At 47.7% G+C, this 144,179-nt stretch overlaps 1 protein-coding gene across 1 annotated transcript; it reads right to left on the reverse strand.

Annotated features, from left to right (window-relative positions):
• Positions 1-40,154: 40,154 nt before the first annotated feature.
• LOC147663467 (transmembrane protein 176A-like) lies at positions 40,155-104,376 on the reverse strand. Its single transcript, XM_086950427.1, has 7 exons — positions 104,133-104,376; positions 79,121-79,363; positions 76,428-76,538; positions 71,935-71,991; positions 60,429-60,662; positions 59,460-59,579; positions 40,155-43,436 (listed from the first exon to the last, which is right to left on the reverse strand). Exons 1-7 carry the CDS (start codon positions 104,154-104,156, stop codon positions 43,329-43,331), a joined length of 897 nt encoding a protein of 298 aa, XP_086806553.1. The 5' UTR covers positions 104,157-104,376; the 3' UTR covers positions 40,155-43,328.
• Positions 104,377-144,179: the final 39,803 nt, after the last annotated feature.

The raw sequence follows: 144,179 nt of genomic DNA on the forward strand, positions 1-144,179 counted from the left end.
ATAGACCTGACCACAAGTAGAATTGACTACTGCTGAATTACACCCAAACTCTGGCCCCTCGTGGATGATATGGCAGTGGTTAAAAGATTCAAGAGTGACCATAACGCTCTTGCCCTTACTCTCATTAAACTGGACACCCCACAACCCGATATCAGAGGGTGTCCTGATTTGGGTGTGCTCTCTGTCACAAACAATCAAAGATTAAACAATTGGGGTTGGGTGGAAGAGCATCCGGTAGCCTTTGAAGTAGTTAAGAGCAAAGCGCGGTGGGTGATCGAGGAGTTAGTTAAACTCCCCGCTAAGGACGCAGTGGAGAGACTGGGACCTTGCCATGAGTTGCTTTTTAGTGAGATAAGGGGCATGCTAATCCGCCCTCCTAAAGTGCGGAAAAGGGGGGGACGCTGCACAGACCCGATGCAGGACACCAAGAGTGCCTGGTAGAACCAGGACTGATGGAAAGCTAAGGGGGCACTTATTTGTGCAGTAAAACGGAAGGCACGTCCTGAGATTGTGAGTTGCAGAGCCAAGTACAGGCAGGCCATTGACATAGTTAAAAAGGATAGTGAGGGTTCTCTTTGGTTTTCCCTACACACCGCATTGACAGATAAAGACCCCAAGACTTTTTGGAGAAAAGCAGCATATTGGCTTAAGGGAAACAGGCCAGCCTTGGAATGCACTGTCCAGCCAGAAGAGTGGGTTGCTCACTTGAGGTAATATGAATTTTTAGGGTCAATTGTGTCCCCTAACGTAGACCCCAACGGCTCCATGTACGTGCTTCAAGTACATGTATGTTCCGTCCACAACCCGCTATGAAGACGCAAATACATTTGCGTCCAACGTTAACATGTCCTCTTTCAGACCCACCATGAATGGGTCGAAGATTCCGTTCCTAAGTATGCCGTGCCACCGTCTTTACATGGTGCATTTTCACGTTTTCCTGGCTCTGGCAAGCTAGGCCCTGATTTCTGCCATTAAGCCCTTTCTGCCTTCTGCCTCTGAAAGCTGCAGCCTGGATCTGCATCCATGACCCTTACCCTACTCCCTGTGCGGCGAGCGGTGCCCGGCTCGGCCTGTTTGCCTGCCAAGACTGTATTTTGCCTTCAAGTTATCTGCTCCGCTCCTCGAAAATACATTCCTGTCTAGTGATTTAGGAAAACATTTCCCCAGCTGCAGAGCAAAGGGCCCGGCCTTTCTGTCTCCGTGCAAGTAATTCATTGCTCCCGTTACCATGGTAGGCTCATGGCCCCTCGCATTACACGTAGTCACATATGCATGCACTAGCAGTCAGTATAGAATAGCCTCTGCCCGAGAGACCTTTCCTTCTAGATAATACAGTTCCTCAAACACAAGATATTAGATATGATTTGGGTTTAGGTTGTTCTGACACGCCAGACTTCTGTCTCCACGTATAGTGCTAAATGTCAAGTCCCCTTCACCCTCCAGTTCCACGTCAATCACACGTCATGCTGCTGCGCGCGCATCTCTGCCATATATTTCTGCTGACACTGCAGGATTCCTTTATGGATCCACCCACCTGTGACACTCTCATGTGACGTTTCTAGCACACACCTCCGTGTACGCCCTCGTGCACGCCTTCTGTTACGTACATGTGTTCTTATCTCTTTTCTCTCAACTGTTACGCCTTCTGTATCCATCACCATTGTATGCATTTACTATATATATTGTACTCTGTTAATAAAGCATTGTCTATCCCTTCCTGAACCTTCGTGGTGATGGAACATGATACCTGGTTCGAACCAATTCCATTTTATGGAATAAAACCCTTATAAACTCAGATGCCATGGACTCTGCCTCTCATTTTGATTGAGCTATTTTTATTGAACTTTACCGCATAGAAATTCCGCATAGGTAAACTTTATTTACCACATAATTTGGCGCCCGAACAGGGACCCCTCCCCCACCTTACGCGCCGGCGGTGCGTTGCAGGCCTAGCCCCCTGCCACAGCCGTGACGGACAACTACGCGTACCCGCAGGATTTCCTGTATCTCCCTCAGGCCAACGGAGGTGACTGAGACTGCGATCGACACCCAGACGAGGCGGTGAGGAGTGCGGAGGATCCCGACCAGAGCCCAGCCGAGAGAGCAAGGTCCGAGGTGTTCAGAGGCCCACCAGTTCCGAAGTACCTACGTCACGAGTCGAGTCGAGTCCAGTCCGGTCCAGTCCAGTGTCGAGTTTCCGAGGCTTTCCGTTCCGTGCTTCCCGGTGAGTACCGTTGCTGGGGACGCATCTAGACGGGTGCATTAATTTGTGTCCGGTCAAGACGGGTTTGGGTACACAGACCCGGTCTGCACTGTTTTAGCAGTGTATCTGTACTGTTTAGCAGTATATCAAGTATCCAGCTATCAAGTTATTGTCCGTTCCGAAATGTTTTAATGTGTTTTAAAGTCGTGGTATGAGTGATTGTTTGATCTTCATTACTGTGTTTATTGTATTAGTTGTGTCCAAGTCCGAGTAAGTATCAAGTATCAAGTATCAAGGTTCAGAATGCCACTGTTTTCTAAGCTACGTCAGATAGGAACTAGGAAAGGGATACTCGAGGAAGCTGTTCCCATCCCACTCAGGGACACTCCCGGATATTTTATGTACCACAAGCACGGCTTAGATGCCGTATTATATCTCGACTTGTGGGTGGACTACACTAAGGACTTAGCAGAGAATCAGAAATGGCCCGTTACAGGGACATGGGATGCCGAGTGCATCATGAGAGTAGAGGAAGCATTATGGAAAAAGAAAGCTAGACAGTCACAGAAAGATGCCATTGAACTATGGCGTAAAGAATCACACAGACGGACAGAGAAAGCACTCAGAAAAGCAGAGAAAAGTAGAGAGGATTCTGAAAAAGCTAAAGAAAAGGAATTACTAGAAGAAGGACAGAGAGTCAGAATAGAACAACACGTTACACAGAATGTACAGCCTATGCATGCTCCACAACATGCTCCACAACAGACAGTACAGACCGTAGCGGTACCACAGCCACAACCGATTGCCGCAACACAACATGCAACACAGCAGATGTACCAATATGCTCAAACTGATTATCCCGATTACCAGCGATACACACGAAACAGCCTAGAGAGGGAGGTTGGCTTGCCTCTTATTGAGGTTCCTGTAGATCAAGAGGGTCCTTATGTACATAGTCAGGTATTAGGAAAGGATAGAAAGTTTTTGATTGACACAGGGGCAAGCAGGACAACAATCAGTCACGACGAGGTTCCAGGGGCACCCCTCTCAGGCTCACAGAATGTTTCCCTTGGATTTTCAGGAAAGCCTATTGTTAATGAAGTATCGAAACCAGTTCCTCTTTCAGTTGGTCCGTTGTCCCGCACTACAGATTTATTACTCACGAAATCATGTCCAGAAAACGTATTAGGTATCAAGACACTGAAAGCTCTAGGAGCTGTGATTTGTTGTTCTCCGGAAGGAGTGAGATTGTTTCTGCGTGACTTTAAGGGTCACTATGTGTTGAGAGATATTGATTCCAGATTACAGAATGTTCCTGCACATTTATGGGCACAAGGCCCCACTGATGTAGGTTGTATGCACATTACACCATACCGAGTTACACTGAAACAAGGTGTTGTTTTACCACGAATCCGACAATACAAGTTACCCCCAGATGCTGTAGTGGCTTTACTGAAAATCATTGACGAGCTCATTGCACAAGGAGTGGTTGTAGAAACCGACTCGAATCTATGTAATTCCCCTATCATTCCGATTCTTAAACGCACTGATCCGAATACCCCTCCAGTTTATCGATTAGTGATCGATTTACGAGAATTGAATAAATGCATTGTACCGCAGTACCCTGTGGTTCCAGACATCTCTTCATTATTGACAGCTATTGATTCAGAGGCAACGTTCTTTACTGTAATTGATCTGAAGAACGCCTTCTTTAGTGTACCTATTGATCCGGAAAGCCAATATCTTTTCGGATTCTGTTTAAATGGCCGAAGCTTCAAATTTGCACGCGCACCTCAAGGATTCACAGAAAGCCCCAGCATCTATAGCCAAGCATTAAAAAGACAACTTGACAGTATTCACATGCCTGACAACACTGCCCTACTTCAGTACGTCGATGATCTATTGATCACCGCCCGTAGTGAGCCAGAATGTGAACAAGCATCACTGACAGTTTTGTATTTCTTGGCTGACAAGGGACACAAGGTGTCTCCTTCGAAGCTGCAATTCTGTGTTCAGCAAGTGGTATACCTTGGGCACTTGCTGTCCAAAGGGGGGAGACAGCTAACACCTGACCGTATCCAGTTAATTGTAAACATGTCACAACCCAAGACACAAAAGGAGGTACGGGCCTTTATAGGCCTCACTTCTTACTGTAGACAATGGATTCCTCAGTATGCATTTCTAGCCAAGCCACTCAAACAGTTTACAACCCAGGAGGCAGCGACATCGACTGTCCTCCCTTGGACTCAGGAACATACACATGCTTTTGACGATCTGAAGAAAGCCCTATGTCAAGCACCTGTTTTAGCGACACCATGTTACAGTAAACCTTTTACACTTTTTGTCACAGAACGCGAAGGTACTGCATTGTCAGTACTCACCCAGGATCAAGCAGGTTCACACAAACCGTGTGCTTATTTTTCTAGTACATTAGATCCAGTAGCCCAGCCTCTGCCTGCGTGCTTGAAATCTGTGGCAGCAACAGCTCTAGCAATCAGACAAAGTGATTCCATAGTGTTAGGACACCAATTGACAGTACAAGTTCCACATTCCGTGGAAGTTCTTTTAAACAGGACACAGACTCAACACTTGACTATAGCACGACTGACAGGTTATGAATTGACATTGTTTCAGCCACACATAGAAATCAGACGTTGGAATACATTGAATCCAGCTACACTTTTGCCACTAAGTGAGACAGACCCTTTGGCACATGATTGTGTTGAAGTCATTACCATTACGACGAAACCCAGACAAGACTTGACAGACACTGCATTACCAGATCCAGACCTGACACTTTATGTGGATGGTTCATGTATGAGAACAAGTACAGGAGAGTTAGTGGCCGCATATGCAGTAACGACAGAAACTGAAGTCATAGAAACAAATCGTATTGACACCCTGTCAGCCCAAGCAGCAGAGCTCATCGCTCTGACTCAAGCCTGTATACAAGCAAAGAATAAAAAAGTTAACATATACACAGATTCCCGTTATGCGTTCGGAGTCGTACACGACTTCGGTGTACTCTGGCGAGAGAGAGGTTTCTTGACCTCTCACGGAGCCAAGATCCAGCACGGTCCCCTCATTCAAGCTCTGTTAGACGCAATACATCTGCCTACAGCGATATCCATCATGAAGTACAAGGGAGTTCTGCCCCTCTTTCCGTACCCGTTCACACATAATGGTTCCTGTGGTGCATGGTTTAGTTTAATAAATTCTTTAGATTCTGACTCCGTAGTTTACCAGGGCAATTGGGTATGGGGAAATCTGAACACAGTTTTGCATAAAGTATGTTTCCCTGACAAGGAGGGTCTTCCCCAAAGGACAGGGACCGATCTAGAAAACGAAGTATATGGATTAGGTAATTTTACACTCAACCTCATGATTCTGAATGTCCAGTCCGAAGCCGAACCAGTCTTGCCCGCTATGTCAGTATTACCAGTCAAAGGTGAATTATGTGTCAGAAAGAATGGTTCAGTACACCTAGGTCATAGTAAATGTACTACTGTGATCGAATTTAGTGATAAAGGCAAGTCTACATTCAGAGCTTCCCGTCATTCCTATTTCATTTGTGGTCAAACAGCATATATACGCTTACCTCTAGATTGGGATGGTACTTGTTACATTGCATTCCTTCTGCCACCTGTTTTCCTAGCCCCTCCTGATTATCATAGGGACTCCCATCTAGTACACATTAGACCCAAGAGAGATCTCCCGATTGTCGACTATACTGAAACAGCATGGGAGCAGTATACAGACTTCAATAAAGGTTTCTTTCCCTATTTAGGTGCTGTCTTTAATAGTAAACTGATACGTAAATTAACCAGAACCCTCAAAGCAGTAGTGAATGAAACTACTTCCGCCCTAGGCAACTTAACAGAGGAGCAGTCTGCTATGCGGATTGTTGTTCTTCAAAATCGTCTTGTTCTTGACGTCATCCTGGCCGATAGGGGCGGAGCTTGTAGAGTCATCGGATCGAGTTGCTGTGTTTTCATTCCAGAAAACGCACCCTCAGTATATAGAGCCATAACCCGTCTCCACAAGATTGCAAGTCAGATACACCAGGTCCGGTTGGTTCTGGAGCGTGTTATCAGCCTGGGGATGGAAAGTCCTATCCTTCCTCGGAATAGCCCTTCTCATCGTATTCAGTTGTTGCCTATGTTTACAGTGTGGACCAGCGATCTGTGGTTTGTGCGCCACATCATGTATTCCCCATTCAAGTCTACGTTCTAAATCCCGCCAGAAAAAGGAAGAGCAAATGATGTTATATGAACAAATTGATGGACTAATGAAGATTGATATATCATGAAGGGTCCGTAGGGGACAAGGAGGGAATGAGGTAATATGAATTTTTATGGTCAATTGTGTCCCCTAACGTAGACCCCAACGGCTCCATGTACGTGCTTCAAGTACATGTATGTTCCCTCCACAACCCGCTATGAAGACGCAAATACATTTGCGTCCAACGTTAACATGTCCTCTTTCAGACCCACCATGAATGGGTCGAAGATTCCGTTCCTAAGTATGCCGTGCCACCGTCTTTACATGGTGCATTTTCACGTTTTCCTGGCTCTGGCAAGCTAGGCCCTGATTTCTGCCATTAAGCCCTTTCTGCCTTCTGCCTCTGAAAGCTGCAGCCTGGATCTGCATCCATGACCCTTACCCTACTCCCTGTGCGGCGAGCGGTGCCCGGCTCGGCCTGTTTGCCTGCCAAGACTGTATTTTGCCTTCAAGTTATCTGCTCCGCTCCTCGAAAATACATTCCTGTCTAGTGATTTAGGAAAACATTTCCCCAGCTGCAGAGCAAACGGCCCGGCCTTTCTGTCTCCGTGCAAGTAATTCATTGCTCCCGTTACCATGGTAGGCTCATGGCCCCTCGCATTACACGTAGTCACATATGCATGCACTAGCAGTCAGTATAGAATAGCCTCTGCCCGAGAGGCCTTTCCTTCTAGATAATACAGTTCCTCAAACACAAGATATTAGATATGATTTGGGTTTAGGTTGTTCTGACACGCCAGACTTCTGTCTCCACGTATAGTGCTAAATGTCAAGTCCCCTTCACCCTCCAGTTCCACGTCAATCACACGTCATGCTGCTGCGCGCGCATCTCTGCCATATATTTCTGCTGACACTGCAGGATTCCTTTATGGATCCACCCACCTGTGACACTCTCATGTGACGTTTCTAGCACACACCTCCGTGTACGCCCTCGTGCACGCCTTCTGTTACGTACATGTGTTCTTATCTCTTTTCTCTCAGCTGTTACGCCTTCTGTATCCATCACCATTGTATGCATTTACTATATATATTGTACTCTGTTAATAAAACATTGTCTATCCCTTCCTGAACCTTCGTGGTGATGGAACATGATACCTGGTTCGAACCAATTCCATTTTATGGAATAAAACCCTTATAAACTCAGATGCCACGGACTCTGCCTCTCATTTTGATTGGGCTATTTTTATTGAACTTTACCGCATAGAAATTCCGCATAGGTAAACTTTATTTACCACACACTTTGGCTCTTTTTATGTTAATGGTACTCATGCAAGTAATGAGACTAGTGAGATGGGGGTTGAGACCTTTGGTGGGGAAGGTGAAACTCTGTTTTTCTCTATTGAGGAAACCCAAATGGTGATTTCATCTTGTGTGCCCGCCTAAGCCCCCGGACCAGACAGAATCCCCAATGGTCTGTATAGAGAGGATACACCACTCTGGGGTTCCTACATAAATCTGGTAACAAACCCGATCATGTCTGGTGCTCCCATACCATCATCGTGGCCGATTGCAGAGATAGTGCCCATTTACAAAAAAGGGGACAGAGCTGAGCTGGTGAGTTATGGGCTGATAAGCCTCATTGACTCCCTTCAGAAAATCTTTTGCCAGCAGGTTTTAGGAAGAATACAAGATTGGATGACTGAGTTCCAAATCTTGAGTGATTTTCAGGCAGGTTTCAATACAAAAGTCAGTACTTTGAACCAGGCCTTCTGCCTTCTCTGTATTTATTGGAAGGAAATAGCTGTTACGGGTTGGAAATGATATGTGTCCTTTATTGATTTGCGTACTGTATTTGATCTTGCCCCCGGGCCAGACTCCGGAAAGTATTGAAAGAGATGGGCATACCGGCAATCTTTTTAGACATTTTAATTAGATTACACTCATCTAACGCAGCACAGGTCAGGTGGGGTGCAAACAACCAAGTAACAGGAGCCTTCCCTGTCCAACGTGGAATGAGACAGGGATGTGTGTTAGCCCCCACTCTTTTTACTCTCTTTATTAACGGAGTGGTTGATTATTTAGATAGAGATCGTTGTGATGCCCCAAAATCGGCGTAAGAAGAGTGCCTGCATTACTGTTTGTAGATGACACACTTTAAATTTCCAAATCTCTGCAGGGTCTTGAATGATTTTATAAGGTTTTGTGATGAGAGGAGTCTGGTTTTAAATGAGGCCAAAACCAAGTACATGGGACCCGATTCACAGAACTAACTTAAGACAAAATCCTAAACTTTCTACCATTTTGGTATTCACAGAAGGCACTTACTCATTTTGGTATTCAAAGAAAAAGAAAAATCCCATTTTTTTTGCAATTCCTTAGAATTCCTTAATTGCGATTAGCAAATTGCGAATCGCAATTAAGGAATACTTTCCCATTCATTTCTATTGGCCAGGAGGCCCTTAGGAATGAATGGGAAATAATTTTCAATTTGCGATTCGCAATTTGCTAATCGCAAATTGAGAATAATTTCAAGGGTGCAGGGGTGTCCAAAGGACACCCTGTTGCACCCCTGAAATATGCATGGGTGCACATGTGGTGCACATACATGCCCTAAGGGCATGTATGTGCGTCACATGGCACTTTGAAAAATGCAAAAATATTCATTTTTAAAGGAATTCGCAACTTACCACCAACTAGAAGTTGGTGGTAATTTGCGATTCCTTAAGGCCAATTTGAGAATTTTTCTGGCTTCTTACATTGCATTTAAGGAATCGCAAAATTTGCGATTCCTTAAATGCAATTGCAAAATAAGGAATCGCAAATTTTGCAATTCCTTATTTTTAAAGCACATTTCCTCATACATACCATTTGTCCAAATTGCATTCGCAAACGCCGAAATTCTGCGAATTTCGGCATTTGCGAAGTCAATTTGGCTTGATACATATGGCCCTACGGGCCTTCTGTGAACACCAAAATGAGTAAGTGCCTTCTGTGAATACCAAAATGGTAGTAAGTTTAGGATTTTGTCTTAAGTTAGTTCTGTGAACCGGGCCCACAATTTTTAACAGAGGAATGAATAAATTGCCAAAAAACCTATATGGGCTGGTAGTACCATACTGGAGCAGGTCGTAGTTTTTGACTACTTAGGTATCCGTCTGATCTCATTGATCCACTGGGGTGCCCACATTGAGAAAGGAAGCTACAACTAATCCACTAGCGCTCACAATAGAAAAATCCATAGGAAGACGTTTTCCCATCAAATTGTTCCAGCACTTGAAATTTACAACATCAAGTTCCTGGGGGGTGGGGGCACTTTATGGTGCAGAGCTGTGGGGTACGGGTAATTCAACCTCCCTTACAACCATTGAAAACTGTTTCTTAAGATCAATAGTAGAGCTCCCCTATAGCTCACCTTTGATACCCCTGCACATGGACCTTGCCCACGGACAGCTGATACACAAGTTGTACTTGGTTGGTTGGTTGATTGCTTTATTTCGATATGCATATATCATAAAAGCAGTACAAAGAGTAAAAGCAGCATGTCGAAAAAATATGACTGTACATTGAGAATAAAAAGAATAAAAACACATTTGATCAGCATAAATTAACTAAGACAGAATTAAATTGATATGGACAGTCTTTTAAGTCGAATCAACCAAGCCCATTTTAAAAACTTGGAGACGGCACAAACAATGGGAGGGGCTGTATTGGTTAAAAGGATCCGGAGGGCGACCGAATGCTGGCGAGTGCCCAGTTCTCTGCAAATTGGTTTAAGCCATCGTGATCTGGGGCGCACATAGTCCGGGCATTCAAAAAGAAAGTGTGGCACCGTCTCTGGTTTGTCAGGACAAAGGGCACAATGGCGTGATGCGGGCTGGGATTTGTTCCACCTGGAGCAAAGGTCGGCAAGGGGTAGGGTTCCTAACCGGAATTTAATGTACAAAGACCGGTCCATGGCGATGGTAATTAAGTCCATGTAGGGCTCGAAGGCAACGACATCTTTTATTAGCAAGAAGGCTGAGGTGGCTTTGCAGTGCTGCTGATTGCTGATGCGCTTCGCGGAGACCCATTCCCAGTAAAGTTTTTTTAGGGACTCCTTTGAAGGGGCTGAGTGACAAAGCCAACAGGAGTCCAGACCAAGATCCCCTAAAAGTTGTTTAATTTCCCGGAGCCATTTGATCTTGTGCCAACCGTCGGAACGCATCACCTCTGCTAGGCCGTCAGCGTAGGATTTTAGCTCCAGAACCCTCCACAGGCGAGCCCAGAGCAAGAGAGGTCGGAGGCGGGCCTGGTCCCCAATTGCTTTACAGCCAACATCCATTAGGACTGGGAGTGTCGGGCTACTCATCGGGATGGCAAGGAGGTCTTTAATGAATTTGTTCTCGGCCTTGCTCAGTGAATCCACTTTACCTAGGCCCCACAGTTCAGCTCCGTAAAGTGACGCAGATACAGCTCGTGCTTTATAAATGTCTATTAAGGGGGCAACACATTGTTTGGTTGAGTTATTGTACTCCTTGAGGAGGGCCCCCCCACCCTTTTGTGACCAATTGTCATTTTGTTGATGTGGGCGGACCAGCTCATCGCATCACTTAAACGGATTCCCAGGTAATCGAATTCTGCCACTCTTTCAAGGGGGGTGGAGTTCAAGATAGGAGGACGGCCAAGTTTACGAGGTGGGTGCATGACTAAATACTTGGTTTTGTCCACATTGATGACTAGTCCTCTGATAGTGCAGAAGTCCTGGAAGCGGTTCAGGAGTTTCTGGAGACCTTAGGGGGTTTTCGAGATGAGGAGGATGTCATCGGCGAACAGCAAAGTTGGAATTTTTACGCCTCCCAAAGTGGGAGCGTCTGCTGGTTCGCCGAGCAGGTGCTCTACCACCCCATTGATGTAGAGGGAAAATAGGGTGGGAGCCAGGACACAACCCTGCCGCACTCCCCTCTCGACCCTGATCTTATCGGTCTTTTCCCCATTCAAGCCCCATCTGACCTGGGCATAGGTGTTGTTATGCAGTTTGATGAGGAGGTTTAGGATGTACGGAGGCATCCCTAGGCCATGTAACACCCTCCAGAGTTCCTCCCTAGGAACCAGGTCAAAGGCAGTCTTTAGGTCGATAAAGGCCAGGTAGAGACTGCCTTTGCCTAGCTCCACCACCTTCCAGTACAATAACAGGAGCCTGAACACTTGTTCAATAGTTCCGGTACCTGAACGGAACCCGGCTTGCATATCAGACAAGATGTGGTTGTCGTCCACCCATTGTAAAATCCTCCCCAAAATGGCTTTCCCCGCCAGTTTCTGACTCGAGTCTATTAGGCTTATGGGCCTATAGTTCCCAGGTAAGTCCCGGCAGCCCTTTTTGAAAATAGGGACTACCTCAGCTCCTCTCCAGGAGTCTGGCACAGATCCTCCCTCGATGATTGCGTTAAGAAGTGCCGAGATCAATACCCCCCAGTCTTCAGGGTAGGCTCGGAGGATATCTCCTGGGAGACCGTCCGGACCAGCTGCTTTTAATGGCACCAAAGTTTTGATCTGCTTTGTGACATCCAAAACGGAAAACAAATCCAAGTCTCGATCTAAGGTGTAAGGAGGGAGGATGAAAGGATCATTGAGTGGGCCTTCAATGGCGGAATAAAGTTTTTGAAAGTGGGAAAACCATGTCTGAGCGTTGATGCTACAGGTCCTCAGAGTGTCATCGGGACGGTTCCTGTTTCCCACCAAATCCCAGAAGCCTTTGGCGTCTTTCCCACGACTGGCAGCCAAGAGGTCCTGCCAATAATTATCCTCCCACTCCTTCTTGGCATTTTTTTGGCAGAGTGAATAGTGCCTCCTGGCCACCCTAGTCCTGGATGGTATTTTAGATTTAACCGCTTCAATAAGAAGCGACTTCGCCTCCCTACACTTCTGGTTAAACCAGCCCTGTCTAGCCCGTGAACGGGGTTTCCTCCTGTTAGTACTATCTGGGACTACGAAAAGGTCACTGATGGCCTGGGTTATGGTGCAGAACCTAATGGTCACCTCCAACAACCCATCCTCACAGGGGTCAAGGTTATCTAGAGCTGAGGTAAGAAGCTGCCTAATGACAGAGGTTTTCTCCTCTGAGAGCGACAGCTTCGCCTACTTTAACCGACGTCCACAGTTGGAAACTGCTGTCAAGTCCGGGGCGGGATTACGAGTGGTTCTGGTCGCAGTGCTAGATAGCCACCTATGGGACAAGGTGAGCGAGAGGAGGTTGTGATCACTCTCTACAGATGGTATGATCACCATGTCCTTTACCATGCTCCACAAGTTTACGTCAAGAAGAAAATAATCAATTCTTGACGTATGTCCAGGCCTGTTATAAGTATGGGCCCCTGCTTTATCAGAACCAGTCCTGCCATTAGCAGCCCTCAGGCCAAACTCCATAGTTATGGAGTTGATCTGAAGGGCCACTTCTGTCCACTTTTTGATAGGGCTAAGTTCTAGGGAAGGTATCCCCCACCTAATATCATGTTCCTCTTGATCTTGTAAAATTTCGGAGTCCAGGGGCTCAAAGGTGCAATTAAAATCGCCCGCCACCAGAGTGCAATACTTGTAGGGTGACGAGCGGAGCAGGGCTTCTAGGCAAGTTATGACTGGGGATTCTCTACCCCCCTTCGTACCTCGGGCATAAATGTTAAAGATGTTTAAGATGACTCGACCCTGAGGGTTTTTCAGGGATATGTTGAGGAGGTCCGGGCATTTAGTATCCCGCTCCACCACCCTGCAGTTAAGTTCAGAGGCCACCCAGATGAGGAGGCCGCCTGAAGGGCGACCCCTACCAGTTCCTGCGTGGACAGCTGGTAAATAGTGGGTGGAGTATCCTGCCTTATGTAGGGGCTCCTTACTACAGGTTTCCTGGAACAGGCATATGGAGTATTGCTCCACAAGCGAATTCCAGTCGGGCAATGCCAGCTTTCTCTCGAGGCCTGCTACATTCCAGCTGAAAACCCTAAGGGGTGGGTCCGTCACAGCCGCAGTGCTACAGGTCTCAACGGGAGCAAGTGAGTCCACAACACCCACAGTTGGAAAGCTAACTGGGGGGTCAAGTGATGCCCTCGCCTCCCCTGAGCCCCTTGCAGTCTCAACAATGACCTGCTCTTGTGATATGGTCGGAGGGCTATGAATTTTAGCAGAAGGGGAGGACTCGACGTCGGGACTCCAAGCCACAAAAGCCTCCTCAGGAGCGTCACGGAGTCAACAGCCCCAGAGACCCCAGTTCGGTAGTGGTGGAGCTGGATGGGACTGCGCTAGGGTAATTCCCGGGAAAAATTGACCATGGACGCTGTTATGGAAAGGGGGCCCTGGATGGAAGATAGGGGTGATCGGGGCCGGCCGCGGGTAGAAGAAGGATAGATCAACTGCATCGACTCCCGGACCGGCCGCGGTTCGCCCTTGGGAACATATTGAGTGGGCAGCTCTTATGTCTTGAAAATTGACCACCACGCAGTCACCCACAAAAGGTTTTTTCCCGTGTCCAATCCAGCCCACCCTGCGCACCCCAAGAATCAGGCCATCTACGCCCAATGGTAGGGGTCTGTTGGTTTTCAACCAGTGGATGACCTTGTTCTTTAGCGCCTGTTGAGTTTCCTGCTGTGATTCTTTTAGGGGGGGGAACTTTAGTGAGAACAACAACATACGGGTGGCATTCGGGGGGGAGATTGACTGGGGGGCACTTACGTGTCGGATTCTGCTGGGTGGCCACTGGGGAGGGATTTTTAGGCGAGGAGGTGGTAGGTTTAGCCTTAGACAAGGAGGTGGTAGAGTTAGCCATAGAAGTGATCGCTACTCCGCTGGTTTTAACCAGCGCAGCAGACGCAGGTTGCAGGTTTGGGCCAGCCCCTCCCTTCTGTTGATTCTTATGGGCAGGATTAGGCACAGGTATTATCGCTGCTGGGGGGGGATTACCGTGCACTTGAGCTGCATGAATGGAAACACTCGGCCTTGCCTGCTTCGCACTGGCCTGGGAAGCTAAGGTGGGTGCTTTCCCGGTAGCCAGTGTTTTGGCCGGCAGTGTCGACTGGTCTCTGGATGGTTGGCTCACTGGAACCCCTTTGCCAGCATTCCTGTCTATGTTAACCTCACTAGGCTTTGGCTGTAGTTTCAACAAGGATTTCAGGGAGAAAAAATTGTCCCTGGTGACCTGTTCAAACTTGTCAAGCCTATCCCCCAGGCTCTTAACTTGGTCAAAGAGTGGAATCAGCAGGGACTTTACCAGTTTCTCGAGGGGCTCGAGTGAGGGTCCCTCGTTTGGTGAAGAAAGTATTGCCGGGACCAATGGGGGAGGTGGCGGGGAATCGGCTGCAAGCTGTGGGGGGCTGGGATTCCCGAGGGATTCAGGCCCTCCGGAATCTAAGTGTGAAGTACCCCTTTGAAGCTGTGTCCTAGGGCGCTTGTAGAGCGTGGAGTAGTTCCCTTCCGAATATTGGTCCCCCTTTTCCTTTTCCTGTGCACCCGGGTAGATCTAGTCTGGGGCAATGGTTTTGGATCGGGAGAGGGAACAATAGAATCAGATTGAGACCTACTACCAGGAGAGCTAGCTATAGGATGAGCTGGGCCAGAATCTGCAACCGCAGTGCGAGGACTGCTTGGAAGAGAAACTGATATCAGGCTTTCTATCCTGTCTATTCCTGCCTCTAACGCTACAATATGTTGCTCCTCAGATAGGGACCCGGGCGGAGGTGCAGTGGGGATGGAAGTAGTTGGGGACAAAGCATGTGCCGCAGCTCCCAGGGAAGAGCGTTTGGATGGAAGAAGGTCGAGTGAGAGGCGGCGTTCCGTCATAGCAATCTCCTTTTCAATGACGGCGGCCACCCTGGTGATAAATTTGTCCATAGTGCCAATCACCATGGAGCCCCCTGAAGCACTTTCTCCACCGCCCCTCAATGCTTTGCCGGAGCGAGTTGACATGATGGCTATAGGTCCCACGGGTGAACTCCGGTGACTCGGACCCGAGACAATAAATGTAAGGGGGGTGGCCCAGCCCAGCCTCTGTCAGCCCCTGACTGCCACAGACTGCCCGCCCTTTGCTCGGGCTTCGCTCGGCGTCCCGCTCGCGTCCCGCTGAGCGGTTACCTGTTGATTTTGTGCCGAGCGTTGCGGCCGGGGGGTGTGTCTTGCTGGGGGCGCGGCCGTGCAAACCTGTGCAGCGCAGGGACTCTTGGTCTTGGTAGTCCCTGCCGCTCGCGCCTTCAGTTGACTCTGATGTTCCCTCCTGCTCCTTTCTCCAGCCGCAGCTGATCGCACTCCAGTGGCCTCGACCCCACGCCTCACGCCGCGCAGCGGCACCCGCGAAGCGGGTGCGGCAAGCCGTTACCACACGGCGGGGCGGTCAATCCCTCCAGGGATACGGGGAGTCCAACTGGGAAGCGAAAGCAGAGTGGCGTTCCGGGCGGCAGCAACCGGTGAGTTCCTCAGCACAAGTTGTACTATAAACTGTTAATGTTCTCGTATAGGCTATGGACAGTGGAAGAACATTAAACCTATCGAGAGACTTTGTCAGATCTTATGAAATTCCCTTGGGCTACATCGATCAGGTGGTTCTCTTCCTTATGGGAACTACTGAGGATGTTGGGGATGGAGGCATTCTGGTCCAAACCGGAAAGTATGGTGCGAATTCCGAGGGTAAAGTTGAAAGAATTGTGTTGGGAACTGACATTTGTAAAGGACCTGGTAAAACCTGTGACCAGTCTGACTAACAACTTTTTGAATTTTAAACCTCTCCCTTGTTTTGAGTTTAGCATTGATGAAATTGTTCCTCCCATGGCATGCAAACTTTTCGTACAGTTCCGTTATAAGACTTAAAACAAAACAGTCTGGTGGGCAAAGTGGTGCCGTAGTGCTTTTACTGACTATCTGCGCCCTTCGTGTAAAGGCTGGTGTAGGAGAGTAGGGTCTGCTATCCTATGGTCACCCCAAATTTTTGCTTTTTGCTTCACTGGTTTATGACTTACTGTGGCTGTGGGCCTGCTAATCAGACCCACAGCCTGCTGTTCTCTCTCTAAATTACTGCCAATGCACTCTAGGTGCATTACGAATTGGAACTGGTTCACCTTATTGGCCCCTGTAACAGTGTACCCTAGGTACCCAGTGTGAGAAGTTGGCCTGATATATAGTGCTCACTATTCTAGTGATCACTGTGTATCATACCAAACGACCCTTATTGATGATTGGTTGTAAGTCAACCATATAGACCAGCTATCCTAGTAGCGTGGACAAAAGCAGTCTTCAGGCTAAACTCTAGAGGGCGTGTTAAGCCAGCTGTTTTACCCTCACATATACCCCTTGAACACCAAGTGAAAGGACACCACACAAGTTGTTATAAAAATAAAGGATATTTATTAATAACAAGTCTACCCTGAACTCTTTATGAGTCAGGGAGCTAAGCACAATACAAAACTCTTACGAAAATACTTCAAGTTGCACAATTTACACAAATGCCCGAGGGGCACGAAAAACCGTATACACTAAAAGTGGAATGCGAAATACTAGCAGGTAAGTAACAAGATCCAGAGGCTTCAGGATCGCTAGGACTACACTACTAAACCCTAAGGTTTAGGAGCAGGAGGCCTAGGGAGATCGGGTGCAGAGTGTGCACTCTCACGCGGGATGCGGGACAAAGTCTATGGAGGCTAGTATTTCTAAAGATAATGTTTTCGGACGAATCCGACTAGGTAGACTTAAAACGAAAAAGGATCTGGACACTTGGATAGTGAACCTGCGTTGGAGCACCGAAATGCTCGGGTTACCTAGCCCAGGGGCTGCGGCTGCATAGGGTTCAAAAGGCGTCGGGAATCCTCGTTGTAGTCTATGGAGCCTGAAAGAAGAAGTTGCTGGCAGGCGACCAGTGAAGATGTTCAGTGTGATCCAAGCCTGGATCGGTGATGGAGACGACCTGAAAGCAGAGGGGACTCAGTTCTTAATCACTAGCCAGTGATTGTGTGGGCACCAGGATGGCACCGGATGAAGTCACCTCGACCAGGTGAGTGGGCGACGCTGGACTCTGCAGTCACATGGGCTTGGAGGCGTTGTCGGCGACCAGGCTGGAGGTGCGAGCTGTCCCACGAAGGTGTCTGCTGTCGGCGATTATGGACCCAAGATGGGGGCAACAAACCTTGACAAAGGCAAGCCCACACGGTGGAGTCATAATGGCGTCTGGAGTGGACCAGGAGGGTCCGGGGTGCTCCTCTTTTGGAGGGGAGCAAGGGCCAGTCTGGAGCAACCAGACCAGTGGTGAAATCGTCGTGGTACGTCGTCGGGAGGGCCACTAGCCAACGGGCAAGTGACCGGACAACGTGGCAAGCAGCAAAGAGCAGAAGGGCCCCACACAGATCTCGTGGATGCTGGGAGACTGGACTTCGGTGCTGGAGCTGCTCTGGGTTGGGGCTTCTCAGACCCAGGTGCACTCACTCGAGGGTCTCTCGGAGGTCGTGCTGGTTAAGCGTCGTGCAGGTTTTGAAGATGGCCGGTCCCTCAGGTCTCGTCACACCCACGAATCTCAGCTGGGCTGATGATGCAGGTAGAGGTCAGAGATGCCAGGGAATCTGGGTCTAGTCGAGCTGGTCAGTCTTGATCCGGAGGATGGACGTGCAGCAAACCGCGATGCTTAGGTGGTGCCTGCGGGTGCAGGGTGGCTACTCCTTATTCACAAGGGAGAGTCTTCAAAGAAAGTCAAGAGTTCCTTTTGTAGAAAGTCGTTCAAGATTCAAGATTATCTAATTTGGGAAGGGGGCCCGCTCCTACCTTTATTCTAAGAAAAGGGGCTGGCACGCGACTAGGTCCTGCCCATGGGTGGGACCAGGAGGGGGGTGGTTACACCCCTCTCCCTTGTCCGGACTTTCCCCAGCTCAGGGGCTGGGGTGCCCCAGGAACTGGTTTGAGCCGGCATATGCACAGTGAGCACCGGGGTGCCACTTGCAGTCACCTTCCTCTCAGCCCTGCCTACCTGGGATACACAAAACCCTGTCTGGGATGGTGCTAGCACCGCCCCTGACAGGAAACCCTTTGTCCGAGCTCTCCTCGCTGGAAGGACTCCCAGCAGCAGGAGGTCAGACTTGTGTCTGTGGTGGCAGCATCCATTTTGTGATGCTGAGGCTCGAGTTAACTTTAACCGGGGTTCACAGTTACATACATGTCGTGTCCCTCTAGAAGGGTGGAATGCTAACCCTGTCACCATAATTGGTGAGGGGTTAGTATTCCAATTCGTATGACACCTTACTCGACATGTTTTAATAAAGCGATACCAAAGTTGGCAAATAACCGCGAGGATTATAATGCACTTAAGAGTATATGATACGAGTTATCATGGAACAGCTATTAGGACTTGGTTCCGCAAGCTGCAAACGGGCGCGGCTCATGCCAGAGCACCATCTCACATAATTCCAAGCACTCTGCCTTCAGGATTGATAAGGCCTGCCATAGGAGTGACTGATAGGAATACATGTGTCCATTTTAGGGTTAGATATTGGGATACTATATCTAAAGCAAAGGATGATTACACCACCTTACCCCAGCTGTCGTGCAGCCAGTTGTGTCAGATATGGATGGCCAGCCAGGGGTGGCATAATACATGCTGCAGCCCCTGGTAGGCCCTGGGTACACCTATGCCCTGGATACCTAAGGTATGCTGTACAGGGACTGATAAGGTGGCCCAGTACCAATCGGTAAATGCACCTAAGGTACATGTGTGTCAATTTAGAGAGAGAGAAGCTAGGCTGTGGGTCTGATTAGCAGGCCCACAGCCAGGGAAAGTCGTAAACTAGTAAAGCAAAAAGCAGAAATCGGGGGTGACCATAGGATTGCAGACCCCACTCTCCTACATAACCCCCCCCCAAACTTAGGGACATTAAGCTAACCTTGACCAGGTGAGTCTTCTTGTTCTAAGTGGAAGTACCGGGAGAGACCATCTGCATTACCATGGTCAGTCCATGGGCGGTGCTCCACTTTAAAGTCCATCCCCTGTAGGGAAATGGACCACCTAAGAAGTTTGGGGTTTTCACCCTTCATCTGATTTAGCCATAAGAGGGGCTTATGGTCGGTCTGAATTTTGCAGGGAGTGCCAAACAAGTATGGCCTCAGCTTCTTCAGGGCCCAAACCACAGCAAAGGCCTCCCTCTCTATAGCTGACCAACGTTTCTCTCTAGGGGTCAGCCTTCTACTTATAAAAGCAATGGGCTGGTCATGACCATCAATATTCAGTTGAGAAAGAACAGCTCCCACACCCAACTGAGAAGCATCTGTTTGGACAATGAATGGCTTGGAGTAGTCTGGACTCTTGAGAATAGGTGCAGTGCACATGGCCTGCTTTAGGTCAACAAAATGCCTTCTGACAGCTAACTGTCCACTGAACTTTCTTTGGCATTTTCTTACTTGTCAGGTCATTAAGTGGAGTCACAATGGTTCCATAATATCTGACAAATTTCCTATAGTAACCAGACAGGCCCAAGAAAGCTCTGACCTGTGTCTGGGTGGTTGGAGGATCCCAGTCCTTTATGGCCTGTATCTTGCTCTCCAAAGGTTGAACTTGGCCTCCACCTTCAAGGTGGCCCAAGTATACAACTTGACTCTGCCCTATCTGGCACTTGGTAGCCTTGATAGTGAGGCCTGCCTTTTGCAGGGCCTCTAAAACTTTCCTCAGGTGGATCAGGTGATCCTCACAGGTGGAGCTAAAGACAGCAATATCATCTAGATATGCTGCACAGAAGTCATCCAGCCCAGAGAGAACTTGGTTCACCAACCTTTGAAAAGTGACAGGTGCATTTTTCAAACCAAAAGGCATCACCACAAACTGGTAATGACCTCCTGGGGTAGAAAATGCTGTCTTGGCCTTAGCATCCTCAGCAAACCTGATTTGCCAATAGCCAGCTGTCAGGTCAAATGTGCTCAAGAACTTGGCAGAAGCCAATCTGTCAATGAGCTCATCTGCTCTTGGTATTGGATGGGCATCTGTCTTAGTGACAGCATTGAGACCCCTGTAGTCTACGCAAAACCTCATCTCTCTCTTACCATCTTGGGTGTGAGGTTTAGGCACTAGAACTACAGGACTAGCCCAATGGCTCTCTGAGGGTTCAATGACTATCAATTCCAACATTTTCTGTACTTCTTGTTTGATACAGTCCCTGACGTGGTCAGGTTGCCTGTAGATTTTACTCTTTATAGGCAGACTGTCACCAGTGTCCACCTCATGGGTGCACCAGTTTGTCTGACTGGGTGTCAGAGAGAACATCTGTCTAAAGGATTGAAGAACCTGTTTACAATCCTCTTGCTGATGCTCAGAGAGGCTGTCAGAAAAGACTACACCATCTACTGACCCATCATCAGGGTTCTGAGTGAGCAGGTCTGGGAGAGGGTCACTCTCTTCCTCCTGCCCCTCATCTGTAGCCATGAACAAGCCCATGTCTTCCCTGTTGACAAATGCCTTGAGCCTGTTCACATGAAGTACTCTGTGAGGGCTCCTGGGAGTTCCAATGTCCACCAGGTAGGTGACCTCTCCCTTTTGCTCAATAATGGTATGGGGTCCAGACCACTTGTCTTGGAGAGCTGCTGGGGCCACTGGCTCCAACACCCACACCTTCTGTCCTGGGTGATACACAGTCAGGACAGCCTTTTGGTCATGCCAAGCTTTTTGGAGTTCTTGGCTGGCCTCAAGGTTTTTGGATGCCTTCTCCATGTACTCTGCCATCCTGGAGCGGAGACCAAGTACATAGTCCACTATGTCTTGTTTAGGTTTTTTGAGAGGTAACTCCCATCCTTCCTTCACAAGACACAGGGGTCCTCTTACAGGATGCCCAAAGAGAAGTTCAAAAGGGCTGTAGCCAACACCCTTCTGTGGGACCTCTCTGTAAGCAAACAGAAGGCAGGGTAAAAGGATGTCCCATCTTCGCCTAAGCTTTTCAGGTAACCCTTTTATCATCCCTTTTAGGGTCTTGTTGAACCTTTCAACAAGCCCATTCCATTGTGGATGATAGGGGGTGGTGAACTTGTAGTTGACACAACACTCCTTCCACATAGCAGTCAAGTATCCTGACATGAAGTTTGCACCTCTGTCAGAGACAACCTCCTTAGGAAACCCCACTCTGGAGAAAACTCCAAGTAGGGCCCTGGCCACAACAGGAGCTGTAGTGGTCCTAAGGGGAATAGCTTCTGGATACCTGGTGGCATGATCCACTACCACCAGTATAAATCTGTGCCCAGATGCTGTTGGGGGGCCCATTAGTCCAACAATGTCAATCCCCACTCTTTCAAAGGGTACCCCCACCACAGGTAGTGGTATAAGGGGGGCCTTTGTTGTGCCACCTGATTTGCCACTGGCTTGACAGGTGACACATGAGCGACAAACCTCCTTAGTGTCCTCAGACATATGAGGCCAGTGAAAGTGTGGGGCAAGCCTCTCAGAGACAAAGACAAGGGGATGACCAGCCTCCTGGTAGCACCAGGCTTGGGGTCTCTTGCCTCAGAGTAAAGGAGTCCATCTTCCCAATACACTTTATGGGCACCTGTGGCATTCCCTGCAGCCTCAGCAGCAGCTTGCTGTCTGAGGGATTCCAGAGAGGAACAGTCTAATTGTGCTTGTCTCAAGTCTGCCATGGAAGGTCCCCCTGTCCCAAGAAACTCAACCTGTTCAGGCTCAAGTTCTTCTAGGACAGTTCCTTCTGGGGTCTTTGGGTCAGTCTCCTGTGAGTGCTGATCCTCTCCTTGAGGCAAGGGGGAAGGCACTGCCTTAACCCTAGTGTTCTTTCTCTTGGTGAGTGTCTGGTCCATTGTTCCAGGATCCAGCACTAGTTCAGCTGGGCATTTCTTGGCCTGTGACCTAGTCACAGCAAGGACATGTGCTGACAAACCTAACATCTCCACATGAGTCCTATACTCCACATCTGACCATAGGGAGGATTCCAAATCATTGCCCAAAAGACAGTCCACTGGGAGGTCTGAACTAACAACAACCCTTTTGAGGCCATTTACCCCTCCCCAGGAGAAATTAACAAGTGCCATACTATGGGTGGTAGTGACATTGCTAGCATTGGTCACTAGGTAGTCTGAACCTAGTATTACCTGATCAAGGTCCACAAAGTTTGGTGTCACCATAGTGACACTTGCACAAGTGTCCCTGTAGGTCTGAGCCAATCTTCCATTGATTAAAGACGTCTGCCTGTACTTGCCCAGAGTACTGGGACTTATTGTAGGGGTAAAATCCATGTCCTAGTACAAACAAGAACAGCCTGGGTAGGTACTCTGACTAGGTCAGAGCCTGCCTCAGATACCAATGTCAACCCCACTAAAGTCTTAGGGGGAACACTACCACTACTAACTGAACTAGGGGTTGCAGGTGCCTTAGGGGCAGTAGTGGTAGGAGCTGGGCCTTTCTTGGTGCACTCACTAAACCAGTGAGTATTACTTTTACAGTACTGGCACCATGGTTTCTTCTGACCATTGTTCTTTTTCTTTTGGGAATTCTGGGACCCACCCTCCTTAGATTGTTGGGGCCCTGTTGAAGACTTCTGGTCATTTTGTTTACTCTCATTACCCTTCTGGTCTGCTTTCTTCTGGCCACCACCCTGGTTCTGGTTCTGCTGCTTGACCCTTGTCCTGACCCATCTTTCTGCCTTCTTTCCCAATTCTTGGAGAGAGGTCAGATCTGAGTCAATAAGGTACTGATGCAACAACTGATTTTGACAATTACTTAAGATTTGTTCTCTCATAATTAGATTATACAATCCTGTGTAACCAGTAACTTTACTTCCCAGTACCCAGCCTTCAAAAGCCTTAGTGGCACAATCTACAAAGTCATCCCAATCCTGAGACTGAATTTTCTGGGTGTCTCTGAACAGCAACCTGTACTGCTCAGTTGTTAGGCCAAAACCATCAATCAGTGTATTCTTCAGGACTTGGTAATTGTTAGCATCCTCAGCTCTAGTAGTGAGGAGCTTATCTCTACCTTTGCCTTCAAAGGAGAGCCACAGAATAGCTGCCCGCTGACTCTGGGGGACACACTGTACAGTGCAAGCCCTCTCCAAAGCAGTAATCCATTTGTGGATATCATCCCCTTGTTTAAAGGGGGGCACTATCTTACTCAGGTGTCTAGTATCAAAACTCCTGTCCTTATCTCTAGGGATAATGCTGCCACCAGTGGGGTCTGCCCCACTCAATTTCTGCTCTCTGGCAAAGGCAAGTCTCTCTTTGGCAAGGGCAAGTTCTTCCCTCTCAATCCTCAGATTGACTTCCCTCATCTTAGCTTCATGCTCTCTTCTCTGAGGGGATGTCATCCCTCTGTGAGAAGATGCCTGAGAGACATGGGTGTGAATAGATCTGTTAGAGCCTCTGAAATGAGACCTAACTCGTCTACTCCCAATGTTAAGTCTGCCTGAGAGTGGGCCTGGGGGTCCCCCAGTTCCATTCTCATGCATACTTAAGTTGGTCCTGGTGAGCCTACTGACTTCTACATGACCCTTGTCTGCCTCATCCCCTGACAACTCCTGATCTTCTTCCTCCTCTTCACTTTCTGTTCCATTGAGGTTGAGGTCAGGGTCCCCAAGGGTTCCCTCTAAGGGGGGCATGTTCCCATCTGGATTAGGGGGGCCTGTGTTAGAAGCCCTCCTGGCATCATAAGTCTCTAAGAGACCTATCAGAAAAGGAGTGGTAGGGTTAGAACCCTGTTTTAGTTTCCTGGAGGTACACAATTGTCTCATCTCCTGAAAGCTAAGAGCTGCATATCTGAAAGAGACCTGTGGAAGGTCATCAACCACAAGGGGGCCCTCTGTGTTCCCTCCTGTGGTAGACATGCTTCTAGTGAGGTGTAAGTGGTGCACTTACCTACACTATGGGTTTACCTACTGATCCCTTGCTAAGAGTTGTAGTCAGGGTGTGCTAGGCCCTGTTACACTACAACAGCTGGTTCAGTAGAACTCAGAGTATTCTAAGCTAAGTTATATGTACCTGGGTACTTATGTGATCTTTCAAATGATATTCTTAGGATACGTGCGAGGTAAAACAACAGCAAGCTCAAATCCCAACCGCTGCACACCAATGTGAGAGGTTGGCCTGATATGTAGTGCTCACTATTCTAGTGATCACTGTGTATCATACCAAACGACCCTTATTGATGATTGGTTGTAAGTCAACCTTATAGACCAGCTATCCTAGTAGCGTGGACAAAAGCAGTCTTCAGGCTAAACTCTAGAGGGCGTGTTAAGCCAGCTCTTTTACCATCACATATACCCCTTGAACACCAAGTGAAAGGACACCACACAAGTTGTTATGAAAATAAAGGATATTTATTAATACCAAGTCTACCCTGAAATCTTTATGAGTCAGGGAGCTAAGCACAATACAAAACTCTTACCAAAATACTTCAAGTTGCACAATTTACACAAAGGCCCGAGGGGCACGAAAAACCATATTCACTGAAAGTGGAATGCGAAATACTAGCAGGTAAGTAACAAGACACAGAGGCTTCAGGATCGCTAGGACTACACTACTAATCCCTAAGGTTAGGAGCAGGAGGCCTAGGGAGATCAGGTGCAGAGTGTGCACTCTCACGCGGGATGCGGGACAAAGTCTATGGAGGCTAGTATTTCTAAAGTTACTGTTTTCGGACGAATCCGACTAGGTAGACTTAAAACGAAAAAGGATCAGGACACTTGGATAGTGAACCTGCGTTGGAGCACCGAAATGCTCGGGTTACCTAGCCCAGGGGCTGCGGCTGCATAGGGTTCAAAAGACGTCGGGAATCCTCGTTGTAGTCTATGGAGCCTGAAAGAAGAAGTTGCTGGCAGGCGACCGGTGAAGATGTTCGGTGTGATCCAAGCCTGGATCGGTGATGGAGACGACCTGAAAGCAGAGGGGACTCAGTTCTTAATCACTAGCCAGTGATTGTGTGGGCACCAGGATGCCACCGGATGAAGTCACCTCGACCAGGTGAGTGGGCGACGCTGGACTCTGCAGTCACACGGGCTAGGAGGCGTTGTCGGCGACCAGGCTGGAGGTGCGAGCTGTCCCACGAAGGTGTCTGCTGTCGGCGATGCTGGACCCAAGATGGGGGCAACAAACCTTGGCAAAGGCAAGCCCACGCGGTGGAGTCAAGATGGCGTCTGGAGTGGACCAGGAGGGTCCGGGGTGCTCCTCTTTTGGAGGGGAGCAAGGGCCAGTCTGGAGCAACCAGACCAGCGGTGAAATTGTCGGGGTACGTCGTCGGGAGGGCCACTAGCCAACGGGCAAGTGACCGGACAACGTGGCAAGCAGCAAAAAGCAGAAGGGCCCCACGCAGATCTCGTGGATGCTGGGGGGCTGGACTTCGGTGCTGGAGCTGCTCTGGGTTGGGGCTTCTCAGACCCATGTGCACTCACTCGAGGGTCCCTCGGAGGTCGTGCTGGTTAAGCGTCGTGCAGGTTTTGAAGATGGCCGGTCCCTCAGGTCTCGTCACACCCACGAATTTCAGCTGGGCTGATGATGCAGGTCTAGGTCAGAGATGCCAGGGAATCTGGGTCTCGTCAAGCTGGTCAGTCTTGATCCGGAGGATGGACGTGCAGCAAACCGCGATGCTTAGGTGGTGCCTGCGGGTACAGGGTGGCTACTCCTTAGCCACAAGGGAGAGTCTTCAAAGAAAGTCAAGAGTTCCTTTCGTAGAAAGTCGTTCAAGATTCAAGATTATCTAATTTGGGAAGGGGGCCCGCTCCTACCTTTATTCTAAGAAAAGGGTCCTGCCCATGGGTGGGACCAGGATTGGGGTGTTTACACCCCTCTCCCTTGTCCGGACTTTCCCCAGCTCAGGGGCTGGGGTGGCCCTGGAACTGGTTTGAGCCAGCATATGCACAGTGAGCACCGGGGTGCCACTTGCAGTCACCTTCCTCTCAGCCCTGCCTACCTGGGATACACAAAACCCTGTCTGGGATGGTGCTAGCACCGCCCCTGACAGGAAACCCTTTGTCCGAGCTCTCCTCGCTGGAAGGACTCCCAGCAGCAGGAGGTCAGACTTGTGTCTGTGGTGGCAGCATCCATTTTGTGATGCTGAGGCTCGAGTTAACTTTAACCGGGGTTCACAGTTACATACATGTCGTGTCCCTCTAGAAGGGTGGAATGCTAACCCCGTCGCCAGAATTGGTGAGAGGTTAGTATTCCAATTCGTATGACACCTTACTCGACATGTTTTGATTAAGCGATACCAAAGTTGGCAAATAACCGCAAGGATTATAATGCACTTAAGAGTATATGGTACGCGTTATCATGAAACAGCTATTAGGACTTGGTTCCGCAAGCTGCAAACGGGCTCAGCTCATGCCAGAGCACCATCTCACATAATTCCAAGCACTCTGCCTTCAGGATTGATAAGGCCTGCCATAGGAGTGACTGATAGGAATACATGTGTCCATTTTAGGGTTAGATATAGGGATACTATATCTAAAGCAAAGGGTGATTACACCACCTTGCCCCAGTTGTCGTGCAGCCAGTTGTGTCAGATTTGGATGGCCAGCCAGGGGTGGCATAATACATGCTGCAGCCCCTCGTAGGCCCTGGGTACACCTATGCCCTGGATACCTTAGGTATGCTGTACAGGGACTGATAAGGTGGCCCAGTACCAATCGGTAAATGCACCTAAGGTACATGTGTGTCATTTAAAAAGAGAACAGCTAGGCTGTGGGTCTGATTAGCAGGCCCACAGCCAGGGAAAGTTGTAAACCAGTGAAGCAAAAAGCAAAACCATAGGATTGCAGACCCCACTCTCCTACACCCAGGGCATAGGTGCATCCAAGGCCTACCAGGGGCTGCAGCATGTATTGTGCCACCCCTGGCCTGGCCTCCCTATTTGACACAACTGGCTGATCACTCAGCTGGGGTAAGTTGGTGTAATCACCTCTTACTTAGATATAGTATCCCTATATCTAACCTTAACTGGACACATATGTTCCTATCAGCCACTCCTATGGAAGGCCTTATCAATCCTGGAGGCAGAGTGCTTGGAAATATGTGAGATTGTGCTCTAGCATGAGCTGAGCCTGTCTGCAGCTGTCGGGAACCACTCCCTTAGCTGTTCCGGGATATTGCCATACCATATACTCTTAAGTGCATTATAATCCTCGCGGTTATATGCCAACTTTGGTTTGGCTTTATCAAAACATGTCGAGTAAGGTGTCATATGATTTGGAATACTATCCCCTCGACAGTTCTGTCGACGGGGGTAGCATTCCACCCCTCTAGAGGGGACGACATGTGTGTAGCCTTAACCCCGGTTAAAGTTAACCAGAGCCTCAGCGTCACAAAATGGACGCTGCCACCACAGACACAAGTCTGACCTCCTGCTGCTGGGAGTCCTTTCAGCGAGGGAGGCTTGGACAAAGGGTTTCCTGCCTTGGGAGGTGCGAGCACCACCCCAGACAGGGTTTTGTGTATTGGGTAGGACAGGGCTGAATAGATTGAGACATGCCTGGGGAACACAAGGTGTCCCAGTGCATAAGCCAGTCTAAACCGGTCTTGGGACTTTCCAGACCCAGGCCTGGTGAGGAGCTGGACAAAGGAAAGGGGGTGTAACCGCCCCCCTTCCTGGTCCCACCCAGAGGAGGGACCTAGCAGGTGATCCACCCCTCAGATTGGGAATAAGAGTGGGAGCAGTGCCAGAGCACCTCAGATCCTCCTGAATCAACTTTAAACGAAGAAGACGACTGGACTTCGACATTCTGCTGCACAGAAGACTGAAGAGTATCTCCCTTGTGGCCTAGAAGTGGCCACCCTGTGAACACAGGCACCAACCAACTACTCGATGTCTGCTTTGCCGCCGCCTCCCGCCTCCCGCCGGAGCCCAGAGCCTGACAAGACCCAGACTCCCAGACGTCTCACACCCCGATCCACAGTCCCTGCAAAGAAGTGACCCGTGGAGGCACCGAGAGACGTGGGACCGGACCTCTTGGAAGACACCCGAAAAGCTGACTGCGCAGCATCAGAGGCACCCTCCATGTTGTGCTTTGGGGACTGAGAACCTCCACCACCGAGCAGTCCTTGCACCAAAGATCAGCCCCCCAGCATCTCCACGATCTGCGTGGGGCCCTTTTGCATTGTGCCACTTGATGCGCCATCCCGGCCACTAGCCATGTGGTCAGTGGCCATCTTGGCGACGAAACTGACAAACTACATGGCGGGTCTGGTTGCTCCAGACTTGCCCTCGCTCCTGTAAAAGGGAGCACCTGCTCTGACCTTGCTGGTCCGAGTGATAAGCGTTTTTTGATTCCTGCGTGGCTTGCATTAGCCAAGGCCTGTTTGCTTCAATCAAGTTGCCGACACCGCCAACAGCGAGAAGCCTGTGTAAGACAGCTCGTGAATGACTCCTGGATGTCCTCGACCCCTCGTGTCCACGTGGCTGCAGAGAGAAGCTACACCTCATCGCCTGTTTGCACCCGACATCGCCTGGTTCCAATCTGGTTCCACGGTAGTCACTGGCTAGTGACTTTGAACATTGTCCCCTCTGCTTTCAGGTCTTCACAACTTCAGATCCACCCTTGGATCCACCGGAACTCTTCACATCGAGCCGCCTGCAGCATCTTCAGCTCCAAGCACCATCGACCAGCGTGACGAAACCCGACACTACTTCGACCCTATGCACCCGCTTCCTGTGGGTGAGGTAACTCAGCAACGCCGGTGTTCCCACACTGGTACACACCTCTAGGGCCTGTGTCTTAAGTTTCAGCTTTCTAGGTCACTCGGAAGGTTCCTAGCTAACTAACTCTATAACTTTTACGCACCATCGACATTGCATTGGTGAGTGCGTGCACTTTAAACACTGCACCCGAGTCCCGCGGGCCTTTCCCGGCTTAGTCACTGTTAGTCCCGATCAGCTCCAGCGATTCCCAAGGCCCTAGGCCTATTTACTTTTCGATTGGTATCTCTTATACCACTTTCTTAGTATATGGTTTAGCTGGCCCCTAGGGCTCCTCCATATTGTGCAACTTTTGTGTATTTTAAACGGTGTTTTGTTTAACGCTTGTGCTTCTGTGCTCATAAAGAGTTCAGGGGATAGTTGTAGTTAATAAATCAATATATATTTTCAATATAGATCTGTGTGGTGTCCTTTCACTTGGTATTCAAGGGGGTTGTGTGTGGTAATACAGCTGGCTTCACATGCCTTTCAGAGTTTAGCCTAAGACTGCTTTGTCCACGCTACCTCTAGGATAGCTGGTCTATAAGGTTGACTTACAACCAATCATCATAAGGGTTGCTTGGCATGGTACAAGGTGATCACTAGAACTAGTGAGCATTATATACTAGCCCAACTTCTCACAACTGCCCGGGGTCCATCGTTCATCTACTTTTCTTCTGTCCACATTATTCATCCCTGAGGAAACACTGGATACTCCCACTGTGCAGACTTGCAGGACCGGGTCACTATCTCAAGGTGATGAGAATCTAGTGTACTGATACACAAAGAGTAATGGTTTTTGGCCTCTCAAGATTCTGGTACGCACTGTTGATCAGGGGTGAGAAATCTTCATAAAGCACTTTATTCTCTACAGAGTCATTGTACCCTGTATTTTACACAACCATTTTATGATGGTTTTTTTTAACATATATACCTGAAAATGTTTTCTCCTTCCAGTTTTTATACTTGTGTTGTGTACTTTTTTGGATCTCTGTGATCGAAATAAATTTATGATGATGACATATCTCGGATGGAAACTTGACGCATGTAATGTTGAGTTTCCTGCATTCGACTTGCGATGTAATTTAGAATGGAGTGAATTGTTATCAACATAGACTAATATATCAAGGAATTCAATAGCAGTAGCACTGATGTTTGCGGTAAATTCTAAATCCATATATTTTGTTAATTTCAGTCATAACATTAATTGCACTCTCCTCAGTTCCCTTCCACACAACAAATACATTGTCAATATAATTAAGCCAAGTTATAATATTGTTGGTGCACTCTCTTAGGTGTACTGACCTGAGAACCTGCTCCTCCCACCAACCCACATGTAACAACGTGTAGCTGGGGGAGAAGCAGGCTCCCATAGCCACGCCCCTAACTTGCTGGAAAATCTTGTTATCAAACATGAAAAAATTGATATTCAAACACCAATTGATCATAGATAAGATTAACGTATTGTGCTTGTACAATTGAATCGGTCTGTCCTTAAGAAAATGTTCACAGGCTCTCACGCCATCTTTATGTTGGATGCTTGTAAACAGAGATGTGATGTCCAATGATATTAACTTGTAGTATTGTGACCAGGATATCTTGTGTAACTTTTCTAGGAAATCAACAGTGTCCCTTAGATATGAGGGCAATTTGATCACATACTCTTGTAGAAAATAATCAACATATTGGGGAATGTTTTCAAGTAGGCTGTTACGAGCTGAAATGATAGGGCGCCCAGGTACTGATGTTGTTCCCTTATGAATCTTGGGTATGAAATATAGTACTGACATCACTGGAAATTCATTATTGAGAAATTGAAATCCCCCCTTTGTCAATAATCCTTCTTGTTTCCACTTGCTAAGTTCTTGTTTCAGGTCTTTCCTAACTTTCTTTATTTCCTGTATGTCAGATTTTTTGTAGCAAGTATGGTCGCCAAGGTGTCTATGGGCTTCATCGAGATATTCTGCTCTTGGCCATAAGACGATATTACCACCTGTGTCTGATTTATTTATCACTACCTGGTTGTTTTTTTGTAGTTTACGTATTAAGGAAAAGTATTGATTCTTTTGATGTATATATTTGTTCTGTCTCTGTACTGTTTTATGGTAAAGGTCTTTCAATTCTTCTACCACCTCATTGAATGTGTCAATTGAGTCCCTCTGCATTATTAGGGTAAAAGTTAAATGGGGTGGTTTGAAAGGACTTTTGATTAACTCCGATATGTTGATACTTTCTTCGGTCATAACCTGTTGCGTGGACAAACTTTGCATTGTAGATTGTAACTCATGTTGTCTGCAGATGGTTTTTATATCTGATACTAGTAAATTAAATACTGCTGATTCTTGCCCAGGAGTGGACTTGCTAGTACAGTTGCTCACTTGTTTTTGTTAAAAATATTTGATTACTTTCAGTTTTCTTATGAACTTAAAAATGTCAACTCGAGTGCGACTATAATTGAAACTGCTCTCTGGGCAGTATGTTAATCCCAGAGACAAGAGTTGAGTCTCAGCATTACTCAGAGTGATCTCAGATAGGTTCATCACAGTGTTTTCTTTGCCAACAACTTCCATCGCCAATTGCTTGCTTGCTGTTTTTTGTTTTTGTTTGAGCTGCCTTTATTTTCTCCTTTGACTTGTTTTCTTGTTGTGTCTGGGCCCTGCTTCTTGGGTAGTCCTAGACGAAGTGTCTGCCGCCGATCTAGGTGTAAAAAATGAAGTTATTCAGCTAGAGTGAAACTGCCCAGTGTTGTCTCATTCCATACTGCTGGGCCACTCCCATTTTTTGAATCCGTCTCACTCTCCATTGCTGAACTAATATCTGATGTAGATGCGGTGTTAATACGTTGAGTGTTTAACTTGTCATCTTGGCTGGCTATATCACTTTTCATGAACTTATGCCCCTTCACAGAGTCAAATTTCTTGGAGATGGTAAAGATCTGCCCAGTTTCATAGTGTAAGAAAGTGGCCCAAAGTAAGGTACAGTGTGCACAGAGTCCACAGTCCCCAGAGGTATGGCAGAGGCTAAAGTTAGATATAACCTTACTCTCTAAAGTGGTAGCTTGGTCGAACAGTAAGGCAGTATCAGAGGACAGTGCAAAGCATTTGTTGTACACACTGAGTCAGCAAATGCTCTCACACACTCAAGAACTGAACTCTAGGCCAATTGTTTTGTATCAAAATATATAGTTGTTTTTATTGTAGAACCAGCAAGGTATCAAAATATACATTGTCGGAATCAATTACTTTAGTTAAATACTTTTCAAATAGGCAATAGACTTTTTGATTACAATAGTTACAGTTGTTGAAATAGGAAACACACTTTCAAACACAATGCAGCATTGAGCTCAATGGGAATTTCTAGATAAATGCAATTAGTTACTTTATAGATTACTTTTCTAACCACAGGAGTAGATCCTAGATTCAGTCCTGGGACATTTCCTGTAATCAGTTGAGTAAAAGAGTTTTGGTTACAGTAGTGATTTTTAAGGAATATTATTGTATTTTAAAAGTTGACAAAAACTTTTTCACATAGAATAACCAATGTTTCCCTACGGGAGGAAATTCACTTAGCAGGTAAGTACTATTATCGTTACCTTTCCTTACTCAGTGTTGGATCCTGGATCCTGCACTGGTACATCTCCTTAAACAAATAAAAGAATGCGTTCAAGTCATACAGGTGATTTTTAAGGAATTCTGTCGTTTTTAAAAATTGACACTTAGAAACGTTTCTGGTGAAAACCAGATAATGGATTCCTATGGAAGAAAATTCAAGTTACTGGTAAGTACGGTTAAAATTACTTTTCAGGTTCAGTGCTGGGTTAAAAGATGCAGCACTGGGTTCTCTCCTGATAACAGATGTGTAATTTGGAATTCGTTGTTCGGCTGATTTTAGATGAACATTTTAAAGTTTCAAAACTCCACACAGAAGATTTCTCAAGTGAAACCAGTCAATGTTACTCTAAGGAAGAAAAGTGAGTCATCGGCTTTTGGGTAAATACTCAGCTGGCAGAGTTATGGTTCTTTGCATAGACTCAGGGGTTTCCCAGGGTCGGGTTGGTACAGTTGGTACGCCCTCAGAGACACAGGGGCAGCCAGGTGCAGAGGTAGTTAGGCCCAATGTTATCCAATGAGAGTCAGGAGGCCTTCGGTGGGTGCCTGCTGGCAAGCAGGCCATGCTGCTGTGGTAGCTGGGCTCCTGGTCACTTTCTCAGGGCAAGGGCAAATGGGGAAGTAGGTTAGGACCAAGGTTGCATTGCCAGGAGGCACTCGGGTGGCTGGGTGCAGGGTGCTTTTGAGCCGTCGGGCGTTCAATGTTATTCAAAGGAGAACTTGGATGGTGAACAAAGGCTGCAGGCTCGGGGACGGAGATCCTTCAGGAGCGACCAACACTTCGAGGGGTAAGTTGGGATCTCGGAGGATAGGTAGACACCCAGGAGTAGGGCACAGGGGGCCGAGGGCGCCGAGTGCAGGGGTGTCTTTTGACGTCAGGAAATCTTACCCTCTGCTGGTCGCGGTTGGAGGGGTCCCTTGCTGTGAGTCTGCAGGCGTCATCTGGGTCGTCGAGGAGGGTCCTTGGGCACTGGATTCCAGGTCACAATTGCCGGGGGGACATCCTTAGGGTCTTTATCCACTCAGGCACAGTCCGGGCTCCGTGGGTGCAGAGTGTGCTGGATTCACGGTACCTGGCTGGCACCAGGGGTATTGCTGTTTGAGCAGAACCACTGCTCGTGGGAGTCCCAGTCTTTAAGAGGTTCAAGGCAGGCAGGTCCTCCGGGGTTTTCAAGGTTGCTGTCCGCAGGAGACGCCGGGATTTAGCATGAGCAGGTTCAAGGATCAACAGGCCTGTAGAGCTGGGGCCAAGTCAGTTGGTGTCGTCCTCTTGTTAGCAGCTGCACGGCAGGTCTTCTTCTTCTTGATCTTCTTTCTTGTTTTCGACTCGGGATCTGAGGAAGGAAGGTTCAGGGTGCCCCTAAATACTACATTTAGGGGTGTTACAGGTAGGGCAAGGGCAGGGACCAATGGGTTCCTGTCCTGGGGTGAATACACCCCCTATCCTGCTCCTCTCCTGTGGGAGGGGAGCAGGAGCCTATCTCTGATTGGGCAGTGCTCCCCACCCTCAAGATGTCGAGAGCCCGGAGATGTGCTTCACCTCCAACCTGAGAGGATGGGTAGGCAGAGGCTGACACACCCCCTTTCCTTTCTTCGGGTTTCCCGCCAGTCTTCCCGCCAGAGTGGGGGTCAGAACTGGTGGGGGCCAGTTGCTGAGTACAGCAAGTGGCCTGGAGAAGCGCACAAAAGGCGGCATGATTTAGATTTTATAGATCTCAATTGTTTGAGTTTGAGTGGCGCTACTTGATCTAACACCTCTGTCATTGTAGAGTTAAAGGGAGCTGTAAGTTCATCGGCCGATATAATGGTAGGCTGGGACTGTAGATGGGCATAAATCTTGGATTCAAGTTCGGAGATAGGGACTTCATTGATGTTCCTGATCCAGTGCTTGGGTTTGTCGGATTGTATTGGTTGGTGTCTGACAGGTGAGTTGAAATTAAACAAAATTAGGTGGTGGTCAGACCAGTCAATGGTCGTGATTGACCTCAGAGAGACAGGGGGGCCAATTTACAGAAATAACTTTAGACAAAATGCTAAACTTACTGCTTTTCGTATTCACAGAAGTTAGGATTTTGTCTTAAGTTTGTTTTAGGACATACTTAAGACAGACTTAGACCAAATCCTAACTTAAGTCTGTCTTAAGTTTGTCTTAAGACAAACTTAAGACAAAATCCTAACTTCTGTGAATACCAAAAGTAGTAAGTTTAGGATTTTGTCTTAAGTTAGTTCTGTGAATCGGGCCCTAGTTCATTACTGGTGATGATTGCGTCTAGAGTTGCTCCTTTGATGTGAGTTGGTTCATTGCAGAGTTGTTTTAGGTTGGGTATTTCAAGCAGGTGTGATTGGTTCTGGACAATGGTGTCTTCTGTGTTGTTCCAGTGGATATTGAAGTCACACATGAACACATCTTTCGTGTCTGTTAGGGAGAAGCATGTTATTAGCATATGGGTTAAGGAGCCTGCAGACAGAGCTCTTTGTGAACCCAGTAATTTTTAAGGGGTATTAATAATGGTAAGAAAACTCTAGAGCTCTCTCCAGCATGTGCATTAACCACCATTTTGTCTAGTAGTCACAGTGTTGACTCCTAAAGTAGCATTTAGGGTTAATGTGCCTGCTGCAAAGCACAACATGTAATATGAAGATCACCGATTTCTATTTGTATAGATAGGTAAATAGGTTACAGCTTTTGACACAGAGATCCTTTTGTTACATCCAGTTCTTATATCGCAATCCGTCCAATATGAAACAATGTGCTATTAACTATTGTCATGGATCTGCATGCAAACTTTATGTTAAGGGTTTAGAACCTTATTGGTTCTTTTTCTCAATGTGTTATTTTCCTAGGTTTACAACGAATGGTTCCATCAGGTAATAAATAATAAAGTCTTGTTATCACAGACAACCCCAATCACTGCATTACTTTTTAGGTCTCGCCTGAGCCTGCCCATGCGCTACCCTGGCGAGACATTTAGTAAGCGGCTTTTCAAAGTGCTACCAAAGCGGCCACCAGCTTGTGGTCACGCACACAAGCATGCATGCCACGCTCCACCTCTCCAATATCTGCTGTGCGCGCATCCCTTGTTTTCTTTCACTTTTGCACCGCGCGGCCATTACTTACAAGCGTGCACCTCAATGCTCGCTATGCCTCTCCCGCGCTTGCTTACAAGCGCGTGCCTCAATGCTCGCTATGCCTCTCCCGTTCTCTGCCTATCTGTTTTGCTTGCGGAAACTCCGTCCCCCTCCCTCACCAAAAAGCACGTCTCTTCACTTTCAGCTCGGCCGTGTTTCAACTTCCTCCCCCTCCCTCACCGCACTCCGATCAGTCACCTCTGTGGGCTGGTATTCAGGCTCCGGGGCGCCGCCATGTTCGTTACCGTCTCGTGCCTCAATGCTCGCTATGCCTCTCCCATTCTCTGCCTCTTTGTTTTGCTTGCGCAAACTCCCTCCCCCTCCCTCATCATAGAGCATGTCTCTTCACTTTCAGCCCAGCCGCGCTTCAACTCCCTTCCCCTACCTCACCACAGAGCGCGTCTTTCGGCAGTCCGACCTCTGTGGACCGTTATTCAGGCTCTGGGGCGCCGCCATGTCCGTTACAGTCTCTGCCTCGCCTGGCAGCTTGTCGACTCGCTGCATCTGCCCCAGTCCTCTATTTTGGGTTTTCGCTGCAGATTTGGGATGCTGCACTCACAGGCTCGTTCCCCAGTTTACTTCGGGGGTCCACCGGCACCAATAATTGGTCATTCTTGGGCCAACTCTCGCAGCCTCAAATAGACGTGTCGGCTCTCTAGCATTTCTTTAGTGTACGTGAGAGACGTCATGCTGACTGTCAACCTCCCAGCGCTGACTTCCTCATCCACATCCATACAGCTCACTACCGATACTCCGGTTCCTGGTAAGTGGAGTTCATTACCTACTGCAAGTAAATTGACATGGACATATGTGACAGTAAATCTATTCTAGCAATTTTGAGGGGATTGCAATAGCAGTTAGAGAACTCTAGAGGTTAACACAGTTCTTAGAAAGTTCAGTGTACAGTCAGTTTTGACTCCTACAGTAGCATCAGTGGTTAATGTGTCTGCTACAAAGCACACAGTGTAACATTCGGCTCAAAGATTTGTATTTTATGTAGATGGGTAAGTGGACTACTGCTTTATTTATCTTAAGTGTTCCGTGCTATAATTTGTCACATGTGCACTTTTGTTTCTGCCATGCACATACCACTGCTGAAGCACTTGTCTGTTGTCACTATACAGTAACTTGTCTACTATACACTATCCGTGTGCAATATTAACAGCTTTCGATGTGCCCTCTGATTGTTCTGTTCCTCAATTCAAGTGTCACTGCAGTATAATAAATAGTGTGTTGTTTATGCCTTGGTTTTGTGTATTTTTACGTTTGTATGGCACTTTGTGGTGTCTCTTTCCACTTATGCATGAGTACTATCGAGGTTCTTTTCTTGCGGACTATCCCTGTAGTTACATTCAGCAGTAATGGTTTGCAAAAGATTTATTCTACCATGATAGGCAATTACCACCTATTTACCAGCATGTCCGAAATGGCACAAGATGCTCTTGAAAGACCTACTAAATTTAAATGACCTGCAAATAAAACAGAAGTAGTTGGTCACTTATGGCAAGATGATGAAATCTCAAACCTACATTTTGAAATAATTGTATGTGCAATGCGCAATACTTAGCTCTGATTTACAGCCAGATTAATCAAAGTAAATTCGGCTCGCAAAGGGCCAGATTCTGAGAATCTGGCCCTTTGCGAGCGCTATTTTTGCATTTGGGATTCATCATCCCAAATGCAAAAATCACAATTCTACAAATCGCTAGATTGCGATTAATTGCATTTAAGGAATCTCAATTTGAGATTCCTTAAATGCAATTCATGAACCATTTAAAAATTGCGAATTCGCAATCTGGGGCCACTATTTACCGCGAAGTTAAACTACGTGGTAAATAGCAAAAACTTTGAAAAATGCACTAAAGTGCATTTTTCAAAGTTTCATATTGCACACACACATGCCCTAAGGGCATGTGTGTGCGCAACATATGTGCACACATCAATTTCAGGGGTGCAACAGGGTGTCCTTTGGACACCCCTGCACGCTTGAAATCGCAATCTCAATTTGCGAATCGCTAATTTCGATTAGCAAATTGAGATGGTCTTCCCATTCATTCCTATGGGCCTCTAGGCCCATAGGAATGAATGGGGAGATATTCCTTAATTGCGACTCGCAATTTGCGAGTCGCAATTAAGGAATTATTAGAAATCGCTATTTTTGAATGGATTTCTTGATGAATAGCATTTTGCTATTCCTTAATAGCGAATCGGTATTTTTCGCTATTAAGGAATCGCAAAATGTGTTCTTCATGAATCTGGGGGATAGTCTTTAATATTCTGTTTTGCAGTTTCAAAGAAGAAAACTGTTTAATTTGCTAACTGGCTTTCACTTCACCTCTGAGCCCATCCCAATAGCTCTGCTCTGAAATAAAGTACTTCCATATAACTCCAACTGGACCTCTCTGGAATCAGGCAGCTGCACTGACATCTTAATGTCTCATCCACACCCTAATGTCTTCCAGACCCTGAACAATTCCACTTTCGGCTATTGCACTTTTCCCGTGTTTTTGAATAATGTTGACATTCATACTTTCTCTTAAAGGTCCTTATATAATTATTATTTCTGGTTAGCTATAACATCATACCACATTGGCTTCAATGTTTTATTTGCGCTAATAGAAGGATGTCTATTAAATACTTTGATGTATGGTAAAGTGCTCACATGTAAAATTAAAATGCATGTTATTTTGATATATGTACCTTCTGCACCACCTTATCCTAAAAATGTTACCTATTTGATCCCAATAATTCTAACAAGTTTAGTATGGTTGAATGGTTGAATGGCTAGATTGTGTCAAAGTTCTCATTTAATGACAGATATGAGATCCGCCCCATTGGCACGGTCCCAGATGCAAGTAAGAAATATTGCCTTCTGCCACCATTTGGGTAGTAAAAAGCAGTCATGACTGGAGTGAAGGAAGGGCCTTCAGTGCCCTGGGTCCGGTGCTACTGCACTCGCTGCACCAATGATAGCTATGCCCTGTTCCTTATCCTGTTAGACTGGTGTTTACATTTTGCTTTTGAGGATATGATTTGGAATAATTTTCAAAGAAAACTGGATTTTATACGGAACACATGAGCGCCGTATGTGGCCATCCCTTCTTTCTGGAGGGTTATAGTGAATGTGCAGACCTGAGCTGATTCAAAGTGTTCTTGGTGTGTGTGGGTGTGTAGCGAGGCAAGCATGTTGAGTAAACCTGACCACTGCAAGAGGAGGGGGCTCTACCCAAAAAGAGAATCTGGAAATAACAATGGCAAAAACAGCCCATTCTAAGATTTTGAAATATATATTCAGAGGTATTAACTTTCAAAGCATAGTAAGTGATGAACTTGCAGTGCTCCGGGACACCTAGTCATACCCACATACATTTTTACAGACAACACACTAAGCAAGCATTGGCATAGCCAATAGTTCTCGCTTTTGGGACCTTATAAGTGTTTAGCCATGCAACAGTTGATGTTGTTGCACCAAGGATATTGTGCTGCATAACTAAACACTTATAAGGTCCCAAAAGCGAGACATATTGGCTATGCCAATGCTTGTTAAATCCTGGCTTTGTGTTTCTCCCGACATATCATACAATATACATTGTCTACAAGTGTGGACAATATATGACACCAACACCTTATTTTCCTTAGTTTGCATGGGTGTCCAGATGTGCGGCTCAAGATGGCTCCCAGCCAGGATGATAAGAACAAAAGGAGGGCTGATGGCCCTTTAAATCAGACCTTTGTTTTGGACTCAGCTGGCAGAGAAAATAAGAAACCCCCATCGCGGCATGCAGGTTGCTGCTCCGAATAGAAATCAGAAAATGTGTGGGCGTTGATGTAATGTGTCCCTGCATTGGAAAATGATACCAGAACAAATTCAGCATATTTGTCAGGCACAGTGGGATCCCAGATCGGGCTCAGAAATTGCTGCCAGAACTGGGTCCAGCTGGGCCTCCCTCTTTTCCTGCACTGGTTATACTGTTGGCCTTGGCATCTTAGGGGCAATTCATAGATTATTTTCAGCATCAACTCCCAACTCATTCAACCATTTATAGACTTGCTAATTCACTCTTCCTTCTGTGCACTCACCCATTCATCTGCCTAGCCATGCATACACTCCTTCATGCATTCCTACATCCATACACTCATCTATTCTTTCATGTACTCTGTCATTCTTTTATATATGCAGTGGCTCATTCAGCCATAAATGCACTCAGACACACACCCACCCTTCCATCTATACACTAACACATCCATCCATGTATTGAACTATTAACTCTTTATCACATTATTCCACTCACCCATCCACACACAGTCTCGCTCATCAAAGGAAAGCACTTTAATCCCCCCCAAAAAAACAACAAATGTATTGGCTTTGTCAATGATTGTTTTTATTTTCTGTATTTGAAGCTTTGCGAGCGGCATATCAGCAAAGACATAATCTTCAGATGAGGGACTGGAGGTCTAGTGTGGGCAAGAGAGGTAAAGGAAGAGCTCAGTGGGGCGGGCAGAGAAGGAGATGCTTAGAGAGGAGAAGAAGCAAGGAAACAGGAAGTGAGGGGGATGCAAGGGGAAGCAGGAGATGTAAGAGCTGTGCAGAGGAGGGCAGGAGAGGTAGGAAGTTTGGAAGTAATAAGGCACTGGAAAGATGCAAGGGATAATAGGAATGATGGGAGTTTGAAGCCATGAAATAAAATAGATGCAGAGGAGGGAAAGATGCTGACTCAGGCAATGGGGTGGATTCTAAAGGGAGTGATGCCGAGACACGCAATGCGATGGACGGTGTAGAGGGAGTGAAGCTGAGACCCGCGATGCGTTGGACGATGTAGAGGGAGCGATGCTGAGACACGCGATGCAATTGACAGTGTAGAGGGAGCGATGCTGAGACACAAGATGCAATGGAAGGTGTAGAGGGAGCAAAGCTGAGACGCGCGATGCATTGGACAATGTAGAGGGAGCGTTGCTGAGACACGCGATGGGATGGACGGTGTAGAGGGAGCGATGCTGAGACACGCGATGCAATGGACGGAGTAGAGGGAGCGAAGCTGAGACGCGCGATGCATTGGACAATGTAGAGGGAGCGATGCTGAGACACGCGATGCAATGGACAGTGTAGAGGGAGTGAAGCTGAGACGCGCGATGCATTGGACAATGTAGAGGGAGCGATGCTGAGACACGCGATGCTGAGACACGCGATGCAATGGACGGTGTGGAGGGAGCGATGTTGAGACACGAGATGCAATGGACGGTGTAGAGGGAGCAATGCAGAGACAAGTGATGCTATGGACGGTGTAGAGAGAGCAAAGCCGAGACATGCGATGCGATGGACGGTGTAGAGGGAGTGAAGCTGAGACGCGCAATGCATTGGACAATGTAGAGGGAGCGATGCTGAGACACGCGATGCTGAGACACGCGATGCAATGGACGGTGTAGAGGGAGCGATGCTGAGACACACGATGCAATGGACGGTGTAGAGGGAGCGAAGCTGAGACGCGCGATGCATTGGACAATGTAGAGGGAGCAATGCTGAGACACGCAATGCGATGGACAGTGTAGAGGGAGTGAAGCTGAGACGCGCGATGCATGGGACAATGTAGAGGGAGCGATGCTGAGACACGCGATGCTGAGACACGCAATGCAATGGACGGTGTAGAGGGAGTGAAGCTGAGACACGCGATGCAATAGACGGTGTAGAGGGAGAGATGCTGTGACACGCGATGCGATGGACGGTGTAGAGGGAGTGAAGCTGAGACACGCGATGCAATGGACGGTGTAGAGGGAGCGATGCTGAGACACGCGATGCAATGGACGGTGTAGAGGGCGAGATGCTGAGACTTGCGATGCGATGGACGCTGTAGAGGGAGCGATGCTGAGACATGCAGTGCGATGGACGGTGTAGAGGGAGTGATGCGATGGGCGGTGTAGAGGGAACGATGCTGAGACACGCGATGCGATGGACGGTGTAGAGGGAGCGATGCGGTGGACGCTGTAGAGGGAGCAAAGCCGAGACACGTGGTGCGAGGGACAGTGTAGAGGGAGCGATGCCGAGACACCCGATGCGATGGACGGTATAAAGGGAGCGATGCAGAGACAGGTGATGTGATGGATGGTGTAGAGGGAGCGATGCTGAAACACGCGATGTGAAGGATGTTGTGAAGAGAGCGATGCTGAGACACGCGATGTGATGGACGGTGTAAAAGGAGCGATGCTGTGGCACGCAATGCAATGGATGCTGTGGAGAGAGAGATGTAGAGACACGTGATGCGATGGACGGTGAAGAGTGAGCGATGCGATGGGCACTGTGGAGAGAGCGATGCAAAGACACGTGATGTAATGGACGGTGTAGAGGGAGCGATGCGATGGATGCTGTGGAGGGAGTAATGCTGAGACACGCGATGCAATGGAAGCTGTAGAGGGAACGATGCTGAGACAGTGGATGCAATGGAGGGAGACATTCTGGAGACGCTGTGGAGGGAGCAATGCTGAGATGGTGATGCAATGGACGTTGTGGAGAGAGCGATGCAGAGAAAGGTGATGAGATGGATGCTGTAGAGGGAGGGATGCTGGACAAGTGACACAATTGATGCTGTAGAGGGAGTGATGCAGAGACAGGTGAAGCTATGGAAGGAGTTATGTAAACAAGTGATACAATGGAGGGCGTAACAAAGAGACTGACAATGGTGTAGAGGGAGTGATGCAGAGAGAGGTGAGGCTATAGAAGGAGAGATGTAAGCATGTGGTGCTATTTAGGTAGTAACAGAAAGACTGGTGGTGCAGTAGAGGGAATGATGCAAAGACAGGTGACGCTATGGAAGAAATCATGTAAACAAGAGATGCTATGGAAGGATTAACAAATAGACTGGTGGTGCTATAGATTGAGTAACAAAGAGACTGGTGGTGATGTAGAGGGAGTGATGGAGAGACAGGTGATGATATGGAGGGAGTGCTGTAAACAAGTGAAACACGTGAGGCTATTGAGGGACTAACAAAGAGACTGGCGGTGCTATAGAGGGAGTGATGCAGAGACAGGGGATGATTTGAACTGAGAGAGTTAGGAGATGTCACCCAATTATTTATAAAGAGAGGGTGGTGCTTCTGAAGATTGATGTAAAGATGCTAGAGAGGGAGGCTGTGTAACTAAGCAGCAATGGGAAATGTGCACAGCATGAGAAGCATAAAGGGAGTTAGAAAGGGTCGACATAGAAGAGAGTGACAGAGACAATCTAGAATAGCAGAAGGTATGAGACAGAACTGAGTCAAGTACACATGGTGAGACGAGAAGGAGAGCATTTGGGACGGGTGCGAGGAAAAGGCACATGAGGATGGGAGTTTTTAGAGATGCCAAAGGAGACTGAAGATGCCAAGTGAAAGATTTAGACACAGTTAAAAATCAAAACATTAAGGAGTACATCATGTTTCGCAAAGAAGCTAATCTTTGGTGTTGTGCAGGCCTCAGTGGCACTTGTGCAGGCCTCAGTGGCACTTGTGCAGGCCTCAGTGGCACTTTAGGTCAAGACTTGCTGGTTCAGATCCTTCCTGACTCTCAAATAGTCTGAACCTTGGACGGCAGCTGCTTCTCCTCATAGGCAGGCGGCAGAAGCGCGGGCAGCGAGGACTCCACGGTGCTGTCCTCCATGGTCTCCTCTTCCTCCTGAAACAAGATGCAGCAACGTGAGGGTACTGATCAGGCATAGAGGGGTACCTCATGAAAGGGAGTGAAAATCCCACTCCGCAGCATCTCTGGCACTTTGCCGAAAAGTCAGAGAGGCAAGAATTCTATGTTCAGCAAACCTGAGGACGGTCCCACCAGTGCTCTGACTCAGAACAGATGAGATGCTCTTACTTATTGATGATTAATGGGAGAAAATCCCCAATTTCTATTTAATTTCGGGGGACTTGAGCATTCGCCCTTCTTGCGTAACGATCTGTGTAACGGTCAAGTCGGCTTTCGGTGTTGGTGAAGGTGAGCCGAATTAAGGTGCTTCGTCCTGCCGCACATCACAGCAGGACGAAGCACCTTAATTCGGCTCACCTTCACCAACACCCGAAAGCCGACTTGACCGTTACATGGATCGTTACGCAACGCGAAGCATTGATTGCAGGAACAATCCCCTGAAGAAGGGCGAATGCCCGAAATGCATTGGCAGAATAAAATATATGTTTTGAAATATTATGATGAAATAATGTGCAGACCAACGTATAATAGAAAATAAACTACCCATGGATAAAACCTGAAGAAAATTGTCATTGAATGAATCCATTGAACATACCCTATCGAGTGCTTTGAAGGGACGTCACTCTCGAGGGCAGTGACGCTTGACCAGACTCAATTAAATACAGTCATGTTATGGATTATTTTAAAACCTGCTTACGTTTTCAGTGAACCAGAATGAGGTAATATGAATTTTTGGTCACTTGTGTCCCCTATCGTAGACCCCACCGGCTCCATGTACCTGCTTCTAGTACATGTAAGTTCCCTCCACAACCAGCTATGAAGACGCAAATACATTTGCGTCCAACGTTAACATGTCCTCTTTCAGATCCACCATGAATGGGTCCGATATTCAGTTCCTAAGTGTGCCTTGCCAACGTCTTTACATGGTACACTTTCACGTCTTTCTGGCCCTGGCGAGTTGGGCCTTGTTTTCTGCCATTCAAGCTTTCTCCTGCCTTCTGCCTCTGGAAGCTGCAGCCTGAACCTGCATCTGTATCTATGACCTTTCACCCACTCCCTGCGCGGCTAGCGGTGCCTGGCTCAGCTTGCCGGCCTGCCAAGACTGTATTCAGCCTTCAAGTTATCTGCTCCGCTCCTCGAAAAATACATTCCTGTCTAGTAGTTTAGGTAAACATCCTTCCCAGCTACAGAGCAAAGGGCCCGGCCTTCCTGTCTCCATGCAAGTAATTCATAGCCTCCGTTGCCATGGTAGGCCCATGGCCCCCTGCTTTACACGTAGACACGCAGTTGCATATACACACACTAGCAGTCAGTATAGAATAGCCTCTGCCCAAGAGACCTTTTCCTTCTAGATAATACAGTTCCTCAAACACCAGATATTAGATATGATTTGGGATTAGGTTGTTCTGACACTCCAGACTTCTGTCTCCACATGTAGGGCTAAATGTCAAGTCCCCTTCACCCTCCAGTTCCACGTCAATCATACGTCATGCTGCTGCGCGCGCATCTCTGCCACATGTTCTTGCTGACTCTGCAGGATCCTTCTAGGGATCCACCCACTTATGACACCTTCATGTGACGTTTCTAGCACACACCTCCGTGTACGCCCTAGTGCACGCCTCCTGTTATGTATTTCTGCTCTTATCTCGTTTCTCTCAGCTGTTACGCCTTCTGCATTCAATGTTACTGTATGAAATGACTATATATACGATTTCTTGTTAATAAATCATTGTACATGTCCATTGCAATTCCCACCCTGAACCCTCGTGGCGATGGGTCATGCTACCATTGGTTCGAACCAATTCCTTTTTAAGGAATAAAACCCCACTTTAAACCTCAGATACCACGGATTCTGCCTCTTCATTTTGACTGAGTTATTCTTATTGAACTTTACCGCATAAATTCCGTATAGGTAATTAGAATTTACCACATAATTTGGCGCCCGAACAGGGACCCCTCCCCCACCTCACGCGCCGGCGGTGCGTTGCAGGCCCGGTCCCCTGCCACAGCGCTGACGGACAACTACGCGTACCCGCAGGATTTCCTGTATCTCCCTCAGGCCAACGGAGGTGACTGAGGCTGCGATCGACACCCAGACGAGGCGGTGAGGAGTGCGGAGGATCCCGACCAGAGCCTAGCTGAGAGAGCAAAGTCCGAGGTATCCGGAGGCCCACCAGTTCCGAAGTTCCGAAGTGCTTACGTCACGAGTCGAGTCCAGTCGAGTCCAGTCCAGTGTCGAGTTTTCCGAGGCCTTCTGTTCCGTGCTTCCCGGTGAGTACCGTTGCTGGGGACGCATCTAGACGAGCGCATTAATTTGTGCCGGTCAAGACGGGTTTGGGTACGCAGACCCGGTCTGCACTGTTTTAGCGGTGTATCTGTACTGTTTAGCAGTATATCCAGTATGCAATTAACTAGTTTTATTCTAATTGTTATTGTTCGTTCTGAAATGTTTTAGTATGTTTTAATGTCGTGGTATGAGTGATTGTTCGATCTGCATTATTGTGTTTACTGTATTAGTTGTGTCCAAATTCGAGTAAGAATCAAGCCCAGAGTAGCACGACTTAAACATGCCACTGTTCTCCAAACTAAGACAGATAGGAACTAGAAAAGGGATTCTAGAAGAAGCAGTGCCCGTTCCGCCTAGGGACACTCCAGGGCACTTTATGTACCACAAGCACGGCCTAGACGCTGTATTATATCTCGATTTGTGGGTAGACTATACTAAAGATTTAGCAGAGAATCAAAGATGGCCCGCCGCAGGGACATGGGATGCCGAGTGCATCATGAGAGTAGAGGAAGCATTATGGAAGAAGAAAGCCAGACAGTCACAGAAAGATGCCATTGAACTATGGCGTAAAGAATCGCACAGACGCACAGAGAAAGCACTCAGAAAAGCAGAGAAACATAAAGAAGATTCAGACAAAGCCCAAGAAAATGTATTAGTTGAGGAGGGGATACGAGTAAAAACAGAACAAGTAGACCGACAACGAAACACTTTTATGAATGGTATGTATCCTTTGCTGACCGAGGGTTTACCTAAGGTCACTCCGGAAATACCGAAGGATCTGCCCCCTCCCTTGCTCCCGACTAAAGTACATCACAAGACCACAAAGGACATATTCCTTTCTTCCTATCTAGACGACGTAGCTCCCGCATATACAAATCCACATGCTCAACCACCACCCGCTGATGGTACTCCACCCCGAAATCATCTACTCCCACCTCCGCAGCGAACTCCTTCTCCCGTTCCACCCCCTGCACCTGTTCCTCCAACCCTTCCTGCACCTATTCTTCCGATCACTAACCCCTTCAATCCTTTTGGTCCTGGCACCTCGGGAGGTGCGACAGGTTTTCAAACACCACCACCAGCACTCCGATTGACTTATAGGGATCTAGCGCAACAACGTACACCTAAATCAGCCGATTATGACATACTTAAAGAACGTCTCTCGGACTGTAGATATGATCCAGTACCTGGTAAAAATGACGATAGATTGATGCTCGCATCAGTACGACTAAGACGGGTTACCAACTTTTTATTGACACTGCCCGGAATGGTTGACCATCTAGATAGAATATATCATTTTGTTCAAACAGGGGAAGGCCCTGAAAGTATTGGCCAGGCCATGGCTCACCAGAAAGTTGACACTCAAGCCAAGATATTACGGTTTTTCATAAACTGCCTAATAAGAGAACAAGATAGGCCGGGTGTAGACCCGGAAGAAATGAGAGCACTTAATAGATGGGGTCAGAATATAGCAGACGGGAACCATGATAAACAGAGTTGTATAAAAAACAAGAATCAGAAGTGCAGTAATAAAAATACATGAAAAAAGACAGTCAGAACCAGAAATAGAATCAGACAAGTTCGAATCCTCAGGGGAGGAGGAGACACTAGAAACGGCAACAGGACAAACACAATTACCAGCTAGAGAAATGATAGCATATGTAGGTAAAGGAAGACCCTATAATAATTCAATGCGTCCGGTACGTCCGGAAAGTAAAAGAATCTTTCAAGCTGCCATGTCAAATCCAAAGAACCCCGAACATCTATTTCAGGCCGCTGATAGAATACTTCAGGAACGAATGGGGTACCATGTACTCAATTCCATGGATGAACAAGAACTGGCCAGGTCAGCCGTACAATGGACTGACGATCCTGATAAATATAGTGATGATGGTTTAGTGCAGACCTTTTTAAACCTTTCCCCTGATGAACAGAAATTAGCTGGCATATATATGGTTCAGCATCTCATTACGTTATTCAAAGGCCAACATTCTGATCCAGGTCCCTTACCTGATATATTGATAGAACTACTCTCGCCACAATGGAGAGGTCTAGGTACTGACTTGATTAAAGTAATTCTAGAACATCGACACAGGTATAATACTTTCCTGAATACTCGGTTTGTTCCAGCTCCACCCGTAGACAGAAAAATGTATTACATAGACAGACAGAACCCCTTGCGAGAAGTGCATCCAGTCCAGAATGCTGACAATTCCTTTAGACGCGTGTTTGTGTACACGCCCATAACGAAAATGGAACTGTTAGAAATGAAGAAATTAGTGCCCTGTCACGATAAAGACCCAGCAGGTTTTCACCGCGAAATCAAAGACATGTTACTCATGGGGGATTACACCTACCCCGACATTATGAAAATATTGAAAGTATTAATGCCTTCCGGTATCTACGAGAAACTCAAGGAAAAGGATTGAGAGGTAGGAGACCAGAAGATAGATTGGGCTGCATTAGAAGACGAAGAAAAGACTCGTACCCCAGGCCTAGGGCTTGGGGACAAATCAAAAGCATTACCAGGATTGTTAGTGCAAGTATTGCCACGTTTATTAGCAACTAAAAAGGAGGACTGGGATGCAATCTCAGCCTGTAAACAGAAACCCGATGAAGACACTAGCGATTTTTATTCCCGATTTGAGAAATGTTTTGGTATTAATAGTGGCCTGAAAGCAAGTAGCGAGTCATATCCACATCTTTTCGTAACGAAGCTAGTAGAAAATTCCCTGCCCCAAGTTAAGAATCGTGTACAGAAAGTCGAGAGCACATGGCAAGCAAATACACCTTCACAAATGTTACAAATGTTACAGTATCACCAGAATAGAATTAGAGAGGAACACGAACACGAACAGAGACGCATGAAAGACACGAAAATGAAAATGTTAGTTGCTCAGTCAGTTCCAGCTGACGGTCAGAAAAAGGGCACTACACAGTCAAATAATTCACCAGCTCCTGTTAAAGGGACATGCAAATATTGCAAACAGCCAGGTCACTATATAAACGATTGTGCAGTTTTGAAACATAATATACTTACTGGAAAAACTAAAGAGAGACAGCGTCCTCCTAGACAGGACCAAGTCCAACAACAAGTACCACAGAGTATCCAGCCTATGCAAGCCTCACAACAGACAGTAGCGGTGCCACAACCCCAACCGATTGCTGCAACTCAACATGCATCACAGCAAATGTACCAGTATGCCCAGACTGATTATCCCGATTATCAGCGATACACATGAAACAGCCTAGAGAGGGAAGTTGGCTTGCCTCTCATTGAGGTTCCTGTAGATCAAGAGGGTCCTTATGTACACAGTCAAGTATTAGGGAAAGACAGAAGGTTTTTAATTGATACAGGGGCAAGCCGTACAACGATAAGTCATGACGAGGTCCCAGGGGCACCCCTCTCAGGCTCACAGAATGTTTCCCTTGGTTTTTCAGGAAAGCCTATTATTAATGAAGTATCGCAACCACTTCCCCTTGCAGTTGGTCCATTAACACGTACTACAGATTTACTGCTCACAAAGTCATGTCCAGAAAACTTGTTAGGTATCAAGACTCTGAAAGCTCTAGGAGCTGTTATTTGCTGTTCTCCGGAAGGAGTACGGTTGTTTCTACGTGACTTTAAAGGTCACTATGTGTTGAGAGATATTGACCCCCGATTACAGAATGTACCTGCACATTTATGGGCGCAAGGCCCCACTGATGTAGGTTGTATGCACATTACACCGTATCGAGTCACACTCAAGCCAGGTGTTGTTTTACCACGAATTCGACAATACAAGTTACCCCCCGATGCTGTAGTGGCTTTACTGAAAATCATTGAAGAGCTCATTGCACAAGGAGTGGTTGTAGAGACCAACTCGAATTTATGTAATTCCCCTATCATTCCAATTCTTAAACGTACAGATCCCAATGCACCACCAGTTTACCGATTAGTTATTGACTTGCGCGAATTGAATAAATGCATAGTACCACAGTACCCTGTGGTCCCAGATATCTCATCTCTATTGACAGCCATTGATTCTGAAGCAACGTTCTTTACTGTTATTGATCTTAAGAACGCCTTCTTTAGTGTCCCAATTGATCCGGAAAGCCAATACCTTTTCGGATTCTGTTTAAATGGACGAAGCTTCAAATTTGCACGCGCACCTCAAGGATTCACAGAAAGCCCCAGCATCTATAGCCAAGCACTGAAAAGACAACTTGACAGTATACACATGCCTGAAAACACTGCCCTACTCTAGTATGTCGATGATCTGCTGATCACCGCCCGAAGTGAACCTGAATGTGAACTAGCGTCACTGACGGTTTTACATTTCTTGGCTGACAAGGGGCACAAGGTATCCCCTTCGAAGCTGCAATTCTGTGTTCAGCAAGTTGTTTACTTAGGTCACTTGCTGTCCAAATGGGGGAGACAGCTAACGCCCGATCGCATCCAGTTAATTGCAGGTATGTTACCACCCAGGACACAAAAGGAGGTGCGGGCTTTTATAGGCCTCACTTCTTACTGCAGACAATGGATCCCTCAGTATGCATTTCTAGCAAAGCCACTCATTCAGTTAACAACTCAGGAGGCAGCGTCTTCGACTGTCCTCCCTTGGACTCAGGAACATACACAAGCTTTTGACGACTTAAAAAAAGCCTTATGTCAAGCACCAGTTTTAGCGACACCATGCTACAGTAAGCCTTTTACACTTTTTGTCACAGAACGTGAAGGTACTGCATTGTCGGTACTCACGCAGGATCAAGCAGGTTCACACAAACCGTGTGCTTACTTCTCTAGTACATTGGATCCAGTAGCCCAGGCTCTGCCTGCGTGCTTGAAATCAGTTGCAGCGACAGCTCTAGCAATCAGACAAAGTGATTCAATAGTGTTAGGACATCCATTGACAGTACAAGTTCCACACTCCGTGGAAGTTCTTTTAAATCGAACACAGACTCAACACTTGACTATAGCAAGATTGACAGGTTATGAATTGACATTATTTCAGCCACACATAGAGATTAGACGTTGTAATACATTGAATCCTGCTACACTTTTGCCATTAACTGAAACAGATCCATTGGCACATGATTGCATTGAAGTTATTACTATCACGACGAAACCCAGACAAGACTTGACAGACACTCCATTACCAGATCCAGACCTGACACTCTATGTGGATGGTTCATGCATGAGATCAAGTACAGGAGAATTAGTAGCCGCCTACGCAGTCACAACAGAAACTGAAGTCATAGAAACAAATTGTATTGACACTCTTTCAGCACAAGCAGCAGAGCTCATCGCTCTGACACAAGCCTGTATTCAAGCCAAGAACAAGAGAGTTAACATATACACAGATTCCCGTTATGCATTCGGAGTTGTTCACGACTTCGGTGTCCTCTGGCGAGAGAGAGGTTTTTTGACTTCTCACGGTGCCAAAATTCAACACGGTCCCCTCATCCAAACTCTATTAGATGCAATACATCTGCCTACAGCGATATCCATCATGAAGTGTAAGGCACATACAAAAGTTACAGATACTATTTCCCAGGGTAATGACCTGGCAGACCGAACCGCAAAACATACAGCTCAGAATCAGATTCACACCACTGACCTGACAAAGACAATAGTCGCGACACCGACACATTGCATGACAGTTAAGGATCCCGCCCTAGATGTAATTGACATACAGACACATGCTACACCAGATGAAATCAAGAAATGGATTAAACTAGGAGGGACCCAGACAGATCAAGGATGGATGACGAAGGGAAAATCTACATGGTTTCTCCCCGACTCTATGGTTCAAGTTATCATTAATACCGTACACAGTCCAGCACATTTAGGAGAAAAAGCCATGTTAGACAGTATTCAACATCTCTGGTTTAATAAACACTTACGAGCAGCAGCCAAACAGAAGGTGCGTACTTGCATGATTTGTTGTCAGTTCAACCCAGGTAAAGGCGTTACCGTAGAGCAAGGTGGTTTTCATCCTCCCGATCACCCTTTTGAAGTCCTCCAGATGGATTATATTCAGATGGAACGTTGTCGAGGTTTCAAATATGTCCTCGTAGTTGTATGTGCACTTTCCCGTTGGACAGAAGCATACCCAGTCCCAGATTACACTGCTCCGACCACTGCCAAGCAGCTGGTTCGTGAATTCTTCCCTCGATATGGTTTGCCCCGTGTTGTGTACTCAGACAACGGTCAGCCATTCTCGTCCGAGCTTATGAAGCAGGTATCACTCCTGCTAGGCTACCAGTGGAAGTTCCACTGTGTCCGAGATCCTGAAGCAGCAGGTCTCGTAGAGAGACACAATCAGACCCTGAAAACTCGTCTTGCGAAAATCTGTAAGGAGAAGGGTGTCGACTGGATCGTAGCTTTGCCAGTCGCCCTTTTTTATATGAGAATGGTCGCACATTCCAGAACAGGGCTATCCCCGTATGAGGTGGTCTTTGGTAGACCACCGAATATGTGGGGGACGCCTTTGCCAAGAAAGATCACTGATGTCGATTGTAATATGTTGACAGATTACCTTGCCTCCTTGATGTCTGCACTACAATCATGTCGTTCACAGGTCGCTGCAGCCTTTCCCGACAACACCGAGGTGAAACCGCATGACGTTGTTCCAGGAGATATCGTCCTTGTAAGAAATTTCGACAGGAAAAGTCCGCTGGAGCCCAGGTGGCAGGCGCCGAAGTTGGTACTTCTCACCACGAGGACTGCAATCAAAGTCGAGGGCCGAAAAGGGTGGCTGCACTCAAGTCACGTGAAGAAATTTCGTGCATTGCCAGAGACTGACTCACCCTCCCCCTCTAAGGACTGTCCAGATTCTAGTGACTCTAAACTTCCCTTGATAGAGAAAACTCCACAGCAGGAGTATAAAGAAAAATTGAGGTCTAGCAAGTCAGACAGTTTAATTGTTTAAGTCCTCCCCTAGGTGAATCGGTTAGACGTGTTTTCTGACATGTATCCCCTAGACCCCAACAGAGAGAGAGATAGACAGAAACAGCTCAAGAAACGTGAATATTGCAAATCTCTCCGCAGCCACTGTATTGTGACTTTATTGATTATGTTTTTTCTGCGCCTTATGATTATTGCTGCAAGTGTGCTTCTACACATATACTATCCTATATTCAAGCGTGAACTTTCTCCCTTCAACGTCACTGCCGAGCATTCTTTTAGTGAACTACCCCCGCACGAGTTATCTTACAGACTTGCGCTGCGCAACAATACATTCATTAGTATGTTACATCATTCCCATCAGACCAGCAATGCTACTAATTGTTGGATATGTGGCCGACTCCCTCCCTATCAGAAATACAAAGGAGTTCTGCCTCTTTTTCCGTACCCGTTCACACATAATGGGTCCTGTGGGGCATGGTTTAGTTTGATTAATTCCTTGAATTCAGACTCCGTAGTTTACCAGGGTAACTGGGTATGGGGAAACCTGAACGTCGTTTTGCATAAAGTCTGTTTCCCTGACAAGGAGGGTCTCCCCAAAAGGACAGGAACTGATCTAGAAAAAGGAAGTATATGGATTAGGTAACTTTACACTTAACCTCATGATTCTCAGTGTTGAATCCGAAACAGTACCAGTCTTGCCCGCCATGTCCGTACTTCCAGTCAAAGGTGAATTATGTGTCAGAAAGAATGGTTCAGTACACCTGGGTCATAGTAGATGTACTACTGTGATCGAATTCAGTGATAAGGGCAAGTCTACCTTTAAAGCTTCACGTCATTCCTACTTCATTTGTGGTCATACCGCATATATATGCTTACCTCTAGATTGGGATGGCACCTGTTACATCGCATTCCTTCTGCCACCTGTTTTCCTAGCCCCTCCTGATTATCATAGAAACACCCATCTAGTACATAATAGACCCCAGAGAGATCTCCCGATTGTCGACTACACTGAAACGGCATGGGAACAATATACAGATTTCAATAAAGGTTTCTTTCCCTACCTAGGTGCTGTCTTTAATAGTAAACTGATACGAAAATTAACTAGAACCCTTGAAGCTGTAGTGAATGAAACTACTTCTGCCCTAGGTAACTTAACAGAGGAGCAGTCTGCTATGCGGATTGTTGTTCTTCAAAATCGTCTCGTCCTTGACGTCATCCTGGCCGATAGAGGCGGAGCCTGTAAGGTCATCGGGTCGAGCTGCTGTGTTTTCATTCCAGAAAACGTGCCATCAGTATATAGAGCCATAACTCGCCTTCATAAAATTGCAAGTCTGATACACCAGAATCCAGGCACCTGGACTTGGTCCGGTTGGTTCTGGACAACGTTGTCAGCCTGGGGATGGAAAATCCTATCCTTCCTAGGTATTGGCCTTCTCATAGTATTCAGTTGTTGCCTATGTCTGCAATGTGGGCCAGCGTTTTGCGGCTTGTGCGCCACATCATGTATTCCTCATTCAAGTCCTCATTCAAAACGCCATAAGAAGAAAGAAGAGCAAATGATGTTACATGAACAGATTGATAGATTAATGAGGATTGATATATCATGAAGGGTCCGTAGGGGACAAGGAGGGAATGAGGTAATATGAATTTTTGGTCAATTGTGTCCCCTATCGTAGACCCCACCGGCTCCATGTACCTGCTTCTAGTACATGTAAGTTCCCTCCACAACCAGCTATGAAGACGCAAATACATTTGTGTCCAACGTTAACATGTCCTCTTTCAGATCCACCATGAATGGGTCCGATATTCAGTTCCTAAGTGTGCCTTGCCAACGTCTTTACATGGTACACTTTCACGTCTTTCTGGCCCTGGCGAGTTGGGCCTTGTTTTCTGCCATTCAAGCTTTCTCCTGCCTTCTGCCTCTGGAAGCTGCAGCCTGAACCTGCATCTGTATCTATGACCTTTCACCCACTCCCTGCGCGGCTAGCGGTGCCTGGCTCAGCTTGCCGGCCTGCCAAGACTGTATTCAGCCTTCAAGTTATCTGCTCCGCTCCTCGAAAAATACATTCCTGTCTAGTAGTTTAGGTAAACATCCTTCCCAGCTGCAGAGCAAAGGGCCCAGCCTTCCTGTCTCCATGCAAGTAATTCATAGCCTCCGTTACCATGGTAGGCCCATGGCCCCCTGCTTTACACGTAGACACGCAGTTGCATATACACGCACTAGCAGTCAGTATAGAATAGCCTCTGCCCAAGAGACCTTTTCCTTCTAGATAATACAGTTCCTCAAACACCAGATATTAGATATGATTTGGGATTAGGTTGTTCTGACACTCCAGACTTCTGTCTCCACATGTAGGGCTAAATGTCAAGTCCCCTTCACCCTCCAGTTCCACGTCAATCATACGTCATGCTGCTGCGCGCGCATCTCTGCCACATGTTCTTGCTGACTCTGCAGGATCCTTCTAGGGATCCACCCACTTATGACACCTTCATGTGACGTTTCTAGCACACACCTCCGTGTACGCCCTAGTGCACGCCTCCTGTTACGTATTTCTGCTCTTATCTCGTTTCTCTCAGCTGTTACGCCTTCTGCATTCAATGTTACTGTATGAAATGACTATATATACGATTTCTTGTTAATAAATCATTGTACATGTCCATTGCAATTCCCACCCTGAACCCTCGTGGCGATGGGTCATGCTACCATTGGTTCGAACCAATTCCTTTTTAAGGAATAAAACCCCACTTTAAACCTCAGATACCACGGATTCTGCCTCTTCATTTTGACGGAGTTATTCTTATTGAACTTTACCGCATAAATTCCGTATAGGTAATTAGAATTTACCACAAGAAGAAGCATGTAAGATCTTAAATGTGTATAAACTCTAAAGACTTCTTGCCAGCCCCTTCCTTCCTCTCACCACTTGCCCTGATGAGAACACCACCAATTTGTGACTGTGCAATAATTTCAACTCACTTCTAATTTTTTATTACAGGTGGTGCTTATAAGGGCCTTTGGAGGGCCTGCCTTGGCCGCAGTTTACACCAGGACACTGTCACCCATACTACTAAAGTCGCTCCACTTCACACTCCAGGCTTGGTGTTCCCTCTATTGTCATAATGCAATATGATCCACGTAGTACAATCCTTCTTCAAACCCAGCAATCATCAGATCCTGGGGGTGGAGTTCTGTTTATTACAATGGTTGCTGGTCCCTGCAGATTTTGCTGATGCTTAAGGTTTTCTAAACTTTCCTCTGTCTCATCTCTAATCTGCATTCCATTCCTGACTTCTCTTTTCTCCTTTTCTGCCTTCTGACTTGCTTCTCCAAGGCAGTATTTACTCTCTTGTTGGAGTTCCCATCATCTGGATCTTTTCCGGCATCTGTGCTCCTCCCTGAAATATCAGAGGTATGCTCCCTGTGAGCTCATTTCTACCCTGTATGCCCTCATTTCTAGTTCTTTTTGCAAACTACTGATCTTACTATTTACCTTTCTTAGTTTCCTGCGTAGTTTTTGTTTTCTGTTAGTTAGTTAGGTTTGTCTGTCTGCTCTTTCTGTATTCTCTCTTGCTTGCTCCATCCCATGTTTTTAAGAAGCAGGGCCTGATTATTGTGTATTGTTCATCTGGCCCCATTCTCTGTGCCTCCGAATCCAGCCCACCTTTCCTGAGCCCTGTTTATGAATTCTGATCTCATTGGCCTATTCTATCTATGCTCTTGTGTGCTTTTGTTCAAATCCAAGAAGTCACCAGCCCCCTCTGATGCCTAGTACCTCTTGCACAGAGATCCACTTGATGCTATTGTCCCATTAGATCTCTCTGGTGTCTTCCAAGATTCAGTACGAATAACTTCCCCTTGCCTTATTGGAATCTTTTCTTCTTTAGAGAGGAAGATCTTTTCCTAGGGAGCTTATGAGCTATCACTTATGGTAGTAGTATGTTGCTCTTCCACTCTGTACTTTCCTATTCTCTTCCTATTGTTTTCTGTACTGTGTACAGTTAACCGGCTACTGTCCAGCAATCAGATCCCAGTCCGACCCAACCCACTTCAGTCGTCAGCATCTGTCCTCACCGTCTTCTTCTAGGCTTCAAGTACAGCTTTGTGTAGACCTAGCCCCTCATCTCGAATCCCCCTTTCCTACCTACCCGGGTATCATAAAGGGTCCTGACACTGAGTTAGCACCAGGGTTAGGGATAAATACATAGGCCCGAGATTACTAATGCAGCCCGATGCAAAATCCTTTTTGCACTTTGCATGGCTTTGCGTGATTTAGTAAATAAAACGTAAGGCATTACTTTGATGTTGTTGAAGGCATTCCATGAGTGGAGCGTAGGCGTTCCCTTGCATCCTCCTCTGTATTTTGGGGCATTCGCAGATTAACTAAAGCTAGTTAATCTCGGAATGTGTCAAAATGAAACGCCGCCATGAAGCAGGTGTAATGAGGAGAAATATCTGTATCTCTCAGTGTTACTGCCTCTTTCTAGGAATGCTGCATTCTGCAGCATGCATAGAAAGAAGAAATTCCTTCTAAGGATTGTTTTAGTGCAGTGTGTTTTCCTGCACAAACACAGGCACCCATGAGCTACAGTGCAAGGTGCCAGCCTTGGCGCTAGGCAGAACATAGTGCACCAGTCCTAGGAGAGAGCAGAAATTACCCATATCTTAGTACGTACTGCACATTTCTGTTGTTTCTGATTCATGCCACGCAGTCCAGCAAATTTTCCCTCTCTCCATCGTTACATGAAACGTTAGTAAATCTGCCTCTTAGGCCGGATTCACAGAATGAATTTAAGACTCAATCCTAAACTTACTACTGTTTTGGCATTCACAGAATGAACTTACTACTTTTGGTAAAGTTAGGATTTTGTCTTAAGACAAACTTAAGACAGACTTAAGACAAAATCCTAACTTCTGTGAATACCAAAAGTAGTAAGTGCATTCTGTAAATACCAAAATAGTAGCAAGTTTAGGATTGAGTCTTAAATTCATTCTGTGAATCGAGCCCTAAGTTCATTCTGAAGGTCCTTATCGTAGGAGCTCCATTTGACAGACATTGCATTACATTTTTTTAGGTGATTTGAGGTTATGGATTCAACGTGAAATGAATTCATTGCAATGGCACCATTTGTGATGACAGAAATTTAGACATGTAAAATCAGTGGATCTATGTTTCCATTAGATAACAGTTACTATATGTTTACAAAGCCAACTCTTCCTCCACTGTATCAATCCCTTGATTCATGGACCTGAAGACAAAGAAGTGCCATTGAATTCCTAAAAAACAAATCAAATGTCCTACCTTGAGTGCTAGAGCAGAGCGGCACTAAAGAATCAACGCTCTTGCACACTATCGATGACTCACCAGGACTCAGAGAAAGATATCAGAATTTTCCAGCTTGGAGCCTTGGTATTATATTGTTCCTTTGTTGGATCTTTACCCTTAGTGACCGCTGTTCCATACCTGAGACTAAGAGGTTTGATATCCTCTTCATGGGCGTTGTGCTAACTGCTCCCTGGGCCCGATTCGCAAAGGTGAACGTAGACTTCAGGTCTAAACATAGACTTTTGCTTAAGTTTACCTTTGTGAATCGGGCCCCATGTCTCTAACTCCAGGTTCTGTTTTCATACATTGCAACTGCGTTCAATGCCATCAGTTGCAGGTGTAAAGCAGTTCCTGCCAACCCTATCTATGGTGAAGAGGGAATGGCCAATGGGCTCCTCCCAACACTGAAGATAGAAGGAAGGGGCCAGTGCATTTTTAGATAGAGTTTCTCTAAAGTTTAAACAGCATCTGAATACTCAGCAGTGCTAGTTAGAGTGTGAGACGAGAATTTTAAGGTAACGAGGGGCTTTGAAATCAAGAACAATCTCTGATAAATTATGTGTGATTTTAGGAGAACCCACTAATACCAGGAGGTGAGGGACTGCTTCTCAACAGCAGCTCAGTAAATTTATGGCAAGCAGAACCCAGTGCTTGAATGGCTGGCCTTTTTGTCAGACTTACAAATGCCCTTGATTTTTACAATGGTTACCATTATATAATCCACACATCTCCCACACGCTCTTCCAACTGCAATTTAGCCTCTGTACCCAGGATCAGAAAAGCCCGCTCAGGCGGTCGACTGTTTTCATTCAACGCGGCTAAACTTTGGAACTCGCTCCCCCCAAACCTCAGAGCCCAACCTAACCTTCTCTCATTCCGCAGAGCACTTAAAACATGGCTTTTCCCATAAAGCACTTTCTCACTAGGTTCTTGTCTATCAGCGCTGGGACGCCCATGGGCAGCCATGCGCTCTATAAGTCTGTAAAATAAATAAATAAACAATCTCAGGTGAACCAGGACTTTGGGGCTGCCCACCCTTCGGGAACTTGTTTAAAGCTATATCAATAAGCAAGGTTTAATGTAGTTCCTTTTTTATCCTCTCTTAGTCAATCAATCAGTAGATCTGTAGAGTGCTTCTTGTCACCCGTAAGGGTATCCAGGCACTCTGGGTTCCATTGGATCCATATCTGTGGTGTTTTTAGCTTCACCTCAGCCTCAGTGTTGATCTCAAAGATACAAGCGGTGAATGACACCAAAGACTTGGCCTCTGACAGCCTTGAATCACCTCTGGTCTCTGTACAGATGTCATTAGGTTTACATCTGTATGCTCAGGTATTCCACCATCTGCCCCTTTTGTCTGTCGGCCTCTTCAGTCCAACCTCTGTGGTTTGGGTTTCCGCTCCCCTCAATGTTACCTGCCTTGTCTCACTAACAACAAGTCTGTATGAGCCCTCATCCATAACACAACACAGGGGTTCATATCCAACAGTAGGTACCTGTCCAAGGCAGGGTATGCAGAAGCGGGCCCACACATCACAAGCCACGCTGCAGGTGCAGGTAATCAGACCGGCCACGGTGACCAGGAGCAGCAGGACTCTTACACCGTCGAAGAGGCTCTACAGGAAGAAACAGAGAGCACAAGGTGTTACCAACTGGAGCAATGATGTCAAAGCACTGTCAAGAGCTGATCATTCACAAGCCTCTCACAAACACAGGGGGTTCTTCATAAACCAATACCTCAGACATCTCCATTCATTTATACAATAAATACATACATCTGACTGAACCAGAGGCAGCCACCTACACTACCTTGATGTCAGTCAAGCAGCTGTTCCAATGGAACTCTATAAACCTATCCCAAGGCCTTTATCAATATCTCAATCCAATGGGTAAGCACTCGCGCCAGAGATCCCTGTCAATCAGTCTAAAGAAGAACATACTTAAGAGGACCCCAGGAATTATTTTAGTTGTATTTGGCTCTCTCATCAAATCATAACACTTGTGCATGGGTCGAGGTCTGGTGTGTGCCAGTCTCCTACTGAACGTGTTGGTGCAAACATAGTACAAGAAGGAAGAAGCAGAAACGTTGAGCGCAGGTGCACTGCGCGCCGCATGGATCTCACTGCATTCTCTATAGTTTGGCATAGCATTAGGCATCGCATTAAAGTGACACTATCCATACCTTGACAGGAAGTGAGGGAACAAGATACCAGGCAGAGTAGTTCAATGTGAAGATGTCTAAAGAAAAATGTCTCAACATGGAGTGCAACAAAAGAAAATCCTGACACATGTTTCGCTCTCAATAGGTCTCAACTTAGTTGTATAGCTCAGGCTCAGAGCGGTTCGACGCAACCGCTGAAAGTAAAGTCAAACTATCTGCGTTTTGAAGAAGACAACCAACTATTTTACTATATCAATGGATCAAAGTGTTCTTCGTGTGCCTTGAATTAAAGAAGACGTTATACCAGGAGTCTCTCAGTGATGTCCCTGCATCCCTGCTGATTGTAGAAGTCCTCGTAGGAGTTGGTCACGTAGTAATCTCCATAGGAACGAAATTTGCGCTGTCGATCGCACAAGTATGAGGAATCCCACTGATAGCCATAGTCCCACGACCACCTCTGCAGGTCCTGTGCGATGAGAACAATGCCGGCGATGGCCACCACGAAGCTGGCGAGGCTCATGAACCTCGCTACCCACTGCTACACATGGAGCAAGAAGGGAGAGACGTGTGAGAGGAGCGGAAGAAAAAACTATAAGATGGAGGAGGAAGAGACATGTGAGAGGAGAGGAAGAAAGAAACACAAAAAAGAAGAGCAAGCAGAAGGAGCGGAAAGGAGAAAGACAATAAAGAAGAACAAGGAAAAGACACATGAAAGTAGCAGAAAGAAGAAAAAAGAGAGACAGAAAAGGAAGAAATACATGAGAGGAGTGGAAGGGCGAAACAGAATAGAAGCAGAAGGGAGAAACAAATAAGAGAAGCAGAGGGAAGAGTCACAAGAGAGAAGAGGACATGAGAGACATGAGAGATGCACAAGAGAGAAGTAGAAGAGAGAGACACATGAATGAAGTGGCACAAGAGATAAGTGGGAAAAAGAGGCATATGAGAGAACAGGCAGCAAAAGACACATGACTGAGGAGGATGGAAGTGACACATGAGAGAAGCAGGAGGGAGAGGTACAAGGGAGAAGAAGAATGGAAAGACACCTGAGAGTAGCAGAAGGAGCACAAGATAAGAGTGTAAAGAGGAGACACATAACAGGAGCAGGAGAAGAGATTCAGGAGCAAAGCAGAAGGAAGAGACACAAGAGAGAAGAGAAATGGATGACACAAGAGAAGCGGAAGGAAGAGATTTAAAGGGCAGGTAGATGGTTAGCGCCACATGAGAGAAGTGAAAGAGAGATATATGAGAGAAGTGAAAGGAAGACACACAAGAGAGAAGAAGCAGGGAGAGAAATAAGAGGAGATAAGGATCAGAGATACATGGGTGATTGTGAAGAGAGAAACAAATGATTTAAGCATAAAGAAGAGACACATATGAGAAGCAGAAAGAAGAGACCTGAGAGAAGTAGAAGTAAGAGACACGAGAGAGGCCTGCAAAGGCATGTGCAAATGAATACATTCTTTATTGTGTGACTAACCGAAATCATTTAAACATCTTAGAAACAAGACCGTATATAAAACATTCTCATTTTCCTGTAAATAGTAGTTACTTGTATAAAAAGATAAATCTGTAATTACAAGCCATACCATAACTAAAAAACCCTTTTTGAGTTTTTATTAAGGATCCTTTAACAATTTATAAATAAAAATCCAGTTAGCCTTATAAATCACTGTATAACTCAACTATAGAATCCATAAAGATATAGGCTGGATTATTACATATTAAAGTGCAGACGAGCGGTAAACAGTGATTCCATTGTGCAAACAAGCTCTAGAAGTACATCGGTGTCTTCCATTGTTCAACCAAGTAATAGAGGAGCGTCGGCATCTTCGTTGTTAAAATGGATTACCATAGCAGATTAGACACTAAGGGGCATATGTACAGGCCCCTATTGCCACAGGAATGTCACTAATATTGACACAGTGGTGGCGATAGGGGCTGCACCTTATTTACAAAGCAGCGTTAAGCCACTTAACGTAGCTTTACGCCGCCTTGTAAATATGACCCCCTTTCATGCTATACTTAGAGTAAAAGGGGTGGGCAATGGGTGTTGCAGTGGGCGTTCCACCACAACACTCATTGATTTTGATGCTACCCCTATGTACAAGGGTGGCGTAAACAGAAGGCAGCGCCAACATTAAGGCCAGGTAAAGCCTGGTCTTAACATGGCGAAACAAAGAGAGATGCTTTATTTCTTCCTGCTTTTGCTTCTTCCATGTAAATGTAATGTAAAATGTAAATGTAAATGTAAATGTAGAGGTACTTGTATAGCGCACGACTACCCGGAGGCATCTCAGCGCTTGTACGAATACCGCCGAGGAACCCTTCCTGGCCTTTCCCTGTGAAGTGCCCACTACTGGGTACCCCCAAGTTGAAGCCAGGCATCCTAGCGTTGTTGGGGCCGTTGTGGAGATTAAGCAAGCTATTTCCCAGAGGTGCAGAGTGGGACTCCATGATTGGAATAGGTACCGAGGCAAGAATTAACAGGTCCGAGGAAATTGAGCCCAAGACCCGCCGAGGTGGGAATTGAACCCTGGTCCCGGGCTAGACTTCTGCATCAGGGTCTGCTGCTCTAACCATTGAGCCACACTTCTCCATGTGTGCTGCCTTGTGCAACACACATGGAAAAAGCAAAATGCCAAGGTTTGTTCATGTTTAGGAAGTTGCTAAACTTAGCACCTTCGCAGGAGGAAACGCAAGGCTGCACCACATTCTTGTAAATATGCTGCAGCCGTGCGTTTCTGAAGTGGCGGAGCCCTGCGTTAAGTCAGGAAGGCTTACGCCTCTCGTCGCCACTTCCTTGTACATATGGCCCAAAGTCTGTCAGGAGGCCATAATATGCAAATAAGCAATTAAAAAGCATCCATGTATTAAAAATGTCTCTTAGGGCCATTTGACTTGATTATAGTATACCTTAGACAATCAATGCCGGACATTTTTTGGCAGCAGCTAAAAACTTTATCAGTTGACATAACTACGGAATCGACTTGCTAGAAAGACATAAAATAAAAGCCTGACAAGCCGATATTGCCCCAAGCGTCAAAAATAAGGGTTTTAATAATATGCAACATAATTTGAGATTATTGGGACACACACATACTATATGCAATAGAGATTCATGTGGCCACCCACAAAGGGCCAGATGTAGGTGGCTAAATACCGGTCGGGAACGCCGAAATTCGGTAAATTTCAGCGTTACCAACTGGTATTTAGCCATTCCTAATGTAAGCAAGGAATCAGTAAATAAGGAATCGGGAAATACCGATTCCTTAATACCGATTCCTTATTGCTCTTGCATTTAAGGAATCGGTCATACCGATTCCTTAAAGCACATTTAAGAGTGCTTTTGGGCCTTAAGAAATAGGTAATTACCACCAACTTCAATTTGGTGGTAATTACCGATTTCCTTTAAAAAAGCACTTTTTTGCTTTTTTAAAAGTGCCATGTCGATGGCTGAACTTAATTCACAGGACTCACTGGCTCCTCTGGCAGCCCTCACTCTGCTTACCTGGAATGTCCGCGGGTTAGGGGATAAGGTAAAGAGGGGTCTGGTGCTACAGTATCTGAAGCGCTGTGGCCCAGCGGTGGTCTTTTTGAAGGAAACGCATTTGGTGGGGCCAGCAGTCCGAGCAATGGACAGGTGGGGTTATAAGATGATGGCCCACGCGGAGTTCTCCTCAGGTTCTAGGGGTACGGGAATTCTGATTAGGAAAAACTTTCCCCTCGTGGTGCAGCAAACACAAGTTGATGACCAGGGCCGCTTTGCAGTGTTAACCTGTCAATGGGAGGGTCAGTTGTTCAACCTTGTCTCTGTCTACATACCCCCAGCACTACATGCACAAGCTCATCCTGCCCTCACAACATTTCTACTGACATTGCCGGTTGCGACACTCCTAATGGGGTGCGATTTTAATGATATTATTGATGGAACCCTGGCCAGATTCCCTGTTCGAGCAGAGATGCAGGGTCGGCGATACCTCCTAGGTCTGGCGGACGCCCTGGGTCTCATAGACAGTTGGGTATTCAAACACCCAGCTGAGACATGCTTCACTTTTTACTCTGCTGTACACACCTGTCTCACGTGCATTGATTATTTCTTTGTCTCCGCGGACGCTCTTGGGGGTTTGGAGGAGGTCCTTATACATCCGAGGGGTATATCTGATCACTCCCCAATATTGTTGAAATATACCCTTCACCGGGCTGGTAGAAGACGCATGTATCCGTTGCACGCCGGCTTTCTCCAGGTGGAACCTATCATGTCGGCTCTGGCGCGTACTACTAAACACTTCTTTCAGGAAAATCAAGGCTCGGTAGACTCCACATGCACGCTCTGGGAGGCGTATAAAGTGGTCCTCCGGGGTCAGGCAATGGCCTCCATCACAGCGCACAAGAGGGAGCGGCGCGCAACCTTGGACGGTGTAGAGGCGGAACTATCCTTAGCCACCGCGGACCAGGAGGCCCACCCGTCTCCTGGGGCTGCCCGCATGGTTCGTCTTAAGCTGACTGAAGTCCTCACCCTCCAGAGAGAAATGGCACACGCTTGGATCCAGGCCACTCGGCATAGGATATACGAGCTGGGTGATAAAGCGGGGAAGATGCTAGCCTGGCATACACAAAAAGGAACGGGCGAACAAAGTTATTGTTCAATTGAAGTCCCCCGGGGGCTCATTGGTATCTGACCCTGATGGGATAGTTAATATTTTGCCTGACCACTATGAACGAATCTACGCCCCGCAGGCGTCTTATACGATTGCAGAGGCATATGACAACATTAAAGACCTCACGATACCTAAGCTCTCCCCGGAGGCGGCGCTTCTATTGGAGGCTGATATCACTATTGAGGAGGTGCAGGCCGCTACCTACGCCCTGGCATCTGGTGAGGCGCTGGGTCCAAACGGGCTCCCAGTTGAACTTCACAAAAGAACAATGCAAACGACGGCCCCCTTTTTCTTGAGTATGTTAGCTGATAGCCTCGACAGGGGGGAACTGCAGAGAGAACAGCGCTTGGCCACGATTGTCGCGATTCACAAGCCGGGCAGACCGGAGACGGACTGTGCCTCCTACCGCCCGATCTCTCTCATTAACGCAGAACCTAAAATCCTGGCCAAGCTACTAGCGTTACGTCTTACTCCACATCTCGCGTCACTGGTCGGTCCGGATCAATCCGGATTTATGCCGCACCGGAGCACGGCCCTTAATCTCTGACGGCTCCACGCAGTCATGGCACGGGCGCCACTTCTTGAGGAACCTGCTGTCATCCTTTCGCTTGACGCTACTATGGCGTTCGATACAGTAGAATGGCCTTACTTATTTGCAGTGCTCCAACATATGGGATTTGGCCCCACATTCTGCGCCTGGATTCATCTGCTATATACTAAGCCTCTGGCACAAGTCGCTGCCAATGGACACATCTCGCGAGACTTCCCTCTTGGCCGTGGCACAAGGCAGGGGTGTCCGCTGTCACCCCTGCTGTTCGCTCTGTTATTAGAACCTCTCGCAATCTGGGTAAGATGGGAGCCCTCTATCAAGGGGACCGCTGGTCCGCTGTTTGGGAGGATCGTATATCCCTATACGCGGATGATATACTTTTATACCTCACCTTCCCTAGAAAGTCTATTCTTGTACTGTTAAACGTGTGTGAGCTGTTCGGCAGAGTGTCCGGTTATAAGATCAACTGGAATAAGTCCGTTCTTTATGTCCTCGCTGGCCCCCCTCCCGTTTTGCCCCTGAGTTGCCCCCTAAGGGTTGCAGCAACCTCATTCAAATATCTAGGTATCCTTATTACATCCGACCCTGACGAATTCTACAGTCTGAACCTCTGGCCCCTGCTGGAGAGGTTTAAACGTGACGCTAAGGTGTGGCAGACTCTTCCCCTCACACTCTTAGGTAAGGCGGCACTGTACAAAATGATGGTGTTCCCACGTTTCCTTTACATGCTTGAAAATTCTCCGTTCTTGGTTCCCTATGGCTTATTTTAAAGCGATAGCTGCTGCACTCCCGACGTCCCCCCACGGAACTGATAGGCCCGACGCACCACACAGTGCAGTTATGGTACAAGGCCAATAGACGGCTTAAGTGTTCGGGCACCGTCACCCAAATGACACCTTTGTGGGATTCCTTTCAACTGCGCTTCCTCCGTACCAGTACGGGGTTCCAGGCTTGGGACACCATTGGCATATCGGTGGTGGGTGATCTTTGGAAGAAAGGTACGGTGGTGGACTTTGCCCTCCTACAAACACAGTACGAGATGTCCCAGACGGAGATGTTTCGATACCTACAAATTAAGCATGCGTTACAATCAGCAATACCGCCGGGTACTGTCTTGCAGGAATCGACCCCGCTTGCAGATAGACTCCTTTCAGAACACATGCCGGACAAGGCCACTTCCTTTACTTATAGGAAACTTATTAATAACCTACCGGACGTGATGTCCAAACTGAAACAGACCTGGTCTGAGGAGGTGGGTTCCTTTGATGACTCCGAATGACAAGAGGCCCTCTCCTCACCGCGCGAAACTGCTATCCCCTCCAGATTAAAGCTGGTCCAACTCAAGGTACCTCCCCGTATATATTACACGAGAACAACCCTTCACAAAATAGGTAAAGCCACACATAAGTTCTGTCTCCGTAACTGTGGGGAGGAGGGAACGTTCTTCCACACCATCTGGGACTGTAGATATATGTCGACATACTGGATCGCAGTAATGCGCACGATTTCCCAAGCAATAGACATATCCTTATTGCCAGAGCCACGTCGCTGCTTACTGAATGTTTGGGAACCCAATGACCTGAACCACCGACAGCAAGATTGGGTGATGTTGGGCATGATGGTGGCAAAGCGCAACATTGCTATGTTATGGGGCTCTGCAGTTTCCCTGATCCTTAATAAATCGTGTAGAGATATGGATGAGATAATGGTGGCAGAAAAGGCTGTTTTTATTCACCGTGGTTGCCCGAGGAAATGGGATGGAATCTGGGGGGCCTGGAACAAATTTCGAGGTTATATTTGTGAGCCGCCTTGTATTGATGGGGAGGGTGGAGACCCAGACAGTTCCTAGACAGCCGACGTGAGGGGATGGGGTTTTGAAATGTTGATATATGCTGCTTTCTGTAATGATTCATGACCCTTCAAATGTAATATGCCTGCAATGTGTTCGAAGATCTAAGACTATATGATGTAACGGAATTTTTGCTAACACTGTCCTAAATGTTTTGTTTAAGTGAAAATAAAAACTTTAAAAATAAAATAAAAATAAAAATAAAAAAGTGCCATGTGGCACACATCCATGCCCTTAGGCCATGTATGTGCGCCACATGTGCACACATGCACATTTCAGGGGTGCAACAGGGTGCCCTTTGGACACACTGGCACCCTTGAAATACCTCCCGGTATTACCGATTCGGTAATACCGAATCGCTAATACTGAATGTCTTCACATTCATTCCTATGGGCCTCCAAGCCCATAGGAATGAACGCATAGGTATTCCTTATTACCGAATCTCAATTACCAATTCGGTAATAAGGAATATTAAGGATTCAGTATTTTTTACCAAATCTTTTCTTACATAGGACATACCGAGTTCTTAATAGCGAATCGGTAAAATGTGCTATTAAGAAATCGGTTTTTCACATTTACCTACATCAGTCCCAAAGTCTACAGTTGGTACTAGGCCACTGCTGAATCCAAATTTGCGTGCCCTGCTTTGTTGGGTTAATTCCCAATAAAAAAATGTAAAAGTTTTTTTATTGAAGCCGAAAAGTGGGCATTGAGGTATGGCTGGATACGCAAAGACTGATGTGAATTAATCACAGTCCATGCATGAATTTTTGCTGCTAAAGAAATTTTATCTGCATTAAAAGATTTAACTTTGATTTGTTTTTAAAAATAATAATTTTCAATTGGGCATTAGCAGGTCGTTAAGCCCAATCTGTAAGCCAATTTCATGTAAACAGGTTGAAATATAGGATCTATAGGTAGCAGTATAAACAGATGTAGTTATTTCAAGCCAGCAGTTGTTTGCAAAGGAGGAAGGATCAGATGAAAATATAGAATACATGCATTTCAAAAATGCCCCTTGCGACACCCAACACTGTCTTTGGAGATCAAACTCCAGTCGAATTTCAGCGTGACCCACTGACCTGGGGATCCCAAAAGTTGCTCTATAAGCCATAAATACAGAAGGATCCAATAGCTAAGCATCTTTCCTCTGGTGATAGGTAAGCCGTAAGTAATAGATGGCTGGAGCTTTGCTCTCATGACTTTGAGGAGATGATCATATGATTGGCAATTCAATGATTTATGCAGACATTTAAAAGCATGAATTAAGGTAGTAGTTTTTGTCCTTAGATCTTTAAAAACTCGAAACTCTATTATCAAAAAAATCCCTAAATATTTATAAGATTTACAACTTTAATTGGCCCACCTCTGGCCCTCCATGACTTAGAGGCACATTATGATGGCGGGCAGACTATAGCGGTGATTAGGTCCGGCAAGGAGCCATCTTCTTTCAGAATCATTGTCCGCCACTAGAATTGTTATTCCTGGCTTGTTTTTAGATCAGTGCTACTGGATTTACCGTATGGATTTACTTGCTCCTGAAGGAATATCGAGGCACAGCAAGGCAGACCATTGATGCCTTCAAGACAGAGGGCCCGATTCACAGAACTAACTTAAGACAAAATCCTAAACGTACTACTTTTGGTATTCACAGAAGTCATTTAGTAGTCTTAAATTAGATTTTGTCTTAAGTTAGGATTTTGTCTTAAATTAGGATTTTGTCTTAAATTAAACTTAAGTTTAACTTAAGTTTGTCTTAAGTTTAACTTAAGTTAGGATTTTGTCTTAAGACAAAACCCTAATTGAAGACTACTAAATGCCTTCTGTGAATACCAAAAGTAGTAAGTTTAGGATTTTGTCGTAAGTTAGTTCTGTGAATCGGCCCCATAGTATCAGAGGCGGGCCCCTCCAAGGGGTCAGCTGACATAAAGCAGCCTCGTTTTCAGTAGCTCTTTGAAAACAGGAAGATTTGAAGTTCTTTGAATGGCGACATGAAGATTGTTCCAGTGCCAGGCAGCCAGATGAGAAAAAGAGCAGTCGCACATTCTGGCTTGAGGGATGTGGTTGGTATGACGTGCATATGGTTAGGAAGCCAATGAAGGGCTTTCAGGGTGGGAATGGACGCAGAACTCAGAGAAAGGCAGCACACAAGCTGTGCGGCAATGATTTGTATAGTTTGTAGATGGGTAAGGAGATAATCAGCAATCCCTGCATACAAATCATTGTCACAATCCAGGCGACTCACATTGAGGACCAGCGTGATAGTTTTTTGCATTGTACTGGTACCATGTTTAAACTTTTTGCATAACATCCGCAGGATATCATAGCAGGACCCACAAACTGTGTAAATCTGTTCCTTGATAGTTAGGGTGTTGTCAGTCATTATGCTCAAATTTCTTACTACCTTTTCATGGATTGGGGAGGAACAAGCTAGCTCAGCTATCCATTGAGGGACTAGATAGAATGTGCTTTTCCGAAGAATATGATATCAGTCTTATCACCGTTCAATTTAAGACAATTGTCCATCATCCATGTGGCCACTGAACATAGACATCCGCAGAACGTACTCCTCATGGAACTAAGAGAATTGAACTCACTGGAGATTTAAAGCTCTGCATCATCAGCGTATGATAGAATCTCAAACCCAAAGGTTCTGAGGATATCAGCCAAAGGGGTCATGTAGCTACTACAGAGTGTGGGGCTCGGAGACGGCCACTGCGGCACCCCTCATGGGGTCAAGACAGGGTCAACTTAAACGGTGAGAATTGAATAGATTGAATTCCTTCTGAAAGAGATGATTGATGCCCGCTCAGAGTTTTGGAAACGAGCTCGATCTCGTGTAATCTTTGGATCACCATGTTATGCAACACCATCGAAAGCGGCAGAGAGGTCGAATAGAACAAGTAAAGTTGACATGCCGCCTTCCAAACCCAACCTAATCTTATCAGTACCCGCTAGGAGGGACGTTTTGGTGCTCTGTCAAGCCCTGAATCCTGACTTTGATGGATCCAAAACATTGGTCAGCTCCAAATATGAGGACGGCAGCACCTTGATGAGATTTTCAAGAATATTGGCTAAAAAAGAAGCAAAAATTGGCAAGAACCTAGGGGTCAGCCAAGGGTTACTAATGCAGGGGGGTACATTAGGATGCTTACACACAGTAGCAACATTTGCCGTAAGAAGAGAGAATTAAAAAGCTCTGATAAATGGGAGCAGAAGAAAGCAGAGTGGGATGAAATGATGTAACCAGGCTGTTAATCCCATCTTTTGAGCATGTAAAGTCACTTCTCCATCTGTTTCTCATGTGGATCGCCTCGCCCACCTCAATCCTCGTCTCCTTAAGGTAGACCAGAGATCCTTCCAGTCTGTGGCAGTAGGAGTGGATTATTGGCACTTCAATGGGTTATTGATGCCTTTGATATTTAAAGATGAGACTTTTACATCGATGATATGGACATTATATAAGGAAGGTAGATATTTACTTGGTGTTCAAACGGAGTGTGTGTCTTTGAATGTACTTGTGGCCTATATCAACTGCGAGCCGTAGTGGTGAAAGTAGTAATTTGTTTGTAAATATATTTACAACATTATAGGGAGCAGAGTGGATAGGTACTGGTTAGGGTGAGTGGTGCTGTATTTAGGAGTGAGTGGAGACTAGATGGAGGCAGAAGCACCACAAGATAGAAAAGTTGGCAGGATGCCAATAGAAAGAAGCGAGAACCAAATTATCCAAGTTAACCAAGGCCATCCCACCTATGGGTGGAATGGCCTTGGTTAATGTGGTGAACCAACCCAACCCCTTGCTTTGCTGGAACAGGAGCAACCCTCATTTCTTTGAGGACTTTGCTAGCTTCAGAGTTTGTTGTGATTACTAAGGGGCATATTAGCAAGGGCACTTTCTGCCGCTAAAGCGGCGATATTTTTATCGCTCTATCAGCAAGCTGTCACTAACAGCAGTTAGCGACAGCTTTCAGGCGATAGCGACTGGCTTGGGGCCCGCTTTGCATAACAGCGATATTTATCGCTAATGACATGCAAAGTGGGCGTACCCAAACTGTGAGCGACTGAAAGCAGTCGCTAACACAGCTATCGCCTATTAGCAACGCAGGCTTTGCGATAAAAAAAAGTCGTGCTAAGCGAGATTATCGCTAGAATCTAACACCTGCTAAAAACATGATTTACCTGTTTATCCAATGGGAGGTGGATTGTCAGGTTAAGTCACCATTGGCGTTAATGCATGAATATCGCTGGATTTCCAGCGATATTCAGGCATTTCGCCGCTATCGCTGAATATATTAGCACAATGGCGATAAACGTTGCTAATAGCATGTTTTCTCCGCTAACATATCCAGCGATAGGCAGTGATATCGCAAAACGCGCTTAGTGCGTTTATTGTTAAGTATCGCAATACCTTGCTAATATGCCCCCTAAGTTTAAAATACAAATTACAGAGTTTGTGGCATCTAGAAGGACAGGTGAGGAGCAGGGACGTCAGACCCCTGTACAACGGACATGCCTAAGGTACTGGCGGAGACCATTCTGATGACCACAGGACCCTCGGCACATGGAGTGGCGGCTGGAGAGGGTAGGGATGGTACAGAGGGATCACTTGTTCTTCAGGGCACCTGGAGGCAATTGTGGAGAAGGTAGTGGGTGATGTAGTACAGTAGTTGTAGCCCAAGTAACCTCTTAGGTAATGTTCCCTGGACAAGGGAAATGGCTACTGACAAACACAATCAAACCTGTGACCTACCCAAAAACGTGATGAGGTGCTCTCCTTAACAAGGGACAGGATTCCAGACAGCAGGAACTACAGAAAAGAAAAATCAAATATCAGAACACGTGATAAACCTTGCACTTTTTTGTCTGTGATCCAGTAAGAAACAAAGCCCATATCCACTCATCATAAAGTAGTTGTCATCATTAGCAAGCGCTGCAATTTACTCCCAGACAATAAAAAATTAGCATTGTTACCTATGAAATCTTTATAGATTCTTTGTATGAAGTACTGTTATTTGATTTCTATTTTCAAATAAACCTATTTTTGAAACAAAACAAAAATTGCAATGTTAACAAAATGTGGATGCTGCCAAATTTTACTTTACCTTCACAAAGATGGGGGCGCATGATCAGACACCGAACAGTAGACATGCTTGCGGAGCCTGATAACTATCCCCTGCACGTGCCAAGGGTGAGAGACTCTGTCTCTCTTTAAAGACTATTAAAGCAAACACTAATAAACCATCCAATGTTAATTAATATGATGTGAATAAATGGAGATGGCACAATTTCACTGAGCTGGTTTCTGTTCAGATATCACAATCCTATTTTGAAAGCAATACAAGACCCTTCACTAAAACAAAAGCAAAATAAAAACCCTTAACGCGGACTTTAGCCATCATGAAGATGCTTGGTATAGAACAAGAAGATGTATGTGGATTGGTTCCATCTGATTTCAGTAGGGAGAGAGTTCCAGATTTTTTAGGCCATTCGGGAGAAGGGTTGGCTGAAGGTTTTCTTTTTCTTGAGTTTTTCCTGCTGAAGCAGTAAGGAGCTTGTACTTCTGGCAGATCAGTGGTGGTTACGGCATATTGTGTTTTGATAATCAATAGGGGGACCAAACCATTTAATCTTAGTCCTTGGAGTAGAGCCCTGCTCGCCCACTCGTGTACAGTTCCACCTCTGTGAGCTTAACATGTCCCTTGCACTCCATTCTTGGTAATATCCATCTCAGCTGTGGTGCAGACAACAAATTCTTATCCCAGTCACTTGTGGTGATGCAATGGGAAGGTTTCCATGTGCATCCAGGTTAATGTCAAGTTCTTTCACGATAGACCTCCACAGAGCTCATATTCAAAACATTCCTTCCCCGACAGGAATGTGTGCTGCCTTTACGCCTGCGAAATGCGTATGCAGGAAACCCTACGAATGACTCGCGAAGGCACTCTCAATAGCTTCGCACAGTGATTTCAGTCGAAAACTGGTCAAAATGCAGGGATTATTTTGTCTTTGAAGACGGTTTCGATGAACAAGGATGAATCACAACGTTTTTAATCATTAATAGCACGCGGAAGAGCGTTATTGATTAAGCACTGACGAGGAGGCGCTACATGCTCTGATAACTGCTACAGGATTTTGCTCGGGCAGCCATCCATTGGGGGCTGCTAGTGTTCATACTCTTTACCAGATCAATATTCTCCATCAGTAGGAATCCTGGAGAACCAATGAGCGACCACAGGCTCTAGATCCGCACCCAGTTCCGAACCCCCTCTCTTTTCTCACATTGACACCAAACTATCCAGTGCTCAAGATTCAGATAGTATATGGACCAACGATGTTTCTACTTTTTAAAGTTCTGGCGGTCACCAGGGCTTTAAGTGATTTTCAATGATTTTTCTGAGCTTTCCAGCACAGAGTCCATGTACCTGCAGCTTTCTTTCAATTGCAGTCATTGGGTGGCCCAGTTCACAGCACGCACTGTACAAGGTTAATATACTGCATGAAAAACTACAGTAAAACAGCATCGCGGAACAAGCGAATAGTCTTAGGGAAGTAAATGAACTAAAACCTGAAATGTAAACAGGAGTTACCTCGCTGGATTACCTTAATGGTTTGTACAGTCATTGTTGAGATACTGATTTTGAGAACTTGATAAGTCTTTTTCCCTGTAAAAGACATCAGTACAGGGCCAGATAAGCACTTGTTTCAAAGTCAGTTTTTAATGACTGCAGGGACTAAGACCTGATGGGGCCTTCCCCACTTTAAGCCCTGGTGACAGCCAGAACTTTAAAGTGTTTACAACATTGTGGCTATTAAGACCAATACTCTAAGCCTTGAACACTCAATAGTTTTGGGTTAACTTTGAAATGTTTACAAAATTGTAGCTACTAGGGCCAATATACAATCTAACTCTTGAGCACTTGATAGTTTCGTGTCAAGGGAGGGAGGGGTTTCAGGCCTGGGTACATATCTAGAACCTCCAAACCTCAGGTCGCTTAGTCGGGTCTCCAGACTCATCCTGATGAAGACTATTGATCTGGTAATGAGTAAAAGCTCCAGAGGCTCCCCGTTGGATGTCTGTCGGGCACAGTCTTGAAGCTTATCAGAGCACCCAGCGCCTGCTAGTCAATGCTTAATCAATACTGCTTTACCGAATGCTACTGCTCCTGTTTAGTTAATAAAAAAAACCTTCATTAAACCATCAGAATCCTTGAACTTTGACCAGTTTCCAACTCAAATCACAGTGTGAAGCTATTAAGGGTCTCCTAGCAACTCAATTGCAGCATCTCCTGCATATGTATCACCTTCATAGGTGTAAATGCAGCACAGCTTCCTTCCTGCAACCCACTCTCTCCCTTATTTCCAAGAAGTTGATGTGTGGGCGCCTGATCTAGTTGAACCTGGCTGCAGCATTCGTCAACATCATTCATACCACAGTGCGATGCTGTTTCCGAGTGTGACGCCGAACTAATGGCCCGGAATTGGGTCACATTGCTCTTATTCACTCCATCTGCTGTGGAGTTCTTGAGCCTTGGTCCTGAGCCCAGCCTTATTTAATACCTACATTTCGTTATATACGCTACTTCTAGCTCATCAGATCACCCAGTTTGCACTGCACTTCTGTCTTATGCAGATGATATGCAGATCCTTCTTCATGTGGATGAAATGGGATCCTCTACTCACGCCTTGTGGATCATGTCTCTTCTTTGTGCATCCTCGGCTGCAAAACATATCCTTAACTTAAATCGCTGGTTACCCTACTGTGCTAAAGGTACCCTTACATCTCCTACTGTAATGAATGCATTGTCATTCAGTTTGACGCAATGAGATTATTACATCGAATCAATCGGTCTGATGATCTGAGGGTTATGTGAGATCATTATGGACATTCAGCTCATCTGATATCATCATCAATAAGATTTTTCAAGTCACTTCAGTTCTTTAGCATTTCTTTTCAGAACTTTGGTCTTCCTGACAACATGAGCAGTGCATTCACTGCTTAATAAGAAGTTACATAGACCAGGTTCATTTTACTGCAGAACATCTCTGTATCATGAGGAATATATGAACCATTTCACGAGACAAATGTATATAGATGTAGGTATCTTTAAAAGCACATCAATATCTTTCTTTTTTCGGGCCATGGTGCATCCTAACTGGGATTCTTTGTGATTGAGACTGAGAAAGCAACTTATTGGATGCAATGTATAGTGGACATCTATAAAGGCTCGGCGTCATGCGCGTCTACAACGTGTTTGAACTAATCACAATGTTATGTTACTGCAGGTGATAAAGCACTTTAGTACTTACCCTGTACTCTTCAAGCTGTTTGCTGCAGCGCGTGCTGTTTGCTACAACTGCATGCATGGCACGTGCAGCAGCCATCTTTGTGAGAGCGCGTGCCCATCTAACATTCCGGGTCTGATCCTAGACATAAAACATACTAACGGTGACAACTGCCCATGTATCTCTGATAGACCGAGGGTCTTATAGGAATATCTACAGTCTGTGGTACAACCGTTGGGTGATTGGGAGGGTGTGTGTCGATTCTTCACTAATGCTTAAATAATTCCTCTTGGAATTCTAAGAGTTTCTAAGACAAGTAGTAAGAATCCCTAAGTGAACAGTAAGAATAATTTATGCCATTGCCCTTAAAAGGGAAACTTGTGAATTTCTTCAGAGAGATCCAGTTGGAAATGTGTATCTTCTACTGAGAAAGGATATGTCTAACTATTGGTCATTTAGAGTAGCTGCTGTAGGGTTCTATAGGATAACAAGATACACTTTACATATTCCTTATTGAAGTTTCGCTTCCTCATTATCGCCCTACGCATGTCCCTAATATTAGACATCAGCACAGCGCAGTCGTACAATTCTTAGTCAGATCCTTCCATGGTTTCTTCAACGTGTCGTCATCGAGACACCTTCCTGTTTCTTGAATTTGTCGTCTGAGTTTACAGTGTGCATCTGTTGTGTAGCTGCTTTCACCTCATCGACAAACAACGAGTGTCTCTTCCCCACTGGACTGCAGATGGTGGAGTGAATATGGCACTCCATCTCTATCAAAAATTTGAGCCAGCGCCTTAAAGTGCGACTAGCGCACCCAGACACTACCAGCTGCTGCCTACTTTAGCCGGGTTCAGAGCTTAGTGGAAGAGTCCTCATTGAGCTATAGATGTTGGTCATCTAACTGTACATCCTGCAGACAGCTCCCGGCCACCCCTCAAGCAGCCACTCAACACTCACCGGAACTCCTGTCCAAAAGGCGACCCCCTTCCTATAGGATAAGCTTTCATGCACCAGGCAGAGGACGACTCCCAGGGAGATGGAAGCCAAGGCGACCACAATCCGAGCAGCCTGCAGAAATCAGAAGAAAAAGATCAGCCTCAAGAACAAAACCACTTACCAGTCTCAAGAAGTCCTGAATGAAATCACTCAGTAACTCAACTTCTCTGCCTAATGCTTAAACTTCCAATGTAAAGGTAAATGTAATGTAAATGTATAGGCATTTATATAGCGCACTACTTACCCGGAGGGTCCCAAGGCACTTCGACCACTGCGAAACCCTTCCTGGCTTCCCTGAGAGATGGTCCCTTAATGGGTATCTCCAGGGTGAGACCAGGCATCCCCGGCGGTCTGGTGGGGCCGTTAGTGAAGATGAGGCAAGCTAATGCCCAGAGTTGCCGAGTGTGATCGCTGATCAGAGTGGGCACCGAGGCGAGAGAATTATCGAGTCCGCTGGCCCTGGTCCAGAAACCTGCCGCGCCGGGAATCGAACCCTGGTCCCGGGCCGTCCTGTGCTCTCGGGTCTGCCGCCTCTAACCAGTGAGCCACACTACTTCACAAGATGATCAATGATCCTTCTGTGACCTCTTCACTAATCCACTTCATTGTAACGAGCTTTCCAACTGTATTTACATGACGGGACGGATTTAGATCTTGGTGGACGGGTCACACCGTCACAACGGGGACAAAGATCCCGTCCGCGGAAATATGAATCCCACAGGATGTAATAGGATTTATATTTACGCGGACAGTATATCCGTCACCGTTGATGAAGTAACCTGCTCACCACCATCTAAATTAGGTCCGAGTCATCAATTCTCCCTCTTTCTACTCCTCTTTCATGTTCCCTCTCCTTATCCATACTTACTCCAATCATAATATTACAGACTTTACCCTTTAGTCCATCTCCGCCATGTTTCCATCATCTGAAACCTTCTTCCATGACACGTTTGTTCATTCACTCACTCACATTGCTCCGCCACCCCCTCTCATGCTTGACCATGACCACTATTGTCTACGATTCAGTCGTTCTTGCCTCTCCTGATGTCATCAGTATTCGCTTTCGACCCACTTATGCCATGTCTTAGGTTCTGACACTTCTGTCTTTTCTCTCAGGAAGTTTCATTGCCTTTTCTATCCCATAGTCCTTCACTTTCCCTTAACTCTATCATTTCCAACCATGTCTGGTACCTATCACCACAAACAACCCATGGGTCTGCACACCTGGGTGTGTAAATATGAGAGCCCTGCGTTACTTTTGCACCACGTAAAGTGGTACTATCATGACCTAGGGCTATCAATCCGATTTATGAAGCCATGCAAAGCCTCCCTGCGCGCTTTGAGTGGCCTCATAAATCTTAAGTAAGACAACGCAGGGCAAATCGCTGCGTTGCCTTATTCTGCTCCCAGGAGGCGTTCCATGGGCATTGCGGTGGGTTTTCCCACACAACTTCCCATGGGTTTTGATGCTGCCCCAGATTTACAAAATCATGTACACACCAGGAATGTGAACTCCTTATGCGACTGAGGTGAGACTTAGGGCCCGATGTAGGTAATCCCAGATTACCGATTCTTAAATACCGAATCATACTGATTCGGTGTTTAAGAACTGGCAATCGGGATGTAGGTAATGTTACTGATTTAAATACCGAATCGGTATGATTCGGTAATTACCGAATCGGTATTTACCGATTCAGTAATTGCCATTCATTCCTATGGGCCTGGAGGCCCATAGGAATGCATGTCAATTACCGAATCGGTAAATACCAATTCAGTAATTGGGGGAAACATAGAAGGGTGGCAGGGTGTCACTTTGACACCCTGTTGCACCCCTCAATTGTGCATGGGTGCACATGTTGCAGACATACATGCCCTTAGGGCATGTATGTCTGCAACATGGCAGTTTTAAAAGCAAAAAAAAATGCTTTTTAAAGGGTTTTCATTATTTACCACCAACTTCTTGTTGGTGGTAAATACAGTGCTACCTACATGTCAAGATACAGATTCGGTAATTTTACCGAATCTGTATTTTACCGAATCGGTAAAATTACCTATTCGGTAAAATTACCGAATCTGTATTTTAACATGCCCCTACATTCCAAACTCCAAATACCGGTCGGTAACGGCCGAAATCGTCCGTTACCGACCGGTATTCGCCTTCCTACATCTGGCCCTTAATGAGGACAAATGTTTTTATTTCTCCTAATTATTTCTTCTTTCTATGTGGGCTGCATTCGGCAGCATGCATAGGAAGTGGAAAACACTTCTCAGGATTGTTTTTGTGCAGGAAGGTGCCCCTTCCTGCACACAAAGAAATCCAGTCTACAACGGAAGCACCCTTGCAACATGATGCATGGGGCCTACATTGGCGCTGGGCAGCAAATTGTGCACAAGCACAGGTGGAAAGGACAGGAATGGACCATATTTTACAAACATGTTTCATTCCTGTCCTTGCACATTGGCAAAGGGCAGCGACGCAAGAAGACGTGGAGCTGCCCTACGCCAATTCCTCATAAATGACGCCCCAAGTGTTCATGATATTCTCCCTGTCTGTATCGTCTACTGGTTCCGATGTCTCCCTTTCCATGGTTCTCCCCAAGATCCATAACACCGGTCATTGACTCTATGACCCACTGTTGAAGACCACGGCTTACCTCGATTCCATACTTGACTCTCGTAACTACGCTCACAGATGTGGTCCCACTGGTCCTCGTCTGGGCTCTCAGGCGATCTCCGACAGGCTTCAGACCCTTCCCCAGATACTTCAACGATTCCATGAAGCAGGACGGCGCTTGCGGCTGGGTAAAGTTGATGTTAATCACGGTGGGCTTGGAGCAGTCACTGGTCACCTCAACCCCGTTCACTTTTATATTAACGTTGGAAGCCATGGCGCTCTCCTGGATGGGGAAAGAGCATGAGATCAGACAAAGATTCATCACGGGTAGAAAGTAAACCCAAGACCGGTGGAGGTGAACGACCCAACCAATGGCCCCTCAGGCACCTCCGAGGATCGGCTCAACCTGAGCTAACGTCAGTTAAGACTAAAGTGGAACGACGACAGTAGGCAAACTAGGGGCCTGATTTAGATCTTGACGGACTGGTTACTCCATCACAACGGTGGCCGATATCCTGTCTGCCGAAATATACATCTCATTATATCCTACGGAATTTATATTTCAGCGGACAAGATCTCCGTCACTCTCTCTCTCTTTCTTCCTCTCTCTATGTCTCTCTCTCGGTCTTTTTCCCTATCTGTCTCTTTCTCTCTCTCTCTTCCTCTCTCTCTGTCTCTCTCTTTGTCTCTCTTTCTATGTGCCTCTCTCTCTGTCCCTCTCTTTCTCGCTCTCTCTCTGTCTCTCGCTCACTCTCTCTATATCTTCGTCCCTCCCTCTCTCTCCATGTCTCTCTCTCTCTCTCTTTCTCTCTCTCTCTCTCTTTCTCCGTCTCTTTCTTTCTTTCTCACTCTTTATGTCTCTCTCGCTGTCTCTTTGTTTCTCCCTCTCTCTCTTTTTCTCTCTCTCTATGTCCCTCTGTCTCTTACTCTCTCTCTCTACGTCTCTCACTCTGTCTCTCTCTCTCTCTCTCTCTGTCCCTCGCTCTCTTTCTCTCTTTCTCCCTCTCTCTATTTCTTTCTCTCTCTATGTCTCTCTAACTTTCTCTTTATCTCTCTCTCTTTCTCTATTTCTTTCTCTCTCTCTATGTCTCTCTCTCTCTCTGTCTCTTTCTCTCTCTCTCTTTCTCTGCTCCCTCTATTTCTTTCTCTCTATATGTCTCTCTCTCTGTCTCTTTCTCTCTCCCTTTCTCTCTCTCGCTGTCTCTCTCTCTTTCCCAATCTCTCTGCCTCACTCTCTCTCTCTTTCTCTCTCTCTCTTTCTCTTTCTCCCTCTCTCTATTTCTTTTTCTCTCTATGTCTCTCTCTCTCTGTTTCTCTCTCTCTATCTCTCTTTGTCTCTGTTTCTATGTGCCTCTTCCTCTCTCTCTCTCCCTCTCTCTCTCTATGTCCCTCTCTTTCTCGCTCTCTCTCTGTCTCTCTCTCTCTGTGTATCTTCCTCCCTCTCTCTCTCTATGTCTCTCTCTCGCTCTCTTTCTCCGTCTCTTATTTTCTTTCTCTCTCTTTATGTCTCTCTCGCTGTCTCTTTCTCCCTCTCTCTCTTTTTCTCTCTCTCTATGTCTCTCACTCTGTCTCTCTCTCCCGCGCTCTCTCTCTCTCCCTAGCTCTCTCTCTATCTCTTTCTCCCTCTCTCTCTCTTTATCTCTCTCTCTGTCTCTCTCTCTCTCCCCCTCTCTATGTCCCTCTATCTCTTGCTCTCTCTCTGTGTCTCCCTCTCACTCTCTCTCTCCCACTCTCTCTGTGTCTGTCTCTTTCTCTCTCTTTCTCTTTCTCCCTCTCTCTATTTCTTTCTCTCTCTATGTCTCTCTCTCTCACTGTCTCTCTCTCACTGTCTCTCTCTCTCTTCCCCCTCTCTCTGTCTCACTCTCTCTCTCTTTCTCCCTCTCTCTATTTATTTCTCTCTCCATGTCTCTCTCTCTGTCTCTTTCTATCTCTCTCTTTCTCTTTCTCCCTCTCTCTATTTCTTTCTCTCTCTATCTCCCTCTCTCTCGCTGTCTCTCTCTCTTCCCCCCCTCTCTTTCTCGCTCTCCCTTTCTCTTTCTCCTGCTCTCTATTTCTTTCTCTCTCTGTCTCTCTCTCTCTCTCTCTGTCTTGTACTCTCTCAGTCTCTCTCTCTATATATGTCTCTCTCTCTCTCTCTGTCTCTCTATCTATGTCCGTCTCTTTCTCTCTCTCTCTCTGTCTCTCTCTCTCTCTATGTCCGTCTCTTTCTCGCTCTTTCTCTGTCTCTCGCTCTCTCTATATATATCTTCCTCCCTCTCTCTCTCTCTCTCTCTCTCTCTTTCTTTCTCTCTCTCTCTCTTTCTCCGTCTCTTTCTTTCTCTCGCTGTCTCTTTGTCTCTCTCTGTCTCTTTCTCCCTCTCTCTCTTTTTCTCTCTCTCTATGTCCCTCTATCTCTTGCTCTCTCTCTACGTCTCTCACTCTGTCTCTCTCTCTCGCTCTCTCTGTGTCCTTTGCTCTCTCTCTCTCTTTCTCTTTCTCCCTCTCTCTATTTATTTCTCTCTCTATGCCCCTCTCTCTGTCTCTTTCTCTCTCTGTCTCTTTCTCTCTCTCTCACTGTCCCTCACTTTCCCCCCTCTCTCTGTCTCTCTCTCTTTCTTTCTCTCTCTCTCTTTCTCTTTCTCTTTCTCCCTCTCTCTATTTCTTTCTATCTCGCTATGTCTCTCTCTCTCTGTCTCTCTCGCTCTCTCTATGTCTCTCTCTCTCTTTCTCTTTCTCCCTCTCTCTATTTCTTTCTCTCTCTATGTCTCTCTCTATGTGTTTCTTTCTCTTTCTCCCTCTCTCTCTCTCGCTGTCTCTCTCTCTTTCCCCCTCTCTGTCTCATTCTCTCTCTCTTTCTCCCTCTCTCTATTTCTTTCTCTCTCTATGTCTCTCTCTCTCTCTCTGTCTTTTTCTCTCTCTGTCTCTTTCTTTCTCTCGCTCTATTTCTCTCTCTCTGTCTCTCTCTCTGCATGTCTCTCTCTTTGTCTCTCTTTCTATGTGCCTCTTTCTCTCTCTCTCTCTCTCTCTCTGTATCTTCCTCCCTCCCTCTCTCTCTATGTCTCTCTCTCTTTCTTTCTCCGTCTCTTTTTTTCTTTTTCTCTTTATGTCTCTCTCGCTGTCTCTTACTCCCTCTCTCTCTTTTTTCTCTATGTCCCTCTATCTCTTGCTCTCTCTCTATGTCTCTTACTCTGTCTCTCTCTCTCTGGCGCTCTCTCTGTCCCTCGCTCTCTCTCTGTATCTTTCTCCCTCTCTTCACAGAGCGATGAGTCAAGTGTACAGAGCAAATTCAAGGTCTATATTAGGAGTTAATCATGGAAGTGCAAGAGATGGCAGGAAGGTATCTGCACAGGAGGCATATCGTTTCAGCGAGATCATGGAACAATGCTTTGCCAATTACCATAAACCCCTGTTAGACATAATATTTAGTCGCAGACAGCAGAACAACATTTTACCATCAAGGGGTGAGCAGTGCAGTTAAGGCATATTTCAGAGAGGCCTCGCGTGGCACCTGACATGACCTCCTGTTAGGATTCCCACTGCCCCGTCCCTTGCCAACAACAAGCTGCAAAGGCTACACAGAATAAGAGCTTGATATGTCTGAATATGAAAGCTTGACAGTACACATAATTCACCCAAGGGCTTGTGGAAAGTGAGCAGACAGCAGCACGAAAATCCTACTGCTGATCCTGGCTGCATCTATTTTTACCTGCCTGCCAAGTAATGGTAACCTATACACATATGCCTTTATTGCTTTTATTGTATTGCCTCTATTTTCATTGTTGTGTCTGTGACTGTTATGGTCTGTCTTTCCCCGCTGCCTGTACGTGGTCCGTGCCCCTTTTTCTTCCCTCTGTTCTCCTTGCTGCCCCCGTGCCTCTCTGCCCATTCTGCCTTCTGATCTTAGCTTCCCCTATATTTCTGTATTCTGTATTTTGCCTCTGTGCCACTCGTTTTTTGTGCCCGTCTGCCCTCAGAGCCACTTGTTTTTCCCTCGTTTTTGTGCCCCTTTTGCCTTCTGTTCCACTTGTTTTTTGTGCCTTTCTGCCCTCTGTTCCACTCGTTTTTCCCTTGTTTTTTGTGCCCCTTTTGCCTTCTGTTCCACTCGTTTTTGTACCCTTCTGCTTTCTGTTCACTAATTTTTCCCTTGCTTTTTGTGCCTTTCTGCCCTCTTTTCCACTTGTTTTTTGTGCCTTTCTGCCCTCAGTTCCACTCGTTTTTTTGTGCCTTTCTGCCCTCTGTTCCACTCGTTTTTCCCTCGTTTTTCTGTGCCTTTCTGCCCTCTGTTCCACTCGTTTTTGCCTAATTTTTTGTGCTTTTCTGCCCTCGGTGCCACTCGTTTTTCCCTAGTTTTTTGTGCCTTTCTGCCCTCTGTTCCACTCGTTTTTCCCTCGGTTTTTCGTGCCCTTCTGCCCTCTGTTCCACTCATTTCCTGTGCTTTTCTGTTCGACTCATTTTTCCCTCGTCTTTTGTGCCTTTCTGCCCTCTGTTCCACTTGTTTTTCCCTCGTTTTTTGTGTCCTTCTGCCCTCTGTTCCACTTGTTTTTTGTGCCTTTCTGCCCATTGTTCCACTCGTTTTTTGTGCCTTTCTGCCCTCTGCTCCACTTGTTTTTCCCTTGTTTTTTGTGCCATTCTGCCCTCTGTTCCACTCGTTTTTTGTGCCTTTCTGCCCTCTGTACCATTCGTTTTTCACTCGTTTTTTGTGCTTTTCTGCCCTGCATTCCACTCATTTTTCACTCGTTTTTTGTACCTTTCTGCCCTCTCTGCCACTCGTTTTCCCCTCATTTTTTGTGCCATTCTGCCCTCTGTTCCACTCATTTTTCCCTCGTTTTTTGTGCCCTTCTGCCCTCTGTTCCACTCGTTTATTTTGCCCTTCTGCCCTCTGTGCCCCTTGTTTTTTCCTTGTTTTTGTGCCCCTTTTGCCTTCCGTTCCACTTGTTTCCCCCGCCGCTGTGCCCCATGTGGCCCCGTCCCCCTGACTGCCCACTGCCCATCCGCTTCCCCCGCCTCCTGATTGTATTGTTGTGGTCTCGCCGCCCAGGTGCCAACATTCACAGCTCTTGTGTGCTGTGAGGACGCATGAGTGTTTCATTTTTCACTACGACGACAGGCACTCGAGTCCTGAGGACCCCTTGGAATGTCTCACGGACCCCTGGGGGTCCGCTAACCACAGTTTGGGAAACGTTGATCTACACACTTCCTTCAAGTCTCCTCAGTCAATGCCCTCACCCTTGGTGCATCCACCCTACAAGTTCATCTATACACATTTTTCAAGTCTCCTTGGTCAATGCCCTCATCCTTGATGCATCCATCCTATACGTTCATCTTTACACATCCCTCACGTCTCCTAGGTCAATGCCTCATCCTTGACTCATCCACACTACACGTTCATCTTTACACATCCCTCAAGTCTCCTTGGTCAATGCCCTCATCCTTGACTCATCCATCCTATACGTTCATCTTTACACATCCCTCATGTCTCCTCGGTCAATGCACTCATCCTTGACTCATCCATCCTATACGTTCATCTTTACACATCCTCAAGTCTCCTTGGTCAATGCCCTCATCCTTGACTCATCCATCCTATACGTTCATCTTTACACATCCCTCAAGTCTCCTTGGTCAATGCCCTCATCCTTGGTGCATCCACCCTACAAGTTCATCTATACACTCCCTCCTGTCTCCTCGATCAATGCCCTCATCCTTGTCGCATCCACCCTACAAGTTCATCTATACACATCCCTCGTGTCTCCTCAGTCAATGCCCTCATCCTTGGTGCTTCCCCCCTAAACGCAATACCCTCTTCCTTGGTGCATCCTCCCTACAAGTTCATCTATACACATCCCTCGTGTCTCCTCAGTCAATGCCCTCATCCTTGGTGCTTCCCCCCAAAACGCAATACCCTCATCCTTGGCGCATCCACCCTGCACGTTCATCTATACACATCCCTCATGTCTTCTCAGTCAATGCCCTCATTCTTGCTGCATCCACCCAAGCGTTCATATATACACATCCCTCATATCTCCTCGGTCAATGCCTTTATACTTTGTGCATCCACCCTACGGTTTCATCTAAATTCCTTCCTCATGTCTCATGCACCAATGCCTTCATCCTTGCTGCATCCACCCTACACCTTCATCGACGGACCAACATGGACACCTCGAGCGGGATATTCCTGAGACGTGGGCCATTCCAGCTGTGAAAACTCATGTGAAAGGGCGCCTAGGTAGGGGCACCTTCTGTTGTCAAGAAGACTTGGTCATCACCAGACCATCCCTCCCTCGGACAGTCAGTCCCTCAATCAATCAATCAATCAATCATCGTATTTATATAGCGCACTACTTACCCAGAGGGTCTCAAGGCGCGGGGGGGTGGGGGATCTGCTACTGCTCGAACAACCAGGTCTTGAGTTGCTTCCTGAAGGCGAGGTGGTCCTGGGTCAGGCGGAGGTGGGAGGGGAGGGAGTTCCATGTCTTGGCGGCGAGGTAGGAGAAGGACCGTCCCCCTGTGGTGGCTCTACGGATGCGGGGGACGGCGGCGAGGGCGTGGCTGGTCGAAGGAAGCTGGCGTTTGGGAGCGTAGAAGTTGAGGCGGCTGTTTAGGTATCCTGGGCCTTGGCTGTGTAGGGCTTTGTGTGCGTGGGTGAGGAGACGGAAGGTGATTCTCTTGTTGATCGGGAGCCAATGCAGATCTCTCAGGTGTCCGGAGATGTGGCTGCGACGGGGGATGTCCAGGATGTGTCGTGCTGAGGCGTTCTGGATCCGCTGGAGTCTCTTCTGGAGTTTGGCGGTGGTTCCGGCGTAGAGGGTGTTGCCGTAGTCCAGACGGCTGGTGACGAGGGCCTGGGTGACCGTCTTCCTGGTCTCGGTGGGGATCCACCGGAAGATCTTACGTAGCATGCGCAGGATGTTGAAGCACGACGAGGAGACGGCGTTGACTTGTCTGGTCATGGAGAGGGAGGAGTCCAGGATGAAGCCCAGGTTGCGTGCGTGGTCTGTTGGTTTGGGTGCGCTGCCTAGGGCGGGGGGCCACCAGGAGTCGTCCCAAGCGGCGGGTGAGGATCCCAGGATGAGGACTTCCGTCTTATCTGAGTTCAGTTTCAGGCGGCTGTTCTTTATCCATTCGGCTACCTCTTTCATCCCCTCGTGAAGGTTGGCTCTGGCGGTGGCGGGGTCGTTGGTAAGGGAGAGGATCAGCTGGGTGTCGTCGGCGTAGGAGATGATGTTGAGGTTGTGCTGGCGTGCGATGTCTGCGAGGGGGCTCATGTAGATGTTGAAGAGGGTTGGACTGAGCGAGGAGCCTTGAGGGACGCCGCAGATGACTTCGGTGGCTTCAGATCTGAACGGGGGGAGGCGGACTCTCTGTGTTCTTCCGGCGAGGAAGGAGATGATCCACTCCAGTGCCTTCTCCTGGACTCCGACGTTGCTGAGGCGTTGTACTAGGGTACGATGGCAGACAGTGTCGAAGGCCGTGGAGAGGTCGAGGAGGATGAGGGCCGCTGTTTCTCCGTTGTCGAGCAGCGCTCGGATGTCATCGGTGACTGCGATCAGGGCGGTCTCGGTGCTGTGGTTGGCCCGGAAGCCAGACTGCGAGGGGTCGAGGGATCCGTTCGTCTCGAGGAAGGCGGCCAGCTGCTTGTTGACGGTCTTCTCGATGACTTTTGCAGGAAACGGGAGCAGCGAGATGGGGCGGTAGTTCTTGAGGTCGGTGGGGTCAGCCGATGGCTTCTTGAGTAGCGCGCTGAGTTCGGCGTGCTTCCAGTTCTCCAGGAAGGTAGCGGTGTCGAAGGAGGTGTTGATGATGTCCCGCAGGTGGGGTGCGATGATAGCGTCGGCCTTGTTGAAGACGTGGTGAGGGCAGGGGTCGGTCGGAGATCTGGAGTGGATGGAGTTCATCGTGCGGACGGTGTCTTCGGTGCTGATCGGAGTCCAGGCGCGGAGGGTGGTGGTGGGGGGCGGTGGTTCGGTCGTGGTGTTCGTCGGTTGAGTGCTGAAGCTGTTGTGTATGTCCGCGATCTTGTTGTGGAAGTAGGAGGCGAGGGAGTTGCAGAGGTCTTGCGAAGGGGTGATGTTGTTGTTTCCGGCGTTGGGGTTGGAGAGCTCTTTGACGATGTTGAAGAGTTCTTTGCTGTTGTGTGCATTGTTGTCCAGTCGTTCCTTGAATGCAGTTTTCTTGGTGGCGCGGATGAGTTGGTGGTGTTTCCGGGTGGCGAGCTTGAGGGCAGTCATGTTGTCCAGTGTTGGGTCTCTGCGCCAGGTTCTCTCGAGGGCTCGGCAGTTCTTCTTGGAGCTCTTGAGTTCGTCGGTGAACCATGGGGCTTTCTTGCTACCGGGTCTGCTGGGCGGGGTCCTCAGGGGGGCGAGCTCGTCTGCGCAGTCGCTGATCCACTTCGTGAGGTTGGTGGCCGCTTGGCTAGGGTTCGTTGTGCTGGTGGGAGGGTTCATGCTCAGGGAGTACGCGAGCTGGTCGGCTGTGATCTTGTTCCAGTTCCTGCGCGCAGCCTGTTGCTGGTGGTGGTGGATCGTGGTCCTTCCGAAGCTGAAGTGGACGCAGCTGTGGTCCGTCCAGTGGAGTCCGGTGGCGTGGCTGAAGGCTATGTCCTTGCTGGATGAGAACACGGGGTCGAGTGTGTTTCCGGCGTAGTGGGTGGGGGTGGTCACCAGTTGCTTGAGTCCCAGGTTGGTGAGGTTGTCCAGCAGGGTGGTGGTGTTGCGGTCGTTGTTGTTCTCCAGGTGGAAGTTGAGGTCCCCTAGGAGGATGTAGTCAGCGGAGCAGAGGGCGTGTGGGCTGATGAAGTCGGCGATGTCTTCGCTGAATTGTGTGCGTTGTCCAGGGGGTCTGTAGATGAGGGTGCCTCTGAGGGTGGTCTTGGGGTTGATGTGGACTTGGAAGTGCAGGTGCTCGGTGGTTGTGAGGGTGTCATCGGTGTTGGTCGTGATGCGGATGGTGTTCCTGTGGACGATGGCGATGCCCCCTCCGGTGTGGTTGATGCGGTCCCTTCGGATGATCTTGTAGCCGTCTGGGATGCCGATGGCAATGTCAGGTGCGGAGGATGCGTTCATCCAGGTTTCCGTGAAGAAGGCGACGTCTGGGGCTGTGGTGTCGAGCAGGTTCCAGATCTCGATGGCGTGCCTGTGGATGGAGCGGGTGTTGAGCAGGATGCATTTCAGGTGGCTGCTGCTGTTGCTCGTCGAGGTCTTGGGCACTGCTGGAGTCGTGCAGGTCCGAATGCAGGTGAACTTGTGCCTCTGTGGCCTTGAAGGGTTCTGTGCGCTCAGAAGCCTCTGGAATTAATGTACTCTGGTAACCAGGTTGTGTGCAGACCTTCTCTCTGCGAGCTTTGTATGTACGTGCCCTAGCAGCTTTACATGCTTCTGGGCACGAGCAAGCGTGTGCATAGCGCCATGGCAACGAGAGCCCCTGGGAGACTCACTCACAGCATCAACCACTCTCCATTGAGGTCACCCTTCACGTACACACTGCCAATCATATACGCAAGCTTCTGAGACAACAACCTGAACGAGACAAAGCGCTGTGAGATCACACTAGTGATGTAGTGATGGAAGACCACTATACAAACGCCATTAACAACAGCAACGAGAGTGTGTTCGGTGCCAGGGTCTGTCACTACACCGAGCAGGCAGCCAGCACACGCCATCATTGGCGGCTTGACCGCTCTGCCAGTCCTGTCCACCACTCCAATCACGCCCCCAGTGGTAGCGTAACACACCTAGCCCTAAAGGAACTAGCCCCATGTCCAACTTAGACAAAATGCCTTATATCACACCAATATACGCCAACAGCCTCAAACTGAACTACTTCCCCCCAACCTCCCACCCAATGCGGAAAAAAACATAAACATAAACTGATCAGACAATTCCCAGAATCACTATTTGCTGACATATATCACTGCTCCTCCAAAGGCCAAGTAAAAATGGATCTAATTTTCCACATGGAAAGACCCGAAAAGTGGAATTCCATCCTCAGATCTCAACTCCCCATTACCAAAAGTACCAATACTCCCCATAGCTGCAATCTGTCATTCTCTATCCCTAACCGCATGATGCGGAGCGGGAACACCTCTGTGACCATCTACTCCAACGGCACAGTCCTGATCCAAGCTAACAACGACAACCTTGAGACATTTGACTCCCTCTTCCCCTCACTACGGACTGCCCCCTCTCACACACATCTCCCCCGCCCAACTCACCCCGTCTACCCGGACAGCCTGCACCCCCACTCCTGCGCCCTCTATCAAAAACTCCTGCTCTCCACCATGAGACACCACCCACACCTCTGTCACCAAGAACATGGCTCGCCCTCCCCCATCTGACCATCCACTCAAACAGCCCGCACTCATAACCTCCTCAAAATGACACAGATCGACCACAATACACAGTCTAAGACTCCCAACTACCTTCCTATTCCCACACGCAAAAGAACGCAGATGCCACAACATGACACCATCACCTCACGACCCATCTCAAAGCCCTCACAGACAACACAATAACTACTAGACGGCAACACAACATCATCACGCCATCTCCCCGTGGGAGGACACCACCCAGAACCCACCTACCCCCACCCCAGAAGAGACAGGGCAGCGTCTCTCCCTGCTTGAAAGGCAGTTAGCTACTATAATACAGGGCTTTAACAAAATCCTAATCAACCTCGTTACGCTCCATAAGCCCTCCAAAAATCCCCATTGTACTCCCACCGTCTCCAACCCCACACACCAAAGGCTCCCCAAGGTTACTCAACCCAGTTGGATCTCATCCCCCCTCTCGAGTCAGACACTGAGACCCAAAAGAACCAAGGAGGCTATGTCCTCAAATGAAGCGTCAGAGCTGGCCTCCTCGTACGACACCCTCTCTACTGCTAACCCTCAATCCATGATTCAGGTGATCACCGGATTCAGAAGATAACACTCCACTCTGAAACCCCTTAGATCCACAGCCTCCCTAACCAACATCTCCATGGCCACCCTAAGTAAGAAACCAAAAAAAGAGGCACCCCCTACCAGCTGCATGCTCATAAACTGCAGATCAGCCACCAAACATGCCTCAGAGCTAGCAGAATCCATCCTCAACCATGGCATAGACATAGCCTTCATCACCGAGACGTGGCTAAACGACAGCTCGCCTCCAATCATGGATACTCTCGTACCCCCAGGCTTTGCAATCATCAACAAAGACCGAAAAGACCAACGAGGCGGGGGAATATCAATTATTCACAACAACAACATGTCAGTGACCGAAATTGACAACTTCAACTATAACACCTTTGAATGCCTTACCGTCAACATTAACACATGCGACAACAAGGCACTACACTGCCATCTCCTATACCACCCCCCAGGCAACACAACCACATTCACTGAACACCTGTCGGACCTGGTTGCTGACTGCTCACTCCAAGACGCCAACAACCAAATTCTGGGCGTCCTCGACTTACACTGGAACAACAAAAACAACTCCCTAATCCAAAACCTTAACAAAGGAGCAATCCTGGATGCCATCATGGCCCAACGAGTTAAAATCACAATAGACCACATCCTACCGGTTTACTGGTCCGACCACCGCTTAATCCTATTCTACATCACGCAATCGATCACATACCAACATCTCATCCAAGACCCCCCCAAATGGACGAGAAATCTAACACAGATCAACATGGTCAACCTAGAAGAAAAGATAAGCATGCTCCTGCCCATCTCCAGAGATGGTCTCTCCACAACGCAACTCACCTCTCACTACAACACAATTATGACGTCCATCCTAGACCATCTAGACCCCCTGTAACTAAAAAAAAAAACAGGTTCATTCATTCCATATCCTTACTCAACATGGACATTAATGCTGAAAGGAGACAACTTAGAGGTACAGAATGACTATGGAGGAACAACCCCTCTACAAGCCTTTGCGAGCAACTCAAAGCAGCCCGAAGGAAATACAAAAAACACATCAACAACCAAAAAAACACCTTTTTCTGCACCGCTCTGGACAACGCGAATAACAGGCCCAAAGAACTCTTTAACATCATCGGGCAACAAACTTCCATGACCTCTGCAACCCCAATCCACGCCTCCAAAGACCTGTGTGACGACTACGCCAACTTCTTCAATGACAAAATTACCAAGATCAAGCTATCACTAGACATCAACCTCAATCCCTCCTACAAAAACACAACCCCGATAATCAAAACCAGCACAAGCAAGCTCCCCACGAAAGCCTGGAAATCCTTCAACCCCATACCTGAAGCTGAGATTCTTAAACTGATCTCCTCCCCCAAGCCACATTTCACGTTCTCGAACCTGTACCCACCCAATTGACCAAAAAGCTGAAACTCCCTTGTCCCACTCTGGTGCGAAATCATAAATAGCTCCTTGAAAACTGGCATCATGCCAGACTGCCTCAAAGTCAGCCAAGTCACAACACTTTTGAAAAAGCCAGGCCTAGACACCAACGATCTGAACAACTTCGGACCTGTTTCCAATCTCCCCTTCCTATCCAAAATCGTTGAAAAGTGTGTTCTCCTATAACATGGACAACACCAACCTGCTAGATCCCCACCAATCGGGCTTCAGAAAAGGCTGTAGCACCGAAACCGCGACCCTTAACATCCAGGATGACATTCACAGGTCTCTAGATACTGACCAATGCTGCCTACGCATCCTCCTGGACCTATCGGCAGCCTTTGACATGGTTGATCAGAATCGACTCATCAAGGCTCTCCAAGACAGAGGAGGTGCGGATGAGGTGGTCCTACAATGGTTCTCCTCCTTTTTACACAACAGCTCCCAAAGGATAAAAATAAAAACCTTTACGTCCGACCGACACCCCGTCAACAGAGGTGTCCCCCAAGGCCCCGTGCTGTCCGCTCAACTGTTCAACATATACATGGATTCCCTCAGCACCTTTCTCAAAAACGCCAACATCCCCTTCCACCTATATGCAGATGACACCCAGATCTACCTGGAAACCTCCTCCATGGATGACATTCAGAGACTCAACAGCACTCTTAAAGAAGGCCAGCACTGGCTATCAACAAACCACCTTAAACTCAATCAAGACAAAACTGAAGACCTCCTCATCTCCAACAAAGAAGAAAACCCTGAAATCGTAGAACGGCTTAAAGCAATCGATGCCCTCAACGGCAATCTCACCCTGGCTAACGCTGTAAAATCACTAGGAATCACCCTAGACCCAAACTGAACATGACCAAACACATTAAGATCCCCGGGAAGAGTGCCTTGCTCAATCTGAAGCTTCTCAACAAAATTAAACCCTTCATCTCGCCCAGGGACCTCAAACAAGCCACCATATCTCTGGTGCTATCTAGACTCGACTATGGGAACGCAATCCTCACTGGTACAGCTCGATCTCACCTAGCCCCACTCAAAACAACTCTCAATGCTGCTGCCAGTATGGTCACCGGAGTTAAGAAATATGGCCACTTATCTCCCACACTCAGAGAACTAAAATGGCTTCCAGTCGAAATGCGTGCCAGCTTTTGAAGTGCCTGCCTCATGCACAAAGTCTTGCACACAGGAAAACCGGAATACCTAGCCTCCAAACTCATGAAAGCCAGTCAAACAAGAAACCTCAGGAACTCCAACCCCCTGCTACTCATCCCTATGAAAACACGCAGACAAACAATGGCTGCACGATCCTCAGCTGCAATCGCGCCCAAAATCTGGAACTCCATCCCAGCAGATATCAGGACTATCCCTTCCTTTGTAAAATTCAAAAGACTCCTAAAAGACCTCTACCTCAACCGTGCCTTCCCAAACCGAGATCCGCCCCGAAACGCACAAGTCTACACTCTGCAGCCCCCTGATAACCTATCTCTTCCCCGCTCCCCGACCCCTTCCTCGTTCCCTCCTCCCTGAATGAGGTTTAGCTCATGACATTGTGCACTCATCGAGGCTATCTCATGACTTCCCTACCTCAATGTTTCACAGCACGCTGGGTCTTCCGAACAGATATGTATACCTCTGCTTTTTTGTTTATGATTCCTGCTTTAAATCTGTTGTAAAGCGTTCCGATACCCTTGGGTCTGGCTAGCGCTATATGAAACTTCTTAATAAATAATAAATAAATCATTGCATTCAGTGTCTTTGGGGGCAGTGGGAGCCCTAGAACCCCTCGCTGAGGCCTCAGTCATCTTCTCCCACCTTGTCGTGTCGTAGCACAACAGCCGACGGCGAAGGGGTTAACTGAAGGCGGACGGGGGTTTATGGGCGCTGTGAAGAAGCCATAGATGGCGAGGCCTGGACTTTGGACGGGAGGGGCAGACACAATAAACATCCTGCAGCCCAGCACACTCAATAAAGACAGCATTACTGATAAGAGCCTGCTTGGTACAGGATGCCCGGTGGGGGAGGGGCAGAGGGGGAGATAGTGGGGCACAGGGCTGCTAAGTGAGAGCTGTCAGAGGAAGGGAGGAATGGAAGGAAGAAAGAGGAAGGAGTAAAAGCGCAGCAGGGAGAAGGAAAGAAAGAAACAAGCACTGGCAATGCTAATATGCCTGGCTTTAAATGGGAGTGCTTCCTCAGTCAATGATGGGTTTAGGCATTCAATAGCTCATCATACATGCTCTCTGTCACTCATCTTAGCACTCATTCATCCATTCATCCACCCACTGACTCATTCTTGCATTCACCCACTTATGCAACCTTAACATACTCACGCACAAACTCAAAAACATATGCAGAATAAAGTAAAAGTAGAAAAGAAAACAAGCTGCTACGCAAACAGCCAAGAAAATTCTTGCAATAATAATTAAAATTAAACAGCAATGAGCAGCTTTCTTCCTATGTATTGTACACGGTGTTTCGTTGCTTTAACATTCCAGCATGGCTGCCATATTTTGAACCAATGTGTTGGCCATCTTGGAATGGTAAAACAGTGAAACTATGAACAATACCAATCCATGATGGTAGCCTGGTCTGGAAGCTGTGTCCTTGTGGGATGTGGCGCTCGATGTGTTTTTTGCCCTGAACTGCGCCCTCGGGGCAGCAGTGGGTGTGGCGGACACTGGAAGCTCAGATTTACTATCCTAACTCCAGTACTAGAATAGTTGGGGAAAGTGTAACTTTCCCCCAAATATTCCTGGAGGCTTATTTCCTATTCTAACACCAATCCTGGAATATTTTGGGGAAAGTCATAATTTACCCGAGTATTTTTAGGAACAGTTGAAAAGTAGTAATTTTGAATTGCAGAAAGTGCTGGCCTGAGCGCAAAAACACCATGAATACCATGTGTAGCGCACTGCAGATGAAATGAGGAGTAAGCGAGCAGTATGTTCGCACTGTGTGGAGAGCAGTCGCGTGCTCTAAAAATAACAACAATAAAAAGATGAGAAGGAAAGAAATTAGAGAAAAATATATGAAAACTGAAGGACTGGCCAGTGGCACCGAAGCTCACTCATTTTCAGGTGAATGTGCATGTGGTGAAAAAATTCTGTCACTCATGGAGCAATAGAGCCAGTTTATGAAGAGGATGGCATATTGCCCCCTACTGGATGTTTTCATGATCGCAGAAGCGTTCAGCCATTGACTCTATTGCCATGTGAGTGACAACATTGTTCTAATTTGGTTTATTTCAGCTTCCTCTTTTTATTTATTATTTATTTATGGTGCATCAATTTCAGCGTCACCCAGAGACGCTTTTCAGATGACCCCCACTGCGCTTTGGGCTACCGGCTTCACTGGGACTTGGACTCTCGCAGTTCTTCTTATTTACCAGCGTTGGTTGGAAAGGCCGGCATCTTGCCATCAAAACCGGAGAGAAAAGAAAGCAGTTTTGGGATTATTAATCCCATGCCGGGTAGAGCACATCGAGGTTCATCCCCTGCTCAACAGACTCTCTGGCCGAGTTGGTTGCGGTGGTTTTGGGGGACCGGAGGAGGTACTGGACAATTGGCACACCAAAGAGGTACTTATATCACAGTCTCTGTGGGGCTCACGCTGTTCCCTGCCCCCCTGCAATGACATTGTCACCATCTGTGTCTCGCTCATGCACCAAAGGTCAGAGACTCCATTACGCTGTATTCTGGGACATGCAGTCCTGTGCTACACTCAAGACTGCTCACAGGTGTGTGGAGGCTACTGCAAGGGGCGGAGCTGGCTTGCATCAGCAAGCGTTCAGATAAGGGAGTGACTGGCAGCATGGGATTTTACTCGCAGTTTGCTTTGGGCGCTGAAGAAGGCAGGAATCTGCCGAAATGCATTCGCCGCATCTGTGCTAAATAAACCAGTGTCTCCTACTGTTTCCTCCTGGGTCGCTGTCTCTCTTTTCTTGGAAGGAGGTTTGGTGCATATATATATATATATATATATATATATATATATATATATATATATTATTTTTTTATTGCAAGTTCCTGGCAGATACATAAGCCTGTCAGATCTTCCAACCAGGTTCTAAAAATAATTGTTACAATGCAAACCTTCTTCCCCCAATGGTTTATCAGAGGGGGTAATCAATACCAACATCTATGGGATTTCAGTTCCAAAATGCATTTCTGAAGGCTTAACACGGTAGAAAAACAATACATCTTTAAAAACCTAAAAGCGATGGAGAACTCATCATGATGAACTGGAAAAAACAGAATATAAGAGATGCCTGACACATTATAAATTCTCACTTCGGAAAGCTAAAATCGCCTTCTGCACCTCAAAAACAGAATCTTCATCTGATTTGTCAAAAGAATTGTATGCCACTATAGCCCAGCTCACCACTTCCAGCCCTGCTATTTCCATGGATCCATCTCAATCCTTTTGCACCTTGCTAGCAGACACATTTTGTGGAAAGGTGGAAAGTGTCTCTAACCTCCTTGCTTTCTACAATCCCTGTAGCAATACCTTAGCAATTTTCCAGTTCAGCACCCGGGTCTCAATCTATTCTTAATTGCTTCATGCCTCCCACATGGAACATAACATAACATGTGTATTTGTAAAGCGCACATTCACCTGTAGGTATCTTGGCACTGAATAACAGATGTTCATTGTTACCCAAGTCAATGGTACTCATTTTATCGACCTCAGATGGATGAAAGGATGAGTGGACCTGCCAGGATTTGAACCTGAGACCATGAGGTTGAACACAAGCCCTTGCAGTGGAAGCATTAGTCCTTTGAGCCATCAGACCCAGCCTAAGAGGCCTAACCAGCCTAAGAGGTTGTATGAATGCTACAGCTTGCCAGCTCGGGCTCACCACTAGACCCATGCCCTCCTAAAATGGTCAGCCATGTTGCACCTTCATCAGGTCTCCATCTGACAGACATCTATCAGCAGATATGCATATCAGGTGTCTTTCCTTCCCAGTGGAAGGAAGTCTCCACCCTCCCACTACTAAAAAAGCCCTCACTAAATCCAACGGAACCTAATAATTATCGACCCAAAGCCGGTCTACCACTTGCGGCTAAGGTCATTGACAAAATCCTGAATGCACAACGAATGGAACTTATTTTAAACAACAACCTCCTGGACAACACCCAATTCGGATTTTGGTCAGTTCATAGTATCGAAGCCGCTCTTATCAAAGCCACCGAGAAAATCAGAGCATCGCTCGATCGAGGTAACGGGGCAGCCCTGATTTTATTACATCTCTCAGAGGCCTTTGATACGGTTCGCCACTGACTTTTACTTGATCGTTTGATTTCAGGGGCAGCATCCGGAACAGTCTTGAAAATTTTCAAATCATTCCTGACTGATAGAAAGCAATCAGTGCGTCTTGGAAATTTTACATCACCCTCCTTTTCCTTTCCATGTGGGATTCCACGGGGATCATCGATGAGCCCTACGCTATTCAATCTTTACGTAAGGGTAGAGCCGAAAGAATGGGTCAGATCTGCTAGTGGTCTAACATCCTATGCAGACAACACACAAATTGTCGTCTCGCTTTCACAGGAAATACAAGACGTCGCCTTCAATTTTTGCGATTGCATGAGAGCAATCAGCAGTTGGATGTCATCTAACCGTCTCACACTAAATTCCACCAAAACAGAGCTACTCTCCGGAAGTCAACCACCGCTTTGGTCCCATAATTAGTGGCCACCCGAATGAGGCTCCCTGCCTCTCCTGGTTAAATCCGTTGAAAGTCTTGGAGTTAAAATTCACACAGATCTATCTTTAGTGGCGTAGCTAGCCCTTGTGCCGCCCATGGTGGTCACTGCTTTTGCTGCCTGGCGGCAGCATGAGTCAGCAAGGGGGCCCCCCTTGCTATGCCACTGTCTCTCTTACAAAACTCAGGCCAACTCTGTTTCATCTGCTGCCTTTTTTTACCTTAAAGCTAATCAAAAAGATCCTGCCCTCTATTCCTGTTGCCCTACAAAAATCAGTAATAACATCTCTGGTGCCGTAGAAACTCGACTACTGTCATAGCCTCTATTTAAATTCACAGAAATACGTGCTAAAAAACTTCAGACAGTACTAAATGCCACAGCAAAAGCTCTCTTCAAGCTTCCCGAATACCACTCGGCTTCCACAGCGATCCAACAGCTTCACTGGCTCCCAGTCAGGGCCAGAATAATTTTTAAATCACTAGCCCCCAGTTTCATCAAAGTCCTCCATGCGTTCTATCCCCCTTTTCTCACACTTCCGCAAAGCGCTCAAAACATTCTTGTTTGCCCAGGCCTACCCCTGCTAACTTCCTTGGCCCTGTCTGTTCTGTTCAGTAGAGCTCTCAGCGCCAGGAAGCCGTTTGGCCACCGTGCGCTCTATAAATACCTTATTTCATTTCATTTCATTTCATTTCATTTCCTCGTTTGCGAGTCCTTAATAGCGATTATTAAGGAATCGCTATTAAAGACTCGCAAAACGGGATGCATGTAGAAATCACAATTTTTCTTGCGATTTCTACTGCTTCCTTATTTGCGATTCGCTAATTGCTAATCGCAAATAAGGATTGACTCCCCGTTCATTCCTATAGGCCTCAAGGCCCATAGGAATGAATGGGGAGTCATTCCTTATTTGCGATTCGCAATTAGCGAATCGCAAATAAGGAAGCGATTTCAAGGGTGTCAGGGTGTCCAAAGGACACCCTGTAGCACCCCTGAAATGGTAATTTACACTGGTGTTGCGCACACACATGTCCAAAGGACATGTGTGTGTGTAACATGCAACTTAGAAAAATGCACTAAAGTGCATTTTTCTAAGTTTTCGCTATTTACCCCGTAGTTACACTTCGCGGTAAATGGCGGCCCCATATTGCGAACTTGCAATTTTCAAAAGGTTTATGAATTGCATTTAAGGAATCTCTAATTGAGATTCCTTAAATGCGATTCTTCGCAATTTAGCGAATTCTGTAATTGCGATTTTTGCATTTGGGATGATGAATCCCAAATGCAATAATAGCGCTCGCAAATGGCCAGATTCTCAGAATCTGGCCCTTTGCGAGCCGATTTTGGCTTCATGAATCTACCTGTAGATGTAGTCTGTAAAGCCATCCATGGCCAAGGTCCAGACTTCCTGAGATCGGCCTTCTCCATCTACTTTTCATCAAGACCTCTGAGATCAGCCTCGTCTAGACTTGTGCCAGTTCCTCATTTTAGACAAGTTAAATTGGGCGGCCGTGGATTTGTATTGAACGCATCCAAGGCCTGGAACTCTCTCCCCCTTGTTATCAAATCTCAAGCTAAGCTGTTAGTCTTCAGGAAGGCTCTTGAGACATGGCTTTTTACTTTACATTAATTTCTAGCCGCCACGGATTGCTCAGGTTTCTCACTCAACTAGCGCCAAGACATCTTATTGATATTCAAGCGCTTTATAAAACTACTTAACATAACATTAAAAAGTATTTAGTGCACTACTGCTATGCCTGACCAATGCCCAAATATGGGGGTTGGCAGCACCCAGTGTGGTGGTATCAGAGCCTGGAAACAGTCAAGGTCCGGCGGCAAACATGCACCTAGGCACAGCCGTCTTCCATGCACACCTGAGAGTACTTGCCTTCAGAGGGTTGGGTACAGGACCTAGCCAGAGGCCATGTGTGGCAGGGGTTGGCAGCTTTCAGAGGGCAAGGTACCCAAAAGAACTAGAGATGCAATGTCTGCGAGTGAAGCAGCAGCTCTCGCTTCCTCGTACAACAATCCAATTACTGTCACCCTCCAATCCAAAATTCAGGTGATCACCGGACTGGGTAGAGACCAGGCCCTTCTGAAATCCCCTAGAACCCCGGCCACCCGCACTTTCATCCCCACAGCCCCCCGAACGAAGCAACCTGAAACAGAGATGACCCCCACCAACTGCATGCTCATAAAGTGCAGATCAGCCACCAAGCATACCACAGAGCTAGCAGAATCCATCCTCACCCACGACATAGACATAGCATTCATCACGGAGACACGGCTAAATGATTCCTCCTTACCACTCATGGATACTCTTGTCCCCCCAGGTTTTGCAATCACCAACAAAGATAGAAAGGACCAAAGAGGCGGAGGCATAGCAATCATCCACAAAAACAACATTTACGTGACGGAAATAGACTCCTTCAACTACAACACCTTTAAATGCCTAACCGCCACCATTAACACTAGCAATAACAAAACACTAATCTGCCACCTTATTTACCACCCCAGGCAACACCACCGCATTCACTGAACACCCGTCCAACCCGGTTGCCCACTGCTCTCTCCGAGACGCGAACAACCTTATTCTGGGTGACCTCAACCTACACTGGAATGAAGAAAACAACCTGATAATCCAGAACCTGAAGGAGCTGCTACAGAACAACAACCTTACCCAACAGTGCTTAAAGGAAACCCACAACAAAGGATCAATACTAGACGCCAATATCACCCAGCACGACACTGTCACGATAGACCGCACCCTGCCCGTGGACTGGTCCGATCACCAGTTAATCCTATTCCACCTCACTCAACAGATCACACTCCAACTCCCCATCCAAGACCCTCCCAAATGGACTAGAAACCGTACTCAGATCAACATGATTGACCTAGAGGGAAGGGTTAACTCTCTCTCACTGCCTCCATGGATGATCTTTCCACAACAGAACTCACCGCCCACTACAACACAACCATGACATCCATTCTAGACCACGTAGCCCTCTTGAAACTAAAAAAAAAACAGGAACATCCCATCCAAATCCTGGTTCAACACGGGCATTAACAACGAAAGGAGACAACTAAGAACTACAGAACGACTATGGAGGAGCAACCCCTCCACAAGCCTACACGAGCAACTCAAAGCAGCCCGAAGGAAATACAAAAAACACATCAGCAGCGAAAAATCCACTTTCTTCTGCACCGCCCTGGATAACGCAAAAAACAGGCCCAAAGAAATGTTCTATATCATCAGGCAACCAACATCCAAGCCCCCTGAAACCTCAATGCAGATCCTCCAAACACCTGTGCGAAAACCTGAATGCCTCAAAGTTGGACAAATCATGCCACTACTAAAAGAAATAGGCCTTGACTCCAAGGACCTGAAACACTTTAGACCTGTCTCCAATCACCCCCTCCTATCCAAAATCCTCAAAAAATGCGTCCTCCTACACCTGACTGAGCACATGGATAGCATGAACCTTCTTGATCCCCACCAATCGGGTTTCAGAAAAGGCTATAGAACCGAGACCGCGATCCTTAACATAACAGACAATATCCACAAATCCCTCGATACCGACCAATGTTGCCTCCTCATTCTCCTGGACCTATTGGCAACCTTTGACATGGTTGATCACAAACTACTCATCAAGGCTTTACAAGAAAGGGTAGGTGCTGATGAGGTGGTCCTACGCTGGTTCTCCTCCTTCTTACACAGCCGCTCACAAAGGATAAAAAACCAAAACTTTACTTCCGACTCAGCAGGGGCAGGGCTCTCACCACAACTGCTCAAGATATACATGGAACCCCTCACCACCATACTTAAAAATGCCAACATCCCTTTCCACCAATATGCAGATGACACCGAGATCTATCTAGAAACCTCCTCCATAGATGACATTGACAGACTAAAAGAAATCCAACACTGGCTGTCTCTAAAGCACTTAAAACTCAGCCAAGACAAAACAGAGACCCTCCTCATCTCCAACAAAGAAGAGAACCCTCAAATTTCAGAATGGCTAAAAGCAATCGATGCCGTCAATGGTAATCTCACTTTGGCCAACTCCGTAACATCATTAGGAGTCACACTAGACCCAAAACTCGACATGGCCAAACACATTAAGAACTCTGCAAAGAATGCCTCCCTCAATCTGAAGCTACTCACCAAAATAAAACCCCTCATCCCTACCAAAGACCTCAAACAAGCCACCCAATCACTGGTGCTATCCAGACTCGACTACGGGAACGCAACCCTCACTGGTACAACAAAATCTCCCCTAGCTCCCCTCAAAACAACTCTCAACGCAGCAGCCAGAATGGACACTGGAATTAGGCAATACGATCACATTTCACCAGCACTCAGAGAACTAAAATGGCTCCCATTAGAGATGCGTGCCAGCTTCAGAACTTTCTGCCTCACGTACAAAGCCCTGCACACGGGAAAACCTGACTACCTGGCCGCCAAACTCAAGAGGGCTGGTCAGACGAGTAACACCAGGAGCTCCACTACCCTACTGCTCACCCCTATGAAAACACGCAAACAAAAAACCGCTGCACGGTCCTTCGCCGGAAACACACCCAAAATCTGGAACTTCATCCCAGCAGATATCAGGACTATCCCGTCCTTCACAGAATTCAAAATACACCTAAAAGACCTCTTCCTCACCCGCTCCCTCACGAACGGATAGCCACCACCTAAACGCAAATCCCTGCTCGCCGTAGCTCCCAGACATTGTATCACTAAGACCTACCTCCTCCTTGCTCTTTGACCCCTACCTGTTCCCCCCTTTCCAAAGAGGTTCAACCCAAGACAACGTGCACTCAATGAGGTCATCTCAGGACTCACCTATAACCTCAATGCTGCTCAGCACACCTTGACTTCCGAACCAATATGTATACTACTGCTCTATTGTATGACTCCTGCACTAAAACTGTTGTAAAACGCTCCGATACCCCCGGATCCGGCCGGTGCTATATAAAACTCCTCAATAAAATAATAATATAACTCATAAAGGTGCAGGCAGTGGCGTAGCAAGGTCAGGTGGTACCCGGTGCGGAAAATTTCTTGTCACCCCCCTCAGTGATGACACCCGGGGCGGCCCGCACCCACAGAACCCCCCTTCCTACGCCACTGGAGTTCAACACATTAGTCAGTGGGACCCCACTTCTTGGCAGGGATGAAGGCATTCACCTTGTGAAAAATAGTGGGTGGACGCTGTCCACCCGCGTGTACCCCGACTCGTGCCCTGCCTGTAAAGGTCAGGAGTAGGGTGGCGGGGTTAAGTTTGGAGGAGTGGGTGCGGCCTGAAACAGAATCTACTATGAGAGAATGGGGGAGGGGAGCGACGATTAAAAAAACGCAAGTCAATCAATCAATCATTTGTAGAGCGCACTAATCACCCGTAAGGGCCTCAAGGCGCTAAGGGGGGTGGAGGGGTGCAGCTACTGCTCAACAGCCAGGTCTTGAGGCATCTCCTGCTCCTGAAGGTCAGCAGGTCATGGGTCTGTCGCAGATGGTCAGGAGTTCCATGTCTTGGCTGCGAGGAAGGAACGGGAAAGGAGAGGAGGAGGAAGAGAAGATAGAAGGGTAGAAAAATGAAAGCTGTAAGGAAGAAGGAAAGAGGGAAGGGGGCACTGAGTGAGTGAAGCTGGGCACGAAGGTGAAGGTGGAGGTAGTGGTATGGGTGGGTAGGGGTGGGTGCGAAAGGAGGAAAGGAAGAAGAAGAAGAGAGGGAAGAAAGAAGGAGTGAAGGAGGAAAGAATGATGGAGAGCTGGTAGGGAGGCAAGGAGAGAAGGATGTAGAGATGGCAGAAGGAAGACAGGAAAGGAGGAGAGGAGAAGGAAGGGGGCACTGAGTGAGCGAAGCTGGGCACAATGTGAAGGTGGGGGTAGTGGTAGGGGTGGGTAGGGGAGGGTGCGAAAGGAGGAAAGGAAGAAGAAGAAGAGAGGGAAGAAAGAGGGAGTGAAGGAGGAAAGAATGAAGGGTAGCTGGAGAAGGGAGGGAAGGAGAGAAGGATGTAGAGATGGCAGAAGGAAGACAGGAAAGGAGGAGAGGAGAAGGAAGGGGGCACTGAGTGAGCGAAGCTGGGCACAAGGTGAAGGTGGGGGTAGTGGTAGGGGTGGGTAGGGGAGGGTGCGAAAGGAGGAAAGGAAGAAGAAGAAGAGAGGGAAGAAAGAGGGAGTGAAGGAGGAAAGAATGAAGGGTAGCTGGAGAAGGGAGGGAAGGAGAGAAGGATGTAGAGATGGCAGAAGGAAGACAGGAAAGGAGGAGAGGAGAAGGAAGGGTGAAGTGAAAGAGGCACGAAGGAGGAAGGGAGAGAGGAAGGAGGGATAGAAAGAATGAAGAAAGAGGAGGAACTAATGAAGGGAAGAAGGGAGGGAGCCAGGAAGATGAAAGGAAGGAACGAATGAAAAAGAGCTCGACAGAAGGAATGGAGAATGGAACACGATGACGCACTAGAAATAATGAAAGAACGCGAGAAAGAATACAAAGAAAAGAAGAAAATGTGAATGAAGGACAAAAAACACCTTTACAGCGTCAGAATGTGAGACAAAAGAAAGCGGCAGAAAGACTTGAAAGAAGAGACCTAGTGCACGAGACCCGAAGGGCGAAAAGGGGCCGAAGGCAGAGATCTCGAAGCATCCATCGAGGACTATTACCACATAGAATGAGAGGCGCTATATCACCACGTAGAATGAGAGGCGCTATTACCACATAGAATGACAGGCGCTATTATCACATAGAATGAGAGGCACTATTACCACATAGAATGAGAGGCGCTATATCACCACATAGAATGACAGGCACTATCACCACATAGAATGACAGGGTTAATACCACGTAGAATGAGAGGCGCTATTACCACATAGAATGACAGGGTTATTATCACATAGAATGACAGTGCCTGTCACTGTGCAGCGGGCGCTGAACCCACTGAGGTGTATTATCAGCAACGTGTCCTCCCTATGCCTGCTGAGGCGGAGGGCGGGGGTGCTGGCCGGCACCTACCTCCCCAGGAGCGGATGAGTCCATGCCCGCGGCCCAGGCACCGAGAGTTTATAACCGTCCCTGGCACTGCCACCCTGAGGTCTGCCGGACGAGAAGGAGAGACGAGGAGAGACTCCCCGGGCCTGGGGAGGAGCCTCGGGCCCCGCCCTCTAAAACAACACCTCATTCGGGTTAGGAAAGCCCCGGCGGCCCTGAGCGCCATACCCGGGAGAGCTGCCCGTCGAGGGAGGGCTGGCACTGCCAGGGGCAGAGAACGCCGGGGGCCCAGGGTTCAATCTCAGCAGTGACCTCCAAGGAGGCCACGCCCTCCTACAGCTACAAGACAAAACCCAGATGCTGGGGCTTTCCAGTGCATCACAGGAGCGGGTCAACCTGCCTTCTCAGGGGGGCGGGGGGCGAGCGGGCGTAAGGGAGGCTCCGAAACTAACAAATATTGTAGGCCTAGTGGGTGAGTAATGCCTCCACTGTAGGGGCCTATGTTCGACCTCGTGGTCACAGTTCAAATACCAGGGGATCCACTCAGCCTTTCATCCTTCTGAGGTCGACCAAATGAGTACCATTGAGCTGGATAACAATAAACATCTGTTATTCAGCGCCAAGAAACCCCGAACGTGCTCTTTACACATACTCATGTTATATTAGGTGGAGCTCAGTATGCCACCCTGAACTCATGTGGGCACAAAATGGGCACCCATTAGATCGGTATTACAGAAAGGGCTGTGCAAGCGTCTGGAAACTCCGTATATGAGCCCACCTATGAGGCAGACAGTGCCAGGTTCAGAGCGGCCTTTTATTCAATCGGGCATTTCCATGGGCGGAAGCGGGGGTTTGAGACCCAGTATCTCATCTCTTATTACCCAAGAAACTTGGGGCCCGATTCACAGAACTAACTTAAGACAACATCCTGAACTTACTACCATTATGGTATTCACAGAAGGCACTTACTCATTTTGGTATTCACAGAAGTTAGGAGTCCTAACTTTAAGACTCCTAAATGTCTTCTGTGAATACCGAGAGTCTTAAAGTTAGGATTTTTCTCAGTTTCGGAGTAGTAAAGTTAGGACTCCTAACTTCTGTAAATACCGAAATGAGTAAGTAATGTAATGTAATGTAATGGACATTTCTACCGCGCTACTTCCACTCCAAGGAGTATCTTGGCGCTTACACAACTCAGATGGAGGAGTTGGAAAGGGAAAAGGATGTCCTAATTTCTGCACACACATTACACAAGGGTCCTGCACAAGGCGTCAGGCAGAGAGAAGATCCAAGTTTTCAATGCCTTCCTGAAGGGAGCTTCTTGGGAAAAAGACCGCAAGGAGAGGGGAAGTTTGTTCCAGGCCTTAGTTCCCAGTACAAAGATGGATTTGCCACCCTTTGTGGCCAGTTTGAAATGAGGTGTAGTGAGTAAGTTCTGGCTTGCGGATCTCAGACAACGCGCTGGATAGTATCTTTTAAACCCCTTTCGTAGGTAGGTTGGGCCACGTTGGTGGAATGCCCTGAAGGTGATTAAGAGAAGTTTGAATAGAATTCTCTTCCCTATTGGCAGCCAATGTAGAGTGTTTAAGGCTGCTGAGGTTGGACCATCTGCAATTTGTGGAGAACGATTTTGTTTGCTCCAACATAGAGTCCATTGCAATAGTCCAGCCTAGAATTTATTAAGGCTACTGCGACTGTTTTCCTCGCCGAAAGAGGGAGAAGATCAAAGAACTTCCTAAGTGCTTTAATGATTTGGAAGCACATGCCTGCTACTGCTACATTATATTACAGATAATAGGGTTAGACCCATGTAGTCAGTGGGACCTGGGTAGTTAATCGTTATATATATAAGTGGTCCCAGACCAAACACGAAAAGCTTTGAGGAACAGTCACAGTGTTACAATTAAATTAATCAAAAAGAAAAAATTCAGAGTGCAAGGTGTTTTTATTTTCACCGCACTATTAAAGTCAATCAATGGTACAAAAATTATTTCACACAGTATATACAAAGTTCAATATGCCCACAGGGGAAAGGGAAGGAGTGCAGGGGAAAGGGGTACACATTTCATGATAGTTTATGCATCACTCATCAAAATTTCTCATGTGCTAGAATCTACAGGTTAAACCATTACACACAATCGTAAATCCCCATTAGAGGGGTCAAACAGTGCGCAAACATCAGAAGACGTTTCAGAATAGAAGCTCCTAATCAGCTGTAAACATCAGACTTATCCTTAGGAGTTCAGGGTTGTAGAAAAAAGTCTACGTTTCGACCCAAGGGATCTACTGTCCTACAACCCTTGGGTCGAAACGTAGACTTTTTTCTACAACCCTGAACTCCTAAGGATAAGTCTGATGTTTACAGCTGATTAGGAGCTTCTATTCTGAAACGTCTTCTGATGTTTGCGCACTGTTTGACCCCTCTAATGGGGATTTACGATTGTGTGTAATGGTTTAATCTGTAGATTCTAGCACATGAGAAATTTTGATGAGTGATGCATAAACTATCATGAAATGTGTACCCCTTTCCCCTGCACTCCTTCCCTTTCCCCTGTGGGCATATTGAACTTTGTATATACTGTGTGAAATAATTTTTGTACCATTGATTGACTTTAATAGTGCGGTGAAAATAAAAACACCTTGCACTCTGAATTTTTTCTTTTTGCTACTGCTACAGCCTGGGTTTTGAAGGATAAGTGGTTGTCGAATTTTATGCCCAGATTACGGGCGGATGCAATTGTGTTGGGTGGCACTTCAGCATCTAATGGCCAGCATGCTATAGGGGAGAAAGGATTGTTGGTCCCTATAGGTAGTATTTCCGTTTTTCCGGCGTTGCACTTTAAATGGTTATTGTTCATCCATTTAAATGTTGCTGCAAGACAGTCCCTAAGGTCTTCCTCGGCACCTGGCCGTTCCCTGTCCAACACCAAAATCAGTTGGGTGTCGTCAGCGTATGAAATAGAACTGATCCTGAATGACGCGATCAGATTCAGTGCCTTCTGTGAATACCAAAATGGTAGTAAGTTTTGGATTTTGTCTTAAGTTAGTTCTGTGAATCGGGCCCTTGAGGCCCAAAAACCCATCAGTTAAGGCTGTTGGAAACATTAAAGTCAATTTGAGCCCAAAGGCATCACAATCTGTGGAGGCCTTTAAACCACCCAACCCTTCCTTCCAGTCGGGCTCGGTCCCCATTGACTGAATCCTGCATCATCAACCTCTAACTGCCCAAATCTACAGTTGGCACCTCACCTCACTCAAGAAAACTACAGCTGATGAACTGAATACAGCCCTTGTCACCTCTCTCCCAGTCAGTGGGGTAACGCAAAATGATGCCCCCCCCCCTGCAGAATGGGCTTAATGAGGGCCCCTGACCTGTTGGTCCCCCTACACTGCAGGGTGGCTTCACAGGGCGTTTAGCTGTTTCTTATTCCATGCCATTGCATGCCCTGCACGCATTCTCCAAGGCATGCAATGGCATGGCTTAGAGGGTGAGGGGGCATCCTCCTCAAAAACAAGAAACCCTGGGGCACCCTGCACGGCAGAAGCTGCAGGGGCCTGCTCCCTGTGCGTTTCACCTTGCGGAGATGTACAACGAGACCATGGTGGGATGCGCAGACACCTCCATTGGGGTCTATGTTCCCTGCACCTGCCTTTAATCGGAAGCCACCTTCACAGCATGAAGAGCTGTGTATATACCATCACAGGGGTCCTGGTATTATCTAACGTCTATTGATGGCGTCTCACAACCTTTGCAGGGGTCCTTGAACCAACTAAATTCTATTCATGCCATCTTACAGCCTTCACAGGGGTCCTTGTACCAACTGACGTCTGTTGATGGCATCTCACTACCTTTGTAGGGTTCCCTTGTACTGACCAACGCCTGTTGATTGCATCTCACAACCTTTGGCTGTGTCCTAGTACCAACTGACATCGATTGATGGCATCTCACAACCATTTCCAGGGGTCCCTCTACAACTGATGTCTATTGATAGCATATCAAAACTTGCTAGGGGTCCATGTACCTATTGACGTCTGTCGATTGCATCTCACAACCTTTGCCCGGGTCCTTTTACCATCTAACGTCTATGGCAATTTTTCCAACAAGTTTCTCCCTGAACTCTACAACAATATACATTTAGTATACGTATGCTCTAGTCATTCAAGGCTGATGTATAAGTGCAGAAGTACGTTACTTCTGCACTTATACATCAGCCTTGAATGACTAGAGTATACGTATACTAAATGTATATTGTTGTAGAGCTCAGGGAGAAACTTGTTGGAAAAATTGTTAGACTCAAAATCCTATTTTGGGTTTTTTGTGGGATAGAGTGGTAAACTATTCCTCTTCCTTGGAGCACTCAGTAACTAAATTTCACATTACTCTGCCTTACATCTAGTTGTGCGCCAGAATCTATACCTGGTTACCATTCCTCTTAATATTAACGTCTATGGCATCTCACAACCTTTGCAGGGGTCCTTGTATCATGTCCAGTAGGCTGGCACAAGATGGCCGCCAAAGAGACATGTACATTTTAAAGCGCACAGCTCCCTGCTGCTGCCACTCTGCAGTACTGGCCCCGCCCCGTCCTGACAGTTCAGGAAGGGTGGCTGAAAAATAAAACAGTAATAAATGAACTTTATTACCGTTTTAATTTTCAGCTCAGGGGCTTGTAGGGCGACGCTCCTCCATTCGAATGGAGGAGCCGCCCCTGGGCCGACACAAGAATCATTTCCTACCTATGCCTCCCTAAAACAAGCATCCATCGATGCAATGTCCGCTCAAGAACACCTTTGTGAAGCATCAGACCTTCTAACAACCCTCAAACGAGATCTGCTACTCATCCCAGATACCTGATTCTCTCCTACATCGCCAACCACATTTGATATCCGGGTCCTTCAGGGTTTCTCGATTCTCCGCTGAGACAGAAACAATAGTAACAGAGGAAATACTAGTGTTAACCAGAAGCACTGCTGGACCTGCACCTCTACGGAAAAGAAAACATTTTCTTCTTGTGAGCAAATCAGTGTTTCTTCCCGGGTCTAACCTACCCATGCGACATCCACTCCCCAGACATGAGTCCACGAAAGATATCTAATCATAATACCCGGTATTTGTAAATCACCAACAAATCAACCTCAGGGGTCTCAAGGCGCTCGGGGCCATGTGGAAGATTAAGCGAGCTATTGCCCAGAGTCACAAAGTGCTGGGCTGTGCAGCCACCAAGGATCGAACCGTGAGCCCTGCGCTCCGGTGTCAGCCACCCTGGCCTCTGCGCCACACCTCTCCCTTCATAAGAAAGCAATACTACAGAATATATTCGTATAAAGTTATTAAAAAGGCAACCATAGAGTTTGAAACCAAAGCCCGCCCGATTCCAACATGGCCGACAGTGGTGACCTTTTTCCCCCCTTGCTGATTTTTTACTTTTACTTTCAAAACCCTGCCAGGACTGTGCCTGAACTCAAGAGAACGTTTGGAATTTTCTCGAACCATGGCTCCCGCCCCCCACCCGCACTATTCTGACATTCCCCTGATTACACTTGACCCCTACCCGGACAGCGGAGTTCGAGCATTATGTCCGACACCCGGTGGAGCTGCTCTGTTCAGCTAATGGAGGAGATCGGCCTTGGTTTATCCCCTGACCATCACCTGCCCAGCCGGATACTGGATAGTTCTCCCTGTCTCGCTCTCCCCCCCCCCCTTTGCGTATTTCTTCTGTTCTGCCTTTTCCTTGTCTCCTTTCTTTCCATTTTTCTGACCGATGACCGTTGGAGCTTCCTACAGCGCTATAGAGGAGATTGGCATTGGATTATCTCCCTGGCCGTCACCTACCCACTCGGTCTCTGGGCTGACTTTCCCTTTATCTCTTTTCCGTTTCCCCCCGTCCTCTCCCTTCTCACTCCACCTCTCCCCTTTCCCTCTCTATTTGTCTCTCCGGACATTGGATACAGTTCTTCCTCATCTCCCTGCTATTGCTCCTTCCCCCCTCCTTTCCTATAAATCCTCTCAACTGCGTTGTTTGTTTACCGTACCTTACTACGCTATTGTAACTGATGTAATTTGTAACGCAATGTTCCTCTGCTATAGCACTCTGATACCTACGGGTCTAGCCAGTGCTTTATAATCCTTTTGATGTACCTTCTAATTCATCAGTAGCGGAAGCCACGGTGTAACCCTTCATCTGCTGGCAGATGTTGCATTTGAGGACTTGGGCCCGATGTAGGTAAATCCCATTTACCGATTTTGAAATACCGAATTTTACTGATTCGGTATTTCAAAATCGGTAAATGGGATGTAGGTCCCAACATCTGTATTTGTTACCGAATCCTCAACACTTCTTTAATTACCGATTCGGTAAATACCGAATCGGTAATGCCCATTCATTCCTATGGGCTTTGAAGCCCATAGGAATGATTAGGCATTACCGATTCGGTATTTACCGAATCGGTAATTAACGAATTCACAAGGGTGCAGGGGGTGTCACTTTGACACCCTCTAGCACCCCCAAAACGGGCATGTGTGCAATGTGGCACACAGACATGCCCTAAGGGCACGTCTGTCTGTCACATGGCACATGTGTACATGCACAGATGTGCATGTACACAGGAATCGGTATTTTACCATGGATTTGTATTCCATGGTAAAATACCGATTCTGTAAGCCATGTGCCAATAGAAAATTGGCTACCCACATAGCATTTTCGGTAATTTTACCGAATCGGTAAATATTACCGATTCGGTAATAATAACGATTCGGTAAAATTACCGAATATGTGCACCTACATCTCCCTAGCCCTTTACCGATCGGAAACGGCCGAAAATCGGCATTTTCGGCCGATTCCGATCGGTAAAGGGCTACCTACATCTGGCCCTAAGTCCTTGGTCTACTTGTAAAGGCCTGGCCACCTATAGCGTTGCTGCAATAATATAATGGTATTGTCACCCCTACATGTGCAGATGCTAGTCCCCTAGAATTAAACTTAACCTGAGGTCTGAATTTGACACTAGTCTATCCCCCACTTTAGGAATGTGAGCAAACGGTATGTTTTGTGCATCTAACTTGTAGGAGTACTTGAGTGGAAAGCTGTAAAATTACCCACCTTCCTGGCTTCTGTATGTTGTCTCTCTCTAAAATTCAGTAGTTCTGTCACCCCTGGTCTTGTCAGAGCACCTGTTGGAAGGCATCTAGTGGGAACATGCTTAGCCCTCTCAAGTAAGATGAAAGGAGAAAGTCCTTGAGGGACCAGAGTTGTTGTCTGTCAATGTTCCATATATTTCACCACCATTTCTGTTTCTTCTATCCCTTCTGGAAGTCCCACAACATGGACATTCCAGCTACAAGCGCGGCCTTCAGTATCATCCTCTATTACCTTCAGGAAGTGAATCCGCCTTGCAAGGTCACATATTTGCTGCTGTAATAGTGTGCTGCAGTGACTGAAACACGCATTTGGTGTGCGCTACACTCTCCCAACGTACGCTGATCATCTCTTATTTATTTATTTATAACGTTTTAGCGCGGGCATGACCCATGGGGGTATCAGAGCGCTTTACAGTACATAATTATCACATGTTATACATACAATCGGAAATCACATATAATACAAATGAGGTAGACATTGCTGTTTGATTAAAAGTGGTGGCAAGTAGGCTTCAAAGAGTTAAAGGTTTAAGATGTTAATTTGTTCATGAGAAACATTTTCGCTTCCTTTTTGAAGGTGGTAAAAGAAGGGATTCTGCGTAAATCTGGGGGAAGGTTGTTCCAAATCTTCGGTGCGATACCTGAGAAAGCACTGCGCCCAGTTCTATTTTTGTGGAAGGATTAAGGTTTTAGAAGTAGTGACCTTGTGCTTCGCAAATATCTACAACTTCCCGACTGCTCTAGCTTTTGTGCTAAATAGCTGGGGGTGTTGCTATGTAAGGCTCTATGTGTCATGCAGGCGATCTTTAGTTGTATTCTCAACTCGTATGGCAGCCAGTTCAAAGCCTTCAGGGCCGGGGTGATGTGGTTATTTCTTTTTATTCCGGAGACCAGCCTGGCCACAGTGTTAAGCGATGCCCTGATCGGTGCTAGTTTGTATTTTGGAAGACCGCAAAGAGTGGTGCTTCCATAGTCCAGTCTTGGTAGTACTAGGGCTTGGACCACCATTTTTAGATCAGACTGTGGGAGGAAGGGTTTAAATTTCCTTAAGATACTCAGCTGAAAGTTGGCTCCTTTGGTGGAATTGTAGATTTGTTCCTGCATATTTAAATGTTTGTCAATGGTAACTCCCAGGGATTTTGTGGAGTCAATGATGTGAGGGGCGCAATCAAAGGAAGTAAGATGCTTCAGCCATAAATCTATCTTGGGTGTGTGATTGGGAGGGGAGATGAGGAGGAACTCAGTTTTTTTGGTATTAAGCATCAGGAGGTTGCCATTGAGCCAACTTTGGGTATTATCAAGAATGGCGTTGAGGGAGTGTTAGACCTGTCAGCCTTAGGGTGGTCTTCCCTATTTTTTTCGCTTTTGCCTCATTTTTCTTAACCCTTAAACAATGTTGCAATGCCAGCCTGCCCATAGCTAGAATAAGGGAAGCTCCTGGAACCTTCCAGAATAGGGGAGGTGACACCAACTGCCACTGCAAACTGTTGCTATATAAGGAAAGGGAGGGAAACTTTCCACAGAGAGTAGTTGGGGCATCACTGACCTGGAGGAACCTACGCAGGAGACTTAGGTGGTAGGGCCTAGTCAGGAACCTATGCCACTGGGGGTGACAGGGTTTAGGTGCTGCCCACTAAGCTGTGTGAGGAACACTGAACTAGCCCACTGATCTGGCCCAGCGGAAGGGGAACCCAGGGACCACCTGAAGTGATTTACTGAGGAAACTGGCAAGCCTTCAACTCACCACCCCCCTCTCCCCGCTTTTCTGGTGGGGAATTGTTAGAACCGACTGTCTCTAGTTGGCAGAGGTATGCACTTCTGACAAATAGGGACACACCTTTTCTAGTCAGGGCAAGGAGACCACACACTTAGATAACCCCTGCTCACCCCCTTGGTAGCTTGGCAGAGCAGACAGGCTTATCCCAGAGGCTGTTGGTTAAGCATTTATGACCACATACAGTAATAAAGTGAATACACTACAAATGGACACGACACAGTAGTATTATAAAAATAAGGATTTTTATATACGGCTTAGCACAAGACCAAATAACGACAAAAATATACACAATCTTAATAAATACTCTTGGCAGGGAAATAATAGTTCAAATGTAGTTTCTTCTTAGCACAAAGTCTTTAGTAACAAAAGCAACTCTTCTTCTTTAAAACACAGTTCTTGGCAGCAATGTAACCCACACGGGAGTCACACGACGTCGAGGCAAAGTTAATCCAAAGGTTCGGCGTCGACCGCGAGGAGCGCTACGTCGAGCCCGGAGTCGAGCAGACCCCAACAACACAGTACCTTGGAAAAGTGAAGCACACGATGATCAGCGGCGTCGAGATGTCCGGCGTCGCGTCTTCGGAGTCGATCCGGCCTCGGAGTCTGGGCGACCTGCCGCGGCGTTGATCGATGTCGGGCAGGAGCAGCGCTCACGAGGCGAAGCAGGATACGGCGTCGTCGTCGATGTCGATGATATTGCAAGAGTGAGCAGCGCTCACGGCGTCGAGAGGGCTCGAAGTCGATGCGATCAGCAGCGGTGCAGACACGGGGTCACTTGGAGCTGGAGCCGAACTCGCTACTCACTGGCGTTGCTGCTGGCGTCGATCGGGCCCGGCGGCCGGCGTCGAGGAAGCGGGACACTGGAGCCGTTACTCACGATGTCGAGCTGGATTCGGCGGCGTCCGTCGGCGTCGAGATTGCTGGATTCTTTCAGAGGTGCTGGATTCACAAGTTCCAGCAAACAGCACTTTAAGCAAATGGTGAAGTCTTTTAGCCCTGTGACTTAAGCAGGAGACTAGCACTCTTCCAGTCCTTGGAGATTTTCTTAGCAAGTGTGAGAGTACACACACAGTTCCTCTCTCCTGGTTCCTTGGCAAAAATAAAGAAGCAATGCAGGATTCCCCCCAGCAAACAGCACACTGGCAGAAGGGGTAGGCAAGTCCTTGAATCAGCAGGCTTCTTGTCCTTGGTTTCAGGGTTCCTTGTCAGAAGTGATCTAAATTCTTGGTTCAGGGGTCCTTCTCTTATACCCCTTTTCGGCTTTGATCCCTTTGTCCATGCAGGGGAATTTCCCAACATCCTGGGTCTGTTGTGGGTGGAGCCAGGCAGAAGCACCTGGCCTATTCATTGCGCAGGGCTGGGTCCTCAGACGCCCAGCAGGAGGTGGAGCCAGCATTGACACTGGCAGGAGCAGAGCTATCGGCCTCCTGGCAGGAGGTGGGGCTAGGATCGTCCATGGCAGGCTCAGAGCCATCAGCCGCTTGGCAGGAGGTGGAGCCAGCATTGTATCAGGCAGGGCAGGCTATCAACAACTACTCTCCCCCTACTCTCAACGCAAATGTCCCACTCATCCCACACTGACTCATCCAGACCTGTGGAGCCACCCAGCTCCTGTCACACACACGCAAGACCAGCAGAAACCAGAAATGGTTAGACAAGAAAATAGACACTTTCTAAAAGTGCTATTTTCAAACCCAGAGTCCAAAAACCATCCACACCAACGGATGCGTAATTAAACCCCAAGTTCAGGGATACCAGACTCGACATTGCACCATGCTCCCCGAGCCAGCTAGGATCATAGCATTAATAATCCCGGCGGCCCATTCTAACCAATGGAGAGCAGGCTACCTCGCAATAGTGAAGAACGAAGATGGCTGTAATTCACTATTAGGACATGCCAACTTGGTCAGGCGTGTCCTACCTTATACTTACAATGCACCCTGCCCGCGGGCCTACCATAGGGGTGACTAACATGAAGTCAAGGGAAGGTTAGAGGGGCTGGCAAGTAGGTATACTTGCGCAGCCTGCGTGACAGCACTAGGCTGCACGTGGGTCTCGCAATGACCGACCCGTAGACATTCTTTTACGAGGCCGCTCCTGTGGGTGGCATAACACGTGCTGCAAGCCCACGAGCGGCATTTGTATTTACAAGCCCCGGCACTCCTGGTGCACTAGACTAGGGACTGACAGTAAACCAAATAAGCCAAATATGGATACAATAGATACATCAATTTAACATAGGGAGCACTTGCGCTGTGGCACTGATCAGCAGTGGCACAGTGCCCAAAGCATTACACCAGCAAAAACATCGTAAACAGTGGAGGCAAACAGAAAAAATGGAGGAGAGACTCAAGCCAATGATGTCAGGTCTAACAGGAATCAACCAGGTATTAGCGCTGCATTCCCCTTGAGAAGAGTTGGGAACTGCTAACTGCCAAGCGCTGTATTCCCCTTGAGAAGCGCTGTGAACTGCTAACTGCCAAGCACTGTATTCCCCTTGAGAAGCGCTGTGAACTGCTAACTGCCAAGCGCTGTATTCCCCTTGAGAAGCGCTGTGAACTGCTAACTGCCAAGCGCTATATTCCCCTTGAGAAGCGCTGTGAACTGCTAACTGCCAAGCGCTGTATTCCCCTTGAGAAGCTCTGTGAACTGCTAACTGCCAAGCGCTGTATTCCCCCTGAGAGGCGCTGTGAACTGCTGACTGGCAAGCTCTGTGCCCCTTTTGAGAAGCACTACTGCGTGGAGACCCTGTGTGGGCCCTGAGAGTGCTGTCTGAGATGGTAAATTGCCCGAAAGCGCCACGAGGACCGAGCGCTTTGACCACTTAAAGCTTCTCAGCCGGGCCCCCCCCACCCCCGGTCGCACTTCTGTCGAGCGCTCTTGCACTTCTGCTTTAGCCTTTGAGCCTTACTGTCATCGTTGCAGCCTGGCGTCTTCTCCGCGACGCCAGTGCTGCCTTCTGCTCCCTCTCGGCGGCCCTCAGTGCCAAGAGTAGGCCGCCATAAAATCTTGTCAGGCCGCAGTAGGCCTCGTTAGGCCTGAAGCCGGGATCTAGTGTCACGTGACAGGGGCGCCGGTGTAATTCCGTCCCCGCCGTGCCCTGATTGGGTCCCTGAAATTGTGCTCCGCGAGCCGCTCTGTAATTGGTGGTCGCTGCGCACCCTGGCCTCCTGTTGGTCCCCGGTCCCTGCAGGCTCTGAGGGAGGCCCAGGACTGAGCTGACACCTGCGGGGGGGGCTTGCAGAGACTACCGGAGCACCTGCGCACCCCCGACTTCACCGGAGGGCTTAAAAGGAGCCCGGGAGCCTACAACCACACCGGAGGGCGCGGTAGGAAGAGCACGCCTCCGGGAGTCATCTTACCTTGTGCTGACCCTTCGCAAGGGCCCGAACAGGGGCCGAAGAAGTGAGGTAAACCCCGGGGAGGCTCCAAGTTCGCCCTCCCCACGGGAGACTATAATTGGGCCTCGTTGGCCCCAAGAGATACTGAGGACTGGGCAGGAGCCCTAAGAAAAGTTAACCCCTGAGCAGAGGAAAGGTTGTTCTACTGTGATGGCCTGATCGTTAAGGGAATTGTCATACTTAGCTCCTGAGAGTCATGTCCTGCCTATTATGACCAAGAGAAATGCCCATATCTAAGTGTTGAATTGCTTTATTCCAGCCTGATGAAATGCACTGTATTTGCTGATAAATGGCTTATTTTTGCAGCTAGGAAATGTTTACCCTCCAGTAGTGACTGCTGCTGAGCAATGAGATGTTATTTAAAAGCCTGAGAAGGAAATTCTTTGCAGGTGCTGACTAGGAGTAAGGCTGTTACCAGGCCTACCGTTATTTAATATTTAATATTTATTTATTTACATATTTATCGCTGAGAAAATGCAAAACCTGTTTTTTAAAGGAACGGCAATGAGTTAATACCGCTGTGATTTTTGACTGCTCTAATTCTAATTCAAGATAATTCAAGATAAAACTTATTTATTTGAATCAAGCATTCTGGTGTGGACTCAGTCCTTGCGTGCACTTGATGTCTCAGTGGATGAGTGTGTTGTGTAGTCACTTTACACCTAAGCTACGGGTGCCTGCCGACTCGGTCCAAGCTACCCCCCCCGGGGACCTGGCGAACCCAGTTCCTACAGGGAGATTAAGTCATCTTGTGAGGAGATTTTTGAAATATAGTTGAGTGTCGTCCGCGTATAGATGATATAGAATGTTTGCAGAGCTAAGCGCATTAGCAAGGGGTTGCATGAGTAGATTAAAGAGTGTATGTGATAATGCTGATCCCTGTGGGACTCCTAGTGTGACCATGGAAGGTTGAGAGAATGATTGCTTCAACTTGATTCTTTGGGTTCTGTTGCTTAGTGTGAGAAGTTGGCCCGATATGCAGCGTTCGCTATTCTAGCGACCGCTATGTATCGTTCCAAACGACCCTAATGATGATTGGTTGTAAGTCAACCTAAAGACCAGCTATCCTAGTAGCGTGGATACGAGCAGTCTAAGGCTAAAGACTCGAGAGGGCGTGTTAAGCCAGCTGTTTACCACACATGTACCCCTTGAACACCAAGTGAAAGGACACCACACAAGTGTTATGAAAATAAACAGGATATTTATTAAGATTCACAACAGCCCTGTACTCTTTATGAGGACAGGGTACTAAGCACAAACCAAATCTCTTAGGAAAATACTTCAAGTGCACAATTAAAACAAGTGTCCGAGGACACGGAAAGTTTAGAGGTCTCGGGCGCACCCGATAAGGCAAGTCGGAAGCGAGGGACTCGGGACCCTAGAGTAAAGAGGCTATGCAGGCACCGAAATGCCGAGTTACCTAGCCACGAGGGCTGCGGCTGCACAAGTCTTACAGGCGTCGGGGTCTTCGCTGACGAGCCAGGAGCCGGAAGAAAAGGAGTTGCTGGCCGGCGACCAGTGATGAATAGTTCGTAGAGATCCAAGCCTGGATCAGAGATCGTTGATACCTGAAAGCAGAGGGGACCAAGTTCGTACTACTAGCCAGTAGTCAGAGGGTACCAGGAGGGCACCGGTTGGCCGTCACCTCGACCAGGTGAGTGGGCGACGCTAGGCTCTGCAGTCTCACAGACCAGGAGGCGTTGTCGGCGACCAGGATGGAGGTGCGAGCTGTCCCACGAAGGATGATGCTGTCGGCGTCGCTGGGCCCAGGATTGGGGCAACAAGCCTTGGCAGATCTCAGGGCCACGTGGTAGGCCTAAGATGGCGTCTTGAATGGACCAGGAGGGTCCGGGGTGCTCCTCTCGGAAAAGGGGAGCAAGGGCCGGTCTGGAGCAACCAGACCAGCAGCGTTGATTGTCGGATGTCGTCACAGAAGGGCACAAGCCAGCGGCTAGTGACCAGACAACGTGCTGAGCAGCGAGCAGAAGGGCCCCACGCAGATCGTGGAGATGCTGGGAGACTGCACTTCGGTGCTGGAGAGGCTCAGGGTCGGGGCTTCTCGGACCCCAGAGCACTCACCAGAGAATGGCTTCGATGGTCGTGCTGGTTAAGAAAGCGTGCAGGTTTTGACGATGGCCGGTCCCTCGAGGTCTCGTCGCACCCACAGATCACAGCTGAGCTGATGACGTGGGTAGAGGTCAGAGGTGCCAGGGAAGCCGGTTCTCGTCGAACTGGGCCGTCGGATTCCTTGAGGAAGGACTTACAGCAAACCGCAGAGTTCTTAGATGGTGCCCGCTGATGCAGGGTGACTACTCCTTAGTCACAAGGGAGAAATCTTGAGAAGAGTCTCGAATGTCCTTTCGTAGAAAGTAGTTCTTGATTCAAAGATGATCTAATTTGGAAGGGTCCCCGCTCCGGTCTTTATCCTAAAGAAAGGGGTGGGTACATGACTAGGTCCTGCCCTAAGGGTGGGACCAGGAAGGGGGGTAGTTACACCCCTCTCCCCTGCCGGACTTTCCCCAGGCCAGGGCTAGCGCCCCTGGAACTGGTTCTAACCGGCAGATGCGTAGTGAGCACCGGGGTGCCACTCCGCAGTCACCTTCTAGCAAAAGCCCTACCTACCCAGAATACACAAACCCTGTCTGGGACGGTGCGAACACCGCCCTTGACAGGAAACCCTTTGTCCAAGCGCTCCTCGCTGGAAGGACTCCCAGCAGCAGGAGGTCAGACTCGTGTCTGTGGTGGCAGCATCCATTTTGTGGAGCTGAGGCTTTAGTTAACTTTAACTGGGGTTCACAGTTACGTACATGTCGTGTCCCTCTAGAAGGGCGGAATGCTAACCTCATCGCCAGAATTGGTGAGGGGGCCGCATCCCGATTCGTATGACACCTTACTCGACATGTCTTGATAACGCGACACCGAAGTTACCGATGTGGTACGCGTTATCATGGAACAGCCATTGGGTCATTGTTCCGCAAGCTGCAACCGGGCTCGGCTCGGGCCAGAGCCTAGTTCACACGAGCCCACGCACTCTGCCTTCAGGATTGTCAAGGCCTGCCATAGGAGTGACTGATAGGAACTCGTGCGTCCATTGTACGGTTAGATATAGGGCTACTATACCTAAAGCAAAGGGTGAGTACACGACTTTGCCCCAGCTGTCATGCAGCCAGTTGTGTCAAATTTAGGAGGCCAGCCAGGGGTGGCATAATACATGCTGCAGCCCCTGGCGGCCCTGGGTACACCTATGCCCTGCGTTACGGGGTCTGATAAGGTGGCCCAGTACCAATTGGTAAATGCACCTAGGGTACATGTCGTAATTTAGAAAGAGAACAGCCAGGCTGTGGGTCTGATTGGCAGGCCCACAGCCAGAGAAAGTCGTAAACCAGTGAAACAAAAGCAAAAAATCTGGGTGATCATGGGATTGCAGACCCTACTCTCCTACATGACCCCCCCCCAAACGTTGGGACAATAAGCTAACCTTGACCAGGTGAGTCTTCTTGTTCTAAGTGGAAATATCTGGAGAGCCCATCGGCATTGCCATGATCAGTGCCAGGTCTATGTTCCACTGTAAAGTCCATCCCCTGTAGGGAAATGGACCACCTAAGCAGTTTGGGGTTTTCACCCTTCATCTGATTTAGCCATAAGAGGGGCTTATGGTCGGTCTGAATCTTGAAGTGAGTGCCAAACAAGTATGGCCTCAGCTTCTTCAGGGCCCAAACCACAGCAAAGGCCTCCCTCTCAATAGCTGACCAATTCTTCTCTCTAGGGGTCAGCCTTCTGCTTATAAAAGCAATGGGCTGGTCTTGACCATCAAAATTCAGTTGAGATAGAACAGCTCCCACACCCAACTCAGAAGCATCTGTTTGGACAATGAATGGTTTGGAGTAGTCTGGACTCTTAAGGATAGGCGCCGTGCACATGGCCTGCTTTAGGTCATCGAATGCTTTTTGACAGCTCGCTGTCCACTGAACCTTTTTTGGCATTTTCTTACTTGTCAGTTCATTTAATGGTGTCACGATGGAACCATAGTTCCTGACAAACTTCCGGTAGTAACCAGTCAGGCCCAAGAAAGCTCGAATCTGAGTCTGGGTGGTTGGAGGAGCCCAGTCCCTGATTGACTGTATTTTGCTCTCCAGTGGCTGAACCTGGCCTCCACCTACAAGGTGGCCCAGGTATACAACCTGTGTCTGCCCTATCTGGCACTTGGTGGCCTTGATAGTGAGGCCTGCTGCTTGCAGAGCCTCTAACGCTTTCCGCAGGTGGACCAGGTGATCCTCCCAGGTGGAGCTAAAGACGGCAATATCGTCAAGATACGCCGCACAGAAGTCATCCAGCCCAGTAAGGACTTGATTCACCAACCTTTGGAAGGTGGCAGGTGCATTTTTCAGACCAAAGGGCATTACCACAAATTGATAATGCCCACCAGGGGTCGAAAATGCTGTCTTGGGCTTGGCATCCTCAGCTAACCTGATTTGCCAATACCCAGCTGTTAAGTCAAATGTGCTTAAGTAGTTGGCAGAAGCCAATCTATCTATCAGCTCATCTGCCCTTGGTATTGGATGGGCATCAGTCTTAGTGACTGCATTGAGACCCCTGTAGTCTACGCAAAACCTCATCTCTCTCTTACCACCCTGGGTGTGAGGCTTTGGCACTAGAACTACGGGACTAGCCCAAGGGCTATCCGAGGGTTCGATGACTCCCAACTCCAACATTTTCTGCACTTCAGTTTTTATGCAGTCTCTAACATGATCAGGCTGCCGGTAGATTTTACTCTTAACTGGCAGACTGTCACCAGTGTCAACCTCATGGGTACACCAATTGGTCTGACTGGGTGTCAGAGAAAACATATGTCTGAAAGACTGAAGAACCTGTTTACAGTCTTTCTGTTGATGCTCAGAGAGGCTGCCACAAAAGACAACACCATCTACTGACCCATCATCAGGATTCTGAGTGAGCAGGTCTGGGAGAGGGTCACTCTCTTCCTCCTGTCCCTCATCTATGGCCATGAGCAAACTCATGTCCTTCCTGTCGACATATGCTTTGAGCCTGTTGACATGGAGCACCCTGTGGGGGCTCCTGGGAGTTCCAAGGTCCACCAGGTAGGTGACCTCTCCCTTTTTCTCAGGAATTGTGTGGGGCCCAGTCCATTTGTCTTTGAGTGCTGCTGGGGCCACTGGCTCCAACACCCACACCTTCTGTCCGGGCTGGTAAACAGTCAAGACAGCCTTTTGGTCATGCCAAGCTTTCTGGAGTTCTTGGCTGGCCTTAAGGTTTTCGGATGCCTTCTCCATGTATTCAGCCATCCGCGAGCGTAGGCCAAGCACATAGTCCACTATGTTGGTTGCAGGTTTTTTGAGAGGTCTCTCCCATCCTTCCTTCACCAAACACAGGGGTCCTCTTACAGGATGCCCGTACAAAAGTTCAAAAGGGCTGTAGCCAACCCCCTTCTGTGGGACCTCTCTGTAAGCGAATAAAAGGCAGGGGATCAGGACGTCCCATCTACGCCGAAGCTTTTCAGGTAGTCCATGAATCATCCCTTTTAGGGTCCTGTTGAATCTCTCAACAAGCCCATTGCATTGTGGGTGATAGGGTGTAGTGAACTTGTAGTTGACACCACATTCCTTCCACATAGCAGTTAAGTAGCTCGACATAAAGTTTGCACCTCTGTCGGAGACGACCTCCTTAGGGAAGCCCACTCTGGAGAATACTCCAACTAGGGCTCTTGCCACAACAGGTGCTGTAGTGGTCCTAAGGGGAATAGCTTCAGGATACCTGGTGGCATGATCCACTACCACCAGTATAAACTTGTGCCCTGATGCTGTTGGTGGTTCCATGGGACCGACGATGTCGATCCCCACCCGTTCAAAGGGCACCCCCACCACAGGCATTGGTATAAGGGGGGCCTTTGTCGTGCCACCTGACTTACCACTGGCTTGGCAAGTGACACAGGAGCGGCAAAACTCCTTGGTATCTTCGTTCATATGAGGCCAGTGAAAGTGCGAGACAAGCCTGTCCCACGTCTTCGTCTGGCCTAAGTGACCTGCTAAGGGAATCTCGTGGGCCAAGGTAAGTAGGAAACCACGCTGAGACAAGGGTACAACCAGCCTCCTGGTCATGCCAGGCTTGGGGTCTCTTGACTCAGTGTACAGGAGTCCATCTTCCCAGTATACCTTGTGGGTACCTGTGGCGTTCCCAGCAGCCTCAGCAGCAGCCTGCTGTCTGAGGGGTTCAAGAGAAGGGCAGTCTAACTGGTCCTTCCCCAGGTCTTCCCTTGAGGGTCCCCCTGAACCCAAGAATTCAACTTGATCAAGTTCAAACTCTCTCGGCTCAGTTTCCCTCAATTCCTGTAGGTCAGCCTCCTCTGAGACTTGATCCACGACCTGGGGTAAGGGGGAAGGCGCAGCCTTAACCCTACCGCTCTTTTTCTTGGGAGGTGTCTGGTCCGTTGTTCCAGGATCCAGCACCTGTTCAGTGGGGCATTTCCTGACCTGTGACCTGGTCACAGCGAACACATGTGCTGGCAAACCTAACATTTCCATGTGAGTCCGGTGCTCCACTTCTGACCATTGTGATGACTCCAAATCATTGCCCAACAAACAATCCACTGGGAGGTCTGAACTAACTACAACCTTCTTTTGGCCAGTTACCCCTCCCCAGGAGAAAGCTACAATTGCCATACTGTGATTGGTAGTGACATTGCTTGCATTGGTCACCAGGAATTCTGTACCTGGCATGATCTGTCCAGGGTCCACAAAGTTAGGTGTCACCATGGTGACACTGGCACAAGTGTCCCTATAGGCCTGAGCCATTTTTCCATTTATGAAAGGCGTCTGTCTGTATTTGCCCAAAGTATTGGGACTTACGTCAGGGGACATATCCACATCCCCTGTACTGACAAGGACAGCCTGAGTGAGTGTACCAACTAAGTTGTCACGCCCCTCAGAACCCAGGGTTAACCCTACTAAACCCTTGGGAGGTGCACTACCACTGCTGGCTGTACTAGGGGGCACAGGTGCCTTAGGGGCTGCAGTGGCAGGAGTCTGCCCTCCTCCTTTCTTGGTGCACTCACTAAACCAGTGAGATTTACTTTTGCAGTACTGGCACCATCTTTTGGATTGGCCTTCTTTCTTCTTTTGGGGAGCCTGACCCCCACCCTCTTTGGGTTGTTGGGGACCTGTCGAAGACTTCTGGTCATTTTGTTCCCCCTTAGAATCTTTACCCTTCTGGTCTGCTTTCTTCTGGCCACCTTGATTCTGGCCCTGGTTCTGTTTAACTCTTGTACGAACCCATCTGTCTGCCTTCTTTCCCAATTCTTGGGGAGAGGTCAGATCCGAGTCGACAAGATGCTGATGCAACAACTGGTTCTGACAATTGTTTAAAATTTGTTCTCTCATCATCAAATTATGCAATCCTTGGTAATCAGTAACCTTACTGCCCAGCAACCAGCCCTCAAAAGCCTTAGTGGCACAATCGACAAAGTCAGACCAATCTTGAGACTGCGTTTTCTGGGTATCCCTGAACAGCACCCTGTACTGCTCAGTGGTTAGGCCAAACCCTTCAACGAGTGTATTCTTCAAGACGTGGTAATTATTAGCATCCTCTACCCTTGTGGTGAGGAGCTTGTCTCTTCCTTTACCTTCAAAGGAGAGCCACAAGATAGCTGCCCACTGACTCAGGGGAACACCTTGCACAGTGCAGGCCCTCTCCAAAGCAGTAATCCATTTGTGGATGTCGTCCCCTTGTTTAAAGGGGGGCACTATCTTACCAAGGTGTTTCGTATCAAAACTCCTTTCCCTATTACTAGGTACAATGCTGCCACCAGTGGGGACTACCCCACTTAACTGTTGCTCTCTAGCAAAGGCAAGCCTTTCTTTGGCCAGGGCAAGTTCTTCCCGTTCGATCCTCAGATTAGCTGCCCTTTCCTTAGCTTCGTACACTCTCCGCTGAGGGGACGTCATCCCTCTTTGCGAAGAGTTGTGAGAGCCATTGGTTTGAAGGGATCTGCCAGAGTCTCTTGACAGAGATCTGGCTCGTCCATTCCCAATGTTAAGCTGACCTGATAGTGGCCCCAGGAGTCCCCCAGTACCACTGTCATGTTTGCTTAAGTTGGACCTGCTTAGTCTACCGACTTCTACCTGTCCCTTATCTGCCTCATCCCCAGAGGGATCCTCATTCTCATCGTCCTCTACATCTTCAGTCTCAGTTGAGAGGTGGATGAGGTCAGGATCGCCTCTGGTTCCCTCAAGGGGAGGCATGTCTCCTTCTGGATTAGAAGAGCTGGGAAGGGTCTCAGCTTTTCTGGCATCATAAGTCTCCAAGAGACCAATCAGAAAGGACGTTGTGGGGTTAGACCCCTGCTTGATCTTCCTGGAGTGACACACTTGTCTTAACTCCTTGAAGCTCAGCACAGTATATCTTGAAGGGATGACCTGTGGAGGGTCAACTGACACAAGGGGAGACTCAGAGTTTTCTCCTTTGTCCGACATACTGTTTCTAGTGTGGTGTAAGTGATGCACCTACCTACACTATGTGTTTACCTACTGTTCCCTTGCTAAGAGTTGCAGCCAAGGTGTGCTAAGCCTCGAGGAGCTGCAACAGCTGGTTCAGTAGAACTCAGAGTATTCTAAGCTTTAGTTATATGTACTAACAGTACTTATGCGATCTTTCAACAAGATATTCTTAGGATACGTGTGGTAAAACAACAGCAAGCTCAAATCCCACCGCTGCCACCAATGTGAGAAGTTGGCCCGATATGCAGCGTTCGCTATTCTAGCGACCGCTATGTATCGTTCCAAACGACCCTAATGATGATTGGTTGTAAGTCAACCTAAAGACCAGCTATCCTAGTAGCGTGGATACGAGCAGTCTAAGGCTAAAGACTCGAGAGGGCGTGTTAAGCCAGCTGTTTACCACACATGTACCCCTTGAACACCAAGTGAAAGGACACCACACAAGTGTTATGAAAATAAACAGGATATTTATTAAGATTCACAACAGCCCTGTACTCTTTATGAGGACAGGGTACTAAGCACAAACCAAATCTCTTAGGAAAATACTTCAAGTGCACAATTAAAACAAGTGTCCGAGGACACGGAAAGTTTAGAGGTCTCGGGCGGACCCGATAAGGCAAGTCGGAAGCGAGGGACTCGGGACCCTAGAGTAAAGAGGCTATGCAGGCACCGAAATGCCGAGTTACCTAGCCACGAGGGCTGCGGCTGCACAAGTCTTACAGGCGTCGGGGTCTTCGCTGACGAGCCAGGAGCCGGAAGAAAAGGAGTTGCTGGCCGGCGACCAGTGATGAATAGTTCGTAGAGATCCAAGCCTGGATCAGAGATCGTTGATACCTGAAAGCAGAGGGGACCAAGTTCGTACTACTAGCCAGTAGTCAGAGGGTACCAGGAGGGCACCGGTTGGCCGTCACCTCGACCAGGTGAGTGGGCGACGCTAGGCTCTGCAGTCTCACAGACCAGGAGGCGTTGTCGGCGACCAGGATGGAGGTGCGAGCTGTCCCACGAAGGATGATGCTGTCGGCGTCGCTGGGCCCAGGATTGGGGCAACAAGCCTTGGCAGATCTCAGGGCCAAGTGGTAGGCCTAAGATGGCGTCTTGAATGGACCAGGAGGGTCTGGGGTGCTCCTCTCGGAAAAGGGGAGCAAGGGCCGGTCTGGAGCAACCAGACCAGCAGCGTTGATTGTCGGATGTCGTCACAGAAGGGCACAAGCCAGCGGCTAGTGACCAGACAACGTGCTGAGCAGCGAGCAGAAGGGCCCCACGCAGATCGTGGAGATGCTGGGAGACTGCACTTCGGTGCTGGAGCGGCTCAGGGTCGGGGCTTCTCGGACCCCAGAGCACTCACCAGAGAATGGCTTCGATGGTCGTGCTGGTTAAGAAAGCGTGCAGGTTTTGACGATGGCCGGTCCCTCGAGGTCTCGTCGCACCCACAGATCACAGCTGAGCTGATGACGTGGGTAGAGGTCAGAGGTGCCAGGGAAGCCGGTTCTCGTCGAGCTGGGCTGTCGGATTCCTTGAGGAAGGACTTACAGCAAACCGCAGAGTTCTTAGATGGTGCCCGCTGATGCAGGGTGACTACTCCTTAGTCACAAGGGAGAAATCTTGAGAAGAGTCTCAAATGTCCTTTCGTAGAAAGTAGTTCTTGATTCAAAGATGATCTAATTTGGAAGGGTCCCCGCTCCGGTCTTTATCCTAAAGAAAGGGGTGGGTACATGACTAGGTCCTGCCCTAAGGGTGGGACCAGGAAGGGGGGTAGTTACACCCCTCTCCCCTGCCGGACTTTCCCCAGGCCAGGGCTAGCGCCCCTGGAACTGGTTCTAACCGGCAGATGCGTAGTGAGCACCGGGTTGCCACTCCGCAGTCCCCTTCTCGCAAAAGCCCTACCTACCCAGAATACACAAACCCTGTCTGGGACGGTGCGAACACCGCCCTTGACAGGAAACCCTTTGTCCAAGCGCTCCTCGCTGGAAGGACTCCCAGCAGCAGGAGGTCAGACTCGTGTCTGTGGTGGCAGCATCCATTTTGTGGAGCTGAGGCTTTAGTTAACTTTTTTTTTTTTTTTAACCTTTTTATTAGTTGCGTTCAACACAGCATAACATGACAGTGACAGCATCTGCAATCCAATACATCAATCAAAACGGTATCATCAAGAGAGGGATATCAGCATCGTATGGCCCAATACAATATAGACATAGTGCCATGTGTATACAAATGGGATGTCAGAGCACAGGGATCAACCCCCCCTCCATAGTAAAGGGGGTACGAAGGATGAAGAATTCTCCCCCACGTCTGAAGTTAGGCATAAGGACAGGCCAGAAGTGGTGGTAGCAGCCCCTTCCATCAATCCCCTACCGTCTGCGATCAGTCCTGTCAGCCGGCTATGTCCCAATGTGATGCGGTGCCCCATACGGATCTCAAGTGTATATATCCACGCCAGGCAGTGCAACTAATGTTCAGTGTGGAGACGACCGGGTCATACCCTAGAGCCAAGCCGTGCAAAACGGTCCTCCTTTTCAAGTGTCGACTGCGGAGGAGACCATGTGTGGCTATCAGTGTGTGTGTTTACCATCTGTATCCCAAGTAATGAAAGAGTGTAAGAGGCCCCACCCTTATACAATGCTACAAGGCCTTCGGGTATTCCCAGCTCCCCTACCACCAGAGGTTTCCCCGCTGTCACGGCCACCTGTCGTATAGTAGTCGGTGTGAACGTCCCCCCACAGTGTGTGTAGTGGTATGGTCAGTGCATTACACCCTATCAATACGCTCATAGGCCCGGGACCGGCTCGTCATCTCCAGAGGAGTCGCTAAGCGTCGCCTGGGACAGCAAGTACACCTGCAAGGGAGACCAAAAATCGCCAGGCTTGCAACAGGCAGGCAATAGCTCTGCATAAACGCCGTGTTGGTCCTGGCAGTATGTGAGGTCGTCGAGCCACTCCTTAAATTTTGGCGCTCTCCCCCTACCCCACCTGCAAGCTATTCTCCGTTTAGCAAGGAGCAACGCAAGGTCAACAAATTTGCGGTCCGGCTTGGGCACATGTTTGGTGTAGCCCAGCAGCATCACTATTGGCTCCATGGGCAATGGGCCATCAATCATTATTTGGAGTGCGGCGTGTACTTGTTCCCAATACGTTTGTATGGCTCCACATTCCCAGGCCAAATGAAGGAAATCCGCGCCACTCGCCCGGCATCTAGCACACCTATCATCCTCCGAGAGACGAAACCGAAGTTTCCTGACTGGGGTATAATAGTAGCGTTGCACAAACTTATAATGAATAATTTTCAGCCGGCAGCTGGAAGAGACCCTGGCCGTGACAGAGCAGCAATAACTCCACTGCTCATCTGTGATCGCCGAGGGCAGCTCAGCGTCCCAGTTTGTCCGAGCCTTTGACAGCATCAGCGGGCGCTGCCCACGCATGGCGGTATACAGTTTAGACACTAGGTGCTTGCCATCCGATATGAGCATGACATGCAATGGCAGTACTGTCCCAGGTTCGTCCGGGAAGTTGGGGAGTATGTCCTGCATACCCTGCCGGAGCCTGATGTAGTAAAACACCTCCATAGGTGTCGGGGGAGTATTCTGGAATAACTGTTCCTTAGTGCGGAACGTTCCGTCCTGAAATAGGTCACCCCATGTACTAAGGTGTACGCGTTTGCACATGGATTGGAATCCGTTTTCCAGTAGAAGTGAAAGTTTCGGGTGATATGCCAGGGGCAGTGCCGGGGAATAAAGCATGGGGGCGTCCAGTAGTTTAGTCACTCTCCGCCAGGCATCGATAGTGCAAGTCACAGTGGTGGCAGGCGTCTCAATATCCCCAATCAGTCCCATCAACATGCCTCTAAGCGGGAGCGGATGTACGACCCAATCCTCAGCAGCGACCTGTGGCATGAAGGGAGCGGGGTGTACCCAGTAGTATGAGTGTTGAGCCTGAGCACTAAGAAAGTATAATTCCATGTCGGGGACATCAAAACCGCCCTTATCGTATGGCTGCGTCAAGACCCTCCAGCTTAGGCGTGGCTGCTTTCCACCCCAGAAAAGGCGCAGAAGCTCAGAACGGAGCCGTTTAAAAAAAAAGGCCCCCGGATAGTAGGGAATGTTTTGGTATAGATATAAAAACCGTGGGAGGATGACCATCTTAATTAAGGAAGCCCTTCCCGCCATTGAGATCGGCAGGGCCCGCCAGCGGGACACATTATCCGTTAACTGCGAGATAGCCACCCCGTAGTTTGACCGGATGGTTTCGTCCTTATCGAGCGACACCTCTATGCCCAGGTAACGTAGGCCAGAGCTGCACCACTCCAGGGGGTAATCCAGCGGAAACCTGGCCACCGATGCTGTGAGGGGGAAGAATTGCGACTTCTTCCAGTTTATGTGTATCCCGGATATGCCACCAAACGCCACGAACTCCCTCAGTAGCGAATTAAGGTGATCTTGTGGGTGACGCACGTACAGAGTAACATCATCCGCATAGAGTGAGATACTTATCTGTCGCTGATGACAATTAAAGGCACTGGCCTTGTGCAACTGTCGCACTCTACAAGCCAGAGGTTCTATCGCTAGGGCAAACAGCAGTGGCGACAGGGGGCAACCCTGCCTAGTTCCTCTCGTGATCGGCATTTGGGACGAGAGCGCCCCATTGACGACGACCCTGGCGACCGGCGAGGTGTAGAGCAGCTTCACCCAGGCAACAAAGATCCGGGGGAACCCCATTCTGTTCAATATAGCCAATAAGTAACCCCACTCCACCGAATCGAACGCCTTGGTGGCGTCCAAGAACACAGCAGCAATCGGCAAGTCAGGTGATATAGTGGATATGAGGGAAAACAGTGTACGCAGGTTATGGGATGTAGCTCTCCCCGGGACAAAGCCAGATTGGTCCGGCAGCACCAAGGTGTTCATAAGTAGGGACAACCTAGTCGCCAGCACTTTAGCAAGGATCTTTGCGTCGCTGTTTAGTAGCGACAGGGGGCGATAGGCATCCGTGTCCTTCGGATCCTTCCCTGGTTTCAGGAGCGACGTAATCGCCACCTCCCTCATGGAGCCCGGCAGTATCCCTACCTCGAGCGAGTCCTCGAAAACTTCTTTCAAAACCGGCGCCATGATGTCGATATAACATTTATAAAATTCGGCCGGTAGGCCATCTAGCCCCGACGCCTTGCCATTGCTAAGGGACATGATCGCCTCCCTGATCTCGTCCAGTTCGAACGGGCATCCCAAGAACGCCCTGTCGCTGTCGCTGAGCCAACAGAGTGCAATGTCGTCCAGGAAATTACCGAACTCCACCTCCCCTGCCTGCTGCGTGGAATAGAGACGCCGGTAGTGCTGTAGGAAGGTATTTTGGATTCCCAAGGAGTCCTGGTGTGTCCTACCCTCCCCATCAGAGATTTCCAGGATATGGGTGGCAAAGCGCTGGTGCCTCGTGAGAGCAGCCAGCACCTTCCCCGGACGATCCCCCTCACAGTAGCGTCTAGCCGTCCAGTACTTGCCCCGGAATTTCGATTCCCTGGCCGCTTCTTCCTCATAGGTTGACAGTAGTGTCCTGAATTTCCCCGCGAGATCAGGGCAGGGGTCATCAACCATCAGTGCCTCCAGCACCTTAAGCTCTGTCTCAAGTTTATGTAGCGTGCGTACAATATCCCTCAGAATACCGCAGCTTTTAGAGATCGTGATCCCCCTTACTGTCACCTTAAAGGCTTCCCAGACCGTTTCGACCTTGTCGACCGATCCTTTGTTTCTTGGAAAAAAGGCTTCAATTTCCTCCCCCAATTCTTGTCTAAAGACCGGGTCTAGCAAGGCCGAGGGAAAGAGCCGCCACGGCGGACGCACCCTAGCATACCCCGGCATCTCCAGGACTGTCAAAATAGGACAATGGTCGGAGTAGGTACGCGGCAGATGTTTAACCCGAATGACTCCCCCAGCGAGTCCCCGAGAGACAAAGCAGTAATCGATCCGCGCCCACGAGCGTGCATGTGCCGTAAAATGTGTACCTTCCCTAATCGTCGGGTGTGTGTGCCTCCAGCTATCCACTAGTCCAGCCTCTGTCAGTATGCCCCGAAGTGTATCCCTGGCGTTTGTGTTGTATTGTATGCTACCGTCCGATCTATCCGACATAGGACATAGTGATAGATTGAAGTCTCCCCCCCAGAGAATGTGAGTGGCCTCAATTTCCAGTACATGGCCCCACAGCGACAAAAAAAAACCAGGAGTGTCCACATTAGGTGCATAGCAGTTCACAAGTATTATCACATCCGTGCCCAATCTCCCCCAAAGAATAACGTATCTCCCCTCCTTGTCCACCCGTTCACCCAGCTTTCGAAACGACAGTGGTTTGTTGATTAGGATAACAGTACCCCTAGAGTACGTGGAGTAGGAGGAAAACACTCTCACATTCGCCCACCTGCTCGCAAACTTAGGGACACCATCCGGGTTAAGGTGGGTTTCCTGGAGCATCGCTATCTGCACATGGTGCCGATCCAAATAAGCAAGAACATTTCTACATTTGCGGGGGTTATTAAGGCCACGAAAATTCCAGGACATTATAGAGACAGTATTCGACGTGCCATCACCTGTGTTCGCCAACATATCCCTGATAGAAGCACTCGGCCAATGCTGTAGCCCTCGGTCTAAATGCACCCGATGCAACGCTCTCCGCTGTCCAGAACATTCTCCTCATACAGACATCCAGCTGTTCACACATACGAATTCCAGCATCTGCACACTTGTCAAGTATGTCATACGCAACAACATTTCCACTCTCAACAACAACTTGCAACCCAACATCCACGTCCCAGTCCTCCCTCAATGCACAACTGTTCAGCTCCCGTATTCCATCTCCCCCCCCACCCACTGAAGCAACCCAATCTTGCCAGCATCACATCCCCACCCCCCTCCCCATTCCCAACACCCAAGAACAGTAGAAAAACCATATGGGGAATCCCCCTCTAAGGACACTAGAGGAATGCACTCCAGCACCCCAACACTCCCTCCTCGACCCGCATGCGCCATACGGAGAAGACAGAGAAAGGTGGGGTGATGCCTGGCATATGTTGCCCCTGCAGGCCAGTACCCACATATCAAGTCATTGTCTCGCTCCTCCTCCCCTCATGCCGGAAAAGTTACCAAAAAAGAAAAGCCAGGAGGAGCTTCCCAGGATCAGCCGCTGCTCATTCCAGTCTCATCGTTGCCCCCAGGTCGTACAGTCTCAGATCAACTCCAGCAGAGGGGCAAGCACAGTTAAAGGCAGCTGTCGCCCGCCAGCGACCGTCAACACCCCAGAACCAACAGTCAAGCCTCCACCGGTAGTTCGAGGTCTACACACCGGCAGCAGGCAACTCAAATCTCCATTCCAGTCTTTGGCGTCATTGATCAGTGGTTCTTAAGAACGTCGCTAGGGTTCCACGTGTTCACCAGGGTTGTCGTCTGCCCCCTCTCCATCCTCGTTTCGCCTGTCCCTTCTGGCGTTACGCAGCCGCTTGACATAGTCCTCGGCCTGCTGCGGATTTGTAAAAAAGTGTTGTTTGCCCTGGTGGGTCACCCGGAGTCGCGCCGGGTATAGAAGCGCATAATCTACTTGCATGTCGCGCAGTTTTTTCTTTACGTCGAGGAATTTCCTCCGCTGGTCCTGCACCATCGGTGTGAAGTCCGGATACAGGGAGAACTGTACTCCGTCACAAGTTAGGTTCCGAGTCGTGCGGGCTGCACGCAGTGCCGCGTCGCGGTCCCGGTAGTTAAGTAACCGGGCAATGATGGGCCGCGGCTGCATTCCTGGCTTGGGAATCGGGCCCAGGGAGCGATGCGCCCGTTCTACAATAAATTGGCTGGAAAAGGCCTCCTTACCCACTGCCGTGAGGAGGATGCGCTCCACGTAGTCTTCCATGCGCCCCGTGTTGGTGGATTCCGGAACCCCCGTGACGCGTATGTTGTTGCGTCTGCTCCTCGCCTCCAACTCCTCGTTCTTCGCCGCTATTACTCTCAGGATGTTATCCATTCTAGTCAGGCGCGTGTCGTGGGCAGCTGTTGTGTCCTCCGCGGTAGAGATGCGCCTCTCCGCCTCCCCCAGTCTCTCCTCGTGAACCTCCAGTTTCTGCGCAACCCCATCCATTCTGGACGATAATCGGTCGACCTTGTCAACAATCGTAGCGAAGCCCTGCCGCATTTCCTCCATCATCAGCCTGAGCTCCGGGGCCAGGGGGGCAGAGGGGGGCTCAGCGTCCGAAGATCCAGGGGCTCCACTGGTCCCCGCCATGCTGCGCAGCGGTTTTCTAGCAGCCGCCGGTTCAAAAGAGAGCTTGGGCTGTTTGCCGTCATTTTTGCCCATCGTGTCGCGTTTGGGAGCACCCCCACGGGCACTGCGACTGGCTCTAGCGTGTGTGCCTGCTGTTCTCAGCACAGTTTGCGCTTGCAGATGGCTCTCTCTTCACTGGCCCTGGATATTACAGCCCTGGTGATGCTCTGCACTCTTCACTGTCCCCGGTTATTACAGCCCTGGTGATGCTCTGCACTCTTCACTGTCCCTGGATAGTACAGATCTGCACTCCTCACTGTCCCTTGATATTCAGATAGCAATTTTGTCCAGGGCGGTATCTCCCACCCCAGGCACGAAGTGTCACAGGCTGTCTCCTGCCCTCCAGAGCCCCCGCGCCGTAGCAGCTGCTATGGGTGAGGTGGTGGGAGGCTGCAGCAGTCCCCTCGGTCCGGAGCTTAGGGGGAGCTTGCGCGGGATAGTGGTAGGCCGCCGGGTGCAGCAGGGAGTCAGCGCGCCAAATGTGCAGGGCAGTATCCGTAGGCTGGGCGATCCCTATGCCCTCCGTGTGTCCGCCGCGGCGCCCGAAGCCCCAGCTCCCAGGCGTCCAGAGGTATTTGCGGGGCTCCGGGGGGCAAGGCCGGGAAGATGACCGCCTCGCTCGGCAGAGAGAGGCGTGCGTCGCGTAGGACACTCGGACCCTCCGTGGGTCACCAGGGAAGCTCGGCGCCTCTCCGCACACCGCGGCGGCCCCGCAGGGGGAGAGACTCACCTCCGATGTCGGCCGAAGGCTCCCAGCAGCATCCGCCTCAAGGGTCTCAGGCCTCTCGTTCCCGAGGCCTGGCCGCCTCGTGGAGAGCCGCGGCCTCGCGTGGGTCGATATCCAGGCACCTCAGCTGCGCTCCGTAGCAGCTCCCACCGGTCCAAACGCACAGCCCCGTAACTCAGGCATACAAGGTCGGATCGCTCCCAGAATTGGACCGGAGCAGTATCCCGAGTTGGGTCGCCGACACTGCAATGATTGGGCGTCCAGTCGCAGGATATAAGGATAGTCTTAAGGATCTTGCTGGCCAGGCAGCCAGAGCCTCACTAGAGTGCGGCCATTAGCTAGTGCGCCCTCTAGCGCCTCCCCGGCTTTAGTTAACTTTAACTGGGGTTCACAGTTACGTACATGTCGTGTCCCTCTAGAAGGGCGGAATGCTAACCTCATCGCCAGAATTGGTGAGGGGGCCGCATCCCGATTCGTATGACACCTTACTCGACATGTCTTGATAACGCGACACCGAAGTTACCGTTGTGGTACGCGTTATCATGGAACAGCCATTGGGTCGTTGTTCCGCAAGCTGCAACCGGGCTCGGCTCGGGCCAGAGCCTAGTTCACACGAGCCCACGCACTCTGCCTTCAGGATTGTCAAGGCCTGCCATAGGAGTGACTGATAGGAACTCGTGCGTCCATTGTACGGTTAGATATAGGGCTACTATACCTAAAGCAAAGGGTGAGTACACGACTTTGCCCCAGCTGTCATGCAGCCAGTTGTGTCAAATTTAGGAGGCCAGCCAGGGGTGGCATAATACATGCTGCAGCCCCTGGCGGCCCTGGGTACACCTATGCCCTGCGTTACGGGTTCTGATAAGGTGGCCCAGTACCAATTGGTAAATGCACCTAGGGTACATGTCGTAATTTAGAAAGAGAACAGCCAGGCTGTGGGTCTGATTGGCAGGCCCACAGCCAGAGAAAGTCGTAAACCAGTGAAACAAAAGCAAAAAATCTGGGTGATCATGGGATTGCAGACCCTACTCTCCTACACTTAGGAAGGAGGTGAACCATTGTAACACTGGACCGGTTAGGCCCATCCTTCGTTCAAGTAAAGACAATAGATTGTCGTGTTTAACCGTGTCGAAGGTGGAAGATAAGTCAAGAAGTATCAATAGGCACTATTCGTTGTGATCTAACATTTTTTAAATGGCATCCATTATGTGGGTGAGGGCTGAATCAGTCTTGTGACCTTGACGGAAACCGGATTGATGTTTATCTATGAGGTTGAAGTTCTCGATGTGATTGCAAAGTTGAATTTTTACCCATTTTTCTATTAACTTTGCCAGGGTGGGGATGCTGGATATAAGGCGATAGTTGTTGAGGTCTGTGGAGAGGGAGTTGGCTTTCTTTAGTATAGGTGTGACCTGCCCTATTTTCAGACAGTCCAGTATGGAACCTTGCCTAAGAGAGGCGTTGACAATTCTTTCCCATAGTGGTAGAATAGAGGACTTTATCATTTTGAATACAGATGGGGGTAGGGGAATCGAAGAAATGTGTGGCAGGGTTGATTGCTAGCAGGGTGCTATAGATTTTGTGTTCTTTGATGGGCGAGAAGGAGTGCCAGTTGGCATTGTTCTTTGGAATTCCGGTCGGCAGGCAGAAAAGGTCCTTGATCTGTGAGTAAAGAATTTTTTCTTGGTCAGTAGATAGTTGGGGTTCTTTTCTTGGATTGAATGTCCTTTTCAATGGTTCTAGTCTTTTCTAGGAAGAATTTGGCCAGCTCGTTGCAGTTAGGGGTAGCCGGGTTGCTTAGCTCCACTATGTTTACAGAGTTACGCGATTGTTGTTTTAAGATTTCAAGTAGTTTTTTAGGACGGTTAATGGCTTGGTTCAGCTATGTTTTAAAGAAGTCTGCTTTAGCTTTTAAGATTTTTCTGTTGTAAGTCTTTCTCCGTGCCCTAAGTTGGTGTAGATGATCAGTGGAGGGTGCTGCTTTCCATGCTCGCTCAGCTAGTCTTAATTTGCGCCGGTCCGAGTTAAGATTCTCGTTGAACCATGGTTTGGAGATTTTGGAGGAGACATTTTTTTCTTGAAGGGGCCCTGTGGTATCCAGGATTTCAAGCATTGTGGCGTTGTAAAAGTACGTAAGATCATGGACGTCGGCCATGTCTGCTGATGGAGTCAGGGCGGAATTGCATTGGGACACCAAGGCGTTGGCATCGATGTTCCGGATATTCCTTTTCCATTGTTTTGTTATTGTAGTGTCAGTCACAGAAAACCCCGACAGCACGGTGGAACGTTTCCACAACTGCACGACTCAGATTGGATGTTGATTGTCAAATAATAGTCTGAAACTCAATTCTGATAAAAGTGAAGTGCTGCTGTTTGGCAGGCAACCATCATTTTGGTCCTCCAACTGGTGGCCCCAAGAAATGGGTGCGCTCTCAATTCCTGTGCCTAAGGTGAAAAATCTGGGAGTTCAATTTGGTGAAAAACTCTCTTTTGTGGGGCACGCCAATTCCCATTACCTCGTCTTGTTTCTTCATTTTTAAATCACTGAAGAAGGGTTTACCCGTTCATCCCTCAAGACCTACGGAAAGCAGTGATCATTGCTTTGATCTTATCTAAAATTGATTACTGCAATGGGCTATTTCTGGCAGCCCACAAGAAAGCTCTAGACAAGCTCCAAATGGTCCAAAATGCAGGGGCCAGATGGCTTTTAGGAATACTGAAATATCAATCGGTCTCCAAGGCCTTCCCTGCTCTACACTGGCTCCTGGTTAGATAGTGGGTGGTGTTCAAATCTCTATGCATAGTCTTTAAGGCCCTTCATCTTTGATCGATGAATCAACTTTTTCAACTATACATCCCCCCAGAATTTTACAATCTTCTTCTAGGCTAATCTGGTGGTATCTAAATTCAGGAAAGCCACCTGGTGAGGCAAGAGCTTTGCAGTAGCCACTTCCAAGCTCTGGAACTCGATGCCTCTGATGCTAAAAAACACAACAAATTTGCTTACGTTTCGCAAGGCCCTTAAAACCTGGCTCTTTAACAACTAGCTCAGGATCATCACCGGCTCCACACAAGCCGTTGTCTGATGCTGTCTTTACATTGGTCCAGCCCCCCTGGAAGTCAGCGCCTAGACACCTACAGGTAGTAGTGCGCTTTAGAAATTCTAATTTCATTTCATTGAAGTGTTGTTAATCTTGCATAAAATACGTGTGCTATGATAATTAGTAGAATGAAACAGAATAGGGTAATTAGCATCACAACAACAGTGAAAAGGATGAACATTTCCACGTTGTGCTAAGACAGTGAATATTTGCAGGCTTATAAGTAGTGAATATAGCTGTACTCCTACCTAGCACTTCCTAACCTCGTTTTGCCTAGGGTGGGTGAGCTGCCAAACCCCAGCAAAGGTGCGCTAACTCCCTGTTAGCTGTGGGTACGTGTCATCAGGCTGCCCACCTCTGAGTAGAGCTGGACATCCCTCGAGTTGGTATGCAGCAAACAGCTGAGCTGGAATTCTGACATATGGTAACCCCGCAGTGTCAGCTGCGTGCTCCTTTGCCTAAACAAGGAAGTGGTTCTGTATATATATAACAATAAAACTCTTGTGACCATGTCGCAACCCCTGCCCAGCTGCAATTGTTTACTCTATTTGGATAGTGCTGTTGCCTTATGGACAATATCATAAATAACATTTGCGTAGTGAACTTTATCCTTTGTACATAAATGTTCAAGGTATTGTGATAGTGTGCCTCTGAGGTGGAAATGTAAGCAATACAGATTCAGAGAAGTTTTTCCTGCACGGACACACACGCAAATATATGCCAAAAGTCACAGGGCCCGATTCACAGAATGAACTTAAGACTCAATCCTAAACTTACTACTATTTTGGTATTCACAGAATGCACTTACTACTTTTGGTATTCACAGAATGAACTTACTACTTTTGGTATTCACAGAAGTTAGGATTTTGTCTTAAGTTTGTCTGAAGACAAACTTAAGACAGACTTAAGACAAAATCCTAACTTAAGTCTGTCTTAAGTCTGTCCTAAGCTTGTGTTAAGTCTGTCTTAAGACAAACTTAAGACAAAATCCTAACTTCTGTGAATATCAATAGTAGTAACTTCATTCTGTGAATGCCAAAAGTAGTAAGTGCTTTCTGTGAATACCAAAATAGTAGTAAGTTTAGGATTGAGTCTTAAGTTCATTCTGTGAATCGAGCCCGATATTCACAGAATGAACTTACTACTTTTGGTATTCACAGAAGTTAGGATTTTGTCTTAAGTTTGTCTTAAGACAGACTTAAGACAGACTTAAGAGAGACTTAAGACAGACTTAAGACAGACTTAAGACAAACTTAAGACAGACTTAAGACAGACTTAAGACAAAATCCTAACTTAAGTCTGTCAAAGGAGCTTCCCCAGGAAGGGTCAAGCTCATGTGCTTAAAGGTCATGAAAAATATAATTTCCGCAGTACTGCCTCGAAGAAACTTAATAATTAACTGTAATTCTTCAGTGAGGAAAACCTAAAAAGGACAGAAACCAATGCAAAAGGGAGACTGGAGAGACCAGAGTCAACAAAGAATCCAAAAGTTCAAATGTAGTAGAGGTTTCTAAAGATGCGGGCAAGAGTGTGACATCCTACCAAGGGAAACTGCTCAAATGAAAAGGACTTCACATATGGAGGGATTTTACTTGGACAGGTTGGTAGACATAACCCAAAGTACTGCAGGTAGAACAAAGGAGATATTTACCTAATGTCCATTTAAAATGTGTTTGGAACAAAAAGTAGTTGTCTTAATCTAAATGTCAGTGTGTGAAGCTTTGAACGTTTATAGAAATGGCTAGATGGGCCTGCTGTCACATGAAATGTGTTGAAAGTGCTTGGCGTGTGTGCCTTGGCATGCCATTGCCTGATCTCTGCTGGAGTTAAAGGCTGAGCATGGTCTCTTGGGATTCACAGCAGTTAAAAGACTAGGTGTACCAGTCAGTTTTCTGGTGTTTCCTGCATAGGGAAGGCAGAGCTGGAGACTCTGGAAAGTGTGTTGGACATCAAAACACACAATATGATGGACGGAATGTTGCACAATGGCAAAACATTCACCCCAGTCACAGATATGGGTTTAATCCATTGTTATTTTGCTCACCAAGCCATCCCAGTTCAGACATGGCCATATGCAAATCAGTCTGACCCTGTGCCTCATGGGAACAGTCCAGACCGAACTACCAAGCCATGTCTTCCCTGGACCGGAATCAGGCATTTTAGGACCGGTTTCCGGCTTTCAGCCGTCTTCAGCCAGGATAGCTTGACTCCAGTGGCGTAGTGAGCACGGGACCCACGTCTGGGCATACCCTTCCCACATAGGGTGAACAGCAAAACACACAAGATGATGGACGGAATGTTGCACAATGGCAAAACATTCACCCCCAGTCACAGATCTGGGTTTAATCCATTGTTATTTTGCTCACCAGGCCACGCCAGTTCAGACATGGCCATATGCAAATCAGCCTTGACCCTGTGCCTCATGGGAACAGTCTAGACTGAACTGTCAAGCCATGTCTTCCCTGGACCAAGTGTGTTGGACATACCATTGCAGTGTACCCTGCCACCTGTGAGAGCTGCTGAAATTATTCGAAGCATCTTACTTGTTATATATTTGCATACATATAAAGAATCGTTGCTACAACTGGTTGCACTGCCAGTGGCCCTCCTGACTGACTTTATTTAGCTTGCCTGTTGTACTCACTTCCATAGTGAGTTGTTGCATGTCTTTAGCACACACAGGTTTGGCTGCAGTGCACAGAGAGCCTTTATTGCCGCACACAGAGGAAGCACATTAGAGGGAACATTGCTCCTGAAACTAATTTTTTTATATAAACCCATTTTGCATAGTACAACCATGACATTATATTGACAAGACATATTGACACAAATCTGTTGGTACACCTATATTCATTTGATTACTGCAATGGGCTATTTCTGGCAGCCCAAAAGAAAGCTCTAGACAAGCTCCACATGGTCCAAAATGCAGGGGCCAGATTGCTTTTAGGAATACTGAAATATCAATCGACCTCCAAGGCCCTCCCTGCTCTACACTGGCTCCTGGTTAGATAGTGGGTAGTATTCAAATCTCTATGCATAGTCTTTAAGGCCCTTCATCTTTTGGGTCCTAAATCGATGAATCAACTTTTTCAACTATACAACCCCCCCAGAATTTTACAATCTTCTTCCCAGGCTAATCTGGTGGTATCTAAATTCAGGAAAGCCACCGGGTGAGGCAAGAGCTTTGCAGTAGCCACTTCCAAGCTCTGGAACTCGATGCCTCTGATGCTAAAAACCACAACAAATGTGCTTACGTTTCGCAAGGCCCTTAAAACCTGGCTGTTTAACAACTAGCTCAGGATCATCACTCACCGGCTCCACACAAGACGTTGTCTGATGCTGTCTTTACATTGGTCCAGCCCCTGGAAGTCAGCGCCTAGACACCTACAGGTAGTAGTGCGCTTTAGAAATTCTAATTTCATTTCATTGAAGTGTTGTTAATCTTGCATAAAATACGTGTGCTATGATAATTAGTAGAATGAAACAGAATAGGGTAATTAGCATCACAACAACAGTGAAAAGGATAAACATTTCCACGTTGTGCTAAGACAGTGAATATTTGCAGGCTTATAAGTAGTGAATATAGCTGTACTCCTACCTAGCACTTCCTAACCTCGTTTTGCCTAGGGTGGGTGAGCTGCCAAACCCCAGCAAAGGTGCGCTAACTCCCTGTTAGCTGTGGGTACGTGTCATCAGGCTGTCCACCTCTGAGTAGAGCTGGACATCCCTCGAGTTGGTATGCAGCAAACAGCTGAGCTGGAATTCTGACATATGGTAACCCCGCAGTGTCAGGTGTGCATGTCTCACAGTACAAACCTCGCAATTTCGTCCCCTGTGTCCATGCGCCTCCATATAGTACGAACATTGAGTGACCTACACTCATTTTTTTAAGTCTTTGTAGAACGTGGTGTGGCCGGTTGTGTAATGGTCACTTCTGAAGGTTGCTCCTGGCGCTGATGGGTTGACTCTTTGGAGCATGTGGTATGGCCGGTTGTGTAACAACCACTCCTTCAATTGCTGTTCAGCAGATACATTACATTTTACATCAAGTCAACCCCCTGAGGGATGCACTTGCTTTGCTCTATATTCAATCTGGTTTAAACCGTGCAACAAGACCACAACAAAGATGGAAAATGTCTGCATGCTTGACTGTTTATGCTAACACTTTTCTCCTACACGTATGTGCAGCTACACATTTGCTGCTGCCTGGTTCGGAGAGTCTCTGCTTTCAAGCATAGCACCAGAAGACATCACACTGAAGCCACACCACACTCCCAGACTTCAATCTACCCCCTCACTAACATCTAATACCTCTCCTTTTCACTTCAGAGCAAGCCTGGCTGCAGCAACAAACACGAAAGTGCCCAAATCTGGCCCTTACGCACTGCATCAACACACTACAGGCACATGACAGACGCGCTCGACCCAAAGCACTCCCAGGGAGTAGCATGCTACCCTTCTGCATATGATTCTTTGCATTATGCAACTAGCAGGAAGCTCTATATGAATGTAGATACAATGCACAACCTTACTTGTGTGACCTCACTGAGCCGTTTGTCAGTATTGCCTACAACCTCACTGTGCTAAAGATGTACAAATGATTTCTGTCAAACTTACAGAAGTTTCTAAGTTCAAATATAAACGCTTTAAGTGAGGGCGAACCATCAACTCTACCTGAGCACGGTCGCCAGTGGTCAGTGAATGATGGCACTGGGAAACACATGGCAGGAACTTTTTGACTTTATTATTTTATTTTGGACACTCTAGTGCAGTGGTTCTTAACCTTTTTACTTCTGTGGACCGTCACTTAAACAAATCTTGAACCCAGGGACCCCCACTGAATCATTACTGGAAGCTGGGGACCCCCACTGAATCATTACTGGAAGCTGGGGACCCCCACTGAATCATTACTGTAAGCCAGGGAACCCCACTGAGTCCTTACTGGAAGCCAGCGACCCCCACTGAATCATTACTGGAAGATGGGGACCCCCACTGAATCATTACTGGAAGCCAGGGACCCCCACTGAATCATTACTGGAAGATGGGGACCCCCACTGAGTCTTTACTGGAAGCTGGGGACCCCCACTGAGTCCTTACTGGAAGCTGGGGACCCCCAATGAGTCCTTACTGGAAGCTGGGGACCCCCACTGAATCATTACTGGAAGCCAGGGACCCCCACTGAATCATTACTGGAAGCTGGGGACCCCCACTGAATCATTACTGTAAGCCAGGGAACCCCACTGAGTCCTTACTGAAAGCTGCAGACCCCCACTGAGTCCTTACTGGAAGCTGGGGACCCCCACTGAATCATTACTGGAAGCTGGGGACCCCCACTGAATCATTACTGTAAGCCAGGGACCCCCACTGAATCATTACTGGAAGCTGGGGACCCCCACTGAATCATTACTGTAAGCCAGGGAACCCCACTGAGTCCTTACTGGAAGCCAGCGACCCCCACTGAATCATTACTGGAAGATGGGGACCCCCACTGAATCATTACTGGAAGCTGGGGACCCCCACTGAATCATTACTGGAAGCTGGGGACCCCCACTGAATCATTACTGGAAGCTGGGGACCCCCACTGAATCATTACTGGAAGCTGGGGACCCCCACTGAATCATTACTGGAAGCTGGAGACCCCCACTGAATCATTATTGGAAGATGGGAACCCCCACTGAATCATTACTGGAAGCTGGAGACCCCCACTGAATCATTACTGGAAGCCAGGGACCCCCACTGAATCATTACTGGAAGCTGGGGACCCCCACTGAATCATTACTGTAAGCCAGGGAACCCCACTGAGTCCTTACTGGAAGCCAGCGACCCCCACTGAATCATTACTGGAAGATGGGGACCCTTACTGAATCATTACTGGAAGCTGGGGACCCCCACTGAATCATTACTGGAAGCTGGGGACCCCCACTGAATCATTACTGGAAGCTGGGGACCCCCACTGAATCATTACTGGAAGCTGGAGACCCCCACTGAATCATTATTGGAAGATGGGAACCCCCACTGAATCATTACTGGAAGCTGGAGACCCCCACTGAATCATTATTGGAAGATGGGAACCCCCACTGAATCATTACTGGAAGCTGGGGACCCCCACTGAGTCATTACTGGAGTCCTCAATCCCCCACCGAATCATTACTGGAAGGTGGGGACCCCCACTGAATCATTACTGAAAGCTGGGGACCCCCACTGAATCATTACTGGAAGCTGGGGACCCCCACTGAGTCATTACTGGAAGCCAGGGACCCCATTGAATCACTACTGGAAGCCAGGGACCCCACTGAATCATTATTGGAAGCCAGGTACCCCCACTGAGTCCTTACTGGAAGCTGTGGACCCCCACTGAATCATTACTGGAAGCCAGGGACCCCCAGGCACATGCAGACGACGTGGTAGTTATCACTAAGGACATAGCGAAGGCTTTTACTAGGATTGAGGAATTGGCAGTAGAATTTGGGTCCTTCTCAGGGTATAAACTAAATCTCTCTAAAACACAAATACTCTTCGTTGGCCAAAATCCTCCACCTCGAATCAATATAGTAACTGAAGCGACATATTTAGGTATCAAGTTAACCACTCCAATTATTAATATCCCTAAAATAAATTATAACCCAGTACTAAAAACAGCCAATTCGACGTTAGAACATATTGACTATTTACACTTATCATTATATGGGAGGAATAATATCTTAAAAATGCTAATTTTGCCAAAATTCATATATCTATTTAGAACAGTGCAACTCGAATTTCCGATAGACTTTTTTAAACAAACTGAAAAAATTATAGGGAGATTTTTATGGGGCTATACGGGTAATCGAAGAGCCTATAAAAAATGATCTTACCAAAGACAAAAGGAGAATGGGTTACACCACATCTTTTGTTTTATTATTTGGCTGCGGTATTACAATACATCTCCCCTTTAATTATCGGCAATAAAGCCCTGATACCATTTGCGTATACTCCGTCGATTTATGAATTTGCTTTAGGTACCAAAGCTAGAGGGCACTTTCTAAGAATAATAGAACCTAGTTATTACAAAAAAATAAAATGTAAGATTGTAACTGCAGCATATAAAACATGGAAAATTGTCAGAAAACTTGTTGGGATTCCAAAATTATTGAGG

This window comes from Lissotriton vulgaris, unplaced genomic scaffold (genome assembly GCF_964263255.1).
Source record: "Lissotriton vulgaris unplaced genomic scaffold, aLisVul1.2 SCAFFOLD_904, whole genome shotgun sequence".
Lineage (NCBI taxonomy): Eukaryota > Metazoa > Chordata > Amphibia > Caudata > Salamandridae > Lissotriton > Lissotriton vulgaris.

Coding starts and splice junctions, on each gene's coding strand:
- LOC147663467 (XM_086950427.1), bottom strand. CDS start 104,156: ATGGACTCATCCGCTCCTGGGGAG. Junction 79,364..104,132: donor ACTCATCCGCTCCTGGGGAG/GTAGGTGCCGGC, acceptor TTCCCCATCCAG/GAGAGCGCCATGGCTTCCAA. Junction 60,663..71,934: donor GCACCTCATCACGTTTTTGG/GTAGGTCACAGG, acceptor CTCCATGTGTAG/CAGTGGGTAGCGAGGTTCAT.